Source organism: Aphelocoma coerulescens, chromosome 3, assembly GCF_041296385.1.
Source record: "Aphelocoma coerulescens isolate FSJ_1873_10779 chromosome 3, UR_Acoe_1.0, whole genome shotgun sequence".
In the NCBI taxonomy this organism is placed as follows: domain Eukaryota; kingdom Metazoa; phylum Chordata; class Aves; order Passeriformes; family Corvidae; genus Aphelocoma; species Aphelocoma coerulescens.
In genome coordinates, this window is record NC_091016.1 from 67,954,794 (window position 1) to 68,098,972 (window position 144,179).

The 144,179-nt window shown below is 41.2% G+C and overlaps 1 long non-coding RNA gene across 3 annotated transcripts; it reads left to right on the plus strand.

The window, feature by feature from the left end:
* Positions 1-40,034: 40,034 nt before the first annotated feature.
* LOC138107284 (uncharacterized) lies at positions 40,035-94,204 on the plus strand. 3 transcript variants are annotated; one of them, XR_011149374.1, is made up of 3 exons: positions 40,035-40,116; positions 92,600-92,739; positions 93,239-94,204. It is a non-coding gene; the product is annotated as an uncharacterized lncRNA (long non-coding RNA). The 3 variants fall into 3 exon arrangements; XR_011149375.1 differs by lacking the exon at positions 40,035-40,116 and adding an exon at positions 52,456-52,530; XR_011149376.1 differs by lacking the exon at positions 40,035-40,116 and adding an exon at positions 63,905-63,982.
* Positions 94,205-144,179: the final 49,975 nt, after the last annotated feature.

Consider the following 144,179-nt stretch of genomic DNA (forward strand, 5'->3'; position numbering starts at 1 on the left):
CGGGGTGGGGCTTTTTTGAAGTGCAGAGAGCTAGTTTAAGCGTGTTTGTGTGCTGCCGGGGAGGAGCTCATTTATGAAAAAGGAATTTTCTTTGTTTTCTATCCAGTTGCCCATGGCCTTGGGCTACCTTCCGTGGGTGGTGCCTATGTACTTACCATAACAAGGCTTGGTCTTCTTGCTCAGCTGGTGTTTGCTTGCCCAACACCCTTAGCACAGATACAGGCTTTAGGGAAAGTTTGGTTAAGAAAGGTACTGTAGATTACTCATATCTGCAACTAAACCTGATGAATGTCCTTTTCACTACCAAAATGAAGTAAATACTGATATTGTCCCAGGGTGGTTCGAAAGCCCCGGTGTCATAATGGTCTCTTTAGGAGAAGGAGAAACAAGGCAAGAGGTAAGGTAAATAGTACAAGCTCACACAGAAATCATGGCTCTGCATAAAGATGAGAATCCATATGTCTTCAGACACAGGCAAAATGTCGTAACCACAAGACCATTCTTGCTCCTGTACAAACAAACAGCTTGCTTTCATTTCTTTCTTGTCAGTAGTTATGATAGACAGATCATGCACAAATGTTAGTGGCAGAGGATTTGCTGCAAGAAATGTGTTTGGAGCAGAGACATGAAAGATGAATGAGTCTTTGGGTTCACAGCAAAGAAAAGCTTTTCTATTTATGTGAAGTCTATTATTGCCCAGTATGTCAATTTTACTTCTGAAAGGATTAGCTGGAGACAGGAGGTTTAAACTGTGAATCAAAATGCTGAAGGTATTGTGAGAAACAGGAATGAACAGACTACTTTTTAAACAATTCTGGCCATCTGCATATCATTATTATGAAGTATGTAATCTTCCTTGGATTTAATCAGGAATAGTTCTGAATCCCTTATTGCTGTGGTGCCTGTGCAATAGACATGGCAGAAGAAAACACTGACAAGTTACCAGCAGGGTTTGGTCTAACTGTCAGCTGATTGTGGTTGTGGTTCCACATTTTTTCATTTTGTTGTGAATCCTTTAAAAATATGTTGATGAGGAGTGTCTCTTCCTATGCTGAGATCAGTGAGAACAGTAATATTTACAGTTGTGGCATGATATATCTCTTGCAGAAGATTTCTACTGAGCCTTTACTGAGTGGGATGGTATGTCATACTATTTAAATCACATCTGACCTGACTAATTTGGCCACAAATTTCTTGTCTGCAAAGAGACTTTTTTTTGTCTTCTTGGAAGTGGCTGTCAAGGATATAGGGAAGTGGCAAAGACTGGACTGTCAGTGGAAAACACTATTGTTTTTAAATCCCATCTGAAGTTCAAGGAAGATTGATATTACAGCATGCAAAAGTATTTTCTTGCTAAGTTTGCATGCTGGGCCTGAAAATTGCAGTTTCTGTCAGAGCAAGTTAGAATTGCTGGCCGAGTTGTCCTCTGTCCCTCTGCATGTCCTGGCTAGATTGGATACAAGTTCTTTTCTGAGTGTTAACAGCAGACTTTGCAGGAATGCTTGTAATAAAGATGCTTGACACATCAAATTGAACTGCATAAACCCAGCCCTGCTTTTGAACTGTTTGCTCCTGTAAGGGGGGCTGTGGCCACTGGCGCCTGTGGCCGGATGACAGCTCAGTTATACAACAGCAGAACAACAAAGTCGACTCCTGAGGAGCCTGGTGCTTTGTTCTACAAAGACTGGGGGGAAAGAAGCAGCTGCTCTGCTGCTTCCGTGCAATAGCTCCATTGTTAGATAGACAATACTTGGACACAAAGCACACATAACTTTTAAAGCCTAGGGGTCCAACATCACTCTCTTACTTTCACTGTAGGAAGCATGTGACATGCTTGTAAAAAGAGGCACACGCAAAAGCTAATTGTGCAGAAAGTTGGGCTGATGTGTAAATAACTTCTTTGACAATGTATTTGGCTCTGTTTTTAGAACTCTCTACAGACCCTGAGTACTAAATCTATGCATGTGAGACTGGCCAACACACAACGCTAAGTAGATGCAGCCATTTCTAAAAGAATTACCTTTTCCTTGCTATACACTGGGAAAAGATCTGCAAAGGTGGAGATGAACTAGAAGAGGTCATGGAGGGAAGAAATGTCATTGAGTTTTCTGAGGATATTCTTGAATTATATCTAATGTTCTACTGCAGTGATCCAAAAGGAAGCATCTGCCAGAAACAGAGGGTATGAATGTTCTCAGAAAAGTGAAGCACAGCTAATTTTAAGTGGAATGAATAAAGTGCTTGAAAACTGAAGCCTGAATATGTTTGTCCATTTGCTTGCCTTGGCTGAAGACAAAAGGTTGGTTGGAATACTTAGGAATAAATTATGAATGAATATTTTTGCTAGCATATGCCATTTCACCACTGCCAGAACAGCACCACAAAGCAATATGGGCACTGTCAAAGATAGAGAAAGATACAAAGAGTTAGATATGTAAAGTAAGAGAAAGAAACTTTGCTTCTCCTAATCTAAAGAGACCCAAAAGCAAAGCTTTTCTTTTAATCAGAGCCAGTGTTTGTAACCAGCTTACCCACATGTTTCAAATTTCAAACTGAAAATAGGCTTTCTGAAGCAAATGTGATTTGTGAAAATGGATGAAGAGGATTGTTTTCAATCTGTGCTTCCATGGAATTGGAGGATTGTTTTGGATTAATGTACTGATTTCAGTAATATGGATATTTAAACTGGACCAGTCCTCCAGAATGCTGGAATTCTGATATCTCTGAGAGCATCAGACATGCTGGTGAGGCCAAAGTATAAGGTGTCAAAATAGGGAGAAGATGTGAGAACAGGAAATACATCCTCCAGAATGACCTGTTCCCCGGGTTTCATTGCATCTTGCACGGCAGCTTCTCCTGTGCACTTGGACTTCTCTGTCACAGCCCTGGCTCACACTTCTCCCAAAGAGCAGAGCCTGGCACCACAGGTCCTGCTGCAGGAGACAGTGGGGCTGTGTGGTAAGTAAGAGCAATGCAAAGCTGGAGCATCAAAATGGGATGTAAAAAAGATGTGTTCAGTCAGTGGACTCTGACTGTCTTGAATCTGGGGTTTGTTCCCAAACAGTTTTAGAAATCTTTGGAGTCTGACACACTGTTCTGTTTGGTTCAGCTTTTGCTCTGGTGTCCCTTGTTCAAGGTTTGTAATGGCATGTCCTCCCTCGTTGTTTTCCCAGGTGGAACATTTACATTGACCTTGGGCAAGTTACAGAGTGACTTAAACACTTCCAGTTTCCCCAGTAAACTATTTCTGGCACAGAGGTTGCTCCTGAGGTTATTATAAACAGGGCTGGGCTGTGCAAGTGCCTGGACAATTAGAGTATCTTTTTATGAGAACTCAGAGTACTCCTTTAGAAGAATGTTTGCCTTGTCTGATGACTACCTCAAAAACAGGCAGGTAAAAGGAAAAGCAAAAGGCACAACACTTCAAAACATGAAAAATTACATCACCATAAACATCAAACACCCAAAGAGAACATAGTACTGTAATGTCATGAATCATTTGAATAAAATCAAAACCTCTCCCTGAACCCGGGGGGATGACTCCTCAACATGCTTCCCTACACAAACAGTTGCAAGAGGAAACCCTCTTGGCCAAGTCTGTCCATCTAATAACAGGTTCTTTGTGTTAGTACAGGGAACTAAGTCTCTCTAGATATTTTCAGCAGCTGTCATTTAAAAACGTACGTATTCATTGAAAAAAAAAAGCAAAGACATTAGTTTTGAGTAGTTTTTTGAGGGTTTTAAATTCTTTCTCTGCCTTCTTCTGCTCTGTTTCCCTGTTTAACTTCACTTAGGACGTAAACTGTGTACTAGATTTGCATCATACCCAAAGGAGGACAATGAAATTGTTTTGCTGTAAAATCTGTTAAGGTGAGAATCAAGCAGCTTAGTTTCTCATGTTTGGCTGAAATGCCCAACTAGAAGGCTATGGCCAACTTCAGTCAAATTTTTAGCTGGATCACGTGGTTTGATTACCACCTGCCATTTAAGAAAAATGATGGGGCCTGTTGGCTCAGTCATTATGGTGGGTTTTGTTCACTGACTTGATACAAGGAACATGTCTATCAATAGAAAATCACTCAGGCCTTATGTCGCTTCAGACAATACTCAGGATGTGAACACAAAGTTCTTGGAGGTGAAAGGAAAATGCTTTATCCTGCCTCTTCAGCTGTCCCTTCATGGACTGACAGGAAATCAAAGTACACAACACCCTCCTGCAAAGGGGCCCTTATGTTTGGAAGGGACAAAGAAATAGAAAATTTTATCTGTAACATACACTATTGGTTAAGCAAACACTAGATTTTCCATGTGGATGGAAAGACCTCAGTAAGATCTGAAAATGCATTGCAAAATTTGATTGATTTGCCCCATCCCAGCACTTTTCTAATGATGCTTCTCAGAAAATAGGCCATTCAGTTGCACTTTTTTTTTTTTTTTGTGCAAAAGCATGGGAAAGTATTAACTGAGTTAAAATCTTTCAGAATCAGCCCAACAAGCAGTTAATTTTGAAAGCTCACCCTCCTGACATTTCTAAACAGCTAAAAAAATTGTACCTCAAATATGACTAATCCTGAAATCCATGGAATGATTGTAATATTCCATCGTAGGAGTAAATCTTGTGAGATTATCTCCTTCATGTGAGAGGCAAGTCCTAACAGCTACAAAATAAATCCCTCCTGTTCCCTGGGTTGCTCTGTTGATTTGTGTGTGCCAATGGCAAGGGAAAGGATGCACAGTCTAGTTCTTGCGGGACAATTTGGTATAATTGGTGGGGAAACATTTTGCTGATGGTGTTTCCTCTGGGTAAAAAGACTAGTCTGAGTTGTAGCTACAATATCCCTGCTAGAAAACAGCCTGGGACAGAGATTACAGGTTCTTAAGTCAAAGTGAGACTGTGTCAGGTTTTTAAGTTTTTGTGAAAAGTGCAAATTAAGCGGCTTGTAAGAAGATATTTTCTTTGAGATAGCTACTTAAAATTTTTGCAGTTGCTTGTACGTCTTGTCACATGGTCTTGCCAAACACCAGCTGTGCTCGTCCTGGGGCTGCATGCCACCCTGTATATAAACTGTACATAGAGAGCAGCACTGGACCTCTGGTTCAAGTGCCAGCTTTGCTGCACACCACAAAGTTTGAATGGGATTGTTTGTGGGGGACCTGAGGCAAATATATCCCTTGCTCAGTTTTTGCAGCCCTTGCTGGGTCTTCCAAGACCACAGATGACATCTTTGAATTTCTCTGTCACCTTATTACCTTTGTGGATGGAAACTGCAAATAGTGTTATAACCATCAGCTTTACACACAGTGCTCATTTGGAAGTAACTGGAACACATCCAGCTTTTGTCTTACTGGATGTCCACCAGATAACAGCCTTGCTTTGGCTGTGTCTGGAATATTTTTGTCTCAAAGGCCTGAAGATGAATGGCTCTGTATGTTATTACAGTTTTACTGGGCCATTAAACATTACTCCCAGTAAAAATATCAAAATTCTGCATTGCAACCTTCACCCCCATAATTATATTTGCATTTCATTTAGCCCAAAGAGAACAGGGATTACTTTCTGTAGTAATGTGGGGCTCTTTTCTTGAGAAAACTCCAGTGAAACCTCTCCCACATGCATGTTGTATTTATGCTGGTCTATTTGTCTGTACTCTCTTTTTTTAACCAATGTTGAGACTAATTGTATTTTATAAGTACTCTCACAGTGTCATGAAATTAATGCTGCCTGTCAGCTGATAAATTGTACCTTTCATTGAGCATACTGCTAACTGGTACAGAGTGATGCTTAAGCAGCATGTCAAAGCAGGTCTGACACCACAGATCCATGAATCAATGTGAGGCTCTCAACCTGCAATATAGTTTATAAGAGGAAGGTAATTTCCATACTATTTATATTTGTGTTGAACAAAGTCATTCTCCCAGGGACCTCTGAACTTAAGGATAGACATGACAGATCAAGAATCACTTCTGTGAGAAGAATATGGGCCAGATGTACACTCCATCAAAACCCCTTGGTTAGTGCCAACATGTCGCATTAAATCACATAAACTTACGGAAAATACATGTCTGGCTTACAAAATCTGTCTCAGGGAGAGGAGACTGTTTTGGTTTTATATAAGCAGCCATTCTCTCTGGATTAGTTCTTTGCTTAATGGGTTCCAAATGGAAGCAAAGGACTTAGCTCCAGAAACTTTGTCTGAGGAGCACTTTCTTACCTTAGAGGCTACTGAATGTCATTAATAGTAAATAATCTCTTTTAGAGATTGCCCTTAGGTGTCCTGCTTGCATTTCCAGCTGCCTGTGGAGGGGTAGCTGATTAGTGAAGAGGGACTACTGTTTATTCCCTCATTCCTTGCGGTAGACCAGGATCCTGAACTGCTACTCTTGATCAATTTGTTTTGACAGTGTATGGAAATTACAGCACAGACTTTTCTAGGGCATTCTCTTGTTTCAGCAAAAGCATTTTAATAGCTTGATTGGTCTCCATAAATGTGGATATGTCCTGGTAATTGGCTGCTATGCTCCCAAAATTGCATTCTAATGTTCCACTGTATGCAATTGACTGAGAAGTACTGTATAAATTGGAAGGATAATTGGATTAACTGCAAAATGACAGTGATTAAGATGCTAGCCTGGGTTTTGGAGCCTCTTTTTAGCAACAACTTCCTCTGTGACTCAAAGGAAATCAATAAAGGTTAGGTGTCTCCATACCCTTGAAGACCTGGCCTTCAGTTTTTTGTGCACCCTGCAAAGTAGGCACCACAGCATGATGTCATTGCATCAGCTCTCTAAGAGCACCTGTTTGGGGGGGTTGTGCTCACATACTGAAGTTACAGAGCCTGTCTGCTCCATCAATCAGTGGGTGAAACCGGGCTAAATGGAACACAAATCCTGACTTTTCTGTTCTGTTTCATATGGTTTGAGAGAAGCAGGGAGAAGCAAGGGAGGCTGAACCAGAACAGTTCCTGCTGGTGTGGAGTGAACTAGTTTATGAGGAATGTCCTCACAGGATCAGGCAGCAGATTTGGTTATGCAAGGACACAGGTAAGGACAGGAGGACACAGTCTTAAGCTGCACCAGGGGAGGTTTAGGCTGGACATTATGAAAAGTTCTTCACAGAGAAAGTGATTGCACTGGAATGGGCTGCTCAGGCCGGTGGTGGAGTCACCATCCCTGGAGATGTCTAAGGAAAGAGTGGATGTGGCACTCAGTGCCATGATCTAGTTTGACAAGGTGGTGTTAGGTCATAGGTTGGACTCAATGATCTCAAAGGTCTTTTCCAGCCTAGTTGGTTCTGTGTGATTCTGTGGCTCTGTGATTGCACTTTGACTGCCTGCAACCTCTATCAAAGCCAGCTCTAGAGCAGTCTCTGCCTGTGAGCACCCCTGTCTCCAAAAGTCCTTGCTCAGGGGCTATTGCCCTCTGTGCACCTGCTTGAAGTGATTACTGGCTGCTTTGCACAGCAAAGATATGAAGCTATCATAGAAATATCCAAACATGTAAACTCTGAACAAATGCTGGGGCAACTAATTCCTAATCCATCTCTTATGCAAGATGTATCTATTTCATGTGATGTGGTATGTAAAAAAAAAAAAAAAGTCACCAGCTACCATTCACCTGAATGTTGTCCTAGAATCAGCTGCTGCTTATAGCACAGCAACCACCCATGGCCAAAAAATGATTAACTATTTGTTTATCTCCTCTCTGAGGCATTTAAGACTCAATCAATTTTCTTTTCTGCTGCTGGGTGTATGCACTGTGTCAAGTGGCTGGACAGGAAAGGGCTTACATAAGGTTATTAGGGGGTTAGGTAACATTAAGCTACAATTTCTCTTAGGAAGACACAGTGAGGTACAGTGAGGGTGCTGTCTGTCTTGGTGGCTTCTTCCCTAGGCCACAGCCAGGTGTGGCAGGTCAAAAGAATGAGGAATACACTGACAAAGTGGTTTGGGGCTTTTCTGTGTAAGTGGGAGGGGGGTTGTATTTGTTTGGGTGGGGTTTTTTTTGGGGGGGGAGGGGTTTGTTGTCATTTGTTTTATTGTGTTTTGTTTTGCTTTTTACTGGATAGTGGGGGAAATCAACCTAATTGCATGAGGAAATATAATGATGAGAATCTAGCACAGAATCTGTGTAATTTGCCTGGTCTGACAGTGTTCCTGTGAAATGACACCAGTACTCACAGGAATATCGTCCATGGTTTTTTTTTGTTTTCTTTCTGCAATCCATCCAGAAAGAGCTGCCAATCACGTTATAGTGTTGGCTTTACAATGTACCACGTAGGTATTTTTTTTCAAAGAAAGCAACTGTAAATTGGCTTGATTTTTCTAAATCAATATTACTTTACCATATCCAGATAATTTATCCTATGTAAAGATAAGCATTTGCAAATTCAAGACATTTAATTACTGATCAGTGTTCCAGCCTCATGTCAACTGATTTATGAGCTAACAGTCAGTGGGAGCTGAGTGCTGCTTTCATTTCCAGTCAAGGAGGTTATGCTTGGCAGGCATCATAGTTCTGTTATGTTCAGCCAATGAATACTTTTGTACAAACCTGTACAAAGTAGAGTAGAATATGGAAATAATGTTTTGAAGTAGAAAGTTCTGTCTAGAACTGTCTGGTATATGAGGGAAGGTGAAAAAATAGTTGGTCAATTTACTTTTTCTATCACAGATGTCTAGGTACCTCAGTTTAATATGGTGTGCTGGTTTGGACAAATTTGGAGGAAAATATCCTCTGATAGAAGGCAGGTTACAACCATCCCTCCCCAACCAGGTTCAGGAAAAAATAAATTTTCCTCAGAGGAAAGTGAAAGAGATAAAAACTATTTATTTAACAAACACACAGGAAAAGGATAATAGTGCTAAATAACAAAACCTCTCACTGTGGAGAGAAACTGGGAAGATTTCAGAGTCCTTCTGTAGATGTGGTCTCTCTCCTCCTCCTTGAAGCTGGGTCAGTGTGGGCCCACCCCAGGGCCTCGGACGAAAATTCTCCCGGTCAGTTTTGATGTTGAAACAGTCCAGAAGAGAAGAAGGGAAAAAACCGAAGTCCCAGGAAAACAAAGTTCAACTCTTTGTCTCCCTCCGGAGAAAAGGAGCCGAAAGCTGGCTGGAAAGCAAGCAGGGTGCTTCCTCCGCTCTTGCTACCACAGCAGGAGAACACAGAGGAGTGTGTGTCTGTGTCCTTGAACAACTGCTTTGAAAAGTTCACTCGTTGTTTTCTTTTCTCCCCCCTCTCAAGCTCAGTTTAAAGGCACAGAAAAGGCACAAAATTAATTTCTGGGCATAGAGCAGCGATAGGGGATACACATCATAAAGTCACCCCAAGACATATGGTTAACACTTAATCATTAACACTAAGAACAAATAACTTTCTTCAATTCATCCACCCTGCTTGGATTTCTAAACTTCTGTGGAAATGACCACACGCACACATGGGCTCCTATACAGCAAGCTTTGAGGTTTATTAAAAAACAGAATTCATCAATCTAAATATGCTAAACCTTTGGTAAGGACCATGAAAAAAGCTTTTTAGATACTTCAGTCAGTTTTTCCAGTAATGTATATCTGGGCAAACTTTTGCTCTGTCTTGTTTTTTCTCATACCCTTGTTGACCTTCACTTAACCTCAGATGCCTGATTTTCTGAAGGTATATTTGAATACCTTCTTCCACTGTTTTTTATCCCTAAGGGATTACAGAGAATTGGATGTTCTGTGATATCAACAGAGGATTTGCAATGTCAGGCATTTGGAAACTAAATTATGTGATCATTCAAGGTATTTCAATGTACTGATACCACTAGTAAATGTATCAAGTGCAACCATGTACATGTGGGTACTAGACGGTATGTATTGCTACCTTGGGTCTCAGTCATTTGAACTCTACAATCTCTTGGTTTTCACAAGATGAAATTTTTTTTTCCTTAAGGAGAAGCATTCTCAGTGCTCCATAAGTCACAGAATATTCTGAATTGGGAGGGACCCACAAGGATCATCTGTTTCAAACTGAAGCCTGAAATAACTAATTTGTACTCCCTGTTGATTTCTTTTGTATCTATTGGCATCTTTTTAGCTACACTGGATCACAATTTCTCCATTGATAAAACAAGATAAAGATGAAAGAATGTGACAGAAACTTGACACCATAATTGTTATTATTGCTGCTAAATTGGTTAGAGTTGAGGATTTCTGTTTTGTTGATATGACTGATATAAATATTCATAAGCATTTTGTTTCAAACTTAACACACTCCAGAACACGTTGAAAGTTCCAGATCCACAATTTCCTTCATGCCCACAACAAACCCCAAAAACCAACCAAACAAACAAAAAGGCCCCCAAAACTAAAAATGAATCAGATTAAATAAAAATCCAGTTGAGATAAAATTTTGTCTTGCCACTAGGGAAAAGCCCTGAAGAAATCTGCCCTGGCTTTCACAGCACACCTGAGAATGAGTCACTATGTTTTGATAATCTTTTGTATTACCAAGATATTTTCTTTTTAATTGCAACAATAACTAAATATATTTGAAAGAAAGCTACATCTACTAGGTCTTCTTTTCCTTGGCAGAATTTAGTAACAAGTGTGCAACATAGTTGGCTCTCAGAACGACTAGCTAATGCCTGGGTGCTTGATTCTAGTCTTCCAAAGCCAACAGGATCCCAGTGCTGGACAAAACCCAGGGAAACAAGACCAGAACTGGTCTGGCTTTTTCCTTTCCTGCTGATGACCCTTACCTGGAGCATTTTCCTCACCCAATTGCCTCACATGCGGCTTTGAGGGAGATTCCCAAGAAAGGTCACCAACTGAATGTCTGCTTTTTTCATAGGCTTGCTGTAGTCTTAACAAAGTATGCCTAAAAATAGTAAGAATAACAATAACAGTCATATTCTGTGTGTGTGCCATCAACCCTAAGGACATGAAAGCCAGGCACCCATTGTGCTGACTTAATGACTGTTATAATGATTGGCATGAGAAAGGAACATCACAGTTCCTTTGATACTTCAGGGAACAAAGGCACACTTTTCATCCCCGAGTTTACTTACAAGTCTAAAGGATGAAACTGAACAGTGCAAAGAGTTGGCAGTGTCAGTGTAGGGGCAGGGTGGAAGGGAGAAACCCACAGCTTTTATTTCCACATGTAGATAAGTCTTGTTTTTATTAATTCTCCTCTATGAGTTGAACCATGTGCTGTAGCACTGTATCACTTCAGAGTGATGTTGTTTTAACAGAAAAAAAGTTATTTTCCAGCTTTAATCCACTCATAAAAATATTATCACAAACGCTCCTTCTAATATGCATGCCTCAAGAAGCAAACATTTATGATCCCTGATGGTAGAAATGTGCCTACTAGTACTGGCATGTTCTGGTTTCCCCTGTCTTTGTTTGGATATTTTCCATTTTTGTTTTGCCCTCCTTGTGGCTATGGGTGCAACCTTATTTTTACACTGATCTGCTTTATCATGCCCCTTTGGATGAACTTACAAGAGAGCTTCAAATCTCAGCATGCTTCAGCTCTTGGATTACACCAGCATCCATTTGAATTGAGAGTACTCAAGGCAGACAGGCATGGCCCGGGGGCTTTGGCCACAGTCTAGACCTGATATGCAGTGATGAACTAGGACAGGGAGGATGTCACAGGTTATGAAATGCCAAAATGGTATAAGACGTAAGTGGAAATAGATGAGGAGTAGGCTGCAGGTCAGCTGTTGCAAAATATGTAACCAGATTGACTGCTCAGCTTATTTCAAAACACTGGGTTCCCCTTTTAGACTTGAAAAATAATTATGCACAGAAATCTGTTCTATTTTCCAGAAATGGAAAGGAACTGGAATATCAGCAAGTTTAGTGTCCTTAATGAAAACAGAATTGCCATTATTTTGAGTGGAAGATATTAGCTATGATATTTGACTTGTTTCCCAAAAGACTAAGAAACAAAAATATCTTTTAATGGCTACAGTTATTTCCATATTTTACTGCATTTTCTTTTTCAGTTGCCTCAAGGTTTTATTCTTTGCCAGTAGTTGTAGGACATGGGTAACTTGTAATTAGTCAGCAGATTACAGATCTATTGCTGATTTAGCATCTCAGAAAAAATATTACAGAGTGAAGATGAACTATGCTGTTTAATTACAGCAACATCGAATTGCTTCAGTTAATCACTGAGTGAATATTCTCTAAAGCTTTTAAATCAAAGCTATATAGCAATTTTCAATAACCCCACCATGGAAAGAGCTTCCAGATCCTGATGACTTAAGAGCATACAGCCTGGCTATAACAGACTTGAATCACCTGCAAATTGTGTTTATCCTCATTCAGCTGCTTATTTTAAGTCCAAGTGCATCTCACCAGTACTTACATGAAGGCAACAGCTCTTCAGTGCATGTATCCTGAGCAAGTGGAAAGACCAAGCCTCTTTAGCATATTGGCTTGGCAAATGGGAAGCCCTAGTCAGTCTTCCCAACAACACCCAGGGTCAGCATGGTGGGACAGAGGCATTCCACACTGGGCAGATATCCTGTCTACCACTGCAAGCAGCAGCACAAGAATACCAGCATCTGCATGGGAATTTATTTCCAAATTAACTCACATAACTTGAATACTAACTTTCCGATTGCTTGGAACCTTCCAAAAAAAGCCCTCACTTAGATGCTATTTATTCTTAATGTTTTAATGGTGAGTTTTAGCAAGGAGAGATTAAGGTACAACCTCTGGTATTTATTGCCATTTATGGTGATTTTAGGAGAGGTCTATCTTTCGGACAGAAAATAAATGAAAGAGTGCTGTACCAAGACTTTTTTTCCACCTTATCTCTTTTTCTAAAATTCCATTTGACCATTTGCTATGATAGTCTGGGTTGTTAATTAAATTTTAATTGTTAATTAAAATAATTAATATTTAATATGAACATTTAAATTATAATCCCTTTAAGCACCTCAAAAAAGGGGATGTAGAATTTGAAATTTATTACTGTCTTCCTGTTTAGGGTTTGCATTTCAACATCTCAGAAGGAGAACATTGGAGAATAAGGTTATGGAATACCCAGCCTAAAGACTGAACTTCTTGCTAGGGTTGCTGCTTTAGGGGATTTTGAAAAAGAATACAATGTCACACTGTGCCAGAGGGTTTCCTGATCCTGGCCATTGAGAACTGCTGATATCACTGTGTTACTGGAATAGGAACTGTGGCAAAAGGCATTGAGGAACCTCTCTGGTACCAGCTCCTGTTCTGCAGCAGTGCTGAACATGAATTATTCTGGCTTCATGTCCTGTATCCACCTGACCTCGACTTCCCTTTCTTTACAGTCCAAACAAGACAAATTGCTCCATCTTTTTACTGAATTGTATTTTTAACTTCAGAGGTAGTCTTCAATTTCCATTCGGGATGTGTCAATTTTTACCTTCTTCTTTCCTTCCTTTCCTTGCATTTTTATTGGGGATAGAAAAGAATATTGCATGCATCTCTGGGGTTTCCGTCATTGGAAGGACACTGACTTCTTGGAGTCAGTCCAGAGGAGGACCACGAATTTGATTAGAGGGGTGGAGCACCTCTTCTATGAGGAAAGGCTGAGAGAATTGCGTTTGTTCAGCCTGGGAAAGAAAAGTCTTTGGGGTGACCTAACTGTGGCCTTCCAGTAGCTGAAGGGAGCCTACAAGAAAGATGGAGAAGGGCTTTTTGCAAGGGCATGTAGTGACAGGACAAAAGGGAATGGTTTCAAACTGAAAAAGAGTAGGTTTAGATCAGATACTAGGGAAAACTTTCTTACTGTGTGGGTGGTGAACCACTGGAACAGGTTGTCCAGAGAATTTGTGGATGCCCCATCCCAGGAAGTGCTTAAGAGTTGGTTGGATGGAGCTCTGAGGAACCTGGTTTAGTGAAAGATGACCCTGCCCATGGCAGGGAGTTGGAACTAGGTGGTCTTTGAGGTCCCTTACCACCCAGGCCATTCCATGATCCCATGATTCTACGATATCTGGAAAAAATAGCAATATCACAAGAACGTTTGTGCTGCATGCTTGAAAAATCGTGTCTGTGGTCATCAGCAGCAGGAGGAGAGGGTACTTTCAGGAGTTCCAACCCTTCCTGGTGGCCAGCACGGCCCTGTGATCCCCCAGACCCGAGGCGGGGTCCCGGCACGCGGGAGCAGGAGCGGGGCGGGGCGGGGCGGGCGCAGTCCCGGGCGCTGCCGGCAGGGGGCAGGAGGGAACCGCCCGCAGGGAGGCGGCGGGGGCGGCCTGAGCCACGGCGGGTCCTGCGGGATCCCCGCGCCGAAACCCGCTCCCGAACAAGGTGTCCGGGGACGCTGCAGTGCTGCAGAGCAGCCTGACGGAGCACCAGGACGTGTGGCTGCTAAAAGGTCTCCCTGTTTTTACTAAACGGCCTAATTTCTGTGACCTTCAGGAAAGCGTATTGACGGAATAAAACCAGAAAAAGTCGATTTTTCAATCCTCCCTGCAGAAACTGGCACCTCCTTTTCAATCTCCACCTTCATCTTCTGCTTGTCATCCCCTTTGTGCAAAGATTGATCGTGATGGCATGACGTGATGCTAAATGGGGAATAAATGGAGTCTCTCCCAAGTGAGGTTTGGCTCTTTATTTGCCCAGTGTGTCATCATGTGCCCACTTCCTAAAAAGCAACCCACAGCAGTGATGTGGATTGCTGTCACTACAATGAGTAAGACCAGGAGAGAAAGCACAGGGCTGAAAATAATTTGTAGAACTGTAAAAATGCTTACAGTACTAACTGAGCCAAAATCATGCAGAGTAATAAAAGACATACCGGATCCTGTAAACAGCCTCCTTTTAACATTAGCAAAGAGTAATATTAAAAAAACCCCAGCTGATATTCATCAAATGCTACTAAGTGCTTGCAAAGGCTATGGAGCTGAAAGCTCACTCTGAGTGACCTTTTCCACTTTGCATTTTGTGGATTTGCCTTGTTCCAACACCCAGAGCAGCCAGCATCAACTATCTGCAGGGCATGGTGATACAAAAATGCTGAAAAAAGAAAGTCACAGAAGCCAGGACAGAAGATTTTTCCTGCTACTGGCACCCAGAGGCATAGCAAGAGGTTTGGCTCCCAAAGATGTCCCTGAGAGCAGCCAGGGGACAGGCAGACAGCCCACTTGTGTGTGGCACTGCCAGCAATCCCTCCAGGGTCAGTCAGGACAATCTCTGGGCAGCTTGGCACCAGAGCAGAGCTGTCCCAGCGGAGAATCGGCTTCACTGGCTCTGGACGTTCGTGGCCTGGGTGACCTCCTAAGCCCACAGTGTCCAGGGGGTTGAAAGGCCGGGGGTTGCTGCAGTGTCATGTTTACAGTGTTGTGGTAACCTACCCAAGATTTAGCAAGTCAAGCAGTAATTGTGGCAGGAACACTCAGAGCAGGTCATTTACACTTGTAGTTTGCAAGGCCCTCAATTCAGCTTTTGTTAGGGAAAATAAAAATAGAGTTGCTGCCTTGAGTACTACTGAGCAAGACAATAACCAGTGGCTGGCTACAGATTGCCCATGAGCTTGATTTTTGGGAGGGTTAGCAACACTGTGATATTGTTCCCATGCTGTGCTGCTATTTAGTCCTGTCTGATACAAGAAATGACAGTTTCAGCAGCTCTGGGTGGTGTAGCCTGACCCTCTCTGTTTATGCCCCCCCAGTTTCCTTGTGGAGGACTTTGCTTTTCCACTCTGAAATGCTCCTTCTGGACTGTTTATTGAGATTGGAAATGCTATCCTTATTGCTTTATGTACTGAAATATAACCTCTTATTCTCTGTCTCTTTTTTTCCTCACACTTTCTCTTCACCAAATGGAGGTGAGAGGTACTGTTCTGTTTATAGCCACTCACTTCCCAGACCCCCATATTTCCTGTTTATTTACTTTAAAAAGGTCTGTGTATACATGTGCAGAAAATGATGAGAAATTTCATGGCAAGTGACAAGAGCCACAGCTTGGAGTGGCATTACCTGGGTCTGCACCTGTTTATTGGCAGGCCCCTGGCAGGTGAGATTTAAGAACACCCTTAACTTGGAGCCTGCCAGGTGGTCTCTGGGGTCTCTGCATTGCCATCAGATTGCTCCAGAAGAACTAAAGCCACAGGTCAGATCGTCCCCCCACAACTGTGTACTGGAGGATACTTTTGATACTCACAAAAATGATTAAAAAAGAACGTCACAGAAGCCAAGACTGAAGATTTCCTGCTACTGGTACCCAGAGGCATAGCAAGAAGTTTGGCTGTAGCTTTTGCAGCAGAGAGCTGAGTGGAGGAGCCTTCTGAAATGGGAACCGTCTGGTAGCACGAGAATTGCCTTTGGCGCACCTCTCCGTAAGCTACACCCAGGCATTCCGGTGTCGCTGAGAGGAAACTGGAGCTGGGTCCGTGCTCCCTGTGAAAGAGAGCAGCTGGGAGGGCTGGGGGGAGGAAGCGGCGTGGGGCTGGTGGCTGCTGGAGCGTGTTTGTGCTGGGACCGAGGGTGCTGCGTGGCTCTGCTCGCAAGCTGCACAAACAACCAGCCGGCCTATAATGGCTGTTGTTATTGGAGAGGTTGCGAAAATGGGATGTGACCATTTCGGCACTTAAAGGCATTAGCAAGCTCCATAATTCACCTCACTGTTCTTGCTGACATGATTAATTTTCAAAGGATCGGGCATGATTGTGTTAGATTCTGTAAATATCGGAAGCTTGCCAGATTCTGTAAATGTCGGAAATAATTTCCCAGAAATCTTTTTTTTCAAGCTGGTTGGTTAAAGGTGGCAAAAATAAAATTCTTATTGCTTTAATAAACAGGCTATTAACAAACATTGTGATAGAACAGCAAAGAACACAGAGACTCAATTTATGATTATGCCATACTGTTTTACAATGACCTGAAATTTTATACTGAAGAGGAACACACATTGTTTTAATTATCTTGATGATACAACAGCTTTATAAAACTTGTTACAGGATCATCAGTTCAGATGCAGGTATGATTCATACTAGACATAAGAAAATTACCTAGGAATATAATGTCACCACTGATAATAATCATTGTTCATATGCTCTTTAAACACAGTAAAAAGAGTATGTATTGTTTACGGTTGCCAGCACCAGGGGATTTCCACTTTTCCCAAGAGTATAGAGCATTTTTCTACAGTTTCCCCATGCATCTGCTCAGCTCAACATCAGCAAGCCTACCTTTGCATGTGACAGTTCAGCTGCCAAACCTGTCATGTGTCATTACACAACCTTCCTTGTTTGCCTGTACAGAGTTGTGGTATATGGCCAAGTCCTGGGGTAGTGCAGCTAGGTTAACTCACAGCTGAGAAAGACTGTCCATCTCTGGAGGCTCCATGAACAACTGGGACACCTCAGGAATGGTACAGGTTGGTCTCTAGATAAAAGTGATTTTTTGGAGTCCTTCCCCTCTTTATGTTCCATGCCATTTTAATAGTTTTGATTGTACTTGAACACTTGCTTGACCAGTAGGCATGGCCTGTCAGGATTCTTACTGTAGAATATGGCTTTTTGTCTTTAGTATGAGCCTGGTTTAATTAGAAACCGACTGTAATATTCTCTTCATTTGCACCCCTAGTTTCTCTCCTCTGAAGCTGTGCCTGTGGAGTGCTTTCCAAGGCCATACCTGCAGACCCTGATTTCTGCAGTCATCCTCTTACTCTCTTGTAAAATCTTTACATTCAGACACCATATGCAAACACAGCATACTGGCTGTAATGTAGTTACAGTATAGGATACAAATAAATCAGTTTCAGCTGCATTGCACTGTAGCCAAAAGTTTCCAAAGCATATCTGGAACACAATAATAATATAATTTCAGTAGAATTTAATGAGGCTGTAACTCCAGAGACAGGTAGTGGGAATAACTGTAATCCAAGAGTAAGGCCTTAGTTTCCTGAATCCTAAAATAGATTAATGGTTTCAGTGGATGTTCTCCTGAATATATCTCAAATAAAAGACATGCTTGTTTTTACTTTTTTTTTTCTGTACTGCACTCATCATATCACTTTCTCATCCTCATCTGTTCTTTGACTTTTGACCTCCTTTTATGAGTTCCTCTCATGCTCCCATATTATACTGGTTCACAAAAGTTCACTCATAAAAATTTCAGTATTTATTTACCTTGTGCTACTTTCTTATTATAGCATCTCTGAGTTTACATTCCTGATTCCAGAGTAGTACATGGGGCTTGGAACACCTGGGTGACAAAGTCCATGCATGTATCTGGGATAACGTGCACACACACACACACACAACATTTTACAAGATTCTTTTCACTTATGCACCAACTACCAAAGTGTTTTAGCTTTTTCTTCTGTTTGTCCTAATTCTTTTAAAACTAAATAAATGTGATTGGGAACAATGACAGGTTGCTTCTCATGTTCATTAGCATAAAGATTCCTCGTGAAATCCTACCTCACATTATTACAATTGGTCATTTAAAGAATCACCTGAAGTTTTACTTTGTGATTCTCACCCTGATCTCCTCAAGGTATACCACCTTGTGGGTTGCACTGCAGGAGGACTGTAACTTTATATTTGACTTTTACTTTACATTACACCTTTTATAACGTTTACCTTTTGCTGCTTTCTGTAGGCAGCAGGGTGTCTGGGACACAGGCCAGAGGTCTGCATAAAAATGGGCATAAATCATATAATTATATATATACATACACATATGATTTTTTTTTAATGTTGGATTCTTCAGTTTTCATTTTTCATCTATTGTTCATTTTTTGCCTTCAGTTAGATCCACTGTCTCTTGTCACCTTAAAATTCAAGTGGTTTGCAAAGGTCTCTGATTCGCCACTGACACCACTTCACTATAATGCCAGCATCATTTGAATTGTATATGAATAGTCACAGCTTTCATTGGAAAGAGGAGTGCAAGAGCCAGGAAAGAAACGTACTATCACCTCTCCCAGGCCACCTGCCTGCACTGGAGGAGGTAAGGAATTCCAGGACAAGCTGTTTTTTAAAGCTAGCACAAAAAATACATTCAGAAGACATTACTTTATAAGTCATTCCAAATGTTGGATCAGTTTGTCCTCTGAAGTCATAATATGATGCAGCTACTTTCAAAATCCATCTGCCAGCAAGACTGAGTAATTAAACTCCTCTCCACCGCTCCCTCATGTAGCCTCCCTGAAATGCCCTGAGGTCTGTCCCTCCTTCCCTTCTGCTGTGAGGCCTGAGAGGTCACCTGGCACTGGGGCAGGTGGCTGCTGGTGCCCCTGCAGTAGGAGACCAAAGGGTCTGGGGTGGCCAGGCCGCTGGCCTAAAAGAAACCTATGGGATGCAGAAGCTGCCTCTCCTGACAGGTGCCTTCATCCATGTGCATCAGCACCAGTGCTATGGTAGCCAGTTATTTTTCAGCTAATGCAGTTAATTCCCTGCCAGCCTCCTGAACCCTGTCTCTGCCATATATCTTGGTGAGCTGATGGGGATTTAAACAATATTTGACTTGGAGGTACTACAAGGCAAACGCACAAGCCATCAAAGGCATGTTTTATAATCATGGCTTAGCGTGATTCTTTTCTTTGGCATTTGACCGAAAGAAAAAAGACCAAAAAAAAAATTTAAAAGCCTTACGATTTTAAGCATACAGAATGTCCCAGCCTTCTATAATTGTGAATCCATTTTCCCATGTTAAAGGGGGAAAGTTTACTCGGGAGTAATAAACAGGTCCCGTGGGACTGCAGCATGCTACTGCAGTCATGCACAAAGTGAGCCGGCCAGGAAAGGGATGTCAGCCAAGAGGCTTCAGTCCTACACTTCAAAGGACAACACTCATGGGCAACAGCTTTATTTTCCTTTTTAAAATGCTCTGATGAGCACTTTGCTGCATTGCTAGTGATACTGCTGAGAGACAATGTCCTATGCACATGGAAATATAAAAGGATGATTCTTGTCTTTTCTACATCTGCTGTGGTATCCCAGAAAGGTGGACTACATAATGTAACAAATTTAAAATAACTGTACACCCAACCTCATTACCAGGCCTAATAGGCAGTGGATAAGAATCAAGTTAGTGGGATACTATTTCCTGAGAAGAGGTCATTGCTTCTCTGTCTCTCATTGTTCTGACCTATTTATAGGTTTTTTAAGCATTCAAGCACTTAGGGAAAAGCCTTCCTGGAGAAATCTATTTGGAGTGGGTTACCACCAGATGAGGTAGGTCTTATTTAGCTGGGCAAACATCAAGAGCAACACTGGAGATTGACAATGGGTGGGAGGGACACCTATGTGGATCACATGACAAATGTTCAGGCCAGCCCTGTTGTCACCCCAAAACCAAGGTAACAGTGCACAGGGAACTCTTTCTGAGCTGTTTCAGGGCATTGTCTCTGCCTGGATAACCCCTCTGAAGTGCTGCTCTGCCTCTTGAGACTTTTGCTAATCCCCATCCCAAGACAACATGTGAATGAGTATTTTCCCACTGCATGTGCAGCAATATGCAAGTAGATTTGAGAGCCTGGGAGACAAAGCCAGCCCTCCCGATCATGATGCTCAAACTGAGGTGAATTCACTAGGCTGGGAGGTAGAATAGGATTCTAATGCAAAGCCTACATTTCCTAGTGCAAGTATTCAGTAAGGTCCCCCTTCACTGGACAGGGCTGGAATGGATTGCATCTTGATTTATAAAGTGTCAGCCTCATGGGTAGACAGAACCTGGAATTAGCACCCAGTGGGTTGTGCAGCCTCATGGGTAATCTCAGCATCTGTTGTTGTAAGTGCCTACTGAGAAAACTTGAGTCTGGGGGTGTGTGGGCTTATGTGTGATCTTTATCACATTTATGCAGGACTTAGCTCTAGAGATATTTTCTTCTTCATCTTTTCCCTGCCAGTTGACAGGTGTAAGCTGCTGCTCAAGAAATAAGACTTTTTACCTGTTGCTCTTTGCCTTGCCACTATGACTGCAAAACTATTTAACTCACTAGTGTCTGCACTTTTTCATCAGAGACCTTATAATATGCCATCAAATTTTCTACTGCATTATTTGGAAATCAGATTGTGTTGTTTTCATGAAAAACAATTTCAAATGGGAGAATTAATTACTATGAACCCATTTCTAACTTGATCAAACATTAAAAAGTTGACAGGCTTCAGAATGCAATTTCATTCACCGAGTAAGGTTCCTAACTTCCTATTATATTTGGGGTTTAGAGTTTGTAGCAGCAATAAGTTCAACACTGGTATGTATTCAGTTGCTACTTTCATGGCAGTACCATGACCTGGTGACAGTTCTCTTCTCCAGTCTGAACCAGAGAAGACAGTGTGGGATGATCAGCTGATATATTTATCACAGTCTTGGAGCCAGGGTAACGAGAGAAGTGAGGACTTGGAAATCTGAAGACTACTACTGCACGACATTTCAAAAAAGCACAAGTTGGGTAACCGTGGAGTTGCCTAAAACTATGCTACTTAAGTTATTAGTAAGGGTGAACATCTCTACATTAGATTTTGTATCTTTACATTCTGTATGAAACAGCTTCTGACCTCTGCCTCTCTCTGAAGGTAGATGGTTACTCAGCTCACGGGATGGGGCTCTGAGCTGAAACCACTGCCCAGCCCATGCAGTGCTCAGCTCCTTCATCACCTGAATGGCAGCTGACACCTGGGCCTGGCCTTCTCTTCATGCCAGCATTTCATGTGCTGGCAATGAGAAGTTCAAAGGGACTTCTTTTGCAGGCAGGAGGGGGATCAGACTTCCAGGCAACAGAAGCACCACTGGCCTGGTGGAAATCCTACACAGGCTTGTTATCTTGCCATAGCCTCCTTGGAGAAGAATCCTATTAGTGGGGTTCTGCTTCTCATGCCACTTTTTTTTCATAGATTCTCAAATTATTGGGTTTTACATCATCTTTGCTCAAGAACAGCCCCTTCTCACCTCCTCTGGAGCAATTGCCAGATTCTGCATTCTTTGACATTACCTTCTATTTTGATTTTTAGTAGAGCAGAAGCCGTATGTGCACTCCTTGTACATATTCTATCTTGTTAGAAAGATATGGTCATTTGCAATCAAAGCAGGCCTACTGAAGGGTAATTGAGGGCACATTTAAATGTCTCTGTCAGAAGGGAGCCAACACAAAAGGCAAACAGGTATATTCGGAAGATCTCACCATTATTCCCTGAATAAAGGGCAAATAAATGCTCCTAAATGTACCCATCCAACATCCATCTGTAGTCAATTTAGAGTAGGTTCATCTTTGAAAGGGTCATTTTTGGGGGTTTTGCTGAAAGCAAGACAGGAGGCTTTATGTTCTTACCTGGACTAGACACCTCTAAGCAATGCCTTCCTGGTCCAGTCACTCTGGAAATGATCCTTCAAGCATAAATCCAGACACGTTTGGCCTATCCTGGAAAATTCATCATCACACAGAGAAAGGAAAGGTTTTATTCTGTAACGTCAGTGGTCTTTGCAAATATGAATTTTAGCAGGAAAGTTCACAGACAGTAATCTGAAGTTTTACAAATCCAGTTGAAGGACGCCAACAAAAAGCTTGGGCTAAACTGTTTATTATTCTGGAGATTTGTTCCCCTGAGACTTCCTAGAGGGCATTATTAATGCTGACTGGCATGAAGACTTTGATCTGGCGGCAGAGATCCTCAGAGCTGGCAACAGCTGCATCTCATCTTCCCCCAGCACTTCTCCTCACTTTGGCCATGGAGAACTTCCTTCTCAGATTCCAAAAAGGAAATAAAATCAACAGGGGAAGGCTGAACAGCTAATTTAAACCTGTCTCCAAACTGTTGCTATTTGCTGACTGATTAATACCTGGGAAACCTTGCTGGGAACAGATGCACACTGATGTCTCACCTTTTCAGCTGGTCTCTTTATATCAGCCAGGAAGGTTGCTGTATTCCTTGGGAGAAGACTGGCTGTTCCTGGCAAGAGGACAAATGACTCAGGAATGACTCACTGGTGCAGGAGAACCTGCTGGCAGCCAGACACTGTCCTCAGTAGTGGCAAAAGTCCTTTCTGCAGCTCAGTCATCGGGAACTGCAGCAAGCCAGCCTGTACCCAGGTGCTGCAGTGTGGCACTCTGATTGGCACAGACCGGTGAGGTGAAGGAAGCCCCAAGGACATGCAGTATAGCAACAAATCCTCTCAGAGCTGGCCACACAAGGTGCCCTTCCTGCTTTTGCTTCAGCTCAGAGGGGCCAATGCTTGTGCAAGTCTACTGGCTTTACCCTTGAGATAATTTTTCTTATTCTGCTTTGTTTGCCACAGCAGACAGTGCCACAGCCCTCACGTCCATCACAACCAGCTGGAGACAGCTCCTCCCCAGCTTCCCCATGCAGCCCCATGGCTGGGCCATGGAGATGAGGAATGATGTTCCTCACAGCCGGAGTCACAGCAGTCAGGGTGCCAATTCATCACCCTTGCCTCCACTGAAAAAGGCACCCAGCACAGTCCTTTCACGAAGTGGATCAAATGATCCTGGGCTTGTTATCCTAGGACCCAGCCAAATATGTTTACAATGGCTGGCATTTAATTCAGCAAGTAATCCAAAGAGCTACTATGTACAGTTTAAAGAGTAAAACTTTATTCCTCAAAAGACTTTCAGGCTTTGGTTGTTCCTGACATGGACTGTTCCTGGCAGGTCCTTTTCCTCTGAGGTCCAAGTCTTGTCTTCCATCTTAATGCTCTTCGTGGATTTGATACTTCTCTGTTGTCTTGTGCCATCTGTAAAATACCAGTGAGAACGATTAGTTTAGAAACCGACAATAATTTGAGCAGAGCTGAAGGTAAATTCTGTACATGGATGTAAGATCAGAAATGATGAATATTCTCACTGCAGATGGGATAACTAGCAATGGCATAAATAAAACTATTTTCCTGATGCCATGTGAAGAATCCCTGAGAAAATGCTGGAGAAAGGAGAAGTAGTTAGGCAACTGACAACTGCAGACGTGCTTTTCTGCTTGGGATGCTGTGGATCACACTCACATGGTTAGTATATGATCCCAAAGGAGGAAAGATTAAAGATAGGCACTCTGTTGATCAGAGATGCCATCAGCTGATCTGAGGCCACACTAGTTCATGTGAGACCCTGTGTTCTGTTTTTGTGATACCAGCATATCCCTCTGGGTGCTGGGAGTTGTCCCTTCGGTGTGTCACGTGTGTCTGTGTTGACTGCTCCCCAGGGCTGGTGTGACGCTTGGGCCATTCTGTAGCACTGCCTGAGGCAGGCAGGGAGACATCTCTGGTGTTGCTATGGTGTAGCAGTGACTCTTCACAGAAACCTCTTCTTTTTTTTGCGTCTTAGCACTCTAAGTACTCTACTTTCTGTGTCTGTTGGATGTGGAAAAAAAATGTTCTCTTGTGGCAAAACAAATTCTAATCGCAAGTATGAAAAAATAAAATTCTTGTGGCAAGTTCCTCTTCAGAGGGATGTCACCAGCCTCAGTGGTATTTCATAGGAGTCAAATGTGGCCTGCTGACCTTAGAGATCAAGGGGTCTGGGTCCTGGATTTGAGTCTCTGACAAACAAGCTCAACAGTCTTTTTTGGTGAAAGATGTGGAGGACATGGGAAATCTAGCATACACAATTTATCTTTATTTTAGGTAAAATGGCTGATGGACACAGAAGCACACCAATAGCTCAGCAAGATGCTGAAGGAGCAATGTTTGTCAAAAGTGTCAAAAAGTGGATGACAAAACTGGCCGGTCGGAGTGATACAGCAAGCAGTCAGCAGTGCTGTTATATCAGAATAGGGCTTGCCCTATTGAGATTAGGGCAATATCCTACAATGACCAAGATTATTCTGCCTGGCTATTAGCAAGCTGTGAAAATAGTATCACAGAGTCATAGAATCATTTAGGTTGGAAAAGACCTTCAAAATCATTGAGTCCAGTTATAAACTTAACACTATGGTGTCCACCAAACTTGAAGCTGGTACAACACACATTAGGTGCAGAAGCATACAAATAAAATATTACTAGGTCACAGTTTTAAAGGAAGAACATGTATGAAATTATGTGTTTAGGTAAGAAGTGCAGAAGAAATCTAAATAGCTGCACTACACAGTCTTTCTTCCACCTCTGATATGGCTCAGGCAGTAGTCTGTGAAAAGCTTCAGGTTAAATCTACAAGAAGACTTAGATTAGGCACTGTTGAATGTTGAATCTAAAATTGCATCCACAGAATCTGTCTGTTGGCTGCTCTTAGTCTTGGAAACACATGAAGGCCCTAAACATTTGCACTCCCGCCACTAATACCACTTGTGTCTCCAAGCATACTCTACGTGAAACACAGTGAGAGGTAAAAGGCCTCTGACCTGCCTTCAGATGGGTTTGCACATGTAACTGGCACACCACAGTGCTGCACAGAAATACCAGCCCAGAAACCTGAAGCTGTGAAGGCTTGCTGGGCTGATGCTGCCAGCAGACAGAGTAGTCAGGGCAACTGTCTGCACCGCAATGACTCCCAGAGTGCAGGCTCACTTAGCTGCACTCTGCTCTGAGAACAGGGACAGGCTGCCCTGTGTGTCTGCTGGGAGGCTGAACAGAGCTGATGCAGGTCTGGTTTCCGCAGGGCCGTGCAGCTGGGTGCCCATCTCAGGACATGCTGAAGGGCTGTCACAAGCAAGATAAATCTTTCCTGCCCCTTCTTGCCTACGAGATCTGAGCTGATAAGAATTTTCTGGAAATGACAGTCAGATGAGGCTGAAAGCTAAACAGGGAAAATGGTGACTAATTCCACCTGTTGATAAATTGCTTAATGCTGAAAGCATTCACTTATTAGGATGAGCAGTGTTTAAGTCCTGACTTGGTGAAAAGGATCCTGGACCTTATCCAGCCTCCCAATAATTTCCTCAAGCAGGGACTGATCATGTGTTCTGTGGTGAGGCTCACTGGGTCTCTTGCGCAAAGCAGCACAGCCTCCCTGGTATAATTAAACATGTATTGGTCCTGAGAGAACTAAAAAAATTCATGTTTGTAATATAAAGTGAATCTGGAGAAGTTCTGGGTCTGCTCCAGTACCTCTTTCAAAGTCTTGATACTGGATGTGCCTATAAAGACTACCCAATTTGATGCTTAAGTTTACGGCTTCATCTGCACTCCTGGCATACATGGAAAGTAGAGAAAACTTCCTTTACCAGACTTCTGTTCCCATGAAGCTCTGAATACCCTGGGCTGGGAGATGGCATGAAGGTTATTTTCAAACCCATAATTATGGATTTGCCTAACTTAATTCTTTTGCAATTTATCAAATGAAGGAAAGAAAAAGTGATCTTTTGACTGAGGCAGATAGCTGGCATTCATGAGCTTGGGACTTTATTCATCTGTTCCCTGGGTTTCCTGCTTGGCCCTGGGCAAACTGCAATCTGCCCATGCCAACATTTCCTCCTCTGTAATGTGCAGATAAGGGTGCCTACTTCATAGGGTTTGTGTTAAGCTAAATTTGTTATAATATTCTCATGTTTTCAGGATTTTTTTCCTGAGATTTGCACTTGTACTGGAAGCACAAAGAATTATTTTAATCATTATTGCTAACAATAATGATGAATGCACTTCAGTTTGGAATGTATGCCTCTCACGTGTTTGTTTATAGCTTCAGAGCATAATAAATAATTCTGTAGATACAATCTCTTCATCTTGCTCCCCAGCCCTCTGCTCACCCTGCATGAACCTGCAGTTACACTGGCAGTCCTAGACCAGAGCTTCAGGGTTAGCTTGGCCTGCCACATTCCCTCATGGAGTTTATAATCAGTAGGATCATCTCTAAGCATAGCCTCCCTCATCACAGTATTACCCTGCTATGGTTCCCCAGCATTTGAGGGGAAAGAAAGCAGCATTTGAGGGGAAAGAAAGGAGCATATCTCTCCTACAGGTCAGCAGTGGTCTACATAGCTCCACAGGCAATGTCTTTGCTCCAGGCTTATGAAGATCCTACATGAATTGTGGTGATTATAATGTCATGCTCCTGTGAGTGTGAATAGTATTGGCCTCACAATATTCTTGTGGCTGCATGTACTGATGGTCCCATCTTCTCCCATTATATCCCTCCCATAATTTTATGCTTCCCTCTTCTCTCTGTTTTTTTCTTGTTAATTTCCCCTGAGAAATCTCAAATTGCTTAATTTTTTCTTTTTTTTTTCTTTTCCTTTGATGTATTCTTCATCCTTTCTCCATTCAATTTAGAATTTTGTCAATTTTTCATTGGTCTTTCACTTCAGGGAGCTCTGCTTTGTAAAAAAACCATATAGCTGGGTAACAATGTTTGCTGCTATCCAGAGGGGGTTAACTCCACTAAGGATGTCTACATGAGCTCTGCATGGTCCTCACTGCTTTGAAAAAAATCCCAAGGAAATGGGGCATGACAGTAACTTGAGGAGAACAAGCTGCCAATATTCCATTTAAAGGTTGGTGCAAACTCTGAGAGAGATGGTCCAGCTGCAAATTAGTTATTTTTAGAAGATGTACCCATGATGACATGGCCACCCTCCTCTCATGCGTTATGAACAGTGGGCATTAAACACAGACAGTATCAGATGTCACAGAGTAGATAGATCCCAAGAGATGAGGGGGACCACAGTCCTCAGCCACATGTATCCTGTATCATTTTTCTTTGTGAACGTGGTGCATGGGCAAGAGAAATCTCAGTAAAATAGAGCGGGTTTTGTCATGCTTTTGTATTCCTCTTCTTTTTCTAAATTATGCATCGCATTTTCTACTGTCAACTTTCTCAGTGCTGAACAAGACACCATATTAAAACATTTTTGAATTGGAGGGAAATTAATCCCCCTGCCTTCTGTCTGAGCTGGTCACCCAAGCCCCTTGGTTGTCTTTCATTTTCATAATTCTGCTAGTATGTCGGATGTTTCTTATCTCACCTCTCAACCCAAGAAGTTCCTTGTCCTTGCGGACCAAGTCTCGGTGACTGGCCATGACCATGATCCATTGCACTGGTCTATCCCACAACATGTCCAGGCTCTGTCCTGACTTGTCTCTTTGGGAGATTGTAGTTGTCAGCTGTTACACTGTGACCCTTTTTAAACAGTGATGTCACCCACACTGGTTCGTGCCCTCACTAAGATGATGGTGGATCTGATGATACTTGTTTCCAGTTTAGCACTGAGACCACAAGGAAGGGAGTGTCTTGATGTCATCCCAGAGAAGATATCCACGAATCAGATCAGCATGTTCTGGCCAGCTCAACACACCAGCTTGCCTTTCAAGTTGCTTCATAGAGGGATTACGTAAGCAATAAAGGAGCAAAGAAGACTCCCTTTTAAGAGCTAGTTTCAGAAGGTCTGTCCTGTGTCAAAACAGCTGAGTTCTCTTGATTGAGCCACCTTGGCCCAGAGCAATGATTTGAGGTGACAGTTTCTTGGAGAAGCTGTACCATGTATTTTCTGTCCTTTAGTTCTTCCTTTCTGTCCTTTGTATGCAAAATTTTCTGCTAAGAACAAACACCTTCCCACCTGGGATTCATGAGGCTCCTTTATAATCCTGTGAATATTTAGCAGCTCTATTCTGCCTTTCTCTTAATGGTTGTCTGCCTGAGAACACTCAGAGGTGCACTATTCTAAATAACTGTAAATTCAAGGAAACAATCCCCTTCTCAAAAAATCTCTCAGGGGTAAAAATAACTACAGAAGTAAAAATGCGGGGGAGAATGAAATATCTAGTCAAAGAAATGAAACTTTATTTGTTTACTTATCATCAAAAATATCTTGCCTGTTAGCAAGTGGAAATGGCATACTGCCTATGCCATAGGTATATACCTAGATGTGTTTAATTTTTTTCCTCTGCATAAGGACCACTATAGGCATTAGTAGATGTATAGTGCAATGTAAGGTACTTACAGGTAAATTTGCTTGCTGGCATACCTCTGAACAAAATTCAAGTGTTGCAAATAGAAGGCATCAATGTCATTTATTTTTAACTTGAAAAGAAAGTTCACACAATCACTAGGGTTGGTAAGAACCTCTGAAGACCATCTAGTCCTATCCCCTGCCAAGGCAGAGTCACCTAGACCTGGTGACCCAGAAATGTGTCCAGGTGGGTGCTGACTGTCTCCAGAGAGGGAGACTCCATGACATCCCTGGGCAGCCTGTTCCAGTGCCCTGCCACCCTCAACATAAAGAAGTTCTTCTCATGTTGAGGTGAAACTTCTTGTGTTTTAGTTTATGGCCACTGCCCCTCATCCTGTCACTGGGTACCACTGAAAAGAGTCTGTCACCATTCACCTGGTACCCACCTTTAAGATATTTATATGCATTATTGAGATTTGCTCTCAGTCTTCTCTTCTCCAGACTAAATAGGCCCAGTTCCTGCAGTGTCTCCTCATAAGAGATGCTCCAGAATCCTCATCATCTTCCTGGCTCCCCACTGGACCCTCTCCAGTCACATCTTTTCTTTCTTATACTGAGGAGCCTAGAACTGGACAGAACTTTCCAAATGTGGCCTCACTAGGGCTGAGTAGAGGGGCAGGATCACCTCCCTCCACCTGCTGGTCACACTCTTCCCAATTCACCCCAAGAGCTGGCCCTCCTGGCCACAAGGGCACTGCCGGCTCATAGTCAACTGATCATCCTCCAAGACTTTCAGGTCCTTCTCCACAGAGCTGCTCTCTAGGAGGTCAGCCTCCAGCCTGTGCTGGTACTTGGGGTTATTCCTCCCAAGGTGCAGGATCCTGCACTTGCCCTTGTTGAACCTCATGAAGTTTCTCTCCACCCAGTTTTCCAGCCTGCCAAGGTCCAGCTGAATGGCAGCACAGTCTTCAGGTGTGTTGGTTATTCCCCCAGTTTCATATCATCATCAAACTTGCTGCGGGTTCATTCCATCCCTTTGTCCACGTCATTGATAAACAAGTTGAATAAGACTGGACCCACAATTGATCCGTGGGGAATGCCACTGACTACAGGCCTCTAACTGGATTCTGCTGTGCTGATCACAACCTTCTAGCTCTGCCATTCAGCCTGTTCTTGTTATAGCCTTAGTGTTCATAAATAGACACTGCTATAATGAGTGCAGAGAAGAAATACACTTCTAGAAAATTGTCTGGAAAATGATATCTCTGTCTATGCACTTCAGCGAAGTTAGCTCAGTCTTAAGGTCTGAGAGTAATACTGGTACAATACCAGACTTTCTAGTAGTCTTATGTACCTACACAGTACTTTATCAACATAGGCAAAATGCTGTGGCTGGAGGCAAAATTGGCATTGTATATACAAATACAATAAAATTAAACATTTTATGCAAGAAGATAAACTTTCTAATGCCTTCACAATAGAAGTTTTTCCTTGTAATTTCTCTAACCAGAACTGGATCTGAAAATTCTCATCTTAATTTTTGCTCTGATCTCTGTGTATTCCGTCTGCAGTAGTGAAGATATGAAACATTTCCCAATCTTTCTACTCTCCCATGCAAAGGGAAAAGAAACATTGCATCAACATTTTATTTTACTTTTTCTCCAGATTTCTCTTTTCATATCAGATCTTCAGAAGAAAAACAGCAAGTTGTCTAATCTGGGTTTCACATCTCAGCTGCTATTACTGTAGAAATGATTTTGCTTAGAGACAGCTTGGCAGCGTGTGACACTCCATCATCAAAACCCAGCAAGCCTCAGTCATGTGTTTAGTGCCATCTCGGCATCTTTGTCTATAGCAATTTGTCACATCCTTCAAAAAAACAGAAGTCAGATTTTGAGAACTTCTACCTATTAAATGCAGAGCTCCAAAGGGGATGAGATTTTATATTTTGACCAAAAAAAGCCACTGTAGAAGAAGATTTTGAGAAAGAGCTATGTGAGGAAACCTGGCCAACATAGCAAGGGTCCGAACTGGATAACAGGAGCAATAACAATACAATGAACTTTTATTTGTATTTATATACATTAATTTCTTAATTTAATTATGCTATTATGCACACAAATTTGTATCAAATCCAACAACATAAAACCAAACTCCATTTAATGAAGACATAATAACACAGCAAGATCCCACTGTGTAATTACACTAAGGCCTTGATGAGTAGCCAAATGAATCCGCTGTCTTTTCCCTTGTCCTTTGGTGACAGTCGTTCGTTGTTCTGCTTGAACTGAAGCAATTTTTTTTCTGCACTGTGAATGCTCGCATTAATATTTCTTGGAGTCTCTCCTGTAGCATGAGTAGGTTTAAAAAAAAACCAAACCCCAGAGCACAGTGTATGACCTAAAGACTAGAAAATCAGGCCTGAACTGTGCAGGAACTTAATGTGCATTGCCAGGAGACAGTTTCCTGCTGCTGTCATGGAAAATTTATGGACCCTCAAGATCTAAGGTGGCACTTCGATGGGCTGTATTTGCAACATGTGTTCAATCACCAGCTGATTTTAAAAAATATATTAAGTTCAAGAGGGCTGTGAGATCACAGTAAACAAAAGGTCATTCACCTATGCTTTGATGGATATAGTTACTGTCTTTTTTTTTTGTGATGGCAGGCCCCTCTGGCATTCACATGGCTGTTCTGACCTCTTTTCATCATTTGGGATTCAGGACACATATGGGCTAAGCTGCATTGGTAGTCCTACTACTGTTTTCTGGTGGAAGCTCTGATAAAAAACGTTGAAGTAGAAGGGAATGTGTGTTGTTTGTATGTTTAACACATTGGACTTTTCAGAGAACAATGTTGTCCTAAAGAAGACCTGCATAGATAATACTGTCTGTGGTGTGGTGCTGAGGTGCATCAGGAGCAGAGCTCTCTGCAGCTTTACACTTAGGTGTGGGACCCTGGGAGAAAGGCCGACACTTACAACACTTCCTCACTCAGCTCTGCAGTCACTGAGACTGAAATATAACTACAGGTTCACACTTACAGTGTTTTCAAAGACTTATAGAATAGTTTGGGCTGGAATATACCTTTAAAGATCATCTAGCACAACCCTCCTTTTGTGTGTAGCCTCCTGCCTTGGTTTGTTTCTCTTGCCGCATTAGGCTGTAAGCTCTTGCCTCCAGGTGCTGCTAAAATAGTAATGAATAGATTCACTGCATGTCCTTTGCATGTGAGCCATATTCTTCAGTCTTGCTTGGCTAGGTATGACACGGTGCTTTTCCTGCTCCCTAAGTGGATAAACACTCTCAGCTGGTGAGAGCAAATTAATTTCGGATGCAAGAAATATTCAAGGGTCTCTATTGGCCTGCTTGTGTTTTTTGTTTTATTCAACTCTGTTGTCTTCAACAGCCAATTTGGCTAAATAGAGATAATGAAGAAAAAAGTGAGAAAAGGCATAGCTGAGCTGGTAAAACAGGCTTTCTTATGGCAAGCGGGCTCTTCTTATCTGGTAAGCAGGACTTAAGGGCTTGATTCTCTGATATCCTGTATCTTGTGACACTGGTAATACTAAAGCAAATACCTTTCTATAAGTTGGCAATTTTTTCTATCCACTTTGCATTCAGGCAAATACTGATTCAAAGAGCCAAGCCAAAATCATCATAAATGAATATTTATAAGAGAAAATAATGAGTGAAATGACAAGATAAAGGGGAAAAATGTATTCACCTACATGGCTCATTCCTATCCCAGCTGAAAGATTAGCTTTTATAATCATGTTATTTAATGATCCCAGACAATATTTAGCATTTCTAACCCATGTTTAAGTAGCTGTTGCTGGTCTCCACACATTTTTAACCCATGATGTAAAAGCACTGCATAAAGTCAGCACTGTGTGTAGCATAAGTGCACTCATCTATTGAAATCATGTAATCAGAAGTGTTATTTTCATAGAATGAAAGAATCATTTACGTTGGAAAATACCTTTAGATCATCAAGCCAAACTGTAATTTTGCTGGTAACTGACAAAAGTTACTTAACCTTCTTAAAGCCTGTGGACTGACACCTTTAAAAAGCCTGAAAATTAGAGAGTTATGGTAGAAGAACAGCCAACAATTTCATGGTTTGCCTTGTTTTTCTTTTCTGGCAAGATAAAAGGGCCTGGGAAAACTCTCCTGAGTTGAAATTGCAGCTGTGTCACAGAAATGACACGACTACAGGAAATAGTTGCCTTATAGCTGCCTGCTGGGGTCCCAGATGACTTCAGTGACATTTGCTCCATGTGTGTGCATCAGGGGCAGCAGAGCAATGTCCCCAAAACCAGTGCTCCTTGGGCCAGCAATGGGTTTCTCTGCCCCATTCAGGCTTTCTGTGACAAGGATGCTCGGAGGACTGCATGATTTTACAGGGCTCCTATACCATTGCTTTACTTACTCCACAGAAAATTATCCAACATGAGGGACACTTCTATTGTTTTTGTCAAAGAGAAATATGAAATACTTACATCCCTTTCCAGTTAATTAGATAATTATGTAATTTTATATCAAAAGAGTTTCCAGTGATTAAACTGTTGAAAGTGGCAACTTTAATCATAGGAAGCCTCCAGGGACAATATTGCAGCCACAGTACTAATAAATAATTGCCATCATAATAATAGGTAACACAGAGGCATGCTACTTCTCAGTTGTCCTAATGGCTGCATAACTTGATAAGAAGAATACCATTGCTGGTAGATAAGAAAATACTTGATATTTTATTAGGTCATATTTAAATTGCTCTTTTAAAAATGCTTTTGTAAACAAAGCAATTATTTTCTCAGGTATGACAAGTTTGCATGCTTCCTGCTAGGAAAATAAATTACTTGGGAATCAAGATATACAAAGTCACACAAGACAAAGAATGACATAAAAAAAATCACAAAAAATCACATGTGATCCATGTGCTGAAAACTCCTGTCAGAGCTTGTAGTAGCAAACAAATCAGTGATGTGCAGGTTTCATAACTTTATAGTTAATTGTTAAGACTAAAAGGAAAGTAAGCACATGAAAGACTGTAATAAAATAGGACTAATATCTTTACAGATCAGAAGATATGCATATCTTCATCTATTTTGCTTTTCATTGTAATTTAAGATGCTAAGTTAGCTTATTGTATAAAATTATTATCTAAAATCAAATGCTGGGGTTTTTTTACTGTTCTCCCCTCTATTTTTGTATTTTACTGCTGTTACATTTCAATCCAAATGTCTCCATTTAAACATTTTGCAAATACATGGGATAAAATAATCCAGGAATCCTAATGGACAGCTTTATGAAGCACATTGGATAAATGTAAAGCAGACAACACTAGTATTCATTTTGCAAAAGGCTTTGATGAAATTTTCACTCAAGGGTTGTGTAAGTATCAAGCTAACTATTGACATTTTTGTATAATAGCCCTTTAATTTCTAAATTTTGTAACTTTTGGTGCTTTTTTTTCCACAGATTCGATTTCTGTTTGGTACTATGAATTCATCCTCCTGCCAGCATCCTCTAGAGAAGGAACTGAATGAAGAGTGGAGAAAACCTGCAGGGTTCTCCTGTCACTCTGCAATTCATTTATTCCTGACTCAGTTTCTATAATGATATATAGGAATTCTAATTAACCGTTCTGTAACTGCTTGACAGCAAAATAGTAAACATTTGTAAAATTCTTTCCTGGTTCTAAACTCTGTTTCACATCATGTTTTATTTCAAGGTGTCCTAGACTTACAGATGAGAAAGATGACAGAGTAACAAATGGTGTCTTGCTTAGTGTCTGTGAAGGTACTTCACAAGCAGCTTCATCTTTGTTTTTATCTTTCAAAAAATTTTCTTAATGGAGCTGGTTGTCTGATAGAAGGGAAGCAGCTAATGATGTGTGGACAGAAAGGAAAATGTAGGTGATACAGTAGGAAATGGAGAAAATGGCAGATGCCTCACTTCTTCAAACATACACACAGAAATGCTGCACTTCAGAAACACTCTGTAATTATGGAGAGATAGTGTAAGACAGAAATAAACCCTTTAGTGCACTGCTGAACGCAGCAAATGATGGGCATTTGGTTGGAAATGAATTAAAGAGATGTGTAAACATATTTTTTTATTCAGGCACTGGTGTTTTTTCCTTGGCAAGCCATTAGGACAATGTAGGAGGCACACATGGGATGAGGACACCATTAGCATTCATCTTCAGAGCTGGGCAGAGAGAAGCTCTGTGTCGCCCTCCTTCCCTCGCCTCCATGATTTCTGCAGAGCGAGAGTACAACCTGGTTTGTGGCTCTTCAAGGAAAACCTTGTCCATGCATGCTCAGAGCAGGACATCACTACACACAGGATCAAATGCTGGCTGTGACTGAGGCCTTGCTCCTGGTCCAGTGTCTCTGCTGGAGATAGAAGATGTGAGGAGGAAAAGACCCCAAAGGCCTGTGCTGGCAGGAGCCAGGAAAGCTGCTGTTGGCAGTCCATAAATACAGTGGGTAATAGGTTCTGCTGAGTTTTTTGCAGGACAGCTTGTGCAGCAGAGAATGTCATGCATACATTTTTTCAGGACCCAGTTCAAGCTGGGACTTGATTCTCCCTGTCCTACTTTTAAACCAGAATGACACAGTTAATTTCAATAGGCAGGCACAGGTTTACTGCTGAGTTTAGTAACCCAGCTCATTCAAATATTCCCTTCACCTGAATATATGCTTACAACTGGGGTGTGCAGAGGGGAGAAGAAAAGCCTTTTCCCACCATGCATGATGCCATCGGCAGATTGCACACTGGACAGCGCAATTCAGATCCTGCACACAAAATACTGGGAGTCGGGCTCAGGACACATCCATACCCCACACATAGTGGATTATAAAATAATAAAACAGTAATAAACCTGAAGAGATCCCCTGATGCCTGCTTCTACTGCACTCCAAGCATGATCTATTCTTTCTTGCTCCAAGCAGGTGACAGTGTGGTGGGGACTTGATCCCTTTGCTCTAGGGAAACCTCCTTCTCAAGTACCAGCCTCCTCCTATATCTTGCTGGGATTCACTTGACACACATTAGCTAAAAGGAGCTGCAAGAAATCTGGAGAGGGACTCAACAAAAATGTGTAGTAATAGAACAATGGAGAATGGCTTCAAATTGAAAGAGGGAAGGTTTAAATTAGATATTAGGAAAAAATCATTTACTGTGAGGGTAGAGAGGCACTGGAACTGGTTGCCCAGAGAAGTTCTAGATGGCCCAGTCCTGGAAGCTTTATGCAACCTGATCCAGTGGAAGGTGTCACTGACCATGACACCATGACTGGGGATTGGAATGAGATGATCTTTAAAGTCTCTTACAACCCAAACCATTCTGTGATTCTATGATTCAGGTGGCTGGCAGCCACCAGAGCTGCTCCTCGGCTGGGAAGAGCAGGGAGACAGCAAATGGCCCAGCCCTGTAGCAAAGGGCACCTGGAAAGCAAGGCTGAGAGTGTTTGGGATCTGAGGTTATGTTTTGGGACTGAGGGAAGGAATGTTAGAAGGGCCAGGACAAGCTAGAGAAGAGGCCACCACTGCCTCCCATGCTGGCACTGGCACCAGCAGCAGCAGGTCCCTCTCTGCAGCCCCTAGCTGTAGTGCTGCACTGCCCCTCTCTCCTTCCCTTCCTGAGGCAGGAGCCCAAGCCTCTGTCTTTCAGCTGCCATCATCTTCCTCCTGCCACAAAGATCCCTTGAGCAGGCCGTGCCCTGGTGTAACAAGCTGCCCCTGTGGAGGGGTTGTCTGGCCAGGTACAGCCCAGCCCAGAGCGTGTCTGCGAGGGTCATGCAATGGGTGTGCAACACTCGACACATCTTACAAAGGTCTGTTTTGAGACAGCAACGATGACATTAATAATGGCTGGCCTTTATTAAGTAATGGTGTAACTTAATTAAATTCACTGCAATTGGATCATCAGTTTTGACTTTTTTTTTTGGCCAAAGGAGTAATCTAGAGACAGCCCACAGTCACCAGGGAGAGGACAGCCAAATTAAATGTTCAGGCTGGAATCAACTCAACAGGCAAGTTTAAGCCTGGCTTTGGACATGGATTGAACAGTATGGTCAGACACAGTTTATAACCTCAGCTGCTGTGAGCAAGCCTAGCTTTAGTGAAGGTGAGACAGCCATTTCCATGTGATAAATCCAGAAAATCTAACTGCTGCCTGGTGAACTTAAAATAATGCAGCAGTCTCTGCACTTGCGTAGGTTAGAAATACAGTATTATTTTATACTGCTTTGCCTAATTCCATATGGAAACTGAAAGGAATGTTGAATGACCATTAACATGGTCATATTTATATGCCTGTACCGTGACCTCTACCTGAGGTCTTTTACTCCCATGGTAACACCAGTTAAAAAGAAATTCCATCTCTAATCTAAATAGTCAGACCAGTAAAATATTTGAAGCACAAAGCAGGCCTGAGTGGGTGTGCCTGCCCCTGTAGTCAATGCCAGTAATATAGGAAGAGTTGGTGCTATTTTAAACACAACCATTGCACTTTTCCTGCAACACCCCTGCGTGTACATCTAGCGTGGTGTGCACTTAGCTCCAAAATGGGCAGCGAGGAAGCTGACAAATTTTGTGTGTGTTTGAACTTTCATAACCCCCTCATCTGATATGCTGCAATCTCTGCAACAGCGAAAGACTTCTTTCTTCTTGTGCCCTGAAGAAATAAATTCTCATTGCTTTTTCTAGAGTAAAAAATGAGAAAATATTTTTCAACTTCACTTTTCACTTTTTCTGGCTGACCCAGTGGACACCTGTAACTCACTAGATCAATTATAATAACTTCTTAATTCTTTCTCATTATTTTTCCTTAGTTCTCTCACACTGTCCTTCTCTCCTTATTTTCACCCAAATTTGTCAACCTTCTGCTTCAGAGCCTAGTCTTGTTTCATATCCTCCCTTAGTTTTAGAGTTTTTCAGACTTCTCCATTCCTGGGGACCAGGATGGAGATTTAGCCTTTTGTCTCCTACTTGTCTGTCATTCTGGGGAAAGACATGTGACAACACACAGGAGTCATGAGTTTTGAATGCTTTCATGCTCTGGGATTGCTTAATCTGTTTTCTCCCCCCAGCACCCACTTTTCCCTTTTCACACTGTTTTTGTGGAGTGAGCCTGACTGCTGCTGCAGGAGGAAAAGCCAGACTGGCACTGGGTCTCCTGACACCCCTCTGGGAAGCCAGGCTTCTGCAAACCCTGCCTGACCCAGGTGCCACATGACTTCAGCCCATGCTTCTTGACAGCAACAATAAGAAGTTGTTAGTTATCCTTTCCATTCAGGTATCTTCATCCGCTATCCATACTCAAACAAAACTTTAAAGCACTTCTGTGGTATGTTAATATATAGAAAGTGCCCAAGACCATGCAGTGGAAGAAAGGAATGAAAAGGTGAAGAATTTACATCACTGGTTACACCTTTTTTCCCTCTTCTGGACTCCTTCCTCTGTGACCATGTACAAGTCACAATATTTCTGTGACTCAGTTTCCACTTTAACAATGAAGTAATAATCCCTGCTTTCTAGGAATGCTGTGAGGATAATGCTTCAACCATTGCATAATGTTTTGGGATCATCACTCAAAAAAGTCATAACAAGTGACAGCAAGAGTCCAGGCCTCTGTCCTCAACTGTTTTAGTTAACAGCATTAAGAACCTCCTGGAGAGGGTTCACTAGCCTCAGCACTGGCAAGACACTTGCACTACCCTCCTCTCACAGGGAAAAAGGCAGAAAAAATAGTTTGTGAGACTCTGTACAAGGCTTGTATGTTCTAACACCTTCCATGCACAAGATATTTTGTGCCATTACTTAAAGACAAGAACTTGAAGAAACATAACAGTTAAAGAAGTGGCTCCCAGACAGCAAAACTGGAATTGTTCAGTCTGCATTTGTGCGGGGGTATAAGTGTCCTGCTACAGAGAAATGGTGAGCAATTACCAGTTCCAATCTGTGGTAGGAATTTTATTTGAATGAGGATTTAATCTGTGATTTGTATATCTGAGTTCAGAGGAATTGCTATTATGTCTTGTCCTGAGGTGGCTAATGAGCCTTTTCTCCACTGATGGGTCTATGTAGTTCTTGTCAGCAAGAACTGTAGTAAAATTTTGGTACCAACAGGGAAATAACTCCTAGTGCTTAGCAGTATTTCTGAAGCAAAATCAAAAGCAGAAAGCCATTCTATTTTATTCCTCTTTTCCTTTTGGGAGGGAAGCCACAGCAGCTCACTGTGGCTTAGTCAGTAAATCCCCAGCTGGGATTTGAAACTCATGACATCAGAGAACAAAGCATCTTTGCTGTGCTAATGTAGGCAGCAGTGATGTGTCATCGGCTACCACGCACATGTTAGTGTGTCATGAGGGTTCAGTTCTGTTTTATCCACAAGGAGCAACCTTATACTTTGGGACTATGTAAACACTATGTCTATTCACGGTCTCTCTCCTTGGGTAATGGTTCTCACATACAAAGTAGCAGCATGCAAAAATCAGTCTGCTCATGAATGAATTGCTTTGATCAGGGCATTTTGTTAGTGTTCTTTATTTTTAGGTAGTGATAAAAGAAGCTTCTTTTGTACGAGAGTCACAGGCCAAGGAAGAAAAAGCATGATTTGTATAAAGTGTCAACAGGAACTCATCCATGCATTGGGTTTCCTGGAAAGCAGAAGGTAGAGAGTAGCATTCAGAATACTCTTTTATGCTATAGCTATTTTTTGAATGCCAAAAAAAATAGAGCAGGAGTACAGAAATTGCTGCCTAAAATCAGGTCACCAGTAAGCTTAGCTCTATTTTCCTTTCTTAAAGAGTGCCCAGCTGCCACAAACTGAAAAATAACAGCCTTTAGTTAACAGTATCAAGAAGTCCAGCTGTTGCTGGGTACGTCCACACGCTAAAAGCTAAAATGTGTATCAGGGTTTTATGTGAGACTACCTGGCTCCAGCTATTCCACAGGACCTGTGTGTTTGCACAGACCTGTCCTGTGCAGCTTCCTGTCACAAGGTGAGGTCTCATCCTCTCTGGCAGTGGGGGGAAACATCTGTGCACCGTTCCCACGTGGTGGCGGATGCTGCGTGGGAAAGTCCCAGTGCACCGAAGAGCGCCTGCATCCACCAGAGCTGCTGAGTTCCTCACATGTGGAAAACATTCCATAATGTGCTGTGGCTTCACCTAGGCAACCTGCCTGGAGGCCACCTGCCAGGCTGTTCTGGTACAGTCACCCTCAGTCACCCGTGACCAGTTTCCACCTTCCCCCAGAAGTGTGGGGGTAGTGCCATGTCTGGGGCTCAGCCATGGAGGGAGAAAGCCACATGTGCTGGGCCCTAAGAGACCAACTGCTGCTTACAGGTATTTCTGCTCTCTGTGGAAATGTGCTTACAAGGTTTTTGAAGGTGAATATGTTGGTGTATTTTCATAGTCTAGCTTACATATGGCTTATATTTCCTGTGCTGTTTCTTCACGTGAGTTATCTCATTTCTGCTCCCCCTTCCTCTCTCTCCCTAGTGCCTTTGATAATTCAAAACAGACTGCAGTTAAAAAGTGAATTATGCCCTTCTAAACATCTTCTTACATTTTTATTACAACTCAGAATATTCTTGCTATTACTCCATCTCTCCAGGAATATAATTAACTAACTACTTGAGGGATTTTTAAAAGTTGTATCATAGTCATTATTTCAAGAGTCTTCACCTTTACAACAGCAATTTTGAGCAACAAAATGTAAGTAACTGGCAAGATTTTGAAAAACTAGGTATTGGATCATGGCAGGAAAGAATCATCCTCTTCAAAGTTAAAAATGAGACCTAGGAAGAGAAGATAAACACATTAAGAATACTAGAATATTACCTATTAACCCATTTGGTAAATAGCAGCACAGATGCTGTGCCCTCACAGCAAAGGTGAGGAAGTCAATCTGTTCATTCATTTCAGAAATATTATTACAGCATATAATAACATATGAGGGCAAACTACCTTTAAGTTCATCTTCTATGCATTCCAAATTGTTGCCATTACATCCTCTTTCCCTGAATACTTTATACATCTCACTGAAATTTGTCATTTTCTTTCACAATTCTAAAAGATTATTTGACAATGTTTTTGTACTAAAGTATTTAAATATGTACATTCACTGTTTCCCTTAAGAATCAGTGCCAGATTTAATGCTGTCACATTGCTATCTGGAACCCTAGGACTGTGTTGTTAAGAATTGTAGTGCTCTAAGCCGTTACTGTAGAGGTTGTAGAGAAACTTGTATTAAGTCCCATTGTGGGCAATTGAGGACTTGACAGCTTCTGGAAAACAGCAACAAGTAGACTTTAAGAATGCAGACACTCAGTAGTGACAAAGAATACCATACTTATCAGAAAGGGCTTGGGTATTGTGCTGTGGCACTAAATTCTAGACATGAAAAATCATCTTTGGAAAAGAAAAGTGTTTTCTAGCTGAATTGTTGTGAAAAATCTGGAAAGGGGACTTTAATTAAAAGCCATATCTAGTAGAAGTACAATCCTATTGACACTTAATATCAGTGATAGTCATCAGAGAAAGGGTTAAGAGGGCCTTGTACAGATGCCATACGTAAATCTCTGCAGCCTTTTGTGCTTAAGTTTCTGCCTGTCATTTTGAATCTGTGCTAGCAATGGTTTACAACCAAAACACTTTATTTTATACTTGAATAATCTCAAGTAGTACAAAAATTTATTCACAGAAGCTAAAAAGCTTATAACTTACTTTGTGTTCTGTGTATACAACACAGGTTTCACGTTTAACAGTAACTCAGGATTTTCAAAGTGACACAGTCATCAGAGAGGGGTTATGTGGTGTCTTGCCTAATGATAGCATGATAATCCATTCAAGAGCTAGAAATGGCCCCAAAGAAGCTATTACAGTGAGATAATGTACTGAAAAAGACATAATCAGAGCCCATAGAACTGGGAAGAAGCCTTCAAACAGAAGAGTTTTAACAGCGATTGTTCCCAGCAGAACTATGAAGCCTGTCTGGCTATACCCTATTGAAGAGGAGTCTGAGAGGTGCAAATATTCATGACAGCTGAGCAGCAGATTTCTGCGCTCCTGAGGGCACTTGAGAAGCACAAACTGCAAAAAATCACCCAGAGAGAAATTAAAGGGTGAGTTACAAGTGCTAATAGCCTACAGGTTGAAAGGAGTCAGTATATCCAAGCAAGTGCCCTCACCCCCAAACCCAGACACAGTGGGGTGCCCTGCTATGGCTCAGACTCGCCTGCCTCAGCAAGCAGTAGGGACAGTCAATACATGTTCATTTGGGAAAAAGTAAAAAAAAAAAAGGATAGATCAGGAAAAAACATTTTTCATAACTAAATACAGAGTTTTCGTCTGACTTGGTCTCCATCCATTGTTGCAGGCTAAAGCACTGAGTTGTCCTAAATTTTGTGCAAGCCACAGACTGAGTAGCACAATTGTTTTATTAGCAGTAAGTGACACCAGAGATGATGTCATGAGACCACAGCTGCCATTAAACTTCCTGAGAAGCCAATATCAGGCAGAGATCTTGCTATAGGTATGGCAATAAACTTTCCATTTGGCATTCCTACGCAGCACAGGATGCAAGCAAATAGGCCTTCCTGAAATCCACAATTTTTTTTCTAGTTCTGCTTAGTAAACTACATATGCTTTGAGAAATTCTCAGTCAATTAGTCAATGCTTCTGAAAGCTGCAGACTGCACTATATGGTATCAAATATTTAGCAAGAGCTAAATTTGCTGTATCCAATTAATGTCAGCAGCAACACAGGCAGTAGTTTTTAAGTTGCTTAGCGTTGCCCAGGATCAGCTCTGGCTGAATGAAGGGGATTTGGGACAGTTCTGAGAAATCAGAGAAGCTGCTCAAAATGAATATTTTTCTACGGGACTTCTGACGGGTGTAGAATTTTGTTCAGCAGGTCTCAAAATGAACCAATGCAATGATATCTTGATGGCTTCTTAGGATGAAATATTTCTTCCACAGGGTTTCGACTAGGTAGATGTAAAAGAGCAAGGGGTTTATGTGTGTAAGGAAATAAATATTTTATAAGGGAACAATATGTAGTAACTTACACGGCCTCATTTCTCACTCTCAGAGGGCAATGACACACAGGAATCCCTAGAAAAGCAAGCTGGAAAAAATATGTCAGATTTGAATGTGATTTACATCCTCCACAGACCTCAGTGCAGATAAGTATTTTGCTTGAAAACCTTAAAAAATTGTTGAGATAAGAGGCACAGCAGGCTGTGTTGATGCAGAACAAATGAAAAGTTCTGAAAAGCCAAGTTCAGGTCAGTGCCTAGTGCCGAACCCCGCCACCACCACGAGAGGCAGGAGTGAGTTTTCCAAGCTAAAAAAAACCCAAACCCAAACCCAAACCCAAACCAAAAACCAACAACAACAACAAAAAAAACCCCAAACCCCAAACCAAACACGCTTATATACATAAAAGAGCACAGGAATTTTCCATGGGGGTGGGGAACAACAATAGAGAAGTGATGACCTTGGGATGGCGCCTGGAGCCTGAACAGCTTGGCTATTGTATGGAAACAGCTGACTTCTGCACAGGAAGCAATCATTGCTGATTAGGGACTCCAAACCCCTATCTCTATTTTTTTCTGTCCCCCCCCTTTTTTTTTTTTTTGTACGTAAGGCAAAGCTCCCGAGGGCTCTTCAGAGTCTCACCAAACCCCCTGGCCTGCTACACCCGGGTGCGTGCGTCACGGGTGGCAGGGAGGCAGCAGCCAGGGACCCTGAGGAGCCCTGCTGTTCCTGCGCTCCGGCTGCCAGGGGACACGGGATCCAAGGGCACAGGGTCAGCCTACAAGGCACTTTTGGGGACACAGTCACTGATATTCTGCAGTGGACCTGGGATGTGGCCTTCTGTTTCTTGTTGACTCTGTGGGCTTGTTCCCAGGCATCCCAGTTTAAAAAAGAAATTTTCATTATTAGTGCTTTAATGTGTATCCCCCCTGCAGCCTTTTTTTGTAACAGGTTTTTCCAATGAGTTAAATGTTAAATTAATGCTAGATGGAACGTTGTCAATTTGAGGATGAGCTCCTTAAAAGGATACTGTGTTGAAAAGCTTCAGCCTTTACTGACTCAGGAATAGGGATGCGGAGAACAAAATGAAGCACAAAACCAGCCTCCTGGAGAGCAAGAAAAATTGTAGGTTTAATTGCACACCATGAGTTTTGTTAAACCGATGTACGCTGAATGCACAGAGAAAAAAGACAACCACAAACTCTGCAGCCAGCTGGGTGGAGGTCAGTAGGGAGGTGCTTGCAATTCCTGTTGATTCAGCTAGGAAAGCCAGCTCCAAAGATACGGGGAGCACTGAGTGGGGATGGAGGTGGAAGGACAGAAAGGGGGAGGACACTGAAAAACTGATTAAAGTTCCTTCTCGCATCTCCTTCCAGTGCAGCAACCAGGGAGGAAAAGATAGAGGGGACAGCAAAGAAGCAGAGCTTAATTAATTGGCTGGAAAAGCCACAGAGGAAAGGGAGCCTTGCTCTGTAAGCTGCCTCAGTCTCTACCTCTTCCCAGGAGCTTGTCCTGCTGCCACTGTGCTACACACCCCCCCCCCGGGTGTTTCAGCTCATGCCCCATGAGCAACAAAAGTATCATGAAGAATTTAAACAACTCCAGACTTAACCAACAGCAGAGCTAGGGTTTTTCAGATTTTAATGACGGCTTTGTGTGTCTGTGGATACAGTTAGGAACTTAAGCTGCTTTAGGCTTAAAATATTTAGACTGTAGTTATGTTGACATACTTTATCTAATGACACCCACATTTGATATTATGCTGCATATTCACCGCTTGCCCAGTCCAGGGCAACCAAGAGGTGCTGTGACTACCCTGTCCCACTGCAGTGCTTCACAGATCTCCTACTACCTGGTAGTTTCAGAGGCTATGGCAAATTGCTAAAGATGCAGCACTGTGACAAAGCAGTTGAGATCCATGTTGATGAAATATGTTACTTGGTCAGTGAATTTTACATGAAGTGATTCAGACTGCTATCAGCTAAAGGAAAGAAGAGGCCAAGGGATGATAGTCCCTGTGCAATAGGACGTTTTTAAGGTATCATTTAGCTAAATCTCTAGGAAATACCAGTGGAACCAGAGGTCACGATATCATGTTTACTCTTTTACTACTCTGTTTGAGACTCTAGACTTTTGGTTAATAAACTGGTCTCGTTTGTGATGACTGTATGGTTTAATTTCCACCATGCTTTGAGTATCACATTCAGTGAAAGCAAGTAGAAGCAGTTGTTTAGTCTGGCGAGTTTGTGAGAGGATGGCTAAACCTGGAAATGAATAAAGAACGATTCTAAAACTGATATAAGATGTTATATTCCTCCATCACCTCCTTTTAAATCATTGCCAGGAAGTCTCACTTTGCTCTGCTGACCTTCTCTCTGTTTCAGGTACACTCCTAAGTGTCAGTGCAAGTCTTTTAGGTAGTCACTTCTTCTAGAAAAATGGATTTGGGATTTAGACAGATGTCTTTTCAGAGGTGCATTGAGAATAATTAAAAATACAGCGAGCCTGAGTTAGTTAATCAAAAGAATTATTATATTAAGTATGTCTGAGATCTTCAGCCTTCCAACACAGAGCACTTTCTTTCAACACACGGTATCCAAGAAGCCCCAGAGAATGGTTAGGCATGTTTGGAAGTGACATGGCTGCTTTCTAAACAGTGCTTATCTTGCAGATATGTTTTACTCTGAAAAGACACCGTCATACTAAGACAGTCTTTATCATATGGTATTCTTTACCTGTCTGCTCCCTTGATTTCTGCATTGTGGGAACAATATACTTCAGCAGTGCATAATTTCTAAAATAACGTCTTAATCTCAAAAATTTGGCAAATTAAAGGTTTGGTTTCTATTCTATTCTATTCTATTCTATTCTATTCTATTCTATTCATCACAACACTAATACCATTTCCAGCATGACTGCCTTTCAGGTGAAAGATTTCAAGGCTGGAATTTATTTTGCCTCATTTTAATTGTCTATTATGGGAATAGCCTCAGCCTGAGCCAGGAAGCCTCTTCAGTTAACTCAGATCAAGAGGAAAATTCATCCTCTCCCAGTTCAGGTGTATCAATTGACCCTGAACCTTCCTGTGTGGGGCATTAAAGTTCCTAATGGTACCCAAATGTCAGCCACGGAAAAAAGACATTGAATAGATGTCACTGTGGGCTAACCATATACGTGTACCTGTGGGTGGTGGCCACTGTGCTTGTGTGTTCATCAGACACTCAGCTATTTAAGATGACTGAAGTTTTAAAACCGCTCTTACAATAGTTGTTATACGGTGTTCTCGGATGGGCATTATATGCTTACACACCATTACTCACAGCAAAGGCCTAACATGACTGAAGTCTTTAGGCATCACTGTAGTCCTTAGTGTTATTATCAAAATTCTTACTAGCTATATTTTTTCCTAACATTTAAGCAAAACTTTCCTTTGGTCACTGAGCTGAATTGCTTTCCCCTTACTACAGTAAATTAATATTTCAATACGTTAACAGTCTTTTGATTTTTCGAATGTGTATCCTGATGCCCTTTGTTTATCATACCCTGAACTGTCTTGGTAAAAAAATTACAAAACTTTATAAGACATTTAATTCTCCCCTTTTCTCTTTTTTTTTTCTTGTTATTTTTTTTGTGTGATTTTCCTTTCATTCTGCCTTTGCCTTAAGTTCTGATCCAATGACTCTTCTCCAGCAGTATTGTGGGGTAGGCAGAGTGCCCTCCTGCCTGTGTGCCCTGCCTGCTGTGTCCCTGCCCCAGCTCGGCCTCACCCCACGGCTCTGAGCCCACCCTGGGAGCCTCATGATGTCTAGACTGAGATAGACAAGAGATCAATATTAAAAAGAGACATTCTCCTCCCTTTCAGATGGCACGCAGTCATTAGAGGCAGATGGAAGTAAGGAGGCTTTTTTAGAGTGCCTGAATAATTGACACAGAGGGGATCTGCCAGTAGTAAGTATTTCTAGACATGAAAATTTAAAAATAGATTTTGCAACCAAAGTGGACTGGGAGAGGACAATATTATTTTTTTTGTAATAATTTCCTCCTCCCACACAACACAGCATCCATCTCCACATACCCTCAATGACTTTTTGGTTGAATGTTTTCCTCTCTTTATGAGCCTTTCAAGATGAGTTAGTGGTGGAGCGATCTCCAGCTACCAAAACCTGCAGTTTGTGATCCATGCCCAAGACTCAGTAACTGATTTGTGAGAGAAGCTACTTCTATTTCCTTCTTACCAGTCTCATCCCCCTGCAATTCGAGACTTCCTGAAACACTTCTGGTAGGGAGATGCCAATTAAGTAGAGCAGGTCTATCTCTTTCCATTGGACCCTATAACAGAAAAGGGGACTTATTCCACAGGATTTGATGAGAACATTTATTCCTCAGAAATAGCTACATTTTGTCCTTATGCTCCCATGTTCGGTTACACGCTTTTCCACGTGGCAAGGTACTCATTTGCACTTGCAACCAGCCTAGGCTTAATTACAAGGCTCCATGAACAACAAGAAATCCTGCAAAGTCACAGCCTGAAGACTGGTCAGTAGACATCTGACAAGAAAAGTACTGTTGGTTTGAGTTACTTTCACAGTGTCTTAGTTAACAGCTGAAGCGACCCTCTCTCAGTGGCAGTGTCCTCCTCAACTGTATTTCTTGTACCATCCAATCTGCCAATTTCAATGGAACAACACTCAGTGTTCTAGCCCTTGTGGTTTACTCCCAGTTACAGTATTGCTCTCCAGGGCTGTTTAGCATCATAAGTGTAGGTGGCCTTTCCTTTCCAAGAGAAACTCTGAACAACGGAGCACAGTGCATCACCACAGCCAGATACAAAATGCTTTTAAACCCTTCTATAATGAGACTGCTATTCTTAAGGAGAGGGAAGGAGACAGAGGAGGTAATTTGACATGTCATTCACTTCCACCAGGGGCTCCTGAGGATACTGTTATTACTAATGTCTACTGTTTTCCGCAGCCCAGAATAATGCCCACCCTCCAGTACAATTTGTGCCTGGTTTAAGGTGCTGCCATCCGTCCCTCTGGAACAAACACAGGAAATGCATCAGGAGGCCTCGGCTGCAGATGGAAAGCACATCACCGAGCGGCACTTACGCTGCGAGATCCCCTAGATGAAAGTCTATTTCAATGAGCATTGTGTTTCAAGGTCCACTTCCTCCGAATCTGGAAAGCTTAAGAAGGAACATCCCACTTGTGTCTGCCGACACAAAGGGCTGCTGTGGCTTGGGAGATGTTATCAGCCTTCCCGTGCCACGGCAGCAGCCTTCCAGTGGCGTCTCCCAAGAATTACTCATTGTTCCCGGTGAGGCTTGACTCTTCTGGGTGGGATCTCATGGCATCCAGTTCAGATGAAAGTAGGTGTTGCTGGGAGGCCAGCCAGACTCATGACAAAGATCTCTTGCTATTGGGGGAGTTACATTGGGGGACCAAGCTAACAAAGTCCATAGTGATCACAGATGCAAATACTGATTCATAAAATGCGTTCTTTTTTGTTGGTTGTAGTTAGTAAGTACTGTTTAGAGCAATCAGATATGAGTCTTGACTCCTGGGCTGAGCTTTAGAAACTGAGATGTCTTTGTCCTTTTTTTTTTTTTCATGTACTCAGGCACTATTGATTTCTAAATATTCTTTCCCATAGTTGTCAACTTGGAGCTCAGTTATGTCCTGGCCAAATTAAATGAGGAAATAAGGAGTGATCCATGCTTTTAAAGATCCTCACTCGAAATCCAAGGCTTCTGGGAGACACACATGACCCTTGAAAGGCTCTGTTTGGGTTCAGTTTGCAGAAGCAAGGTGGATGCATGCTCACATTATCCTAGTGTCTCTAAAATTAGAGTGGAAGTATAAAAAGCAACTTCCCTGGGAGACTTCCTAGAACTGGTGCTTCTGGTGCCAACTGAAGATACTGGGAACAACCACTTTTTACACAGTGATTTGGCTTTGTCTTCCAGACTGAACCTCGAAGCACACAGGAGGAAAAGGAAAAATGACCTGAACATTTCTGGAATTTAGCAAATCTTTGATTTGCAGTCTGGCATGCTCACATTTGAACTGAGGAATTTATTCCTTTTATTTCCTCATGTCTCTTCTGTCATACCAGTACATCCATCTCTGGTTTCTTTTACTTATCTCTTTTATATTTTTAGGAGGTCAGTAGAAGATAAACTGCAAAGGAAAAATGTCTGTCGGCAGTGATTTCTTATATATAAATGAAAAAGATTGAAAACATATGTTTTGGAGAGGTATGGGAGAGAGGCAGCAGAGAGAAAGAGATACAGCCTTTCCAAAAAGAAAACTTTTAGTCTGCCTTGCAAGCAATGGAAATTCCAGTTTTAGAAATTGTGCTACAGGCTAATAACGTACAACATTGTTGGCTATGGCACATGGAAAAAAAGAAAAAAAAGCTTTTGCAATTCTGTCTCTCTCGCCAGAGGAATGACACAAAGCCAGTCAAGCACATTGGGGGAAACATTAATTTTCCACAGATACAGTCTAAGAACATTCAGCTAATACTGGTCATGCATAACTATGCCTTGGACCCACGCCATAGAGGTGTATCATGTTGTTTGGTAAAATGTGAACTTTTGAGTTTTCCATCAATGGCAAACCTGCAAGCTCCTGTTAGTTAGCATCCCAGCAATCAGCATGTAGGGAGTCTGGTGGACTAAGGACAGAAGTTCATTGCATAGTTTTCCTAAAATAACATTGTTATTTTGTGTAGCATATGCTACAACTCCATGGCAACGCAGCCAGGGAAAATGGTGACAGTGATGTTGAATTACCTTCTGATAACCTCACTCACCCCATTTCTGGACCAAGTGTCATGCTAGTCAGCTGCTGATGGCACATTGCCACCTCCAGACTGAAGCAGAGAGAGGTTTTGAAAGAACTGCTGACAAATAAGGCCAAACATATGCCTGGAATAACTTTTTAGTTCAGCAGTTACCACAGGAGTGGATTTGGTCTGTGCCTGTGTTTAAACCACTTTCTCAAGGATGCTGTGCTGTTTCTGTGGAGGCAGAAGAAAGCACTTCTGACCCATGAGCACGGTAATCAGTGCAGTTACAACCTCTGTGGCTCCTGGAGTATGCCATAGGGCTCATGGAGAGAGAGAATGATACTATTAACAGCTGACATGATGGCAGAAGGACAAACAAAAAAGAAATCATTACAAGTGCATGGAACTGAGAAATTCAAGGTATCCCTGCATGAAATCTCCAGTTCACTTACAGCCTGAGCTGTAAATATTTGGCACAGTTTAACACAAGAGAAAAGAATAAATCCATAACTGTTTTTCCATGTTACAGATCAATTTGGGGTGGGTAATTCCTAATGCATTCCAGAGCAGACTGTAGAATGTCAATGAGTACTGTTTCCTTGGGCCATGATGGGTCAATTCAGTAGTTAGGGCTCTACAGGGCTTGAGGCAGCTCTATGTGTACCCACTAGTAGTTGGATACACTGTGAGATAGACATAAAAGTCCAACAACATACAAGACAACAACATACTCCGCTCAGCTGTGCAACTCTGGAGCTGTTTCTGACCATCTCCAAAGATGGAGACTCCCATTTTACAAGGAGTCATACGGAGAAGACAAGAGGTATTTGGTACAAGTCACTTCTGGGGAGATTCCAATTTGACACAAGAGGAAAATTTTTCACAAGGAGAGCGAACAATCAGCTATGGGAATAATCTCCCTAGGGAAGTTGTGGATTCCCCAACATTGGTCACTTTTAGGATTTGACTGGACAGGGTGCTGGACTATTTTGTCTAGATTGTGCTTTTGCCAAGAAAAGTTGAAACAGATGATCCTTGAAGTCCTTTCCAAACTAGTATTCTATGATCTCTCTCAGTGATGGGAATTGCTTCTCACTACTACAGGTAGTAGCTGGATGGAGCCTCTGAGGCTTATGGGATTGTACTTAAGTGCCCCAAAATAGAGGTGGGATAAAAGTTAAATATCTAAACTTTGCATGCCTGGCACCGCCTAACTGCCACCGATTTGTGAGCTGCAGAATGATGCAGTTTGGAGACTCTCAATCAGTGCCTATCTACATGTTCAGGCATTGACACCTTTAGCTGGCAGTGGAAAAAAGCTTTATCCCTGGTGCCAAAGACGAGACTAAAGCAAATGGAGTTAAAAATAAAACCAACATGCTTGGAAGGAATGTCAGGAAGGGGTCTCCCCAGTAAACCAGAATAGAAAGCCCTTCATCTTCTGGAAAAACACAATCTTTATTGTGTAGCACCCAGGCCTCCTGGAACCACTGCCAGGGGATATTAGCTGCTCACTTTGGACTTACTGATATTGAGGGAGTGATGGCTCTGCTGCACAAAAGCAAAGACCTCCTTTGGAAGCAGTACAACTCTTCTGTGAGATGGTGATAAATACAGATAGCTTTTGGACTAGGCTAGAGGGCTGCCAGTGAAAGTGACTTGCTGAGAAAATTTATGTACCTTTGTCACTTTCATAATCTGCAAGTTGAAAGTGACTTCAAGGCAATTCCAGACTGGGTAGGTCTGACAAGAGAAAGAGACAGACATGGCACAAGTCATTAGCAGAATTGGAAAACAAATACTAAAATCAATGAGCATGATAGATACCATTTTCTTGGCTGTGTACTCCTTTTCTTCCCCACCCAAAACCATGTCACTAACAACATGAATATTTCTTAGACTGTTCTCATTCAGTATTTCTGGTGTTAAATAGAAAAAAAAAAAAAGTGGGAATTTTTTTATCTGACTACCTACCTCTTTCCTGGCTGTTCCATTTTTTGGAGATATATGTTTCAAAGAATACAGTAGCTGTGATACTGCACGCATTGTCCTTGTTTAGATGTCACTTCAGTGACCAGTTGGCATCTACCACTGAGGTTGCTTAAACTGGCTGAGCATTAAAACCATTTGCAATCTGAAAGAGATACATCAGGTCCAAGGAATAAACTAAAGTGGTGATTCCCCTTAGTTAATGCCATCCATTGCTGCCTCCAAGCTACATCTTGCATTACATCATTTCCAGGCAGTTTTTGTAGTCAGGAAAAAAATATTGAAGAACAGTTTGTCATTGATGTTCCCTTAGGACAAATACAGGTTGAGGAATGCATGAACCTGGTTTTCTGCTCTGATAGAAAGCTATTAACACAAGAAAGAAAAGGAAACGGCTGGCTACTTTTTGCTGCTTCTCAGCTGATACACCTTAGTTGGCTCTGATCTATGACTGTGGACAATGACTCCCTTGGACACATGCAATGGACATGTCAGGATCTGTCAGATGAGTAGGAGGTCTGGCATACACTCATTCTTCTCATATCATCAATAAATCTCCCACCAGCTCTATTTGCTCAGTTTTGCTCCCAGATGACCAGCTGCAATTATGACACCATAACTTACCTGAGGGCAAACTTTACACCTTGTTCCAAGAGTTTGAGTGTCTGTTGTTTTCCACATGGACAGTCAAGGTTTTCAGTGGTATTTTTAGAATATTGTGATGTTGGAAAGTCCAGTAGTCCCAACCACCATAATCAGCCTAAGGTTAATGTGTAAAAAAAACCCCTCTTGGTGCCAGATTTTACAACAGCAAAGTACTATATATAGCTTTGCAGGAGATAAGGGTAATTCAGCCTGATACTTGAAGGCACAAGGTCATCAGCAGTGAGAGCTGGAAAGAAATGCTTCATGCCATGTGCAGCAATGTCTGATTGGGTAAGGACAGCACGCTTTGTAATTCCTTTTCATCACCACGTGCTATTTGTTACTACACAGGCTGAATACCAGATAGGGTTGACTAATAGCTTCACCCACTGGGCCAAATCTATGTTCTGAAATTATGGTTATTTTTAGGAATGCAAATCAGCCCAGTGACTTACTGAATCAAATTTACTCATTTCCTCAGAAAACCTTCTCAACTTTTTTATTTCTATAATAAATTTGCCATAAAGCTCCTATCTTCTTCTTTGATCAGTATCGAAACTAAAGACCTCATCATCTCTTTCTGTAACACAAACTTGCTACTTCTAGCACAATCTAACACCAGAACTCCCTGTTGGAGCAGATCTCACTCTTCTCTGTAAATTCCCCTTCTAAAGACTGTATCTACGTTCAAGGTTCTAGGCAACATAAGAGAGCAGCTTAGCTGAGCATTAAACGCAAAAGTCCTGGGCTTGGTTCTGAGCCAGCCCATCACCTAATTTTGACCTCATTTCCATAATTGGTAAATGAAACTGGCAACAGTTCTTAGACTTAGTAATGATCAGAGAACAGCAAGAACCACCTACTACAGCATGATGTCAAGGCTGGGGTGGGTCTACGTGGCTGTGACTATACCACAGACTGAACAAAGTGGCTCCTGGACACCAGAGTAGCAGAATGTCCTCCACCCACCCATTGCTCCATCCCCATGTTTCCAGAGCAGACTGGCTACACGCATATGTTGTAGCAGTTGGCCCTGAATTTGTTTAGGTCTCATGGGTTATGTCTCAGGCATTAAGACATAATAGTTATCTTTTTTGTGGGGTAATTTTTTTGAGTTCAAAGTGATCTGGATAACGATAGGATTGCTTTGCATCCCACCCAGACAGCGTTTTTGTGTTCTGACACTGAGGACATGCATGCTATGGCTTGAGGCTAGTGGCCACAAACTACTGCAGAGGACAAAGCCTACTGCGTAACTATGTAAGCCAGGGGAGACAACTCAAAAGCATCCATCAAAACTTTTGGGACTGGCCTGCTGAGTGACCTGTCACTCAAACTACTCTGAGAAATCTTGTTGCAGTGATCCAAACAGGGTAAGTGATGTAGACACTTGTATGTGTAGTGCTCAGTTGGATCTCCTCCATTTAGCATAAATCTCTGACAGACACCAGTGTGCCAGGGATCTAAGTTAAAGCACAGGCTTACAGCAGGAACCTCTCCAGGCTTATAGTCACAGTGAAATGCAGGAAAAACCCTCTAAACTTCACTCATCTTTGAAGTATATCTCTGTTTGCACAAGAAGGTAGATTTTCTCAGAAGACTGTCTGGAGAAAACCCTGGCATGTCTCCTTCCCCATTTCTCTTGATATCTGCCTTGCACTGGAGAGGGGAAATCCAGAAGCCAGATGCTTGCTTGTGATACAGATGCAGCAGTGGGTTGTTGGACCAGGGCAATATACTGCTGGGTTACTCACCAGCTGGTGCCAAGCTGCTCCTATGACAGTGTGGCATAAAAAAACTAACTTGAGAATAGTGCTCAATATTTCTGCAGCTGCCTTCCCTCTCTCCCTCCCTGCTTACCTCACCCTTGCCTCAGACTCTTCCACAAAGATCTGCCAGCTCTGAAGCTCCGGTCGATAGATATAAACAAGTCCTTTCAGCCTGCCTATAATCCATTCTGGCTTATGTTGAGCTGCAGAAAGATCTGCCTTTCTCTCCTTGGCATTTGTTACTACTTATGCCAAGGGCTGTTGATACAAGTCTGGAGACCAGGCACATAAAAGTTTGGAGCAGAGGGTCAAAAACTGAAGTTCCTTTGTCCTTGATGTGCCTCAGACATCCAATGGAGTGATATGCTGGTTCTGATTTATAAGTATATCAACAACGAATACTCACACCACCCCCTTGGGCCTCCTCCACTTCCCCAGTCTTCTCTGCAGAGTCTCTGGGTGTATTAATTCCAGCTGGGCACACAAGTTCAGAGAACCCCCGTGGAAGGAAAATAGTGAAACAAAAGGAAGAGAGAGACACTTTCAGTGCCGTTTTGTTTTGCTGCAGGAAGCTCAGAGACAGCCGTTCAGACAGCAGAAACTACAGGTCACAGAGTGGGCACTTCCTATGAGACGGGAAGCCACAGCTCCCCGTACATGGGGCTGTGGCGGGATGCAGGCTCCATTCCCTCCTTTGGACTTTTATTGCTGCAGCCGGCGCCGCTGCGGCTCAAAGGCACGACTGCAAGAGGCCAGGCACCCCGCTGCCACAGGAGCTGTTCAAACAGCTCTGTGTTCAGAGCCGTGTGTTGCCATCCTCCAGCACAAGTCTGTGGCTGAGTTATGGAGAGCCACACAATAGCAGGAGCACTGGGAGAACAATCACTGGGTAGCAGAGGCACGTGGCTGAGTATGCATGGATCATGAATGGTGTTCGTATAGCACATTTATGAGGAGAAAAAAGCAGCTGTCAGAAAACCTACCTAAAACTTCTCTTCTTTAATGTATTTAATGAGTTATACCTTAAATGTCTAGTAAAGTTACCCATGTGAAGGGGTATCTGAGGAGAGTATACCTGCTTTTTAATACAACTGATTTTAAAAGAAATTTCAACTGTGCCTTCCAGCATTAGTTTGTATGTTATATCCTGCATTTATTACTCTTAGTGTAAAAGTTGTTGTTTACATTTCACTAATGCAATGGAAGCTCTGGATATTTACTGTAATGGTAGGCCATGTGGAAACGCAACAAGCTTAAGGCTCCTCCAAATATTGATGAATTACAATCTAAAAAATCACAGAATCACAGTGTATTCTGAGTTGGAAGGGACCCACAAGGATCAACAAGTCCCATGCTTAAGTGAATGGCCCATATGGGGATTGAAGCCCTCTGTGTGAGAGAGCGAGAGACAGAGACAGAGAGACTGAGACAGAGAGAAAATTAGTACACAGAAGAGGAAAATCTATCTCCTGTCAGAAAACTTATGCAAATATAAAAGTGTACATAGACTTATGCAAGTACACATTCTACTGGGTGAGATGAAGCGAAAGAACAACAGGGTTATTACTCTAATTTATGAGTCCCAACACTCAAAAAGATCAATGCATCCTGAAGACTTTTCTACTCTGTGCTGGCCAGTAAGCGTCCTTTGCCATCTGCACATTGCACCAGAACGGCTCTAACTTTTAGGACTGATAGAGGGTGACATGATATTATACCTACCAGCCCTTCAGAGCTTGTTTTGCTGCTGGTGCAACCGTCTGCGAGGAATGACTGTGAGATATTTTATTCTCACAGAAGTGCCAAGATGACAATTTGGCTCCATATATCCCAGCTCATTTTGATTCAAGTGATATCATCAGTTACAGTCTTGTGATTAAAGCTGTCAATACACTGACATTCATAAATACAATTAATACTCAGAAACCTGGCTTTAATTTTCTATACCACCATGATTATGCTGTCTTGAGCTCAGGAACCAGATGTGAGACAGTGCTCCTGATTTAGGCTTTTGAATAATCTTCCCAAGACTAAATATGCTAACATTTCAAATAACTAAAAGTGTGAAGCTAAAACATGCAAATTAATATATGAAGAGACCAAATTATGGAAAGACCACAACTTACCTCATCTATAACCAGCGAGTGTGGTGATGCAACAAAAAGAGAGAGGTGAATGACCTCTGAAAGCCTCTAGGATTTCCAATTGTTCCAAAATTGTTGAGTTGTTGCACAGCAGATGGACGTCTGCTTTGATCTTGTGGTTTGTGCTGGGAAGTGTATAACTGTCAGCAAGAAGAAATGTGGCCTAGTGGAGCGCTGAGATTTCTGTACACCAGATACAAATGGAACTGGCATGATTTCCAGGGCTGTGGGAAGAAGACGAAAACAGCATGGAGAGCTATGTAGGGAAATTACAGGAAACTTGTTAATTACAGGAGTTATGGAGAGTGATTTTATATGAGGATTCATGTATACATCCTACTGAACTGTGTTTCCAAATGGATGAATACTCATGAAGAAAATGTCACCTTTTTTTTCAGTTAAGCTGAGGTGATTGGAACAGCTCATATTATTTTTCATGTAAGTTCATTCAGTTCTTGTTAAACCCAAGGGGTTACTTCATTACACAATAAAAAACCATAGAGATTGTTCAGAATAGCAGCCTAAATTTGTTTCAAGTTTGAGTAGGTTCACTTAAAGAAATAAAAAATGAAAAGCATTTCAGAAAACAATAATTTTAGGAATTGCTTAGAAAAGCTTCCTGCTGAAAAGATTACATCTTTTAAGTTGCTAAAAGATTTCAAATTGGGAAAGATTCAAGTAATTTCTGACTTATCAGAATTTTTCAAGAGCTGTTTTACTTAAAAAAAATCCACCAAACCACTCCAATAATTTATGGTATTTGGAAAGGACTACACAAGTACATCACTTTGTTTTCATTTTGCCTATAAGCATTATGTTTCTATATCAGTTTTGCATTTATAGAGTTGCAAAGGAGCTGGGGAAATCCAAGTGAATTATTTCACCTACAGAGCAGGAAACACACTGGAAAAATTCCTATGACATATCCAAGCCATCGTCCAGTGTCCAGTCCCTTGTTCTCACTGCTACAAGAGGCTCCGACAGAAAAGCTTTAAAGGTCATGACCCTACCTTAAAACGACTGTGCTGGGTAGATCATGCTACCCTGCCCACTCCCCTTTGTAGCCATTTATAGCAGGGTCAAATACATTTCAAGTGGTCCCTTAAATTCACAACTGGTTTGTACTGCCAGATGTCACAGAGCAGCAGCAGTAGATAGATCAATTTGATTCCAGTCCATTGGACTCAAAGGAGAGTTGGACAGAGTCCATCCACATGATGCTTGCATTTTAAGTGGGATATCTGCATCAATAAGTGATGTTCTGTATTTGCTAAATAATCTGGATTTTAGCTCAGGTGTCCTGACTGAAATGTAGTCTGAATTCAGCCCCACCTGGGGTGGGAGGGCTTCAGCACAAAGACTGGCTTTTGACTTGAATAGACAGTTTCTGCAAGAGATGAGAACTCTGCTCTTCACTGAAGCAGTGGCAGGTCTGATGCAAAGGGCATTGAGGCTGATGGAAGAGCTTCAGATAAATCTAATAGCCCTAGAACAGGCTGTAATTTATACTTTGCTCTCCTTTAGTTTTTTTTTTTTAGTAAAATTTTTAGATATCCACTTTTCTGTATACAGCCAACACCTTTCCTATTTCTTAATTCTTGTTTGCATTTGCTTATTTAAGAGCCCTTCACAGGCAAGAGTGAGACAGAGGAGAAGTGACTAGAGTTATTAGTCAGCTTGGGGATATTTCTCAAGTCCTAGAGTGAAAAAAAATTCCTATTTGTATTTGTTGTTCCATACCTCTGATCTATTGTCATCAAGCTGAAATATTTGCCTTATATTGCTAAATAGAAAGATATTCAGAAAGTTTTGCAGTTTGTTAGTCACTGTTTCACGAACTACCTGAACATGAGAAAAGCTAGCTTGCATTTGCTTGTATTAAAAATGCAGAACACTTTCTTCCAAGGGACTTTTACATGCTAATTAAATGGATATTTCTCTGTTTTCTTCAAATCATTCCAGTGGTTTCTTCATCATCTAGAATGTCTTTCCTTGGACAAACCTAGAAATTTTCCATAGCCTTTTAATCTGCAGAAGTGCTGTTTCTAGGCCTGACAATTGTTTCCCTTATTGATAAAATTAATCAAAGAAAATACAAAAAGCATTAACCATTTTACCAAAACATGATGAAGAATAGTATATTGTTGAAAGATTAGTAGTAACATAGTGTATACCAATCAATTATAGTACACATTTATGACATATTAAATGAAATGTCAAAAACAGTAATTCAGTTTTGGGGGATTATATTTTGTTGAGCAAGCGCAGAACCAGAGGTGTGAGACTGAAAGCATGGGCAGAGATTCTGTCTTCATCCCTTCTCAGTGACATTATTTGAAGTGTTGGTTGTAGGGCACAGGACAGCAGTGGGTAGAATATTGTGTGGTGTGGGAAAAATGAGATTGACAGAAATTAAAGACTTCAAGATTCGGATGTTTGTGTTCCCTGCTAGCAATTCCTGGTTCCAACCAAACAGTGTGACTTGGCTTAGCTAAGATGGACTGTGCTCTCAGTGACTTTGATCTCTCCTATCTCCTGAGGTCTTACACAACCCTGAGATGAGGAGAAAAAGGGCCTGCTGTTATCAAGGGGAGTTACCCCCTACTAATGATGAAAAAAGTAGAATTTGATAAAATGAGGGATTTTGCTTCAATTCCTGAAACAATTCTTTCTTTGTGGTGGTTGAAGATATGTGCTGCCAAGAAATTGTTTTTCTTTATATGTCTGAGAAATCTTTCAGACTCTAGGTTGTCTGATACTTAGACAACAAAAAGCCAGATGTAGCTTCGATTAAAGCAGAATTTCCACTGATAACATTTAAAACTAAAGAAAAATGACCACTGTTTGCACAACTCTTTCAATTTCTGAAGGAAATCAGAGTGCTTTTCTATCATAAGGAACCAATCTTGTGACAAAAGGGCAATCCTTACAGAGGGGTTTTGTTTAAAGCCGATTTCCTCAAACAGGTGTAAAAGACATCAGCGTTGTGACTACCTTTTGTCCTTATCTTCTAATATATATGTACTTTTTAGTTAGTTTGAAAAAAAATGGTTTCAAAGAGAAGCAACTTCTAATTATATTTAACATTTGCATCAGTTTAATGGACAGTATGTTTCTTACTCTTGTTTAAGTGCCACTAAGTGAATATGTATGAATATGCACCATATCCTTTCATAGGCAGAACTGCAGTCATCTGTCAACAGTTGTTCAATGAGGAGGGCACAAAATCTTTTTTTGAGCGTAGCTATTTAATTTTTAAACTTTTTATTCCCAATCTAATGAAAACATATTTTGAAATCTACGTCTGTTTTCTCATTATTCCCACTGGCAGGCTTAGCATTGAATAATTCAGCAGACTGAGTAGCCTATGCCAAGTATAACCTCAAATCCCCAGACTTACTAAACTCAATTTCAAGTTTCTCACTTTAAGCAATACATTTAATAAATTATGTATTTTCCTTTCAAATATGCATTTTCCAATGGATTGCAAGTAGCTGAGACACCATCCCTTGATACTATTCATTTTCATATTAAAGGAAGAAAAAAAGCTGAATATGGTGTAAATATTCCCCTAACCTCACTGTTAGCCTTACTGTTGGTTTTGCTGTTTTGGTTTGGGTTTTTTTGTCAGTGAAATCTAACCCTGGGAAAATGTGACCATACAGAAAAATTATTCTGAGTTCCTGTAATCTGTACTAGATACTATTGCATGAAGAAAATAAGAGGTAAACATCTAATTAAGTGTATAATCATCTCCTTGTGTAATTTGCCAAAGATATAATTTATTCTAAAATTACTGAGAAAAGTAGAGAAGAAGGAATAATCAACACAGCCTGGTAATTAGGTATGTGTCCTCTGGCATGTGGCCTGTCATATTTTAGACCAAAAGTGGATCTGAGCTGCACATTTTTGACGCAGATCTTGACTGATTATGATCTGTCCAAAACTCAGGGTGTTTGGCTTACGGTGTTGGCAGAACCCAGCGGAAAGGGTACAGCTGTGTCCTGCATTGCAATCAGATTCCTACATCTGCAAACACTTATGGGATTTCAGATTGAATTTTAGCTTTATCACGCTCTCACGGATACATACCACAGAAAGCAATTAAGATGTTGGGAAATCTAAGTGATTGTAAAGCTTCAGGGCTCGTTAAAACGGCTTGTTATCCTCTTCAGGAGAAGGAAACATGGGGAAAAATAAAACCATAAAGAGCTACTATGACCTCTTCTGACCTCTCATCTTTTGCTTCTGAAAGAGCAATATAAGAAAGATATTAAGCTATTAAAGAGCCTCCAAGGGAGGGCAACAAAGACAGTAAAGGGCCTTGAGGGGAAGCTGTGTGAGGAGCAGCTGAGGTCACTTAGTCTGTTCAGTCTGGAGAAGAGACTGAGGAGAGACCTCATTGCAGTCACAACTTCCTTGTGAGGGGAAGAGGAGGGGCAGGCACGGATCTCTTCTCCGTGGTGACCAGTGACAGGACCCAAGGGAATGGCCTGAAGTTGTGTCAGGGGAGGTTTAGGTTGGATATTAGAAAAAGTTTTTTCACTCAGAGAGTGGCTGGACACTGGAACAGGCTCCCCAGGGAAGTGGTCACAGCACCAAGCCTGACAGAGTGTTTGGGCAATGCTCTCGGGCACATGGTGTGAGTCTTTGGGATGGTCCTGGGCAGGGCTGGGGGTTGGACTCGGTGATCCTTGTCAGTCCCTTCCAACTCAGGATATTCTATGATTCTGTAATTCTGTGATACAAGTGACTGTGTGAGTAACAGGCAGATGCCCTTGTGGGTGGATCAATTCATCGCCATTCGCACCACAAGTGGAAGTAGAGCAGTGATCTAATCCACAGAAGCTTTTATCAAACAGCTTGCCTTAGTCTTCTCTACTGAGCTTTCTGCTTTAGCCCCTTGCCAAATTAACTTTGAAGGTATAACTTGACATTCTAGATCCTGCCCAGTGTCTGCAAAGGAGTTGTTTTCCACTTTGAAATGCTCTAGCAGTGGGAGTCAAGGGCAACAACATTTTGACATCATTAAATAAGTAACACCTTATTCTTCCTTAGAATAATCCTCAGATAAACAAAGATCTGTTCATTATGCTGTGTGCTTGGTGGTCATATCTACAGAATGAGTAGAAATGATAACAGCTGGCTTGATGTTCTACAGGAGACACGTTCTCTCACTTATTCTGACCACTAGTTACTATGCAACACAGCAAGATCACTGACAAGGCAAAACACTACCCTGCATCTACCCTAAATCTCTGTGGTGAGAAATGACCCCCAGTGAGATTACTAGGACCAGTTGTACAGGAGGCACCTTTTGAAAGGACAAGAGATCATTGTCTTGACAAATGAGAGAAGAGGTTTTGGAATCCGTCTCTTGAGGGAATGTGATTGGAAATGTGCCTTTGGCAAAGGTGATAAAAGAAATCTAGAAACAGTAAAAACTAGAGAAACAGTCAGAAGGTCTCCAAGGGGGAAAATATTCTCTAAAAACAGAAAGACCAAAGCTGCATTATATCAGCTATTTGACAGATTGGCTGGATGTTGCATCTAGAAAATATTGTAGGAATTTGCACAAAAGCTTTAATTTTCCTTGAAAGCCATTTTTATTTTACACTCTCGCTTTCGGTTTGTTTTACAGCACTAACAATTACAACTTTGTCCCATCTGAAGGAAAAAAAAAAAAAAAGAAAACTCTTCAATGTCCTTTGTCTTTATTTATAACTTTCAGGTACATTTGAGAAACACTTTATGTGGTAATGGGAGATAAGTGGCCACTTATCTTTTCTGAGAAGAGCCACTTGAGTTGACTCAGCTGATTCAGTCCTGTGGTGTTTAATGAAATATGAAAGAAATTCTTCAATCTAGCACAACCATTATAATTTGCTGCTTGTTTGGAAATAGCTGCTGTCTTTCTTAAGTCTCTCTATAGTATCATAAGACCTTCTCTACTCTCTAGAGAAATATGTTTCTAAGATCATACAAACTGAAAAACAAAAGACTGCATGAACCCCATTTTGGAGGAAGAAGCCCTGTATCTGGAATAACAAATATTTTCATAACCTCAAGACAGGCAATATTCAGAAATAGAAAAAGACAATAGAAGAAGAAAGGGGAAAAAGGGATCAGAGGCCACTGAGGTTTTTACTGCCTACATATAGCGACATGGATCTTCATTCCACAAGTCCTCGTCTCTCCTTTTTTTTTTAAAGTGTCCTCGTCTCTCCTTTCTTTTTAAAGTGTTTGTTATCAAAGCTGAAATAACTACTAAGCCTTCCAGAAGAAGTGGCTGGTAAACAGCTCTGTGGGGGTGCTGATCTGAACAAATCCTCCTCTCATGGGCCCCTGATGCAAGTCATTATGTCTGCAGGGCAGGGTGCCTGTGAGACTTCTGAAATCTCATTAAAAATGTTATCTGTTCTTCCTACTTCTTATCAATCAATATGTGATTTTTATTGCTTTCAGAAGTAGCTGTCACATAAAAGAAAATACAGTTTTTTCCAGGTTGCTGTACTGTTCAGATAGACTAATAAATACACATTTTAGTTACCAGACCTGATGCACCAAACAATATATGAAAAGTAAAGTAGTATTAGAGGATAAATAAATCCACATGCATCCTCATCTCTGGAGACATTGTTAGAGCATTGCTCTGTCTTGGCCTTGAGACTAAATAGGGCTCTTTCAATCAAGCAAACAAACTGCAGCTAAAGAATCCACTGCAACTAAGACAACACTAATGACTTGATCATAAAATGTTAAAAAGGAAATAGGCAAGGTGAAAAGGGGAAAAAAGGTAAACAAATAACATGCTGATCTGCTGCATTTCTCTTTTGCATACCTCCAGAGCTACATGAAGCCCTTGAGGAAACTGCTGGCATGTGGAGCAGGAGCATTTGTTATACATCCAACCATTTACTTGAATTTACCTTTCAAATTCAGAGAGCAGCCTAGCTAATCAACAGAGATAACTATATACAATTAGCTCTCAGGACTTGGTGCATGTTGCTATGAAGTCTGAACGTGTAGGCATAGATGAACTACACTCACATTTCGATTTCCCAAAGGAGAGGACTTGAGAAAAGCTTTAAAATCCCCTCCATTATCTCTGCTACAACTCAGCTGAGCACCAGGAGCCAGCCTGCATCTGCCTCCCCCACCCCTGCAGCACTGCACCTTCCTTCCAGCAGCTTCAGAGCCACTGGGAAATTGCAACAGTGGGGAAAGCCTCTGTCTTTGCCTGGCCCCAGCGTGTGAGCCAGGATGCACTCCCTGATCTAGAGGGTCTGGCATGGAGGCATCATTTCACTGGGAGGAGGCAGTTCCCTCCTGTTCTCCCCTTTTTGGGAGCCGTGCCTGTTCTTGGACCTGCCTGAGCCCCCAGTCATGCCGGGATACTGGCACTGTGAGAGGGCTGCAAATGTCAGAGTGAGCAAGTGAGAGGCTGAGCACGTCGTGACTTCCCTGAGGCAATAAAAACACGCAACATGAGTGCCCATCACCAGCCCCTGAGACTCCAGAGAGTCTCTCCCTCCAGAGAGTCTCTTCCCCTTCCAAACTCAGAGATTGGAAACCTTGGGGTGTGGAAGAAGCTAGAGAGTGCACAACAGCCTAATTAATGTCATCATTGAGCTTTAGTTAATATATAAATACATAAGTTATTGGTCCAAGAAAGATGTGCAAACAGTTTAAATCCAATTGAAAGAGAAAGTGAGAATTATAATCTGACCCTCTTGTCTCCACAGCTTGAGGGAAGCAAGGAAAGACGGGGGAAGGTGGAGGATTGTGGCAGAAGTGTGTGGAGAGGCCTTAACCTGCAGAAGCTAGAAGGTACAGGATTGTGTGGCAGAGATAATAAATTTCTGTTTTTAACTCACACATGATTTGAAAGAAATAACTGTAAGGGCAGAGACACGTAGGAAAAAAGAAAAGGGCCAGCAGGAGGATTTCAGAAGGAGGCAAGCAAAGGGAGCATGTCCCCAAGCCAGGGAGAAGGAGCAGTGTGCCCAGCATGTGTGGAAAGCTGCACATGCATGAGGGACAGATACTGCAAAGGGAAAAACCGCTCCCCAGGCCAAGTGTTGGAGATATGAGCAGTCCTGTTGACAGGCAATTGAAGAGGAGCCAGTGCTTATCTTCCCCACTTAGACTACTGCGACTTCGTTTGTTACAGTTTGACTTCCTTTCTGAACGTTTGCATCTGTTTGTTTTCTCCTCCTGTGTGCCAAGTGTATAGTGACATTTTACACAATGCTGTTCTCCACTGGGAAAATGCCTAAGGAGCCTTGCACAGAGCCCAGGCTCAGTTCTGGCATGTCCATAGGTGCTGATACCTGGGTCATGCCTTATCTGGGACTCTTTCAGCCCAGGACAGTCACTTTGCTCCATGAAAGCATAATAACGTCAGATTTTATGGTTCTATGGGAATAGCAATCCAGATGTTTCAGGAGCTGCTTGAAATTTTTAGGCGTTTCATAAAACAACTGGATAAAAACCAAGCAAGAAGACTGGTCAGTTCACTGAAAGTCTGTTACTTTTACTCATTATGCTAACCGGATGACTGAAAGATTACTGCAAAATAATGAAAATTGTAGTCATTTTTCAAAATGACTGATTTCACTTGCAACTCATCCAGATGTGCTGAGAATATAAAATTGCATAGGGACTGTTTCTGCAATGGTGAGCTGTATGAAACACAAATTGTTGTCACAGTCTCTCCTCTTATGCAATGAATTAGACTGAAATAATAGCTGAAAACAACTAAAAAGCAGACAGCACATCAGTGCCTGTTTTCTCATCTTGGACTGCCTCAACATTTGACTTCACATTTTGAAGGAATTTTTATGGTACTCTAGATCTGCTATGACACAGAAAGCTGTTGCTGAAGTGTCCTGAAACTCCCTCTGAACTCTCAGGTCAAACCTCAGAAGGTTGGGAACAGCCAAAAGCATGGAGGGGGGGGGGAGTGGGGGAAGAAATGTGGAAAGAGAGTGTTTCTAGTGTGCAGCATTCTGCTTCAGAAGATGTAAAACTGTAAGATACTAAATTATTCTTCACTCTGTAGCTTGTGAGGAAGAAGAAAAGCCCACTCTCAGCTGGCTTTCTTCTCACTGAAGGAGCACAACAGGAGGGGTTTTTGTGTCCCCTGCACTTTCTTCAGCCCTTTCCCCCTCCGCACTCTACCACCATTCTACTCCAGCCCTCCTGGCTCAGCAGCTGGGTGAGATAAAAGGTTTACCTTGCAGTAAGCAAAAGTTTGTCTGCTACTCCCCAGTGGGCCAGGCTTTGTCTCAAGAACTTGCAGGTTACTGCAATGGATAAAAAAAGCAAAGAAATTCATTAAAATAATTGAAGAAGGGACTTATGTAGCAGTCAAGTACACATTATAAAAGGAAGTACTTGGATAAATATTTAAGTAAAGCTCAGAAATCCTGCTCACCTCCTGTCAAATTCTGAAAGTAACTAAGCTCCTTGACAGGCTTGCTAGTCTGGTTTTCTAAGGAAAAAGTCCATGAGCTTGAACTTTGACTATGATGTCACCTCATCATAGCTTTTGAACCCTTGGGAGAATTCACATCATGCTCGGAAGATGACTGGAGTCTCAAAGATAGTTGTGTTCCTATGGGTTTTGGGAAAAGTTGAAGACAATGTAACACTCAATCCCAATAGAAAGCCACAGGCAAGAGGCTTAGTTACTCAAAACATCTGCCATGATTTGGTAGTTATCACCAGTTCACGTGGGAATCCCAGCTCTACACAACAGTTCTTGCTCAGTTAAATCCCATCCTATTCTTCCACCACATCCTCTGGTGATGATCCAGCCTCCAAATATTTGCAGAATATACCTTGGACAACAACAGATTAACAAACTCCTTCTTAGGACAGCTGTGATGTTTATCAAGAAGTATGGCCAAATGAGGACTGGTGCCATAGCCCACTTTTAATCAATCACACTAGCTTAGTATCACCACCTTTGCCCAGCAAGTGATGGACAAGCAGGGATGCATTTTAGGAAGTGGTTTGGTTTCCAGACTTTCCTATTAGTTGGTTTTAAGTGGCAGTTTGTTGAACAAATGTCAGTGATACAACGAAAGTCCTAGGAGACTGTAGGAAACTCCTCTCCTTACTGACTGCCTTGAAGGCCATTTTGAAGCACCCATTTGTCAGAGACTGAGAGTGATACCACAAACAGTCAGCTTGGTGAAATAACATAAAGCTGGAGTCACTAGGAGAGTGTCAGAAACCAGCATCTCAGATGGCTATTGTAGTCCCACTGTTTCTATGGCTTAATGTCAGCTGAAAAGAAGGTTCTTGGTGATGTAGAAATGGCCATTGTCCATTTCTTTTCATATTCTTTGTAGAAAGGTCAGGCAGAGCTCTTGAAGCCTGGCCTTGAAATTTTTACAGTGATGTTCTGGCAAGTGGCAATTTCATTACTAACCAATATTGTTTTATTAGCTGTTATTAGACAGACACACAACATACATTATACCTTTGTACATAGATTTAGCATAGAAACAGACAGCTTTAAATACAAAATTTTCTGTGTTTTTTTATAAATGGAAACATTAATTACATACCTCCATACTCTGTCTGTTGCTCTGACATTAAGGTCAGAGACAGCTTTGAAAGCATGTAAAGTACATTAAGAATTTTCCCAGACAGATTAGGTATATACTTAAGTTTTATAAACCTACTCTTAACCCTCTTTTTCAAATACCCTTTTCCAGGAGCTCAATTACCACATGAACAATAGTTTGATTATAACTGCTGTAACACAAAGACCTGCGTTACATCTTGGTTTTGTGTTGCTTTCAGAGAGTTCTAGAGTAGACAATAATTTGATTCAGAACCTTAGGGGCAAATTTTGTCAAGTGACGAGGAAGATGCTTCTAAATGCACTCACTCACCACAGAACTGTATGCATGGCATGATTTTTTAAAAAACAAGTATCCCTCTTTCTGACAGGCCATGTTCTCTGGCAGGGAACAAAACTACCTGCTGTGTAGAAAAGTAGGAGGGTGTCTACAGGCAAGCCTGACCTTTCTGCATCATCTCCTTCACAGCAAAAGCCCTAAACAACAGGTTTCTGAGGCCCTCTGAAAAACAAAGTGTGGTTTTGCTGACATTCTGACTTATCCTGGTTGTTCCCGGACTGTGCTTTTGTTGGGTTTGCATTGCAGTGGACTAGGAACAAAAGAGGAAGCTTTAATTCACTGGTCCCCCTCCTGCTGCACAGAATTACAGGTTAATGAGATGCAATCTGCAACACCCTGGAAAGGCCCTCCTGCTGGTGTTACATTTACTTATGTAAGCAAGTGCCCACTCCAGATACATTGGAAAAGGACTAAGTATTGCTTAAGACAAATAGCTTATTTGCAAAGGGTGTAATGGAGATAAATACTGTCTCAACAGAATTAAAACCTGTCAAGCGTGACTTTAGGTCAGTATTTTTTTTATGCTATTTTTGCGATCCTTGTACTTCTGATTTCCCTCTGACATAGTAAGCCATGTCTACACTGCTGGAGAGGGAGACACAGAAAGGCCACCGATGCATGGCCAGTCATCTTAGGAGCCTGATAAACCAGCCTGTCTGAACTCTGCTAATGTGACTGCTTTTCAGTTGTTTTGTAGGTTAAAGAACTTCAATGCAAAGTTCACTCCAAAATCTTTTGATTGTATCACTGCCTGTGCTGTCAGCACAACCCAGTGTACAATCCAGATTTTGCTCCTAAATGGAGCAGAACTGATCCTCTGAGGCCATGGCTAAGAGATGAAAGCAGATATCATGTCACAGCAATACACAAAGATTATATTAAATGCATGCAATTTAATAGTAGAAAACTTGGCATGGGAAAATAATAAAAAAGAAAAAGTTACATTTTATGCATGCTGCATTTCCAGTAGTAGATATCTGAATTTTGCATGCAGTTTCCCAAGAGGCTGTCATGCATCACCTTCAAGATCAAATTTCTCATCTGTATATACTACACAAATTTGGACACAACCGTCACACTGTCATTTGATTCAGCCATTCTTATGACCTGGAAAAGTACAAACAAAGGAGGACATGTAAAATTAGTTGTAGTCTCAGCAAAACATAGTTTCAATAACTCTACTTAATTGTTCTGGAACCACATGAATGATATTATATGGCCTACCTTAGAGACTTACTATCTGCATAATCTGATGGTCTAATGTGCTGATGTTGTAAAATTTGTGGTATTTTTGTTTCATGCTCTTTCTCCTTGGTTGCTTGACCATATAATTGTGGGTATTCATCTTGCAGTTGACTAGGACATCATAGAATCATGCAATGGTTTGGCTTGGAAGGGACCCTAGAGATCATCTAGTTCCAAACCCCCTGCCACTAGACCATGTTGCTCGAAGCCCCATCCTTGAACACTTCCAAGTGCCTCACCACCCTCATAGTGAAGAAATTTCCCCATTTGTCATGGTAAACTGAAAATTTGAAACTCTCTTCACTGCCTCTCCATCACTGTGAACAATTTTTCAAGAGTCTCTAATGAGTATTCGGGGTGGCAGTGACTGCTAACAAACCTACTCATCTATCTATTGATTTGCAAAGGATTATGCTCATTCTGTGAAAAATATGAGCATTTCAAATTTTATTTTTCAGCCCCAAAATGACAAAACATGGCCCACATAATATCAAAAGTGCCTTGCAAAATTGCTTTGTCAGAATGTTTCATTTTGACTCCTTGTTCATACACAGGTCCATCAGATACTGCACAAGTATGTTTATGAAATCTTAAAGGGTCCAACAGTTATTTACATTCCTGTGAAATGTTTTTATTTCCTTAAATCTCTGCTTCCTAACACAGTAGTTTTCTAACAAAGTTTTCAACAACTTTTACTCTTGGTTCCCAAACATTCTTTATCAATGTCTGTTGAACTTTTTACTCTTCTTTGAAAATCCTATTATTTTTCTAAGTCTAGTGCTTGGTCATATTTTAGGATGTTTTTCTAGTGGCATGGCTTATCAAATCAAATATTGTGAAAAAATGTTATTCAAGCTTGTCTGTACCTTAGGATTTCTAATCCTCTTAGTTAACAAGTGCACTGCACTTTCTTTCTCTAAACCTCTCTCACCCTTTGTTTGGAAGCAAGGCAATAGTGCTATTTTTTTTAAGGATTAGAAATTCATCTCATAAGTGCATATACTTGTCAGTTAATTACCTGTTGATGCCAACAAGAGCCAGTTCTAGCAATATTTGGTCAGAAAGTTGCATATTAAAGTGAACAGGGCAAAAGAAAGCATATCTGCTGTTCTGTGGTCTTTGATTTGTCCAACCTTTGCTTTCAATATTTTCCAAAAACAAGTCATGGTTATTATGTAAAGACCAGACTTGGCTCTTTGATAAATAGGTTGGAGCTTGTTTTTCGTTTCCTGCTCCTGCACTGTAATTTATAATTGAATTGAAGGAAGGTTTGCCAAACAGCAGTCACATGGAGAAGATTTGCATGCTTCAGCTGATCTTTGGGTCTAGCAGGTTCTCAGAGATGTTGAACTGTCTGTGCAAGCATGACTAAGAGAGATAAAACTTGCATTGCTGTAATCCCTCCCCCAAAAGATGGGCACACAGTGTGGCTCTTGCATCCCCTGTGAGAACTTTCCTCCTTACAAGTTTCTGAGTTTCAGCCCTGAAGTGGCCCATTGTCCCCTGGCACAGCACCACATGCATCTGGGAAGTAGGGGGTGGGTCTGCAGGGTAGCAGGATCACCTCCCCTTGTGCATCCTCAGTGCCTGCAGTACTGATCTTTCCCAGTGGCCTGCTGAACTGGCTGCATGGGACCAGTGAGAAGCTCCTGATGCTCTGCTGGCACCACCAAGTTTCATCAGCAGCAGGACACAAGGAGACAGAATTTAAAGTCTCTATGGTTGTTGTTAGAAATTAAACATGGGAACTCTGGCAAAAGCAGGGAGGAAAAGCCTCTCTCAGTCCTCAAATAAATCGTTGTTCCACTCATGAGGGCACATAAGAACCACCCTTTCTAAATTTTCCAATCTGAATGAATTTAGAATAAAATTAATTCAAGATTCCTTACCTCCTCCACAACTTTATGCAGCTTTGTTCCTTCTTTGTGTTTAGCTACCATTTATATTATGTCCTCATACACTTTGCTTTTGAGAGTGATGACACTGGAATGTTTGGAGCCGACAGAGCTGCGAGGAATTGTTTTGCCAGAAAGTGCTTTCAGGGAGAATGGAAACTATTTGTGAAGTTGGATCTAAATCAATAAATGGTTTCAAGAAAGCAAGCAGTTTGCATTTGAATCAATCAGCTGAAGTCTAAGAGTTGTGTTACACACAAATAAAAAAATTGAAACATGTTTATGGAAACATTTTCCAAGAATTTCAGCTTCTGGTTTTGGAACAGATCTGATTTTACTCAGGTTAAAGTATCTCCCAAAAGAAAAACTTAAATATTTCATTTTCAATTGATCAGTGTTTTAACTTAGCAGACAACGATGTTAGGCAGCAATATAACTAAAAAAAAAAAAAAGTCCAGTGTGAACAGCCTGAACCACTTGGGATTTTTCAGTCTTAGTTTGGCTTCCTGGAGAAATGCAAGCTTATGTGAGTGCTCTGTATAACTGTGTGCCCCTTGACTAATCACCATCAACATTATTTGTGATCACTGTCTGACTTGAAATTCTCTTGTCTGGACTGCAGGTATGCTGCAAAGATACTTAACTTTATGCAAATTTCATAAATAATGGGAGATGAAAATGAGACTTAAGCTCATTACAACAGAAGATAGATCAGAAAGGAGGAGTAAGCATCAGGATGACCTCAACTAAAACCCCATTTTGGGCACCTGCACAGATTTAATAAGGCAGCAAAGATGAGAGCTGTAAGACCTGCCCTTCATGAGTTGCCCTGGCTGCTGCTGCAATATGGCATCCATACATTAATACCATCCACAGCCTTTACATGCTCCTCACCTGCTTTTCGTACAAGATACCAAACAATGTGCTTTTCTTCCTCCAGCACAGTGAGTATCACTCCATGGAGTGTAGTGATTTACAGATGATGGAAAGCATGCCATATAGAACAGGAACTGAGATAGATCCTTGATTCCCCTGTACTGATGCTCCCAAAACCATTTACTGTGCTTCCTTAGTTAGATTTTTATTAATTCAAGACAATCTGGTTCAGCTACTAGGAGGAAAGGATGATTTGCTTGTATATGTTGGTGAAAAGACAGAAATGAATAGAATTCTTTTAAAATGTCAGTCATCGTCAAAGCAAAATCCAGACAGAGAGCTTTTGATGACTTTCCCAAAACCCTGGTCTTCAAACAGCTCTGGAGTCCAGATCATACCTCCACATCAATCCTCCATGTCAAGCAAGAGTTGAGGCTATTGTTTTGGCTGCATAAAAAGAAGAAGTAACCACATGGCACTCCATACTTGCATGGGAGTGTGGCCACATGTTTGCTTTCGTGATGGAAAACTGCTTTCCTAATCAGCACAACCATTTCTATCATGGAACCATTGTGCTATTTTCCATTCAAAGGAATCAAGTCACACTGATTCTTTTCTAACAGCTTAAAGATCAGCAGAAACAATAAAGAGAATTGACCTTACGTAATCCTAAACTGATGCCTGGGATTGAACTCTTGCCCAGTGCTCCCATGCCAACTTCACCAAAACAAGCTCTTTCAGGAGGCTACACTTCTGTCCTTTTTCCAGATGTAGTTTTGAGGCAGGTGACAGTGACTCAAGAAGGGGGAGGAGCCACTAGAATTTTATTGAAATGCCTTTTGCAGCTCTTGGGTTATGCATGATTTTATTATTATTCTGTATTTATTAATGGTTTAAATAAAAGGAACCAAATGCCCTTCCTTTAATTTGGGTGATACTAGACAGGAAGAATAATTCTTTATATCATGTTCAGTGGAAATATGTTCACAAATAATCTGTGCTCTTTAGCCTTGGGCTGTTACCACATTTCAAATTCTTTGTTGGCATGGATTAACCAACAAAACTGCACCCATAAGCCCTTCTCTGTCATAGTGGCACGTAGATTTAGCTTTGTCAATATGAAGGAATATTTGCTGAAGCTTTGTGGCTTGCCTGTGTTTGTTAAAAATTATTCTTATGTCCATATTCCTACTCAGGTGTTGAGAATTCTGTGAAGGGCTGGGTTTGGGTTGAGTTAAATACCAGTGAACTTCTGTATTGTGTGGATGGAGACATCCCCATCACATTCATTCACCAGAGAACAGTGAACTGCAACCATGTGCAGTTTGACTGCCATGAGAAGAAATTTTATTTGTGAGTAGAGCTGGATGTCTTGTGGAAAAATCATTCTCAACATGCTCCATGAAAATTGAATAATTTCTTAGTTTATTGTGATCTATCACTATTTTTTTTTCTACTATCAACAAACCCGCAGAGAATCTAAACTTTTATTTGGATGGAATTGCCATTATTTAGGCTGCAATTATTGTATCTACAAATGTGGATGTTCACTGTGTTCGCTGCTGTACAAGCAGAATAGAAGGACAATGAATTTATGACCTGTTGTGTTGGGTTTGCATAGCCAGGCTTTGGTAGCCAGGGGGGCTGCAGGGTGGCTTCTGTGAGAAGCTGCCAGAAGCTTCCTCCATGTCCAGCAGAGACAATGCCAGATGGCTCCAAGACAGACACGCCGCTGGCCAAGGCTGGGCCCATCAGAAATGGTGGGAATGCCTCTGGGATAACAGATCTACAAAAAAGAAGTAAAAAAAAGGTTATTGGTCAGATGTAATTGCAGCCAGTGAAGGGCCATGAGAATATGGGAGAGGAACAGCTATTCAGACCCCAAGGTCAGTGGAGAAGGAGTGGGAGAAGGTGCTTCAGGTACTGGAGCTGAGATTCCTTTGCAGCCTGTGGTGAAGACCATGGTGAAGCAGCTGTGCTCCTGTAGCCCCTGGAGGATCACAGGGATGCCCATCTCTGCACCCATGGAGCACGTCAATGCCTAGACAAGGCTGTGAACCCATGGGAGGCCTGTGCTGGAGCAGGGTCCTGGCAGGGGCCTGCAGACCCATGCAAAGAGAAGCCCACATTGGAGCAGGTTTCCTGGTAGGACTTGTGACCCTGTGGGGGATCCATGTTGGAGCAGCCCATCCTCAAAGGACTCTACCCTGTGGAAGAGTGACCCAAATTGGAGCAGTTTGTGGAGAATGGTTTCTCAAAGAAAGGACTCACATTGGAGAAGTTCTTGGAGAACTGTGAAGCAGTTGTGTGACGAACTGACCATAACCCCCAATCCCCATGTGCCTGCACTGCAGGTGGGGAGGAGGTAGGGCTGAGAAGGAGAGAGGGGTGGGGGAAAAGTGTTTTTAAGGTCTTTCTTTCTTCTCATTATCCTGTTCTGATTTTGTTAGTAATATATTCAATTAATATCACCAAGTTGAATCTGTTTTGTCCATGACAGTATTTGGTGTGTGATCTCTCCTGGTCCTTATCTCAATTCATGAACTTTTGTTATATTTTCTCTCCCCTGTTCAGCTAACTGTGAGTATCCAGATGCTCCTATACCAACTGAGAAAAGTGAGCAAGTCCACCTTGGTTTTCTTGCTGTTCTTCATCAGGTTTTGCAGCTCTCCTACTTTACACCAATCAGTGTGAAATGTGAAGCACAGCAAAAGACAACAAGTGATACATTCTACTGTGTGCTTCATAAGCTCTCTGGTAAGCAACGTGGCAGGCAGGAAAAGAGCCAGGGTCTTGGCAGAGCTCAGATGGTCTGACGGAGAAAAAGCCTGGCTTAGCCAGGAATTCCTGCAAGATCAGCTGGACCCTGCAGAAGAGTATGGAGAAGTGGCTCCTGCTCCAGGCCAGCTCTCTGTCCTACTCCCTGTTGCAAACTGGACTGTAGGAGATGGTGTGAACACGTGAAGAATTTGAAGGGCAGTAGTTCACAACTGCTGCACTCTACAGAGAGGATATCTTTATCACAAACATGGTGTGTGCAATATTGGCCCCTCCTCAGTTCTGTCCCTTGCATAAGACAAATGGGCTGCTGGTGTGTGCTACAAGGTGTCAGCAGCCATCAGCATCCTAAAGATCCCCCTCTGCATGATGCAGGCTGTCAGCAGAAGACAATCTAGTCAGGTGCTCTTTTCTGTAAGAATCAACACTTTTCCCTACATTTCAGAGTAAAGAAACTATTCTGGTGGTGACACCTGACTTTCTAGATAACAGGGGCCTAAAAATGGGCCAGGGAAAATAGTAACTGACCTAAATGGTTAGCTTCATGGTAAAGCAAAGGCACCAATGCCAAGAAAAGAAAGATTTATAATTTTGTTTTCACATGGAAAACAATGGCAAACAATCTGCTTAAGCTTGTCATATGGTTCTCATTGGAGGTATTCTGTGTTTATATATGTGTGTCTGTATGTATATACATGTGTAAGCTATTATATTATATCAGATTCTGACCTGCTACATAAAACAAGGATATCTGAAAATATGTCTGTCACTCATTAATTGTTCTTTTCCTTATGCATCTAAAACTTAGGGTTGGCTTGTTCTGAATTCCCAGAGATTTCAACTTCAATATTAACAAAAGTAACTTAAAAGATCCCAAATGTTCTGCCTTGTCTAGCTTTCATTTCACTTCATAATGCACTTCATATACACAGGCTCAAGGACAGCCCATCTAACCAGGCTGGATGGCACTTGAATAATGTCAGTTGTCAATTGTCATGCTACAATTTTCTACTTTGATAAGTGTAATTTTAGGTTCTTCTGAAAAAATGTAATTTACTTATTTAAATATCTATTTCAATTTACATTTAGTGTGATTTATGACCATTATCGCCTGTCTTTACTGGAAGCAGCCCTTGCTTTGGTAATAGATATAAAGCCAGTGGGAAATGTGAGTAAAATGTGACGATATGAGAATCTTAAAAAATGCTGCCATTGACAAGCTGATTTGAAAAACCCCCACTTATTTCTACTGTGAAATCTGTAAGAGTAGATAACACATAATTTCTTACATATTGATAGTATTTGGTATTTTCAATATGTATATTATGGTTTTGATTTTTAAATAAAAATAGCTGCTAATCTCAGCTGTTGATATGTCCATGCCTCCTATGACCAAGCAAAACAACACAGCTGATAAAATACCATAAAATGAGCTCTCTGAAATGAGTAATTTTGTTGGGAATGAATCTACTTCCATTCAGTTTAGTAAATCTCAGCATAACTAAAAGCACAGTCTATATAACATGTGGCAGAGGGTAGAATATTAATATATTTGTAAGATGTTGACAAGTATTGCATCTGTCATGAGTAGAGGCTGTAAAAAAATGTCCTCTTCATTCTGTCTGTGCTTGACATTTCTTACATTTAAAACAAGGAACGCTCTCATCTCCCCAAAGTTTGGCTGCTGCAGCCCTGCAGTGGAACATTTGCTAATACATTTGATACTGTCATGATGAAACTCAGACTATAATCTGCCAAGAACAGAGGTTGCCAGGTCAATCTTCTGATAAGTATGGCTGATTTGCCTCAATACAGCAGTGGAAAATATGCAAATTCACAAGGTGACTAATCACCCCTTGGGAAAACTTAAGCAACCGGTCTGAACTCTCCTGTAATTAAAACCATCTAGATAATGCAAACAATTGTCTTGTAAACATTTTGCACTGGAAACTTTCTGCAACTACTTATTCTGTGGCCTGGCTTTGTATCTGCCCAGCTCCTCAATACATTTTAAGCTCATTAAGGCTTAGCTCCTGCCAAGGACTTTCTGTCCCAAGTCATCCAGTGCTCACAGGTGGCAGCTCTGGTTGGAGGCTGGAACTGTAACACTGTCGAGTATTCGTATCTGAGGGGGCAGCACATCACCTGTCTGTGGTCCCCAGCACCAGCAGAACTGGCAGCAAGAGAAAGGCAGCTGCACTTTTCAGAAGCACCTGAAACTCCAGATGAAATTACTGAGAACTGGAGATGTAGTACTGGGGGAAAATCAGCATATGCAATGTTGGGGGCTTGGGATGCATATACATGAAAAGCAAGGGCACCAGCTGTAATTAAAGTCAGGTGCTTGTTACTTTATTTTGTTAAAGCTCCTGCCTTGTTCTCTTGCCCCATTTTTATCCAACATGTCTTTCCAAAAATGTTAGCAAAATGGTTAATCAAAAGACTCTTAACCTCAGTTAGACTTCTGATCTAAAGACTAATAAACTCTCTGATTAGAGGAAACTGCAAATAAGTACTTTTATCACATGAAATAACAGATGCTTTTTTTTTTGTCAAGTGGGCTCAGTGATTCTGGAAAAATTGCTTTTACTACAGATTGTCATTGCTTACAGTATTTCTCTATGGGATGTGTTCTGAATACATGTTCTAGACATCTCCTACTGAGCACTGAAACATGAACGTTCAGGTTGTTTCTTTCCAGCTTCCCCACTCTTCCCTCGGAATAGGAGAACAAATCACACTGGTAACTGCAGGGACTCTGAGATCTACTGGTGGTGACTTGCAGAGCTTATTTAATAGATCATGAGCTAATAAATAATATTGCACTTGGAAGAGGATTTAGTTTCTGAGGAATGAGAGCTACCAGATGAGGAAGAAAAAATGCAACATTCAAGTATCACATATTTCAAGCCCTGAGTAAGGCAAGAGCCAGTGTAAGGGCATGTGTGCATGTGTGCTTTGTACCAGAGACTGATCACAAGAGAGCAGTGAATTGAAATTTCAATTGCATGGGAGTTCAGCCAGGTCAATATTCAATAATGAACTTGAACCTTTATAACAGGCAAACAGTTGGACTGAGAGATGCTGTGTTGTGTGGTGATTCAGTCCTGAATCTGAATGCAGCTGAGCTGTGGAACTTCAATTTGCCTGATATCAGTTTCCAGAAATCACTGATTGGTGGTCCAGAAGATTAGTTTTGTTTACTCACAGAAAGATACAGGAGAGGCTGACACAGAGATTTCCTTGTGCATTATGCTGAGGAATTCCCTTCTCCAAAACTGCTACCTGACTGGGAGTAGACACCTCCCAGAAAAAAAAAAAAGAAAAGGCTGGGGAAGATCAGAATCTGCAATTCACCTTTGATGCCTTTTCCTGGTCTTAAAATCAAGAGTCAAACAGGCAAGAAGGGAAAAAGGGATTTTACCTTGGTATTTATTTTAAGGATCCTTAGGTGCACACGTCCAGGTCGAATGCATCTCAATGCACCCCGCAATGCACACCCCCAAAAGTTCTGGTATAACATTATAGGTTTTACTAATTAGCATATCTATCAAAGATTCCCCAGTGAGGGGCTCAAGTGAGCCCCCCTCCCCGAGGAGCCTTCCCCTGGATGGTTCTATCTTGGTTTACAGAATGTGTTCTGGGGAGGACCTTGGGGTCTGGGGCACACTGATCCCTACCTACGAAGCTTCTAAAATGTTTAGTCTATCCACTTGACAAACAAGCCCAAGAATGTAGGCAAAAAGCACTAAAGAATACAGAAGTTGTAAAAAGGTATACAAGGTATAAAAGAAAAGGCAAAAAATCATCATGGCATCACCTTAGCTCCCAGACTTCTTGAACAAGATCTTTGCAAAGCTGTTCAGAAAATTTGAAACATTTTTGGCTGGGAGCTGCTCTTTTGCTGAGGCTCGGCTGTCAAAATTAATTGCTGCTTACTAGTATCCTCCTCCAACAGTATCTCCAAAACATTTGATGGAGCTTACTGCAACTGCAAAATGGGCCAGAGAAGCACTACAGGGACATTTTTTTTTCCATTCTAACAGTTCATGTTCCTATTTCTTCAGATTCAGTGTTAGGACTAATTCGTAGAGTATAGGCACAGAAAATAAAGTAGGCTCTTACCACAACCCAAGATGTGACAAAATACTCTTATCACATCCTGTAAGTAGAAGAATCACTCAACAGAGTTCCATCACAGCTTAACTAGGGACCCTGGGCTAGCTGCCTCATTTTTTGATGGGTTCCTATTGGAAAGTGGGTGCTACAAGAGAGCCAGAGAGGGACTTCTTACAAGGCCATGTGTGACAGGACTGGAGGAATGGCTTCAAACTTCACAAGAGTGTATTTAGATTTGATATTAGGAAGAAATTCTTTACCCAGAGGGTAGTAAACAGGTGGAACAGGTTGCCCAGAGAAATTATGGATGTTCTGTGTCTGAAAGTGTTGAAGGCCGGGTTGGATGGGGCTTTGAGCCTTTCTAGACAGGTGTCCCTGCCCATGGCAGAGGAGTTGGAACTAGATGGTCTTTAAGATCCCTCCCAACCCAAACTGTTCCATGATTCCATGGTATGTGCTGGATCTTGATCTTTCCACATTGTCGGCCTCTCAGGAATTTTAATTTATAGATATTTCTATTGCATGCAATCTTCAAGCCAAGAGTTAAATATCTGCTTTTGAGCTTGGTAAAAGTTACTTTTTTTTCAAAATTTGTGAAACAGGTAGATCCAATCCTGGGGCAAAGGACAGAGCATAGACAGGCCAGGACTTTACACTATCAGATGGTGAAGAAACTCATATCCCTCCTGCCTCTCTTAGAACATGGGGGACACTGAAGTCCTTTCAGTTCCACTTCTACATCTGTTCTTAGTTAAAAACAGAAACAGTAAAACTAAATGAAGAGAAATTGTGACAGTTGGGGCTACCAGAAGTAAGTATAAAGGGTGTTTCTTAACATTAGATACTTTTCCAATCCAGAGCATAGAGAAAAGATGTAAATGTCTCAGAAGAAATGAAGTTTCTGTTCCTCTGTGTCTCCTGCTGGTTGCCAAATGTTATAGAAGTCTGCCTGAGGCTCACTAACACTAAAACTATTATCTATCTAAATCTGGGGCAGCTGAAGTTGCATTCATATGTTCATTAGAGCTATTCTGGCAATAGAAAATGAAAGATTCTGAAGCTATATTACATCACAGACAAGTACTTTTTCATTTTCACAGTGCTGCTCTGGCTATATCAACACGGCAGGTTGCCCATCTCATGTTAAATTGGACCAAAAACTGCTGCATACTGTGACAATGAAATAACTTCCAGTACCTGGGCTCTTACACTTAAAACCACCTGGCTAATCTTCTCTGCTCTCTCTGCCTGTAGAAGGCCATAATGTCAAGAAATAGCAGAATTCCTGTGCTGCAGGAATTCTACTGGATTGCTGGCTACGGCCTAGAGAGCTGAGCAAAGGACCTGATAAAGTTCCCCTCAATTCTGGTTTTAGGGGTTATCACACCACAAGTGCAGAAACAGTTGAATTACTATTAAGTTGCCAAAACAGAATTCAGTATCATCCTTCAAAAGTGATTTTTTACATATCTGGAAAACTATATTCATCCTGTAAGATATGTTTTCCCAAATAGAAAGGAACAATGTTACTGAATATTTGCAATGTAAGATTTGTTTCATTTTGTTTTCCTTTTAGTATTCTTTATTTGACACATCTTGCTATCATGTTTTGAAATTATATTCTTTATGATTTTCATTGCCATGAATGACAAAAAAAAGGTCAAGTCTCCCTGGTGTCAAGCAATATAACTGAGGGGGGAAAAAAGTGTCTGTGTGGGTTTACAAAGTAAATGAAAATTGAGAGGCAAAAAATGGCTACATCCAAAATAATAGGTCCAGTAGCCCAGTACTGACCAGCATATCTCGGACAATTGCCTCAGCACATTGGCAGCTTAGCTTTTGCCAAGTTTTCTGAAAAAGTAATTGTACGTGGGAATCTGAAGAACAGTTTTTTGTGATTGGTTATAGAGAATTTCCTAGTGCTAAATACCATGCAGAGGGTAGCATGAAATAAACAAAGAAAGTTCTCATTTCTACACCAATGTAAACCACAGAGGAAGGACCTGGGTAGTCAGTGATGACAGACATTGAGAAGGAAAGATAAAGAGTCAGATAGTGGGGAAAACTGGACAGTGATGAAATGGAAGAGGAGAGGCTGATTATTACAGCCTGGGGAGTGTGGAGAAGAGCAGCAGAAAGACTATCGGGTAGGCCTAGGTGTGCAGCACAGCCAGCAGCTGAAGGCAGCAGGTCATGTTGAGTTCAACAGTGCCAGATCACTGTAGAATAGAAGCTGGGTCTCAAGAAACAGTAAAAGAGAGTACTAAGGATGAGATGATGAAAGTGTTAAGGGAACCAGACATATGACCAGGAGAGTGTGAGGCTGGGGAGAAGCCAGGGCTGGTAGCAAGGTGAAGGGCCAGGCCAGGCAAAAGTTGGGTGACAGGGGTATGGAATTTGAATTTATCTTGATGGGAGAGAGGGAGAGATTGAATTGGAAAGGGTAAAACACCATCAGAGCCACAGAAGCATGATCCCAAAAGGAAAAGGAGAAGGACAGAGAAAAGAGAGAAATGAGAGAAGAGGGAAATGCTGAGAACTGTATTGTGTATAATAAGAATGCTAAATGGCAGGTAGGAAAGAAAGGGGAACATGCTTACAATTTTTCAGTGAACAGATCTGAGAAAGCTGATAGACAGAATATTCTGCAACAGCAGCAATTCCCTGTGTTTTCCTATTTATAGGAATGACCCAGATAAAATTGCAGCGTTCCTCATCTTACTTTTCTAGTAAAATATTGACATTTATTTTGTGTGTGAAGAGGATTTGCATGACTAAGAAAAAATATTTCAAACAAGGAAATGGCATTAAGTTTATCCAGTCCTTGCTGCTTCTCTAGATGCTTGGTATTTCAGAAGCTGTGTCTATGAAAGAAATAGCCTTTTCTTTGGTGCAGGAGTATTATATTGAATGGTGCTCGGAAAACATCTTCCCTCACAAATGCAGGGGAAACAATAACTCCTAAGAATTTCATACTTGCATATGAACCAAACTTCTGTGCCTGACTTACCACTACACTGCTCCAGTTTTCCTCTGCATGAATTCTACTGGCACGAGTACACTTATGCTACCATAACACTGTACTAGAGAAAGACAGATTCCCACCTCCTAATTGCATGCACCTCCTAAATGCTCCTAGTGGAACATTTCCTATTGTATGAACTTGTGCCATTTGGAATTGTAAAGAGATTTCTGGGAGCAGTAAATTTATGTATGGTTTTCACTTTTTAAAACAAAATAGCAATTCTCCAGGCATTAGGAAAACTGAGCTAGAGAGGAGGAAAAGGTTGAATGGGCAGATTTACATCTGCATTTTTTCCAGAGTTTGGTTTTGGCTTATTATAGACAAAATGTTGCCACAAAAATAGAATGCAAATGAACACCATTAATATGCAAATATGCAAGTCTAAAAATGACACTGTAAGGAAGAAAACAAAAATCCAAGGTAGATCTCTCAAGCCACTGTGCATTCACGTTTTCAGACAGAGAATTTAGTCATCAAACATGCTGTTGGTGGAGCATTCTCAAAACTGCTGCTCTTTTGAAACCCAGAAGAAGTGTGAGAGCATGGCAAGACCTCTCTGTGGCTGTGAATCAATATATCACAGACTTCACCAGAGAGGATCCCTTTGAAGATCAGCGGACAGCTCAGTCTTTTACTGCTCTTATTTAGTCTGGCACGTCTTGTCTCAGACTGAGAAAGGAGATGACAGTTTTCTGAGATAAACCCTGACCTGAGGCTACCCATTCATTCAGCTGTTTTGGGAAGCCATTTGTTACAAGCCCATGCTCTACATACATGGAGCTTGCCTTTCATCTTCTTGGCCCTTCAGAGGTCATTTTATAAGTTTCCTCTTAATATCATCAGCCTTTTGGGTGAGTTGGGACACCATCAAGGAGAAGAAACACTATCTTGTATTTGTAAATTCTGCCATGACTCTTTTGTGGCTTACTACCATGTCTGAATACTTGATTAATACTAGACAAAACAGAATGAAGAATGCACTGGTGCCAAATTAAGAACTGAAACCACACCACCATCAGGCACGAAGTTATGTGATTTAAAACCACATCATTTTAAAGAATAGCCATGCTCAGTTTTTCTTACTTTTTCTTTTTTAGTTAATTGAAGTTTCTTATGTTTTGGACTTTACAGTGCTGTAAAGCTTAGCTTTGACTTAAATGAAAGTTGAGATTTCTCAGTACTCATTGAACTTCTGAGGAAGCCTTTAGGAATAATGAATTGTAAGTCTGACTCTGAAGTCAGCAGAACTAGTTACAACACATGAATGCCCTAGAGATCCAGCTTAAATTAGAGCAAAGTTCTGCTCCCAGCTGAAGCAGCATGAGTGTGGAGTAACAGACATAAAGATTTGTTCCACAAAAATTGAAAACATACATATACTGAAATGAGAAGATACAGATGTCCAGGTTTTTTTCTGTATTGTTAATTAAAAAAAATAATCGAGAGAAACTGGAATAAATAATGCTATTTTGTAAAACCACAGACTATTTTCCAATTAAAAGTAGATTGAGATATTAGCCAATGATGTTGTCTAGACAAATATTATAATCTTAAATGTAGCCTTGAGCCATCTACTCAGGGTGTGTTCATCCCAGAATTTAGTGTATTGAAGAGACCCAAACCAGTAACTTCCACACATTGTGCAGCCCAGGATTCATTAGCTGGAGGATATTCTGTGCCAGCACTTGGCTGACATGCCTTTTAAGCTTGTTTTCTGCATAGTAAATGACCTGGCACTTCTGGTTGTTGACTAGGCAGAGGGGATATGAACTTGGATGTTTCTGTATCTCCCACACTTTAAGTGTCTTTTTTCACAACTTGCAAATCCAAACCAAATTTAACTAATAGTTTTTGCTTGCTATCCTTCACTGCTGGTGACTGGCTCAGCAGTAGCTATGGGTCATGGGTTCATCCTCCTCTTTATCCTCCTTAGGAAAACCAGACACAGTGGGAAGGAACCTTTTCAATATTTATGAGTAGATGCTGTGGCTAGCTTCTTTGCAAAGGATGCAGTAAACAAATAAAGAATCTGGTGCCTTTTATTCTTACTTTTTGTAATCCTAGTTGTGTGTTTAATGCAAAATGTGCTATGTAACATATATATGTATATGTATATATATAATATATTGGTTAAATTTTGATTTTACTGCTGTCAAAGGCTTTAAAATTGGATATAATTATGTAATGTGAGGAACATGCTATATCCTTCTACATGAAAATCATCACTGCCCACCACAATTATTATACAAAATTATATAATATAATATAGTATAATACAATATAATACAATACTGACTGACAGCTGACACACTATTGCTTGTTAACTGAGAAACCTCTCCAGAACAAGTCAGATAGAGCAGGAATAAAAGCAATGAAATATAGCTCTGGGTGAGTAACAGGGAAGGTGAACAGTCGTTAGAGAGTAAGTAGAGCTATAAGTGGTTTTCAGAAGCCCCAAGGATTCCTGACTGCCAGTTGTCAGTGCTGAAAACATGGATTGAACAGGACATGCAGAGTCAGCTAATGCTGTGCCAGTGCTCCAGGAAAAAGGAACTCAAGCACCAGTAGGAATGCAGCTGAAGGGCTGATGAAGTCCATTTGGCTTCTGCTGGCTGCTTCGTACCTCACTGATTTTTTCCCTCCATCCAGTAATAACTTAATCTCCCTCTGTTTCCTTTGCACATTCTCCTCTATTTATATAACTCTGTAACCAGGACAGTTATAGCATCCGAAGTGGAATATCTGCCCCTTGGTCCCTCCCTGCAGTGTTGCTGTTCTATGGTGGAGGCAGGGTTGGGTACTAATCACTTGCAGAAGGGCTGCCAGCTTCAGACTCTTTCCTAGGTCTTCAAATACATACTTCAATCAAGCTACATAAATCAGACCCGTCTGGGCTTACTGTCCAGCCTGCAGCTGAACTTATTTCTCATTTTCTGTTTCTTGAAAGCTGCAATTGGACATATTAGCCAGTCAAAAGGATAAAGTCTTTACCTCCTTCCGTAATTTTTTCTTTCATTTTCTAAGGAGTATCCAGGCACTTCTAGCTCTGTCAAAGAAGGTGAATTACAGAGGCAATTCCTTTTGTCCCTTCCTTCTTTTCTCTTCCTTCCCCCCAAAACAAGAAACAAAATGATTCCTATTAAGGTAAGAGCAGATAAACCAGACCAAATTGCTTTACTCCAGGGGTTCAGTGTACACTGCTCTGCACAGAAATTACCTGGTTTATGGTGCTGTTTGCCTTACACTGAGGGAAAGAATATCGATTTCAGAATAAGGTCTTACAAAAACATAGACTTCTATGGCAGAGCTGAGCTGTAAGCTGCCTTCTAAAAGCCATATATAAATGAACTCCATGACAGTTCATATTACAGTTATAAATAAAAAGGGATAGAAAAGGCCTCACCTGACACCCTGACTGGTTTTTGCAAGTGTTACTTTGCATTCCTACAAGTCAAGTGAAAATTCCCAAACGCTGGCCATAGTCCAGTGATATTTCCCCACGCCCTGGCTCACCACCTTGGCAGTGTTTGAAGAGCAGTGGTTCATTGTAATTGGTGGTTTTTCCGAGCCCATGCAAACGGCAAGTGTCGTCAGGGAGCATTACTGGGGATGGCAGCGACTTCGAGCCTTGCTCCAAGGCTCTTGGCAGCACAGGATACCCTGTGCCTGCACCCCAGCCAGCCAGACACATACCAGACAAACTGAATGCTGAAGAAATGGTGTCACCCAAGCCAGTGTCACCTAATCTGAGTGGCAAAAACCTTCAGTCAGTGATAAGAGAGCATTCTGGAAGAGGTTAACTTCTTGTTTCAATGTGGCTTTCTGGACCTGCTTCAGAGCTGTCTGCAGCACAGCACCAGGTTCTGGTATCTGAAAAACAGATGGCAGGGAGTCCACAAGGCCACGTGCAGTGGCACATACCTGAGGGTACTGACACCTCTGGGTCTCTTAGTTCCTCCCTGGTAGGGTTACCATAGACCTTGAGAGACATATTCATCATATTCTTTGGAAAAGTCATTGTGGAGACACTGAGCAAAGATGTCCTGGAGATAATCTGAGTATCACCCTGCTGTGACAACCCTCAGAGCAACAGAGGCCAGCAGTGAGGTGTGTGCACAGGCCACAGCTGCAACTCAGAGAAGAAAAAAGGGCCACAGACCACCATCTGAAATACTTCTTTTGTCATCTCTCATCCCCCCTTCCTCCCTCTGGAGCTTTCTATTTCAAGACATAGTGAGAATCCCAGATTGCTGCAGCCTGGTCCCCTTCTCATGAACCTTGGGGACACAGCATGGTCTTTTCTGTAACTTCATTCTCCCAAATTCAAAGCCCAATGTGTTTTTTCGTGATTTTATTTATTGATTACACCACACACAGAAGATGAGAAATGCTGTGGGTGTGAGGTTGGAAAGGATTCCTCACTTGAATATATATTGTGGAATGAAAAAAGCCTCCTCAGTGACTCAAGAGTGTTTTCCTCAACCAGAGAAGAACACAACCGTTTTGGGCTTTCCTAAGGAACTTCTTCTACCACAGCAGCCAGGACTTCTTGAGAAAGAGGTTGTTTCTGTGTCACAGGAAGAAAGGGTATTAAAATTTGTCATTAAGGTCAGGATAATCATCCGGGCCAGAAGTTCTTAACATCTTGGGGTTTATCACTAAGTAAACAAGAAGAAATGAGTCACCAGTAGACCAAACTCTATGGAAAGACAAAAAAAAAAGAAAAAAAAAAACCAACCTCAAAAACAAATAAAATCTTTTCCCTGTGGTCTGTAGTCCTGTTTCAGATATGAGGCTCTGTAAGACTCCATGTAACTTCAGCTTGTGAGTGACAGAACTAAGAGGACTTGATTAAACCTGCAGCACAGACACAAGCTAAAGGAGAGGGAGCAATGGATAGGATATTTTGATAGACATGGGGAAACTGTGTCCTCTCCTTCTGTTCAGAAGGTATTTTAGTTTGCCTGTGAAGCAAATAAGGCAGTATGTCTGAGATTAAAAACCTCTTTTCCTATTCCTTCAAAATCAAAAGTTGTTAATGGTTAGGAAAAGAGAGGGGGAAAAAAAAGAAATATGTAGCTAGAGGAGCCATTCTTTTTGATGGAAAATAAAAAATAAAGCAATGTTTGGTTTAGGATTAAAGAGTCAAAGTGTTTGTGTGCTGGCATACAGACCATTTCTGAGAATATCAGAGATGGAAAGAAGCCTTTCCTCACACCTGTCAGCTTTCACAAGGGAGCAGAGAGCAGACAGTTCCCTGCCCTCAGTGTCAGGCAGTGCCCAGTGACAGTGCAGTGTTTTACTTTCCACTGATGGTAGCAACGCCCCAAGACAATTCTTCACCAGGCAGCCAGCAGGAAATACATCTTGGTTTGGTCTGGCCACATTGCGCACACAGTTAATCCCTGTAACTCCCATCACAATTAAAAACTCTGATTTAGTTCCTAGGAAGACACTGCCTTGCTATTTTAATGACCCAATTATTTTTACAGTAGCTGTTACACCAAGACTTGGCTTCCAGACTCTTCTCTGCAGGTCAGACAGTTCTCCACAGGGATTGTCACTGGTGCAGGAACTGTCACTGGTGGCTGTGCAGGTGTCAGCAGTGGCACCTGCTAGACACCAGTGCCATTTGCTGCCCTCCCCTGCAGGCAGGTGACTGAGTAATCAGCAGTTCATCTGAGGACATGCTGTTGCAAGCTGTACTCACTGTTTTCCATACACCAGTTTGTTACAACTCTTATCTAAAAGTGCCCTATATCAGCAGGGGTAGTCTAGGTTCAAGTGTGACTGCAAAGCTCACAGGCTGCCTGGATGCTGGGGTCCAGCTGCAGTCTCCCCTGTCCCTCCCCCAGTGGGTGTTTGATCAGTGAACAAGCCTCAGCATGAGCCCAGTCAGCATTTCTGGAGGCAGATGGTCTTGGGACCAGAGCAAACTTTCTCACCTAACTTGCTGACTCAGGATGCTTCAAGGCAATGATCTCATGTCCCTTTTCACTAATCCTTTCTCCCCTTTCAGGAAGCAGCTGTTGATTGCTTGTTGGTTGGCAACTTGATTAAATTGCTGCTTTTGAAATCAAAGGCATCAGTAGCAGTTATGCTCTGTCATTTCTGTGCTGACCTTCAAAATATTCTCAGCTAAGGGCCATCTGCCATTGCAGTCTAGCGAGCCAGTCAGGGATAACATTTCTATTGCGTTAGATTTCACAGCAATTTGACATTTATTTTCATTCTGAACTGGAACAAAAACTCAACACACTCAGACTTTCCCTGTCATTGAAGTTCTTAGTGCTATCTCAAGAAAAATATTTTTTTAATTCATAATGCTGCAGTATTTGATAAGGTACCAGTATTTGCCTTCAGTAATGCGGAAAAGCTGAAGTATAATGTTGGAAAAAAAATTATGAAATATTAATATGTTAAATTTAGTTTAGTGATGCATTTAGATATATTGACTTCACAATGAAACATGAAAATATATCTAAATGAGGAATTCAAAATATTTTGAGTGCATCAAGCATAATTGGGAAAATAGAGACAGCAGATTTGAATCTGGTTTTGAAAATGTAGTGGTATTTAACATACATTTGTAGCATCATATTTCTGACGAGATATTTTTCTGTCTTCTGTCCAAAATCTATGTCTGGTTCTAATAATCAGATGGTGTCCTGGTTTAGCTAAATACTGTCTTACCCTGCTCCTTTATGCAAGAGTTCTAGCTTCCCTTCAGCCATGTATCATTCCTTTTCCTGTAGCTTCTGGGACTGTTTCTGGGTGCATGATGGTGACTGACAGTCTTCTGCTGGACTCTTTAGTTAAGCTCTGTGACACTTTTACAGCTCCCTGCTTCAACTTGCTGCCAAATCCCTACCCAGAAAGGTCTCCTAAGTTGTCTGTTGCTGGCTGCTTGTAAGAGCTGTGTGAGCACTGCCCCACTGACTTGTCCCCATCCCCTTGCCTTGACTAGCAGCAGTTCTGCTGCTTCTCCTTTTCCCACTGCTGTCAATGTTGGCATTTAAAAAAAATTTCGGAGCTGCTCTGTCAAGATATATATTCGGACACTAAGTGCAGAATATGTCTGACTTCAGACCCTTACTTCAGGAAAAAATCTTATTAGACCAGCATTCAGCATTAACCTGGACTCTTCCCTAATTAGATTTTGCGCTGTGCTTCAAGTATGATTTCCTTACTCCATGGTATTTAACAGCATGGGTCTCTATCACACCAGAGACTGCTCTCCTCTCCTTGAGACAGACAAGCTGGTTGCAGTGAGAGGACTTGGACATGCCTTTTACAGGTAAAAACACCCCATGGCCTACTGGTAAGAGAAGGAAATAGAAATGTCATGACAGTTTTTCTCTAATAGCATCCAAACTGGCTGTCTTCCTGGAAATCCCAGAAGGTTTCTCCATTCTATTGGACTTTGAGGAAGAAATGTATGACATAGCTAAAGAAGTTGATTTTGAGAAGTTATTCTGGGGCATTAGCGCTGCCTGCTTTCTGCATCATGGTTAAACCTTATGAGAGTGCCCAAAACCTTGAGAGAGTGCTCAGACCACTGGACAGATGCATTTTGTGTAAATTAGTAGTAAAAGGAGTTTAGGAAACAATGCAGATATTTGAGCTTCCACTCCAGCTGTGGGGTACAAGGTTTATGAAATGTTTTCATGCATGATGTCTCGTGGCAGGTCTCATGCTGTTTGTACCTTTGTGTTTGACAAATTGTTTAAAAAAGATACTTGGCCCTTTTTTTGCCATGTATTTGGATGTACTATTATGGTGTCAAGTAGGATAGATCACCACACTGATGTCAACAATATTTAAAAGAATGTAAAACTGAGACTAGTTAAGGGTTGTGGCAGACCTCAGAGACAAACTTCTCCAAGTATGAAAGGAGGTACCTAATGTTCTCATTCAAGGTAGGATATGAAAGTAATAAAAGGCTAAAAACAAATCCAAGAAGCGATTTAGGCATAGTGAATAAAGTGAGTATCTTTGTATCTATCTGATCCTTAAAGCCTTTACTTGCTGACTTCGGTGGGGGAAGACATACAGACAATCAATGTGATTGATAAAGCAAGCTTTGTTTATTGGCAATACAGAGGCACTTATATAGTGAGTGTACATGCTTGTCAGTTCTTGATTGATTTAAGCTTATAAAAGCGCATCCTTACTTCTACATAATTGGGTTAGATAAAAGACTACATTTGGCAAGCTTCTATTATTTATGTTTTGACTTGAGAAATCAAAGTTCTCCCTCCCTTCTCATGGTCAGTACATCTTATCAGCACATCACTGTACCTCCTTAAAACTCCCTTTTTGTTCTCAGGCCTGTTTCTCACGCAGGCATATTCTCATGCAGGCATTTTTTCATGCAGGCCTTTGCTCATGCAGGCCTTTGCTTGTACAGCTCTGTTATGGATCTGGCTTTATCAATGATCCATGTCCTGGATCGTCTAACCATTCTTCAACAGCATTTTGGAATGTACTTGTGTATTTTGCATTAAAAAGTCAATGAATAAAACCCATAAAGGCAGGGCATCTCTCTTTCAAGAGACCTCACTGAGATACAATTACATTCTTCCAGTTTGCTATCACTCTCCAGACCTGTGATCTTCCTCTTGGCCCGACAGTCACTATCTAATCTTGGCCAGGAGACACCTCACAGTTACCAAGTCTCCTTCCATGAACCACCTTCTGAGGATATGGCAGGCAACACCATGTTATCCTCAGCCTGAAGAGACCTGAAAACACACAGGTCTTTGCATTCTAGGTAAGTCCTTTAACCACAAGCATTCAGCACAAATAGTTGCAATAACATCTCATCCAGGATCAGCAGCAGGTAGGGCCTATGAAAAAAAGAAAGAGATGGCTGGCTGTGCTTGAATGGGTGGCTTAGGTGCCTTAAGTTTTGGAAAGTACAGTTTTCTCTTTCTCCTTGACATACTATTCAGACTGAGCTGCAGGAAAACATCTCAGTCCCTCTGTGTGATAGTGCTTCAGACAAATCCCACTTTGATCTTTTCCTCTTGGCTGTTTTATGGGCTCTGGTGTTGTGTGTCCAGTCTCCCCACCTCTGAACTCTCTGTTTGCAGCACTGGGAAAATAAGTGGTGCGGACAAGGCTGTGAATTCCGCTCTCATAGCCAAGAACTCCCACACTAGAGTGTAACAGTGTGTGGTATCATCATGCCTATATAATCTTTAGTTCATGGAAGTAGAAAAATAGCCTCTGGAAACAAATGCTATTGTAAAACAGGTGTGGGAATGATAAATTTTTTTCCTGCTGACCAGTATATGTCAAGCTATCATTTCAGTTCAGAAAAAAATGCTGCAAATATTTGGGCAGAGTTCTAAACAGAAGTCACCTGTAAACTCAACATAACCCAAGAAATACTCCTAAGACCTCATATCCAGACTATCTACTCCCAAGCATAAATTTCTCTCCCAGAATTCAGAGTGAAGGAAATTCAAAGGAACAAATGTACTCTTCATCTTTTCACGTCTTCTAAGCTTTAAATGTTTTCTGACATGAGTTATCTCTTTTGATACTTTGGTACAAAGCTAGCAGAACAGAATCCTTAGAACAAAATTTTTAAATGTAGAGTTTTAATTTAGTATAAATGTTTACTGCTTCTGAAGACAAATTCTATGTGTGGGAGTCACCATTTACAGAGTGGACCTTGAACATTTTATCAGCTGGTATCACTACAAATATTGAAGGGTTTTCCTGCAGGTTCCATTTTTCATCCCCCTTTTTTCTTGTCTCCTTCTCCTTTGAAATGCTTCATTTTGCACGTTTCTCATTGTCAAATGTTTTTAAATTGCTTCTGGCAGAAACATTTTACAAGTGGGGAGGATGCCCCAGGCTTCTTCCTGGAAAATAGGAGACTCTGTGTGTGGGGAGGCTGACGCCAGCTCTGCAAACCTTGTAGCTTTGCATAAAAAAAAAGTATTTTTTTGAGTAAACAATGGAATCCATTATTTACAGACTGTATTGTAAACATCTGTGGCAGAGAAGTCTTCTTATTGTATGCCTGTAATGACAAGGGCAAACCCAGCACAGGAAGAAGGAAGGACCAACCCACTTAACAGAATGAGACTTACTTGAATTCATTTTAAAGCCACCAACAAACAATCAATGGTTTAGCTGACGCAGGACATAAGCAATAAGAAATATTAGGATACCTACGTGACATTCTGGCTCCATCAAACAAGCAGGATGTTTGAAATGGGCATTAGAGGTCAAGGCTCATTTTCTAATCTCTTTTTCCTAAAGAAACCTCAAAACCAAAACAACTAAAATTCCTCAGCTTAGATTGTAAAAAGAGTGTTAAATTACAGTTTTCTGGTTGATTGAGGTACTTAGCACACATTTTTTTAGACACTTTAATAACTACACAAAAAATGTGAATATTGTGCTGCCTCTATAAAAGGAAATAAAACGATTCCTTTATGGACCTTGGCAAAGGACATTTCCACATTGTTACTGGCTGGCTGAGCTCTTGTCCTTAGGTCATCTGTTGTTTCAACTAGTCATTAGTGCTTTTGACTTCAGTTGTTGTATTCAACTTCATTGCCTTGGAACTGCACTGAGGAGAGATTGTCCATCATTCTTTGCCATGTTGTACCAAAGGCAGTCCTCCAGGAAGTCCCTCTGCTGTGTACCCATCCCAACTTTGAGGCTCCAAAGAATGTTGGGGCAAATGTTTGCTGCCATTTTTTGACAGAAGACTGAATTTGTAACTTTTATTCCTCCCCAAAATACTCCCTACTTCAGCTGTTGAAAGCAGCCAGAACTAGAATTCAGGTTTGGTTCTCTCCTTTTTTTTATAAATTTGGTTTTCACATAGTTAATCAGATACAATAATCTGTTTTCACATTCTTGTATCATGAAACCCTTTCCTGATTTATATTACCTGTTTTAGCTAATCCCTTTGCAGTCAAAGGTACAGAGTGTGTCCCCTCTGTCACAGCCTTCTTGTCTCTGCCCACACTCCCTTAAGGCTGGCCTGATCATCAGATGCTTTTCACTTTTCACAGGCTTTAGACAATGCACATCTTGGTGGAACTGGAGCTACTGTCATCAGCACAAGATGGAAAACCTGGATGTGCTTCTGCAAAACTCAATCCCAACTAATGTTTTTGTGCTAGTCGACACTACCAAATAAAGGTTACCTTTCCCAGTGTTCTAGAGAAACAAGTCACAGAATCTAGAATAAATGCTGTTTCTTATATACTAGTATCTTGCCTGTCCATAGGAAGCTTTTAGGAGGCAGTGGGAAGTTAGTCTTCAAGAACACTTCAGACTACTCAACTTTGCCTCAATCAGAAAAAATGTTAGTGATACTCTCTATATCAGCAGTTATTAAATGGTGCATGATCGCTGGCTAAAGCCACTGTTATAAACAGTTGTACTTAAAAAAACTAAGCCAAGAATTTTCCTTCTTCTCATTCTCTAAAGTTTGTCATTTAAAGTTCATCAGTTAAAACCTTACAAACATCAGTGAATACATGTGAATAAGCTAAAAATTATGTTTCTATACAAATTTCCTTTTGTTTCCATCTTTCAGACAGCAGGAATTCTTCTCTGTGACATCAATCAGAATGTTGCAAAAATGAAGAGGTTAAGGAACTTCGATTTTATTACTCACAGTGAGCCATACTGTGTCTTATGAAGAATTCCTCTGTACATGTGTACAGGACTCCAAAGGTAGGACTAACTCAGGAGCTTGTGAGATTTGTTGGCCAAACTTCTAACGATTTTTTTTCCTTTCTTGCTAGTTTTTTAAGGTAAAGATACTTGGCAGAGTGGCTTGATTTACTAAACAGAAATTATTACATGGACAACTATGTATGGCACAAGTGAGCACACTTGCTCTATTCATTGGAATAACTCTGTCATACCAAGAGTGGATCTTGCCTGGAGCTGTTAGCCAAGAACAATCTCTTCAGCAAAAGGAATGTCTAGTGGCCAACAAAACAATTATTCTTATTGTACAAGCTAAAAACTGGTCAAGACATAGAAAGTTATTCCCTTCCTAAAGCAATGCAAGAGTGTTCCCTACACAGCAATTCATGTAATGCAGATTTTATGCAATCTAGCCTGATTTTAAATAGCATAACTTTACAGTTTTCCAGACACTTTACTTGGGATGCTGGTTCACAGTCTAACAGACTGTAAGAAATAATTGTTTCTTTTCAACCTACAGCTTCTTTTTCAGATGTAAATCATGACGGTCAATACACCCCAATGATTCTGTCTCCTCTCACCTGATAGAACCTTCAGGATCTTCTGGGACAACATCATTCAAACCATCACATTCCTGCTATACAGGCTGTCTGGATGCAACATTTTCAACTAGACCAGAAATTCTTGTGGGCAAATACAAGGGAAAAGAGGACAAGAAAAGATAAATTGGTTAAAAAATGCAAGCTTATAACCATATTCTTCAATAGATTAAAATGTTGCCTTTGTGACCCAGGGTAGCATTTGTGTGTCTTTAAGCCCAATTCTGGCTACAGTCAGGTAGACATTGACTGACCTAAAGCTGTGTCAGTACCAGCAGAAAAGGCCCAACAGGTGACCATGGCAACGTCATCCCCTGCTTTCTTTTGCAGAGTTCACAGCTAGTGACCCTTGCTCAGTGCCTAATCCTAAAGGTCCCATTTCCCTATGCATTTATTTTTAAAATATTGACTTAATGGGATGGGACAAAAGAATGTGGAATGTGTCCTGAACACCCATAGGAAACAAAATGGTTTAGAGATGGCTGTGGATGCCAGAAAATCTGTAACACTGAACTTGAAAAGCTCTGTCCAGGTCTCTGACTACAAGTAAAAAGATAACCTGCTTTGACACAGACAGTGATGCTGCTGTTCAAAAACAGACCAAGTACAATGGTGGCAGGGTACGAAGAAATGTGTGATGAGAGATTAACATCATGGCTTTCCCAGCCCTGAAAGGTAGGGCTTCACCTTTGATGGTGAAGCCATCCCAAACTTGGATCTTCCAGTAGTGGACTGGAAGTCAGAGGGGTGGACTACACAGAAAAGAGCAATGCTCACTGTTAGCATCTTGATTTTGCTAGAAATTCCCATCCCGAGCCATCCTCAACCTCTACATACACAAAAGTAGGTGCATGATTTTCTTTTACACACTATTTGTCACAACCTATAAGAACCCTTGTACATTTTGCAAAAGAATAAATGTAAAACAAAATTTAGTGGATGGCATTTTTTTCCTTTTTTCCCCTCAGAGTAGTTCATAAAAGTATTTAACATAGCCAAATAAAACTCATGTTAATGATGAAAAACTTTAGGTTCCTGTGGCAACTTATATTTAACTGCCTTAATGAAAAAAGGGCAAAAAAAATTGTAACTTTTTCCAGAATTATAATGATTTTTTTTTCACTCTTATAGCAGGAATCATATATATGCCAATGGTACATAAATTAGCAAATCTCCTTCAAATATTAACATTAATGTATGACATCATGAACTTTATGTGAAAATGGAGGAACATGATGTTCTTTTGGCATTCCATATATGCACATTACTCACCTTAAAATAAAAGCCATTAGTGGTGATATTTTCAGTCCAGTTCAATACATTGTTTTCTCCAGCATAACCAAGTGATCCTGTCTTTTAAGGGAGTCTAGGACAGGCACTTGGCTAAGTCTAGCCTAGCAGACCTGGAAAGGGAATAAATATAACACCAGCATTGTTAGGAAATGTAAGAGTAACCTCAGGTTTGTAGTGCAGAAAAGAAAGGCAGATTTTGCTTTAAGTGTTCTAGAATCATTAGAATCACAGAACCAATAAGGTTGGAAAAGGTGTCTAAGATCATCAAGCTAATGCTAACACTGCCAGGTGCATGTTTTAAATTGTATTTTTGAAGAGCACAAGCTTACTGTCATTGAGGTGAAGGAAATCTTGATACAGACTACATCTAGCAGATGCACTGTAGAATTAAATAAGTCTAGGTAATGTTTGTTTGGAGCTGGAAACTGGGAAGTTCACATTTACTACTGAAAGCCAGTTTATGCAAACTGAAAGTCAGTCTGAGTGTGAGATCTAACGAGGGACATTAAGGACCATATTACAAAAAAAGATGGAGAGCAATGGAGTTAGTGTCCTGCCTCATCTTTCACAAAGCTTTCAGCTCAGATCTGATGGAAAATGCCATTCCTACTATGTTTTGTTACTGCCCAAGGACAGACATTTTTCAGGCCCCTTCTCTGCAGCTGACTTACATCCTATCTGCATGGTTTTCATCCTTAATGTCAGATCCGTAATAACATCAATTCATTATCCTATGGAAGTAAATTTCAATCCAGTAGAGGCAGCATTGGGAGGCATATGGGAAGTAGCCTGCAGCAAACTAATCTGCCGACAAACCCCTCCTATCTCTCAGTGCTTTGACTTTGACAAGGTCTTTGTTTTTATGCAGTGCTTCAGCATTTCACTTCCATTACGTGTGTTTAGAGGAGGGTAGGCTTCTGTAACGTTTTCTCTGAAATTAAATCCCACTGCTTTCATTCTAGAAGTGAAAATCCCTCCTAGAAATTCTTTCCAGTCTCTGAGTGCCCTTTCTGGGTACCCTGCGGCTACAACCCTATCGTAACACAAACCCCGTGGGTTTCAACTCAGCTGTTCAAACACGTGGATGACCTGAACAGTTAACACTCACTCAATCCTTTTATCTGTCCCGCTTCAGCTCTTTGGGAACAGCTCTTCATTTTCTCCGTGTTTGTATCAGGGCAAGTTTGAATCAGCATCTCTTCATCACAACATATCATCTCTGGGAAAAACACTTATAATTGTTAAGAGAATGAAGCAAACAAGCAAGCAAGTAACTGTTGACAGGTGCATGTAATCCAAAAGTTTAGTGTCACTGTGCTGGAACACAATTGCCTGAAAGAGAGAGGAAAGAGCAGGGGTTTTGTTCTTTAAGTTCCCATATTAGAATATCTCAAGGGACAGACACAGTCTCTTTAGAGCAAATATACTCCTTTTGCATTTTTAGCCCATCTGCAAATGATTCAGAATGTGTTTCAAAACTTGAAATATGTAAAGCTTTCTTCATTCTCCAACTGAACAATATAAAGAATTTTTCAATGGTATTTTATTGAAAAATGTGACACTATGGACATAGACTGATCATCCATTTCACTTACTAGTCCTTTGCAAAAGCAAAGGGGGATGAAATAAGAAACGTGAGTCCAAGTAACAGGACAGTTGAAACTGAACTTGCTCAGAAGTCAAAGTTCATGAAAGAGAGACAAGAAGGAAAAACACCCCAAAGAATTGTTAATGAACTTTTCTGTTCAAAATACCAACATGAGAATGAATTCAGATTTCAAAAACAATGTAGATCACGCTTTTCACCTGTCTTTGCATTGCACATAGTCACTGTGTTTTTAGTGTATCACCTGCTGCCTGGAGCTTCTTGAACTGGAGAGATGTGCTATCATAACAAAATTCTGCTGTGAACTGTTTCACCACAGTCACATTTCTCCCCACATGTGGTTGCTTTTCAGTGGTTCATAAAAGCAAATCATGCACACAGATTAAAACTACTTGTTGTCTGATAAAACACACTGCATAAAGCCAAGCTATCCATAATATCTGTGTTATTAGAAGCTTTATGTCACTTTTTCCAGTCAGATGATGCCTGATCTAATGTCCATCCAAGATTATGGCAAGATTCCCATTGAATTGGTGGATACTGGATCAGCCCAAAACTCGCAACAAAAGGAAGCAAAGAAAGGAGACTGCAGGCAAATACATAGTGTGCAGAGTTTACTCTCAGTGATTCACAGAAGCAGAGGTGCTGAGGTCTTCCTGGAATTTGTATTTTTCCTCAGCCATGAAGACTTCAATGTATGAGGAGCTGAGGGAGCTGGGTCTGTCATCCACCTCTACTATGTGTGCCAAGTGAGTATAACCATTAGGCAGAGACCTGGCCTGCAGCCCAGGCCCTGAGATGCTGCAGTCCTGTGTCTTCCATGGCAGAGATTCAGGAGGGAAGGTGGGGAGAAGTAATCCCCCAAAGTATGTGAAATCCTCCAGCTGGGCCACCTCCTGGAGATGATGGAAAGGGAATTTCAACTGTAGACTCCAAGGCCTCACATTTTCATAGGAAGAAAGCATGTGGATTAAATAGATACCATTACTAGTTCTGGAGTCAGGGAGAGGGAGGCTCTGGACACAGTTCACAAGCCATATCCCAGATTAGGCCTCGGAGCACACATAGAGCCTGAAGACCCATTCTGAGGGAGGAATCAGGTTAGGGATGTAGTTATTGAGAACAGCACCTACAAAGTAAGGGTAGCCTTGTAAGAGGCTACATGTTAGGTTTGTAAATCTGAGATTTGTCTGATGGCTCTCATCCTAAATGTGACCTTCTTCTAAACTCAGTGTTCTCCTAAGAGTTGTCCAAACTCAATGAACTGCTGTGGTGGCTTGGTGCTCCTGGACAAACCTTTGAATGATTCTTAAAAGGCAAACTGTAGACAGGTCATACCCAATGTGGATTTATTATGCTCTAGCATGTCCCAAATCCCCAAAGCAACAAGTTTAATCTATGTGATCTATCAGACTGTCCATTAGAGTTTCCCTCTTCAGAACTCACAGGTGCATTTATATGAGATGGAGCATCTTGCACTAGCAGGAGGTGATATTTAATAATAGATCTCAGACCAGCCTTGTGTTAATAATTTATATAGATTCTCCATTCAAAAATGTTTTTTTCTGCTGTCTATGGAAACTCTGTTCCTATTTCCTAAGTCTGTGATTTCACCATTATTTACTTTGTGAATACATTGCTCAGAGGTAGATCCAGCCAGCAAAATGACTGGGGGAAAAAAAAGACACCTTTTTTCTCTTATCAAAATAGCCAAAATGGTATTTAGTGCTGATTGTGATGCTACTAATAGGAATAATGAAAAGATATGCAAAAGAGCTACATTAGCATAGCCAGGTTGGCTACAGATGTAGATATCCCTCACTTCATCCTATGCATAACTGGCTGAGAGAGCTCTTAACTAGTCTCTTTGTTCTTGTGCAAGTTGCTGTGAAGATTACCCAAGCTACAACTGAAGATACAATCTGAGCACAGTGACTGCTGCATTCCCAGGAACAAAGTTTTAAGATGACAAATTCGAATGCTTTTATCTGAAGGCAGAATCTGCCTTTCAATATCTTGATCATAGGTGACGTATTAAAGAGAAAGCATCAACATAACCTCGATTGCCCATTGTGACTTTGTGTACCTGGCAAGCAGAAACCTTACCCTTTCACCTGTCACTGAAAATGATTTGATATGGAAATTAGGCTGGAATTCCACAGGGCCATTGTCACAGTTATTCACATTGACTTCAATGACTATTGCCATAATAAACATCACTCAAGCACCAAGTGCCCGGTCCTGATGGATTGCTTCATTAACTAATGATTGCAGGCTATGACCAGCTTGACCCTGTAGGGTGTGTGTTCTCTCCCCTTGAAAGTACTTCTCAAGTAATTACCTGGCTACTAGTGAAGAAACCATCACTACTATTTTTAAAACTTTCTTCAGAAGTTCAGAAAGCCTCTTGCAATGCACTTTTTAATTTGTTAAAAAAAAATTCTCCAGTTTTAATAGTAAATGTTCAGAGCGTGTATGCATGTGTGTATGTGTGTGTGTGTGTGTGTGTGTGTGTGTGTGTGTCCCCCTACTGCTCTGGGGATTATAGATCAATACTGTGTAATCACTTTAGCATCATCTGAAAATTCTTTTATGCCAGTGGTCCAACACAAAGTTGGTTTAGTTGAAATGTAAACTGTACTCTAAACATTTGCAAAAATATATATTCCTTTCAAAATACCAATAACATGTTTAAGAGAACTAGAAATGTTTTAATTGAAAGCAAAGCATTGGTCCCACAACACCAAAAAGTCCTTCTGCGACTGTAATCACAGTAACAGGGTCTGCAGTTCTTGCAGAGCTAGGTGAATGGCTGGAAACCAGCATATCAAGAAAGCAAATCAGTCCGCAGGTATTGCCCAGATATTCTCTTGGCTGACATATATGCAGTTCCTGTCCAAGGGTCAGAGAATAATTCACTTAGTACCCTGAAGCCAAACCAGGACATAACACAGGACACATTGTTCTTCTTTAGAGTTTCCTCCGTACCCTGTATAGTCCCAGTCTGTCTGTCCCAACTCTTCCTGTTCCTGAATCATGCAGCTCTTCCAAGTCCCAAACAAAGGATGCTCAATGCAAAAAAAAGATAGGCAGGTAATGATATCTTCTAAATATTTGCTGTGGGTGGGATTTTCCCCACCGCCTATTACAGGGGAAAACCAGATAAGGCACAGTCACCTAAACCAAATGTCCCTAGCAGATACATGCCAGTCAGCAGAAAGGCTCTGATTTAAAGTATCGGCACACAACAAATGTAATCAAAAGGGGGTGAGTAAAGGGAAGCCCCTGACAACAGTCAGTGGGTTGGATGTCAGATCATGTATCAGGGATCCATATTTGCTGTTGTAGGAGCTTCATGAAAAGCATTTTAGTGCTCTAAGGATCATCCAAGTGGCATGTGATTGCTAAGAGGACCCAGGAAGGAGGGAGCTGAAGGATGGGGACATTAAAGGAAAGGTGAAATATGTGGAAGGCCCAAATACCTATCTCAGTATAAACACAGCTAGCATGAATTCCTTGACCTTTTGAACTGCCCACAACTGCTAGATGTTAAATGCTTCTGGAAGCAGTGCCATGCTGGGTATTTTTTTTGCATAATTAAAGGAAGTTTGCATTCTAATTCCTTCATCTGTGGTGGTGTCACAAACCACTGAAACTCTACGAGCAAATTATGCAAAGTGGAGGTATGACACAGCTTCCTGATCTGGTCATTTTGTGCTTGTAAGATACACATACATTTAAGTGCCATGTATGAGGAACACCTCTGGCTGGAACATCATCCTAAGCTTGCTTAATTAGTCAATTGAAGTAATTCCATATGTTTGACCCCAAACTTCCTCAAGAGTTCCCACCATCGATCAGAGGGAGGTAGTCACAGACACAGGAAGTAATCATGTTACCAAAACAAACCCAGCTTACAATTTGACAGTTTCATAGATTGCTTATGCCACACTGCACTGAAAATAATAGCAAAAACACATTGATGAAGAGATTCAAGCCGTAAATATTTTTAATTATCAGTTTAAAACAGATTCATTGTGTCTTCATACTACTTCATGCCTTATGTTTTCATCCACACAACTAACTTCCTGAAGTTGATTATGCTGTCATTTTTCTCTCCCTGGGGCTGAGTTAGAGCAAATCAAAATAACTAAAGAAGTCCTCACAGTGTGCAACCCAGTGAGTAGATAACAACTAAAGAGCCTCTGTTTGTCCGGGTCTTACTGCACTCTTAAGAACTGTATTGAAAACAAGCTCTTAACAAGATGATGTTTAATTTTCCCATGTGGTTGCCTAATTTGTCTGGGTTGCTACTATACAACCCAATACTATAGAAGCTGATGTATAGTCTCATTTTTCCTTATGGCTTTCTCGTAGTCTCCATTTAATACAATTTAATGGTCAAGCTACACAGCCCTGTGCATCTTTCTGTACTTGCAGTAATTGTATTGGAGCCTCCAAATGCGGTGGGCCCTTTTCAGATTTCCATGGTGAGTTGTTGTGAGAGGCACATGAGCTGAGGACATCCAAATGGAGACACTCAGTTGCAGGTAAAACAGATCAGGAGTAAAAAATACCTAAAAATAGTATCTGTATTTATAGTCGACCCTAAAAATAATGAGCTTTTGTCTTGTTTTCTCTCTTGTTAGGACTGTGCCCTCTTGGAAGAGGCTTCTCCTTTCAGCACTTAGGCTTCCTTTGGGCACCACAAGGTTCATCATAGAGGCAGTAGCAAATCTGATGTTAGGTTTGATGTGACCACAGCCCTGCTAGCACCTCAATTAGCAGCCACAATCAAAAGGAAAAAATAAAGCATGGGTAAGAAGAGCTGTTGCTTGCTTGGCTTTGTATGAATTACTTTTCTGCCAAGAGCAGGTAATAACCTGCACTTGAACATGGTTGGCAGTTCAATGCCCCTCCAGCCCACAGTGACTGGGAAGCTGTTTTTCTCCAGCAGAGGATGATTCCCTGGAAAAACAGTTTGTGGCTTCATGCTCCAGCGCTGCTTCCAGAGGCTGAGTGATCGCCAGAGTTACATCAGTAGGCAGGAAGTGGGGAAGCCAAAACACCCCAGGAGCAATTAAAATGCCTATCCAGAGGCATCTGAGGTCATCTATGACCATGCCACTTCACCTCCTGCTGCTGCTTCAGAAGGGTCTGTTGTTAGACATGAGTCATAGCTGAGTTTGTGTCCTTGGTACTTTCAGGTCTGGACACCTGGATTGCTCTGCTCCTGTTGTGATTGTCCCAAAGGGGGAGAATTGTCCCTCTCACTGACCTTCATCTCGTATCTGTGTTCTTCCAAAAAATAAACCCAGCCAGATGCAAGGGTCATAACCCTGGTGCTTGTACCCCAGCATCTTCACACAGAAGACATTCAGAGGCTACCAGAGTGGTCATAAAGCCTGAGGAGGTTATTCTCACCTTCACCACAAAAGCCTTACTACCTACTTGGGTATTGCAACATTGTCTTTACATTTGCTCTTTATATGCAACAGAGCAGGAACAGCTGTCTCTGATTTTTGATGATGTACCTGACATATGATCGGAAATCTGAAATGGTGAACAAACAAAGTTTGTCAGTTCTGGGAAAAAGTTTGCTTGCTTAACATGGAGGGAGTATGGGAGCACAGCATTTTTTCACAAGAACATTTAAATTCCAATGAAAATTTTCCATTTCACAGGAAGAAAGAAGCAAAAAAGTGTTTGCTTCAAAGTGAAATTGAGAAAGGAAAACATTTTCATTTCAGCTCACAATGTCAATTTATTATTTAAAGGACATGTTGTAACAGCATTCCTTCAGTCCAGACAAAACAGTTTTCGCTGTTTCTCTTCTAGTTTCTCCACTTTCCATATCTCTATCATTTGTCTAAAACCCAAATACCTAAAGACAACAACTGCATAAAATTTATTAGGTAGCTTAGGGAGCCATTCTGGATTTTGTTCACAGTCCACTTTAACAGTGACTGAAACTGATGGCAATTTAACTAGTAATCTCAACAGGAACAAGATCACATCCTTTCGATGGAAATGTCGTGACCTTCTTCCATAAACTAGCTCATGTAGAACTTGTTTTCTTTCAGATTGTGTATGCATATGAAACCTATTCCAAGAAAGAGAGGGGCTAGGAGAATTTCCATTTTTTTTCAGTAAATGGTCATCTAAGGAGTGTCTCTGTAAACTAATGTGGAATGGGATACAGGAATTCAGGCTCCCTGTAGTCTGAAATATGGACCACAGCAGCAATGTTCTCAGCACTAACAAGTACAGAGAAAATAAAAGTATCAGCTTTGCAGTCTATGTAGAGCAGCAGAAAACGAGCTTGCATCAAAGGCATTCAAGGATTAAGGTCATCTTTTGTATGTCATGGGTTTTTTTACAAATTCATAAAGCCTGATTACTTTAAAAAATAAATTTGCCAGTTTTGATGATGTGACAAGCATTAACAAGTTATTCTGAGCATTTCTGCAAAATCTGTATCTAGTTGCTGTGTTACAGGTAAACAGTTGAATATCCTGTGTGTGAGAAGCAGAAAGGCAGCTGACACTTACCTGCCCTTCTTTCACAGTAGTGAACCGTGACTGGGAGATGTTCCTGTTTGTACCTGCTAAGTACACAGAGCACCACTGGAATTCCAAAGCTTTGACCTCAATATCTTACTTTCTGGGAGGAGAATGTGTTTCAGATATTACACCTGATATTTCTGTGTGTAAACAAGGTAGCTTGAGGCACTTTCTGGAGTGTAAGAGCTGGCTGTGTTTTGCTTTCAGCATGGCTATGTTGTAAAAGTGAAAGAAGAAGGGGATCTAAGGTGCTGAAGGTAGATGGAAGACAACCAGGACCTTAAAGAATTTCTGGCTTTGAAATTGAATAACTCCAACTAACTGAAACATGATTCACACAGAATCATTTAGAAAATGATTTTTGGAAAATCATTTTGGAAAAGACCTCTAAGATCATGGAGTCCAACCTCTAACTGATTATTATTATGGTCAACTAGACCATAGCTCTAAGTGCCACATCCTGCCATTTCTTAACACCTCCAGTGATGGTGAATCCACCACCTCCCTGGGCAGCCTGGTCCCATACTTAATGACCATTCCTTTCCATGAAGAAATTCTTCCTGATGTCCAACATGAACCTCCCCTTGCACAGCTTGAGGCTATGGGAGAAGAGGTCAACCCCCACCTTGCCACACTACCTTTCAGGTAGTTGTAAAGAGTCACAATGCCTCCCCCAACCTCCTTTTCTCAAGAATAAACATCCCCAGGCCCCTCAGCAGCTCCTCTCTGGATCCTTCATCAGCTTTGTTGCCCTTCTCTGGACATTTTCCAGGACCTCAATGTCTTCCTTGAGGAAAGGGGCCCAGAACTGGACTGAAGGAGAGGAGGATCTGTTATGGGTTTCCATGTATACGATTCTTCATGACCTCATGTGCTCCAGTTCTTAGAGCTGCTACCTGAATGATGACTCACAAATGATGACTCTCTTCACTTCTGACCTTTTGCCTACTGCCCACTCTCATATTTCTGGTTGTCAAGCAACATTTACTACAAATGTCCAATAATAGAACCAAAAAAATTCTGCTACTTTTTCCTGAACAGCAGACCTAAAATGATTTTTCCTCTCCAACTACATTTCTAGGTGCTTTGCATCATGTATTCTCATAGCTCCAGGCAGACTGCTTGCTCGGGATCTTGGTCCTCCTGGATGTTTCACCACCCATTTTCTCAGTGTGGGTGCTTCCCTCCACTTTCTCATGAAGTAAGCCTCTTTTGTTTTACTGTTCAAATACTTTAAATCATTTTTATTACACACACACACACAGAGGCACCATTCAACACAACTTATTTGTAGTGAAACTGCTACTCTTGTCTTTGCACTTGCGTGAATTTGATTGCAAACTCCTTCAGGCAATTTTGAGTGCAAGAATGCTGTTGCAAATTCAAAGTTGCACAGTTACAACTCTACTTTCCTGGACTGAGAAAATGTACTTGCTGCTGGAACACAAGACTTTCTTCCCCTTGATTCACTATTTCATATCTTCCTGTTTTCTCAGACATTACAGGAGTTCAGAGATGAGAAGTTTTCCCTTGAATCTGGTTCTTACATGTAAGTTTCAGAAGAAAAATAACAGGTTTCTTTAAGGTACGGAAGTGTTTGGTTCAATGCCTCATTTAGCAGCATGGGCAAGTCTATAACTTGTGTTGTTCTATGAACAATAACACATTAGTCACAGAAGACATCAGCAGTTTCTTAAGGCAACACATTTCCTTGGACTTCTAACATTAGCCCCTCCCTGTGCATTTTGCAACTATTTCCTCTTCCTTTACAGGGTGATTGACCCTTTGTACATTTTAGGTATTCTCATTAAGGGCATTATTGAACCCATATCTTAAATAATGTTAGAACAAAAGATTTCCCAAGAGATTCCAACTCTTCTGGCATGGAGCATGTGACACCAAGCCTGCACTCTGCTCGGAGACACTGTGCACCATGCAAATGTCCTGCTGGCAGTTTTCAGAATGAGGTACCAAATTACCACTTCAAATCAACATGCATAAAGTCTCCCTTTCATTTTCACTGAGATTAATTGCTATTTTTAAACGCCAAGTCCAGAGAACTGTTCCAAGTCCCAGTGCATTCTATTCGCACTCTGTTCTTGCCAGTGTAGGTGGCTCACCTGAGGCCCACTGCTGCAAGGTATATCCCTGCATTATCACAGGGGAAGTTTGGGCTCAGTGGAGGAAGAGAGATTGCAGAACTACTGAAAATCAGCCTGACATTAGTTTATGTGAAAGGGGGGGTCATGTCTAGATGAGTTTTTATTGACTTGAGGTCCATGCTAAATAGCTCTCCTCCAAGCACTGAGGATTTCATCAGCTTGAGCCTGACTCGCCACACACAGTAACAGCAAAAAGAGCTTCCCTAAACACAGTCATGGAGCAATAGCCATTTGGAGTGTGTGTGGAGAGAGTATAAAACAACTTGGAAAAACTGAGTATGTGGAAATAGCTTTCAGAGACAAAATTATTCACTATCATGCTGTACCTTCTGCCCTGTCTGTTGTGTTGGACTCTCTGTGTAGCTGTTGGATCAGCAAAGACAGTGATCTTTACAATTGTATGTCTACTACATCTGGAGAACCATCAAAATTATTTAATTATGGCAGAAACTACATCAAAATAAATCAGGAATTAATCTGCACACTGCACTTCCCACTTACCATTCTCTTGTCCTGGCTACGCCTACTGTAAACAGAGTGTAAATAGCAATAATATTTATATATAGCAACAATAACACTGATTAAAACATGGAACAAGATGTTCATGGGTGCCAAATTAGGTTGTCTCTATGTCCACAGAGAAGTAGTTTACTGAAGGCAAAGGAAGAAATACTCTCTCCTCAAAGACCATTCATGTCTACTCCTTAATGAATAAGAGAATATTTCCTCAGTGCATGTGCTAAGCAAGTGGATCACCTACACTTGTCAGTGGTACATAAGGACATCCTGTTGGGTACAACCTGTACTTGATATTTATCTAAAGATTTGTCTTCTATAAAGATGAGACTGTGTGTGTCTCTATTTCCATCTTTGCCTACATCAGGAGCGCGTGTTTGGAATGGGTCTCCCACAGACATCCCCACATGCTGCATGCTATCATATTGCAAATAATCTTGGGTTTCATAAACTGGACTCCTGGAGATGTGCCCTGGCTGCCTATGGATGTCTTGTCCCTGGGACCAAACCAGAGACAGTATCTAGTGAAAAACTTGCAGATGTTTGGTCCTCCTCTTGACTGCTATGTGACTCTAAAATAAGACTGAGTGATTTGCCCTCTGGAAGCTCCTGTTCTCCTCAATTGACTACACAGGCAGCTGAAGTTGCCTGGCTCAGATACAGATGATTGACTTGGCAGACATATAAAGCTAGGAAAGATAAATCCTACCCTAGGAATCCAATTCAAGGCAAAATGAAATGCTCCTCATTCTTTTAAACACAGTCACACAGCAGAGAGGCTTAATATAACGTCCTGTCCCTCATGGTTGTCTGACTTCTCTGGTCTCATAGGAAAAAAAAATCACCTCTCTAAAAGGTGGGGAATGGCAAATTTCACATTTAAAACAGCTGGATATTTTTTGCATCAGGGTGTGACAATGGATAATGTTCATACTGAAAACAACCAGCATTGCTCCCATGTCACCAGCCCTGACCTTTGCCCAGTTTGCACCATGATACAGACCTGTGGACTCGAAGCTTTGTTATCAGCAGCAGGCCAAAGCATAACACCATTATAAAACACCCTGCCATAAAAGACATGTACAACAGTCCAGGCCTACAATGGTTAAAAAAATTCCATGAGAGTGCAGGAAAGGCCACCAAGCAGTGCACTAAAGGCACTCTGCCAGGCTCTGCAGGCTCTTTGGGGCAGTCAAGGCTGGCAGAAGCATGGCCAATTGGGCACACTGGCTCCTGTTCCCAGTTTTGCCTCCACAACAGCTTTACTTTGTCCACCTCCATAAGTTGTTCTGACTATTTAATACTATATTATTTTAAATGTTTTCTGGTACTGATATGCAGGGAGGATTATATCTTTCAAAAGGAAAAGGCAGGGCCATTTTATGGGGGAGTTTGAGCATATACCCCTCAGATCAATCAACTTTTTTTGCTTTGCTACTGCACTTGCTTTGTTATAGCAATTGCTCTGCTACTGCAATTACTCTTCTTTGCCCCCTCCCTCTGTGCTACTTTTATCCTGCTGCTCAGCATTTATGGTCATAACTAACATATAACTGTGCATAGGGAAAAAAAAGGAAAAGTAAAAAAAAAGCAGCTACAATGCTTAAAATCTGACAACTTTGTCACATGTGAATTGACATTGAAAAAATTGTGTTCTTATTGCGTGGACCTGCTCTAGTCATGAGAACATCAGTTCTATAAGAGGAATCTTGGTCAAAATGATAGTCAAGATTTCCTGCTGTGCTTTGCCACATTAAAGTAATAATACATGCCTCAGGTAAACTTCTCATGTACTCCACTGCATTTTGCTTCACCGCCCATGGAACAAACAAGGTGTAAGTTCATTTCCAATGCTGAGCTCAAGGCTCTGATTGACTCTAATTATCTACTGAATCTAAGGAATATTCTCCTAGTTGATCCTGGGGACTTCCCATGTATTGATGAAATCTGTGTCATGGTACAAATGTGTTCAGTGGTTGGAATTGTTTTAGTGTCTCACAGGTCTCACCCGTGCTGACCCCAGACACAGCTAGCAACTAGGTTCAAAAAAACATATGAAGGGGAGACAGGGTTAATTTGTCTCACTTCTTCATAGGAAAAATACTTATTTCACAGAGCATAGCAATCCTCCTCTTTTTTCCAGGAGAGTCAGAGAGTGAGAATGAGTTAGGCTATTTTCTAGAAGAGGAGTGGCCATCCATTCTGGTTTTGTGTGTCAGCTTCCTCACATGAACAGACAATCTCTTTTATAGAGCAGTTTTTTTTCTCTACTGCAGAGATGCCACGTGATGAGTATATTATTGGTCATCTTTCTCTCTTTTTAAGTTTTTCCTTTCACTGTGTTTCCTGGCTTTTTTCTCTACCTTGAAAAGCTTAAGTACAAGTACTGCCTTGTTTTTTACTTGGAAAAACTCTATTGTCCTGTGGTAAAGGCTAATGTTACAACACTGAAGAGTTTTATTATCCCTCTGGCGTCTGGCAGGGCAAAGACAGAATGATAGGGAGTGAGCAGAGATAAATGAGAAAACAAGGGAGAAATGGGAACACCTACCACTGGAACATCTACTGTCCTTGAGGACTTCCAGCCACTACAGTCTGGCACTCAATGCAGCCTGGAAATGCCAAAAACCTCTTCTCCTCTGGGACATTGACTCCCCATTGGCCAAAGCCCACCTGGACTGTAATTCTACACCTCTCAGTGAATTGCACAGTCTAATTCTCAGTTGTTCACAAGCAGAAACAAGGCAAATTAAAAGCAAACAATTGCAAACGAGGGTTCATTCGTGTTCCACTCCATATGATTTTCTCTCATTACTTGTGCACCCTCCAGAGTTTATGGTCCAAAAGATAACTAAATCCTTTCAATACAGTCCTGGTCACTAAATCTGTCCTTAGAATATAATATTGATAAAATACTGCACCACTTTGCCTCTATGAGCTCTGGGCCTTTTTTTTTATTTTTCAGTTGCAGATAAGTATTTGTTTTCTGACTGCTCATCTGACCATGTAGTAAATTCAGCTGGTATTTTGATGGTTCGTCTGTGGTGTGGATTTTTGGCAGTATGAGAATTACATAAGTGATTGTTTTTCCAGTACTGAAAGAAGAATGGCACCTGCTGACGCATCCATGCCAGGGGGCTGTGAACTGCTCATCAGCAGCAATTCTCAGATAAAAAATGAGTAAGAAAAGAAGCCATTGCTTTTGCGATGACATTTGCTTTGACTCATCAGCAGAATTTGAACATGTGACCTTCAGTGTCATAACACAGACTACTTAAGTAATGTCATTAACTAGCAGAGGGAAGGTGTTACACTTTAAGGAGAGTGGCAAAGTCCACCTTGTTTTATAAACCTGTCAAACTAGAATATCGGGACATCATAAAAAGACACTGACAATTTCATTAAAGTGCTGTTTTATGTTTACATAATGAGAGTTTTAACATATCTCTGGTTTGAGGAGGAAGAATGAGGTTTTCTAGTGGGGAATAAAGATTACTTTTTCCTCATATGGTCCCATTGCTAAAGGAAAAGAGTGTCTGGCAAGAAGGAATCCTGTACTGACTCTGAGGGAAAGTCTGCCTTATGCAAGACTTGCAGGGAGTGTGGAATTCCCACAAGAACAGCACCCAGGCTCCCTCCCATACTAATGACTGGTTGCAATCCTCTGGTCATTATAATGAATAAATGAAAGAAAAGCAGGCAACTGCTCAAGAAAAAAGCATAAAATTGCAGCGATGATTCGCTCTCTTTCTCTTAAATTGGGAGATTAAGACCTTCTGCAACTTCAGGCTGTAGACATCAAAAGGAAAAAACCCAACTGATTACTTCTATCAAACTTAGGGAATGTTTATTTAAATTTCCTTTAGGAATCAACTTGTAGTGCTGCAAAGTCCCAGGAGATTTTATTCCATGAGGAATTACAGCAGAGGCAATGGAGATGAAAAAGAGGTTGCATTCCATTTCAGTTATCATTAATGAACAACGGTACTCAAATGTGTTCTCCGATAAAGGCTTTTTTGGCCAGAGCAGGGCTCAAAAGGGAAGCAAAGAACATGCCCCTCTTAGGTACATTGCAGCCCTGTGCACAGCAGGGATTGAATTGAAGGAAATGCATAACCTAGCCAGCCTGTGATAACAGCTTCCACCTAATCCCCAGCCAACCATCCCCAGCCTCCAAGCCCTCACTGGGGAGTTTGGAAGCTGACTGATAGGTTTGCAGGAACCTCCTCCTATATCTTTCTGAACATTTTAGAGAGATTCTGGCTGCTGTTTCCCCAAAGAGGCTCTTTAGCTTTTCCTTTAATTGTTTGACAGTTCACTTAAAAAAAACCAAACCCAAACCAAAAGCATCACATGTCCAAAAGACAGAATTGCACCTGCAGTCAAGGTGCATTAACATTGGAAGCTACAGGCAAATATGTCAATTTAAAGTTCTCCAGAAAACAGTTCATGAACCACAACAGCTGATAACAAATGCAGAACAACACAGCCATATAAAGAAGAAGGCTGGCTGACATAATTGCCAGAAAACCGTCCTCATTGATGGAGTCTGCCAACAACAAGTGATGTAAGAGCTGGCAGTGAATGAAGCCATGAATGTGATGTCTGGCAGTATTTCTTGAGAGATGTTCACAGCACAGCAGCTGGAGACTTACAGATCACCATTAAAAAGAGATGGCTTAGGATAAACCTGCGCAGTCTGACTCCTGTGGCCAACAGGAAATACCTCCTTGTGTGTTTCGTTTCTCTGTTCTGTGCGTCTGGCTTGGGTTGGATTGAGCATTATAACTCATGTACAATGAACCAAGTCATCTAAGACATTCTTGACCCTTTATTTGCTTGCTTTATCCCTCAGTCTCCCCACAGAAAGGTGACATAAAGTAAAATGGGGATAACAAAATATGCCTGTGTTCCAAGTGATTGCAGAGCATGTCAGTCATGTAAGTGCAAATGCACCATCATCCACACTAAGAACTGTACCAGCTGCAGGGTGAAAGCCCAACACTCTCTGTCATCCCTGCTGTGACCCACAGGTGGGCAGCTGCTCAGGGACATGGAGGATGTCACAGCTGCTCATGGCTAAGAGATCCTCACTCGATCCCCCCCTGACAGCAGTAATCCGTCTGTTTTTGCAACACAGCCTTGTTACCTATTGCTGGAGTAGGGCCACTGTGTGTTGATTCACCAGCACTTATGGTTGCATGCATTCAGGGTCGCTTGATCCTCAACCTTGGGCAAACTCCATCCTTTCCTGTTGCCTGGTGTGCCCAACTGCCTGAAGCCTTAGAGCTGCAGATTCTCTGCCAGACACTCTTCAGACTAGCATAGCTACATCTGACTGGATGAACCCGTTGTCATCCTTTCTGCCCCTTGGCTTGTGCCCTATCTTGTTCAGCGCTTGGCAGCTTCGCTTGCTGTTTCTGACTGCCCTGTCCATGAACAGTGTTGGGAAAAGCTGCCCTTCACAGCAGCCCCAAGCAGCATGGACTGAGCCTGGCTCCAGCCAAACTGCCTGGAGTGCTCCATTAGGAGGGCTGAGAGGATCTGGGGGTGGTGCACAAACACATCTTAAGTGGATGTTTGAACCTTTGTCACACTTGCTGCTCCAGAGAAAGAAACAGGGTGTTGAAATGGAATTCAGGCATTGTCAGACTGTCTCTCCTAAAGCAGGGTTTTGCTCTCAGCTTGGTATGTAATTCTGGTCTTGTTGTCCAACATAATTGTTGTCCAACATAATTGAAAAGGAAACAAATATTTAGAAGGTTGCAGGGGAAGTAGAGAATGTCTTGAGAATTAAATGGACTGAAGGATAAGGACTCTCCATGAGTGAGCCAACATCTCCTTAAGTTTAATGCTTAAAAATCCTGATGGATTTTATGAAATGAGATCATGGCTTCTCCCTAGTTTAAGCAAGCATATTCACATACATAAAAACAGCAATGGCCAAACTAATGCGCATTACTTGGCAAGTGCAGCAGACAAGCCAGACGGATAACTGGTGTGCTGCAACTCAAATGGCAGCCTGGGTAAAGTTCAGCAGCTGGGCAGGAAAAAGAAGACCACGGGCAAATGCTTGCCAAGCACATACTCAGCAACTTCTGCATATCTTCCACAGCAAAACCATGCATTCCCATGTGCCTTCCCTGGTAAGCTGCCACGGCAGCAGCCATGGCTGAAAAAGAGGCTGCTGCTACGAGGCTCCAGTGTGTCGTGTGTAACTGCATTTGTGTCTGCAAAATGGCCCATTACTCTACAGTGATATAGTTCTAGATTACAAATAATTTAGATAACACAGTAATAAGGACCATGTAAATATATAATCTAGGCAGGAGATGAATTCTTTCTAGATGAGAAAGTTCCCTTTGGACTGAGCCACATTGCCAGTTCACTGGAGCTGGAACATCTCGTGGGTGCATGTTTGTTTCTCTGTCCCTCTGAAGGACCTTTAGTCCTCTCATCTGTTGAATTGGCATCTTTCAGTGGCACACAGTTCACTTTGAAATGTAGCTGATAAGTAATCAGGAAAACACATTCTGCAGACAGAATTTTATCTGAGGAGTTTTTTCTGCAGAGAGGAGTATCTTAGGAGAGACCTTCACCTAAAAAATTTCAAGTCCATGACACACTTTCGAGTAGTCCAGGATTTTTCTTTTATTTTCTTTTTTGACTTTTGCTTTGTCATGCCAAAATCTCATCAGTCTAATCTGTCTTTATAAAATAATTTAGTTTGCGGCACAGAAGCAGGAACATGTGAAGTGCCTGTAAACACTTCAGACATCCTGAAGGATTTATTTTCTGGGAGGAAATCTCATTGTACCTGGTGTAGGTATGCATGCTGCAGATAAAAGTCCTCTAAAAACCCATATACCAGGGAGCAAAATGTTCTCTAGCAGCAAGGACCCCACGCTTGCACTAACTTCAGAAATTCCTAGGCATCATTACAGAAGAACTTGCACACTATAAAAACATTTTTAAGCAAGCTGAAATGAAGAATGGGATAGAGAAAAATATAGATTCCTTTATGGTGTCTGTCTGTAAAGCAATACTCAGGACTTATGCAGAATCCAGTAAGTGGTACTGGCCTTGTGATCTCTAACAGGTTATGGTAGAACTGAAGGAGTTTGTACATGGGTGATGGGACTGAGCAAAGACTCAGAAAAACTTTCATATGTCAGAGAAATTGAAAATATTTGAAACATTGGCCCTAGAACAGAGAATAGTAAGAAGGGAGGAAGTCTGTAGAATAATGAAAGATCTAGAGACGACAGATAGGGAGCATCACTGCTCATGCAGTAGCAAGGGAGCATTCAGTAAGTGCAGAGACAGCAAACTCAAAATTGGTAAAGGACATATTTTTTCTCACCAAGTGTAGCTGGGCTGTGGAATTAAAGTAGTCAAGAACCTGAAGAGAATGAAAAAGGAATATATATTTTAATAAACATCAGGAATATACTTTGCTGGCATTGCATTGTACCTACTGCCTAACACAGATGAAAAAAAGAACTGCAAAGATATATACAAACACCATGCCCTACTTTGCATGAACGTGTTTATAGTCTTTGGGATTTAAAAACTTTATAGCCATTTGCATTGTTATGAGGAAGAAATTTCTTCTGATGAGGGTAAGAAAATGTGGCTAAGAGGAGTACTCATGCACGCTTAGTGGCATAGCACAAGCTCCTCTCTGGCTCTGAAGTCAACGCATTTTGATATTCTGTAAATATACTTCAATTCTGTTAGAAAGGTGTTATTCCTTCAAAAATGGTTTTGTTTCTGACTGTTCAGTAAAAAAAATATGCAGAAAAAGGGGACATTCACTCTGCAGCAAAAAAAAAAAGGAAAGCCTGACAGGCAACAATGACCTTGGAAGGCATTCTCTGTCCCTTTTTTTTTTGTTGTTGTTGTTATTTTTTTAATTGAATGCGTAACACTAAGTGATGACCTTTCCCTTGATCAGTGGACTGTAGCATTCTGATGGCACATTCAGATAGCAGGGTCTGTCACACAGTATAGGGAAAAATATATTATCTGGCTTTTACAGATTAGAGGCTGAGACACACAGATTTATTGAACAGCTGAAGCCTGTGCTTGAGTCAAGAGCTGAACCTGGATCTCTAGAGCCACATTAACCATAAGAGCAACATTCATAACCTTAAACTGTGTTGTCAAACTGTGTCTCAAACTGTGATGACAAAACAATAGCAGCTAAACTGAAGACTTAATTCCAGGTCTCCAAAGAGCAATATTAATGTGTCATTTTCCATATTACTCCAGCAAGGCCCAGAGATCCTGCCTTTGGCTGAGGACTCTGTTCTGTTGGACACTAATATAAACTTAGCAAAACAGGTGCTTGGGCAACCAAATGACAAAATACAAGTGGGAAAAAAGAGTAATTTCAGATTTAATCCTATACATTAAAGATTTTTTTCCTTAGTAGCTGTGTAAGCTACTTAGCTAAGTAGCTAAGGATTGCCTGTAGCTGTACACAGAGAAGTTCTTTGGTGTATTATTCCTTGTTTTGATTTTACATCCCACTTGAAAGCTGACTGTTAAGTTTGAAATTCCTTTCCCTGCTTTCTGGCATTTCAGACTTCACACTATAAAAAAAGATTGAATCATGTTATGCTTGTGTGGACAAAAAATAATCTAGCATTTTTTCCAGTAGAACTTGTCCTTGACTCTCCTTATACAAGGCATGTAGTGATTGGACAAGAGGCAATGGTTTCAAAAAGGTTTAGATTAGATATTATGAAGAAATTCTTTATTGTGAGGGTGGTGAGGCACTGGAACAAGGTGCCCAGAGATGTTGTGGATGCCCCATCCCTGGAAGTGCTCAAGGCCAGGTTGGACGGAGCTCTGAGTAATCTGGTCTAGTGAAAGGTGAGGGAGATTGGAACTAGTGATCTCTAAGGTCTCTTCTAATCCAGTCCACTCTGTGATTCCATGATTGTAGCTTTTTGCCCTGTGGTCTAAAGATCAGGGACTATTGTACTGTCTTCTGTAAATTTGGTGTGCTTCTCTTGGTTAAAACAAAGACTGATAGTCATAAAGGCTGTATATAAGCAATGTTTGAATAATTTCACTGTGCCTGTGTCAGATATTTGGGGAAAAAAATGGTGCTTTAATGAAGATCTAGAAAAGATTGCCACAGGTTTTAGATGGTGTTTGTGCTTTAATAGACATCCCTTAGGTGACAATTAGACTAAAGCATTGCATTTTCTTAATCTGACTGCTTTTGTATACTATAACACGCTGTCCTCAGCCTCAGAGCAGCAGGAACTTTCCACCCCCAGCCCCCATGCAGCCTGGCTAATGGAGAAATTGCTCCTGGGTGGGTGAAAAATTTAAGTGAGGTCATTGCAGGTTCTTGCAGAGTGATACACTACCAGCAATACATAATGAAAATTCATCTCATGTTGTGAAACATATTGAACTGCTAAAATAAACAAAGTGCTGGCAGGGAATGTTCTTTGAGGTTATCTTTAGATTGAATTTGCTTGGACTTTTGACACCTACTCAGCAATGTCTCTTGGCGCACAAGAAACATCTTATCAAAATGCTGAAAATATTTAGTCAGTAACTAATTTATTCCCTCATAAATGCCTTTATTTCCCAAATTGTCTCCCTCTTTCTCTCTTATTTAGTATTTGGATGCTTAGTTATAATCATGCAATAACCAGGAGGTGAAGGAGATACAACTTGTGACCTTGAGAAGGACTTACCTCTCAGAGTAAAAGGTTTTTCATATAAATAGCCTATCACTAAGTTTTATACCTTCACTATATTAATTTCACTTGTTACTATGGTAATGTTATGTGCATTTCTTTTACACTGGTATGACCTCTAGTTTTGCCTAGTGGTGGGCAAATTGGTCATTTTTCAGGAACAGCATACTTATGCATTATATGTGTTATGTTATCTAAAACACATATACACATTAGAGTGTTATTTAAAGCACTCAGTGTGACAACAGTACATGCTTGTGCTTACCTCACATTAAGCTTGGAAGCTAAAAGTAGTGTAAGAAACAAGCCAAAACTAAAACCAAACCAAAATAAAGGTGGCACATGCAAACAGATGACACATTTCACATGTACAAGGGACTTAAATAAAGTCCTCTGTGTGGGAACAAGTAGTTAGCACATCTATAAATGAGGTTATGTGAACTTATGCCTACAAATAGTACCATAACCTCAGCTGCAAATTGATGACTTCTTCTAGAACATAGATTTATCCCGTACTTAATCAGCAGCACTCTGCATTATTAATTGCAATTCAGCACCCTCACAAAATGCAATCATACATTCTCTGCAAATCTCCTAACTGTCTCTCACCTTAGGATCTTATTTCTGTAAGTGCTTGCTTCATGTATTCTTTAAAGTCTAACACTGACCCTCCCTACCCAGTCCTTAAACTACTTCAAGACAAAACAACAGAAAACTTAATTCTAAACAAAAGATAGTACAACTCAAGTACACAAAATATTTTGAAAGTAAAAAGAAAACAGAGATATATATTTTCTGGCTGCAAAATCTCAGCAGGAAAGCTAAGTTAGGGGCTTTAACCGAACAGCCAAAATATTTGTACTTCAATCTGAAGTTGTGAACATGCAGATATATTTCCAAGGACAAAGGCAGGACTGTAAATTTTGAGCTCCTGGGACCCGCTACAAAAAAGAATCAGAAAATTCTCCTTAAATGCTGTTTCTGCTAAACAAGAGTAAAGCAAGGACATTATGAGGGTTATAAAGAAAAATATTCCTTTTCTATAACTGGTAAGCTTACCATCATAGAGGGAATCTGCTCCAGAAAAGATTTAACAGCAGTCAAGAGAATAATTATAACACTAGACTTCACCTAAAAAGTAATAATGTCTTTCATCTCATCGTACGCCACATGTGAGTTTTGCAGCCTTCCCATGTTACAGAATTAGAGCAGTACAAACCCCTTTGGTGCAAGAGGGTTGAAGCAACACAGACTAGTTTTTAAAGTAAGTGAACAGCTTTATGTGAGGCTTCGTACTTTAGCTCAGCCAGCTTTATTGCAATCAGGCATTGTACATAAACCTTATTCTCCCCAGACAGGTTTTGCTGCAGTTTGTAGCTGGGAGGAGAGATATTGCACTACAGCAGAGTAGAAGAGGAAATGAAGGAAAATACCACACTCAGAGGAATTTTTATTGAATTCCACTCTAAATTCCCTGTCCTCAAAGAACATGGTGTTATTTCCAGACCTAATCTCATCAGGAGAGACTTTGGCCAAAGAACCCCTCAAGACAAGTAAATTTTGACCTTGGTCTTCAGAATAATGGTGCAGTGAGTCCTCCTCTTGTGTAGAAGACATTGCCTTTTTTCCCAGGGCTTGACTCATACAGTTTTCAACACAAGAATAAAGTCTCAGACTTTTTCTCCTGTTAACATCTGGGGCATTGAGATTTTAAAAACAAAGTCAAAAATGTTCTCTGTGTAAAAAGAATCCTTGCCAGAAGAGGTTTACTGAGCAGCATACATATTTTTTATCATAATTCTTCTCCACCTCTCTACTCCATTGTGGTCAGGTTCCCCATAACTGTTCTTATTGTAATATGCTCCTGTTCTTCTACATTTTCCTCTTGCTGTAATAGATTTTTCCCCTCTTCCTGTTTCTGGAAGTCCTGTTTCTGTCTTCTGAGGGAATTCAACTTTCCTTGTTATAGATTCCATTAATTGTGCTTCAGCAGGTCACAGGAAAGCTCAAGACATGCACAAAGTTGGCCCTATAAATCACTAATAATGGAGATGAAACCTTTTTCTGGAGTCTCCTACATGGAAGTAATTACAATAGTAAAATACCATATTAGCAAGAAAAATCATGTAATAATAACTTGGTGGGGTTTCATCTTACCGCTGTAACTTAGAGATGAGCACTCAGGTGCATCAAAAGCTTTAATAATGTATGTGTAGGTGGCAAATTATCCATAAAGAACCTACTGGATTGCGGATAATGTTCATTTGATATTCTCAGAGATAATGTAAGCCTTCATGCACGTCATCTCATGCGCCATGCTCATGACATCTAGCAGGAATACTGAAGTACAGCGTGCTGGCCACTTCTCTGAGCATAAGCATTCTTCATCCTGCAAGCAGTATAAACACCTATGGAGTCAGGGCAAGAAGAGTTTTTATCAAAGTCACAAGGACACAGAATAAGCTAAACTTCATGTCAAGAGCCTGCATGAGTTTACTTTGAAACATTTCTTCACTCTGTCGCTAGCCGGGCGCTGCGGCTTTGCACTGCCGGAGTGCGAGATGCCGCGACCTTCCTAAAAGCATCTCCTTAGTGAAGCTCCTCGGCCGGACCCCCACACACACACTCATACATGCACACATGCATGGATAGCTTCAGCATATGGGTTGATGACAAAGAGCTGGGAAGGGTCCTCGTGTGGGGTTCCACCGACGAGGCTTATTGCAGCCACACCGAGATCCAGGAACAAAGATCAGGAACAATAGAGGGTCCAGGTCTAAGTAGGGGAGCTGATCGAGCATCAGGGACCAATGGGCTGAGGGCACAGGGGTGGTACACGGGCAGGACTAGGGTAAGGGAGCCAATGGGGAAACTCTGGGGGAGTGGTGGTGGGGCAAGGGCCAATGGGGGAACCTGAGTGGAGAACCTTCTAGGGCAGGGACATATAAAGTAACAAGAGATGGGGAGGCAAACGGGCCAACCAGGGAAGCAGAGCTGGGGCACATTAACATAGCAGAACAGAGCATCCTGGGAGAAGCCTCTTTTGTCACCCTGATGTGGGAGGAATCTCTGGTACTAGGGACTGTCCTACCAGCGGACTTTCTTTGTCCCTTGTATTGTAGGCTCACTGGCCATCACATCACTTTACAGTAAACTTGTTACTGGAGTCACTTAGGTGTCTGAGGAGTCAGAACCTTGAAAAGGGAGGCTTGTGACCCAGCCTCCTTACCTGCAATTATTTGGTAAAAAGTTATGAGATATTTCTTAATGCAGCATGTGGATTCCTGCACTCCGTGCTCCATCCACCAGATACCCAAAGGGGTCTCTCTCTTGCTATCTCTGTTGTTAGGAACATTTGATTGTTTCATATTAAGGAAAATAACTCTGACAGAAGGGGTTAAAAGCAATGAAAGAAGTGAAAACTTTCATTTGTAGTCCAGTGTGGCTGTTTATCTAGCAGCACTTCTTAAAAGTAATCCATGCAATGGGATATTAGAGCTTTTGCTTTTAATCAACAGCTGGGTAGTGACTAGTATTAGCAGAAAATAAACAGGCATGAGCTCACATGAAAGGTAAATCTCCCCCTGCCTTTCTCAAACATTTCCAAGTCTGAGATAGGACTGTATTCATCCCTTCATTGATTTGAGAAGTATAGCACATATTGTCAGAACATAAGGATATTTAGAAATTTTTTTAAAACCATTTTGCTATTTTTAAGTGGCATAACTAAAAATCTGTCAAGAGATTACTCTTTTCTGGACCCTCCATAGTACAAAAAACTATTTCTTAAAAGAAAGACAACTATAAATACTTTTAAAAAAATTGTACCATGCTGGCTAGTTTTCTAAGCATTTTCTTTCTGAGCATTTTATACGTGAAGAAGCAAGTTCATACTTCTGAATAGTCATACAACATTCTGGAAGAAAATTTACTTTGTTTGGCTTTTTCTATTTCTTTCTTTATGGTGTATGGCAGGAAACCTTGAAATATATTAATCTGATTACTAACCACCATGGCCTTGAAAGCATTAGAGGATCCTAAGGAAAGATACCCTCAATAGTTCAAAACCCCTGTTTGTACCGTGCACAGCAAATCCAATATAGCGAGTTACTAAATATGATGAACTTCAGAGATTTGCCAAGCTCTTTGTACTAGGTGTTTGGCAGGTTTTATCCTTGATCTCCTGCTAGGGACCTTGGTGTGTTTATTGATCTTTGTCACCCAGAGGTCAAATTACAGCTGCGTAGAACTCCACCTTCCAGCCACTCAGAAATTACAGCTGAGGCAACGCAGCAGGGCACAGTCCCTCAGCTGTGTTTGCTACCAAGAGCTCGTGAACTCCAGGCTCCTGGCCACCAGCTGGACAACTCCCAAGTGAAGATCGAGCTATTCTTCAAATGGGCTGCTATGGAGACTATTTTCTTTCCATATGTGCCTCTAGTATTATCAGACAATAGTTCAGCCTGGCAGTTGCTTCCTTCTCTAAGTGTTGGGAGTGGCCAAAAACGGAGGATTTTTTCATGTATCACTCCCAACTGCATGTTCTGGCTGCCTGAAAACATCCCTGAAAACCTCTCCCAGAGCACCTGCCATTTTCCTGTCATTGTCCATCCCCCTGTCAGAAGTGACTTTCCATCCCTTTCAGACAGCTTAGCTTTGACCACAGGAGCCGTGCAGGTCAGCCCCGGCAATGGGCATTTCTGGATGGGGATAGGTGAGGCAGAGGCCACTTCCCCTCTTTGGGAAAAGTCTTTAATGGTAACTGATCACTTCAGAAAAGGTGTTAAAATGGTGAGCTAGCATATGAAACAACCTCTTAATGAGAAAGTGAAAAACATCTGCATATATTTTTGAGCAAGGCTTTAATAACCTATTCTCCACTAGTGGGGGTTTTGCTTGAGTATGCAGATATGCAAATCAGGACCAAGTGCTCACACAAACCAAAAATACAAACCAATGCATATATTATTTCACTGCATTATTAATAGTCAAATAGCCATTTGTTAACAGACTAAATTGACTAAACTGCAATCATCAGCTTTTGAGCATTATTTTAAAGAAGTTCCATAATTCAGAAATTTCACATTTTATTAAGTCATTGAGAACTTCCTCAAAATGGAAAAGTAGAAAAAACTTTTTCTTTTTTTATTCCAAACAAGACCTATTTTTAGTTACTTAAATCTGCTTTGGCAATTTTAAAATGGAAAAGTTTTGGGGTTTTTTAATTGTTTTCATTTCATTTGCAGTTTTTATTACACCTCTAGCTGGACTTTATTTGTTTACAGTAATCACTTTTAAAATACCACCTTGGGATACAAATGTTCTTTTCTGTTCTCTGCACGGGCAAATGCTTTTTGTATCCTAAACTTTGTGGAGGTAGTCTTATGATTAAATAGATTTAAAGAAAGTGTATGCACCTTGCTGTATTTAATAAGGAGATGATTGAATGGTGTTGATGATGTAAACTCAGAAGGGAAGTGATAATGTGCATTAGAGCATTATATTCCCCACTGACTGGCTGTGTTTTATTTCACCTGCAAACAACACAGCAGGAGATACATCTTGCCCTGCCCTGAGCTGAACGCCTTGCCAGGCTTAGTTTGCAAAGTATACAGTACTCCTGCACTGACTGTGCTGCTCACAGGCTGCCAGCAGTGACATGCCATCTCTCAGAGGACAGCTTATCTGAAACCATGGGGCCTATCCTGGACTACTTGACCTGCAGAAAAAAAGGCTTTTGAGAAAAGGTGCTGCCTCTTTTGACAGTCCCCTGCATCCCTATCCTCAGAGCTGGTCACTGAGAAAAGGCAAACCCAGCATCTCCTGCAGGCTCTGATCCACAGGGCACCAGTGAGCACTTGGGTCCTGCACCATGGGGGTGGGCTGCGAGGGGCTGAGCAGCAATCGCCTCATCAATAGAGGTGAACACATGAGGTCAGATGTGTGAGGAACCAACCAGAGCCTTTGTCTCAAGGTTGAGCCAAATTTATTGCAAAATACTTCAAAATATGCCACTTGGTGAAAAAAAAGAAATCCCATACTGGGCAATTTCTCTTCCTCTGCCTCAGTGTTTTCTGAACCAAAATGACAAATTGCTTTTGGATGTTCTTTGTTTCATTTTAAGGAAGAACAAAGCAAAAAAATGCAAAGTGCACAGGACACTGACTTCCCTTGGGAGATTTTTTTCAGTTGTACAAGTCAGTGTGGTCCTAATGGTTAGATGACATTTCACTAAAAATCCAGACTCTAGACTGGGATCTATTTGAAATGAAACTGCAAATCCAGCCACTACTGATGAGAACTGTAATGCTGATTGTTCTTATTCTATTTACATCATCTATGCAAATGACATCATGGAGTACCTAAAAGACCTGACATCATCAAAAAATTGGATTCTACTTGTACTGTAAAAATAGATCATAATTATTTCTGTAGTCTCTAAAGAGAAATTGATTTTTTTGTGCCTTCTGTGAATGCTGCAATGCTATTTTAGTGTAATGCTTTTATGTCTATGGCAGCCAATTGCTTTGACCCTGAAGTCTTTCTTGCAGTACTGCTGACTTGCTGAATCAGAGTTCATTCATATCCTCTTACCACAGAATAATATGCTGAATACAAGACTTTCCATAATAGCAATACAAAAAATGCCACGAGATAACGCAAAAGTAAATATAAAAGAAAAAATGGAAAATACATAAAATAATAATAAAAGACCTGTCAAGTTCCAGCAAATGTGAATGGCAGTATGACTTTACATGCCACAATTTTAAGTATTGCTCTTTATCCTGGAAGGGTTCATATGAAATCTTATCTGGCTTCCCCTGGTGTTTCGGTGACGGTAAGAACACTAAAGTCAGGAAACCCAAGTCTGATTCTTGCGTCACCTTTTATTATTCCCATAGGATGTTAAAGATTCAGAATAGTATAAAATGGTAATGGAGGGATGGAGGTTCCTGAATTTTCCTACTTCCTCTATTAGAGGTGCAACTTCTGCATGGCTGTGACTAGATCTCAAAGATAGCCAAAGGCACTTTATGTGTTATGACATTAAAGTTCTTGAAGTATCAGAAATTCCATTTCCTGAAAGGAAAAGTCTCTAAAAGCCCTGATACTTCCAATGAAGCAGTTTGGACTTTATGCCTAGTTGGATGCCCATGCACACCAATGCAGATTAATCTCTCTCTCCTTTTCTTTCTGAGTGCATCTGCCACCCTGACATCACTGCTGTTCCTCCAGCATCCAACAAGCTTTGTATCTGGGGTCACACAACAAGAGAGGAGTTTTCTCCCACTGCAGTTTTAACACCAAAGGCACCTCTCAACCATGCCTTGATTTGTTGTGCCTGGGATTCACCTGACCTCTGACCAGGTAGACCTGAACACTCATTCCTGCCTTGTGTCCAGAGGGACACTACTGGGAATTCAAGGGATATGCATATACTCCCTTTCTTCCCTCTGTCATCTGAGGGAGTCATCCTGACCTGCTTGTTTAGAGAACATTGAATACAGTACAGATCTGACCATTTCCTGACCTCCATCCAGATGGAGATTAATCCTGTCTGAATCAAAGGATACATAATCAGAGCATAACTCATAATCTTCAGTTAGCTCCTTTAAAAAAGCAGTTCAGAGGAAGGTCCTGCCCTGCCTGTTGAAAGCAGGATGGGGTGCAGCTGGAGCACTCTGGAGGCAGCCACCTTCAGTCCCCAGCTGCCCCTCTAAGAGGCAGGAGGTGAAGTCTCTCCTCGTGGCAGGATGCAGCCCCGACCACCCTCTGGTCAAGGAATGAGGGAGGGAGGTGGAAGGGCAGCCAGGGAAAGAAGGTGGGAACACTGAGATGCACCCTGACTTCCATAGTCCCAGATTCCTACCCTGCATCCCTTCCTTTCTGCACCTTTTTTCTGAGTTACTTGACCTTCTCCATACAGGGCAGGGGGAGTCTGAGTACCTAAATAAGGACTTGGAACCTGCTAAACCCTTTGGGGCTTGTGACACCAACTGTTGAGTAACTAGGCATCAGTTTTTGTGCACTTTCCTGCCAATGACAGCTGTAAGCAGGCTCCTACACAAGGTGGTCACCCTACCTTGCTCTCCACTGGCAGAAGTATGAAGTGCAAAATTCATCATAGACATTAAGACCTACAAGTACTTGAGTGTGCTTGGATATCTCCCTGTCCCAGCAATGAGAATTTTCTGAAACCCTTTACGGATTAGATCTTCAAACCATGATGGACATCTCACTGCTTTTATTTCTTCCTTCTGCATAGTGTATCCAGAAGCAGCATTTACTAATGATACTGCAGTGAATACAACCTGGAAGTAGAGAAGCATGAAACTCAGAGGCAGAAATAAAGAGGAGAGATTTTTTTTGAGCCACAGCTGAAGCAGAGGCTTTTTTTGGTTTCCAAAGGATTCTGGCGTTCAAGGCCCCAGATGAATCTTTATTGACATATTATACAGCTGAAAGACTGCTAGGTAATAACAGATAAATTGAAAACCTGTATTCAAAACCTCTTTTAAGACACATTATTGAAAGATAAGAGAGGACTTTGTCTGTATACCAGCTACAAGTGCTTTATGCCATTAACTCCATTATCAGCCTTACCTTCTTCTCCTGGGTGGACTCCTCCAAGATGCTCAGACTCCTCCTGGCGATGCCCATAGTGACACATTTTCCCCAGCAGCTCCTTTGCTTCAGTGACCTGGCCACAGCAGGGCATGCAGTGGGCTTACAGACCCCATGAAACTGCTAAAGGCACCTGCCAGGCACAGCAGGATCATGGGGTGAGGCCTGTCCGCTGCACTCCTCGGCAGCTTAATAAGGGAAGCAATTAGGGAGTCACAGCTTATTTACAGATGAACTGGGAAGCATGAGTGTGTGGTGCAGTCCTCTTCCCCCTCATGGGATGCTCAGTTTCCCAGCGTGTAGTTATGATAGAAAAACCTTGTGTATGTACACTGTTGAGTAGGGCTTGGGTACACAGCTAGTTACTTAGGGAATGCAATGAGACCATTTAAGTCAGATTCTTGCCAAAAGCAGCACTTTTACTCGATCATTTGTAGACAGGGACTTACAGCCATCCAAATCCTACTATAGCTGAAGAAAGTGTCTTACAGGCTCACAAGCTGTGTGACATGGCCTGCATTGCTCCTGCTTTTGAAACTGGTGGATTGGAATGGCAGTCTGCCATGTCTCAGAGCTCAGCAATCAAAATAGTACATAAAACTTCCCCAGCTGTCTGACACTAGACTGCATTCAAGAGTGTAGCATAAAACAGAATTGAGTTTGTGATGTTACTCCATCTCAGCTTCTGATGTTCTAAAAAATTACACCATGCTTAGCTTCAGAACAATATTTTAAAGTCTTACATAGTTTCTTACATAGTTTTCATGCACTGCTCCTATCAGCTGCCATGAAATTTAGGATTTTGGTTTTCTCTTGCATGTCCGGTGTTCCCAGATGAAACATGCGTTTCTAGACAATTATGTTCAATAGCCTATCTGAGGTGTAGGAGAATATTTTTATTTTTGTAAGAGAAAGAAATAGAAGGAAAGGTAGAAAGAAGAGCAATACTTTAATCTAGGATTTACTGTCACAACAAGTAAGCAGTGTTATTTTAGGAAGCTCTTCAGAAACAGGATTCCCTTAGTCTGTTAAGTCATCGAAAATAAAGCATTAGCCAACCCCTCTCTTGGTGTGGTGGTCACACTGGGCAATCCTCTTCTCTGCACACATATGGGAGCAGTGACCCTGACCTGCAATGAAAGCCACCCCAATGTTCTAGGGCATAACTGGGTATAAATGACTCACTAATCCTTTAATATTTCCGTTCACAATGAGGATCAAGTCTAAATGATAATGACATGATCTTTTTTCAAAATGAAAGGGATGAGTCCTTCTTGTCTGCTCCTCACTGCCCTTGTTACTGTCATTCTTACATTCTAAATAAGATGGTGACTGTGGCTGAGCAAAGCAGGGAGTAGTAACTCTTTAATTTGTTCCAGAAGTGTCTGATGAGACAGTGCCTCTCACCACATGATCTTGCATCTCTAATAACTAATGTCAACATATTGATCAGCTGAGGTGGCTGGAGTAAAATCAAGCTTCTACCACACGTGGAAAATATGACTATGAGGTTTACAGAGGAGCTGGGCTGGGCTCGGCAGGGCATAGTCAGAGCTGAGTTATCTATGGAAATGCAGCACTGTCCCCCCATCCCAAGCAGGGGGTGTGTGGCTGACATCCGCTCACTGTGGGAGAATGGAAACATGCTAGTTTGGCTGCATTGCTGAAGAAAATAAAACAGATGAAGCTGTGGCATAGATCCTGTCAGTAACAATGCTGAAAGAGTCTTAGTCTGCCTGAGCTTCCTGACCACAGTCCCACATAAATAACTGATGAGTGTACAGGGAAAAGAGATCCTGGTCATCTAATAAAGACATCTACACAGATGAAATCAAACAGACCTATACTGGGATTTAAACCACGTTACCAAGGCAACCTGCAGCCTGTAAACATCTGAAAACAAATTTACGTAGGGTTCATTTTGACTTCTGCCAATCTGTCAAGAAACCCTGGAGGGGGAGAGCCTGAGGAGCCCAGCAGGGTGTAGGCACCATCTCCTCTGGCAGCAATCCACAGGGGAGGGCTCTTTCAGGACTGCCAAAGGATGTGCTGATTCAGGGACACCCCTCAGCCCTTTCCTGCCCGTTGGTGGGGATGCTGTAGGGCAGAAGTCTCAGGAAAGATCTAACACCATGATACTACTTCTGTGAGCAGTGACTATGCCTTGACTGTATGAAGGTGAGATTAGCTCTATCTCTCTACCCTGCTATTAGTGCATGTGACACCAGACCTGAAGCATACTGTAGCAATGTGTTAAGACTCCATAAGTACCTACTTCACTGAGTGACTCGAACATAGCTGGTGTATATTCAGTGCATTTCAGAAGCGAGGCTCATCCCTTTGGAGGTTTATCGGTTGCCACTTTTAGTTTATGATGTAGGAATTCAAGGGCAGTCTGTCATCAGATCATGAAGACAATCTCCTTATGCTTTTTAGGTAAAGAGAGGTTGAGGTTTTAAAATGTAATTGATTTTCTTACTGTAAGATTAGCATGTTCCTGTTTGTCAGATTTTGATTGGACTTCTAGGATATGTTTATACAAAGTCATGCTACCACCCCTAATTTGATGGCCTTGATAAATACTATTGTTTTGCCAATTCAATATGACTCTATAGGGATTGCAACTTGGAGGCACTTCAGCAGTTGTATCCTCTAGTCATGTCAATACTGCTTGAAAGATCTAAAGTACTTAGATTTAGACTAAAGCTCACAGCTGAGATCTTGCTGGACATCACTGAGTTTAGTGTGTGTTCAGAAGCAGAATTAAGAGATATTTGACATTGCAAAATATTTCAAAGTATTCATTCCTTATAGGAGTAAAGATACATAAAATAATAAAGGCAATAAAGGATAATACATTTTCATTGCAATCTGTGTTTATACAGCAGCTTTTAATCTAAAGACTAGCCCTAGAATGCAGAGTGCTATAACTTAACAATTAAGAATTTCTCTTCCCACAACCTCAGCATAGTCACCTGTGCAGTGGAAGGAAACAGACCTTTAACAGCATGCCAGAGTGCTCTTGTGTTTGAATGTAAACTACAGTGTCTATGAAAATGTGGAGGAATACAAAGACAAAAGGAAACTAATAATCCTAAATAGAATTTGGCCAGGAAATGAGGCTGATTCACTCTCCCTCAAATTATATTGTCTTCTTCTAACCTTTCCTACAAAAGATTAAAATCTAGTGTCTTAGAAGACATTGTCTACTTTTAATTGTCATGAAATGCCTTTATTGATCAGGAAAGTTGGCATTTGGAAGGACTGTTCAACACAGGGCAAAAGAAAAGGCAAAAAATCCCCCTGAAGTATCCATTTTTGTTGTGTCCATGCCTTCTGTCTAAGATCCTACTCAATGCAATGGCAAAACCAACTGTGATGACAATGCAGTGATGTTGAGCGCTGAGGTTCCTCTTCCCCTATTATTCTGCTCATGGGAGAAGGGGCTGCTAGAATACTTCAGGGATGTGCACAAACTAAAGGTGACAATGGCAAACACCAAGGTGATTGTGTCACAATTCTGCTTTCAAAACCCATGAATTGCCTGGAAATATACCTTATATAAACTTCAAAGCTGTTTTCAATCCAGCACTTTGTTTCCATATGCTTGTGCACTTTGGCTTAAATCTTCCAAGTGCTGCCAGTGCAAGGTGATCTTTATGAACATTAATTCAATAGCTGGATGGCTAATACAGCATTTTGATCTCTGACAGAGTCCATGACAATGCTGAAAATAGCACCCCTGAAAACACTTTATCTTGATGCCTGTCTCTGAATCAATGAAATGATCCAATTTGTTTGTTTTGAGCAGCTTGGTCTTGGTCACTGAGCTGTGAAGCTCTGACTCCAACATCTGATACACATGAGATGTCTTAAAGGGAAATCCTTTTAATGTGCCAGCCCATATGCAAGTGAATTCACCTGGCAATACATTCACTTTTAAATTAAAACAATTGTGTGCCACTAGAAGGAATTGCTTCATTAAACAAATGAAGAAATCCTAGCGCTTAATACAGTGTTTTCTTTAAGATGATTAACAGAATAATTGAAATTCAGTTATTTGGATGTGTATTCCCAGGTAGATTCTTATTTTAACATAGAAGATTTTATAGACAGAGACACTAATATCATTCAAGGCAGGAAGACTGCTAATCTTAGATTTAGTAGCCCATTTAGATTACCGGAGAGGAAATGGCTCATCCTTGCTTGTGAGGCTCTAGAAATAGCCCAGACCTGATGTAACTAGTACTTAAAAATAAAGGTGTTTGCATTGATAGGAGACAAGTCAAGTTATTGCAAAGAAGGTGGGACCCTCCGGAGGCACACGCTGTAGCTGGCATGACAGAGGGATTCCCTACACACAGACCGAAAAGGAGACTCTATGGGGTGAAGCTTGTTGCTATCTTTTTTTTTGACTGCTGAAAAACAAGCAATTTAAGAGTAAGAACTGGCTAAGCTAAAATTGCATCAACAATAGGAGAGCACTTCTATGAAGAATTTCAGGGGGGAAAATAGATGAGCTCCTTGTATACTTGCTGCAGAGAGGCTGTTTGCTATTACACACCTCTCTCTCCCAAGGCATCTTCCCCATTACCAGACAAGTCAGCTATTCACATCATGTCCTCTCACGTCATTTTTAATCTATGATTTAGTTAAGCAAATATTTAATTAGAGATTTCAATATAAAAGCAATTAGCAAGCTTCCTATGTATAAACCATAATTATGATGCAGCTTAGTAATAGAAGAATGACTAATAAACAACATTTTGTTGAAATTCTGTTTAGATACTTTTGTGATATGTTTTAAACTGCTGATTTATTTTTGACTCACCAGTCTTGGCTAAAAATAAATGAAATCCTCCCATATCTCATATTTTTGCTTGTAATTCTTACTGCTTTGCAAATGCCAGTGTGTCATTTTGCTACATGCTGACATCACAACAGAGCAGCTTGTGGCAATGGCATCAAATGCCTACAACATAACAATGCAAATAAAAGTCTTGTTAGCAAGAAAATAGTTTCCAGACTATTAAAATGTAATTGCAGGTTTCAGGACCCACCTCGGTAAAATCAGGCTGATCCTATGGAAGCTGATGCTTCAGCCAAAGCACTTATTTGTAGCAGGATCCTTCACAAATCCAGGACAAGATAAACAGGAAACACTCTCTATGTCATCTAAATAATAAGCATCCTCAACAGGCTTATATTCATGTAGAGGTCATCTTGCAATTATTGATTTATGATTATGGGGTTCAGGTGAGAGGTAAGAGTTTGTGGAGTAAAATGAGGAAGGAGGGATTGAGCTGCTGGAGGATGGGATAGAAGGAGGGAGAAGCAGTTGAGTGCTGAGGGAGTGGCAGCTGGGGTGCAGGACTTATGACTTGTGCATGCCTGTGGCTTCTTGTGTCACTGAAATGGCGCAGTGAAGAAGCAGGCAAGGAATTCAGCTCTGCGTCATTTACTTTGTAAATCTGGTAACATCTCCGAAAACTCTCCCCTTGGAAGCAATTTCAAAAAATGCTTACACCAATATCTTAAGGCAATTGCAAATACCAGCTTATGAAGGAATTAGCATGCACACAATAATCTTTCAAAAATCAGAGATAAGGAAATGCTGGCTATCTTAATTTCTACCTCCAGAAATCAGCTTCTGCAACCATTGCACATCTGTCCAGTCTGCTAAGTGTCCTACCCCCATTTTCATATTCACTTTAGCCAAGGGATATGAAGGACATGGATCAGCCATTTTGTTCCCTTCCCTTCCTAAAGCAGGAAAGTTTCGCTTGATTCAGAATTATTCAATGGCATCCATGCAAGCAGAGAGACTGGAGACTGATGAAGGCTGGATGCTATATTCCAAGCTTCCCCCATGCTTCTGTCCCTCCACCCCTACCTCCCTCCCAAAACTCAGGCATCCCCAGCAGAGTGGGAGAAATGCTCTCCAACAAGGTGGTGAAATACATAAGATCATCACTCTACTTTTATCGTTGTAGACTTCACCACCTGTGGATATATAGCCTGGTTAGGATAGACCACAGTTGTCTTTACACACCTAGTTTTCCACATGCAATACCTAGTCTCCCAGCTGCCATTATAATGTGGATTTCTAGAGGAGTTATGGACATATGGCTGATACTGATGCTGTAAAATAAGAAACTGCCAGCTTCTTTCCTTTTTGGATGCTCTTTTTCATCACCTTCACAGAAGGGAGCTATTCAAAACTGGAGGTAAAATCAAGCAGGTGTAGGCAGAAGAGCCATTTGTATGCCAAATGCCCCTGTATGTAAGGCTTCCTGCATTTGCTTGGTGTTCTTGGATGGAGACTCTGTCTGCTGCAGCAGAAAACAGCCATTTCTTTGGAAAAGGTATGCTTGAACAGAGTAATGGGTCATTTTATTGCCATAACGTTATTTTCACTTCACTGCTTTAAATAATCTGAAAGACTGCTAGGAATTAAAAATAAATACCAAAAATTACCCTGCACAGAACTGGTTAGAGTGTGTGTCCATGCCTGGGTAGTAGATTCAGTAAGCTTCATTTTGTTTGGAAGCAAGACCAAATATCCTGGAAAAGACAGCCCATATTTGCTTTGTGGAACAGGGCTCCTTTCACAGTTTGAGCCAAATCTCACTGAAACCCCAGGAACATTCACACTTGGTTTAATTGGGCACTGTGTCAGGGAAAATTGGCATAATTTTCTAATGAAAGACCTAGCTCACTTAGGAATCCCTCTTAAGTTTACTGGGGAGAAGATAAGTCATAGACTCTGGATGTGTCCTATAGAACAAATCAGCCTTTCCACCTTCTGAGCTAAATACAAGGCTGATTTCTCTTGATCTGCTGTTTCATAAAGAGTTATAGAAATACAAACTAGAAACAAAGATTCCAAATGAGAAAAATAGGATCTGTTTTTGAAAACTATTCGCTCATGGGAAAGTTAAATAAATAAATAAATAAAAAAAGCAGTGGCAGACTGTTAGGTAGCCAGGTAATCTGACAGGAAACATTTCCTGTTTGGATGTGTGTATCCAAATTCCAGTGAAAGGGACATGTGGGGACTATGACAAATTGAGTACTGTCAGCTGAGAGGGCACGCTCAATTGAAAACTCCAGGAACTAGGAACTAGGAAAAGCTGCACACCTTAATGTTGTGTTTAATAAAGAGTGATCTGCTGTCTAATCCCTAATTTTGGGAAAGCCCACAACCTCTTCAGGAAAAGAGGAGTACTGATGTAAGGCCAGAAACTGTTTCCTCTGATATTAATGGCAAGATGTTTAATTATTTCAGTGAGGAGAGGATCGGGTCCTTAGGTGAAGGCATGAAAATATATCTACATACTAATGACGCAGCATCAGCAGGAGAGAGAGCCTGTAGTGTTGAGACAGCTAATTGTAAATGCAAGTCCATGACAGATTCCGCTTTTATGTTTGCAAAAAGACAGACAAGACATGAAAAACAAGCCTTTTAGCCAAGGAAAATTGATATTAATTCAGCTCCCCAGCTAGGGCACCTGTGCAAACAATACCATCCCCAGGCAATTAAAACAGAGAACTCCATAGTTAACAGGGTAATGTTGATTAACACCTGACCACTTCACGGTGGTAGAAGAATAGCTTTGGCAGATTTGCAAAATGAAATGATGTCACCTAAAAAGCCATTTTTTCACACTCAGTGCTTCTACAAGAACTTTCTAGATTTGAATAGCTTTGCTCAGACAAAAGTGGAATATGTAACTATTTTTGTGAGGTTAGAAAAAAGTTTTGATTTGGTAAATCTAAATATTCCATGCATGTAATTTTTAAACAAACTTTACTTCTAACCATTTTAAAAAGACCATGTATTTTTGTTGTAAACCAAGCTAATTTTTTTAACCAGAAAAATATTTTGACACAAGTGGGTACTTGAGTAGTTTAAAAACATTCTTCTAATGCTTTACCAAAGTAGAAGTTTAATTAAATCAACTGACACTCATGAGTAATTTCAATACCAACTTTTTCTTAATGTTCAGTAAAAGACTTCTCATCAGAACACCCCTGGTCCAACAAACTCTAGGGCAACAAGTTTTGATACATTTTTGAGAAAATCAGATACATCTCAGTGACCCGCTGAAGCAATTTACATCACCCAAGGTCTTGCAGGTGGTTTTTGGCTTTTCTTTAAAAGTGGACCTTAGAAACATGTAGGAAAGCCAAACAATCTCCTTTTTTTACCCTTTTCCCCCTCATTTTTATTTTTCTTTTTATTTTTTTTTTCTTCTTTTTTTTTTTTTCCTGTAAGAGCAGAAAGTTTCCTTGTCCAGGAGCTTTTAGTCTACAACAAACATGCTTCATTTATGTTTGCATTCAGCTCTGGTTGTTCCACTTTAGGAGGGAAATGAACACTGTGTGTTGATCACTAGTACTAAAAAAAAATAAAAATAAAAAAAAAATCCAGGATCTAAAAAAATAGCCGAGAGTCCTATTCTTATCCTATTGCTAGGAAGACTAGAGAGATTTGTGGGACCAGAATACTTTCTATCTTATATTAAGGTCTGTAACTAGACTGACAGGAATTAAAGTAATCAGAACCCTTTAGATACTTTTAGCATCAGGCACATATATATCACCCACCCAGCCTTAGACTGACCTCAGTTTAAGGTCAACTTGAATTTTATTACAAGTTGATTTAAAAGAAGAAGAAAACCAAATCCAAACTATGAGGTAACTGCCAACAGCTGAGCAGGACAGCAGCCTGTCATGGACAGCCAGCTCAAGGCATTCCTCAAAGCAGCCTATTCACAGTCCGGCAAAACACAGACGTATTTTATTTACAGTTTCCCAGCCCCATCCAGACCAGCAGCTAATTGGGAATGTACTATTTTCATGCTTGATCTTTGCTGAGCTATAAATGATGAGCACCAAAGAAGTATTTTCCCTCACACGCTTAAGCAGTGCAACTTACACTTGCACTCATGAAATTTCCAAGCAGACACTGACAAGTGCCAAAAGCTCATTAAAGATTATGGACCCACTGAGTCATCATGCAATGATTTTTGAATGACCTAAGAAAACATTTTATATAAGCGACTTTGTGGATCAAGGAGAAAGGATGTAAGCAATCCCTGTAAGTGTAGGTTTGGAACTAGGTGTAGGACATTAGGCCTAAAGTTTGGAAACTGTGCTCCTTTCATTTTGTTCCAATCCCAGCTCTGCTGGGTGAGTCAGAGAAAGGCTGGCAAGCAGCCCCGTGAGAGACTACCTCACAGGAGATAAGGGAACACTGAATACCTCTATCACCTTGGTTTCATCACTACTTAGAATGAAATTGCAGTGCAGGAGCCTACCCCAGCTTTTCCATGGGCTGTCTTCTTGCAGGACTCTGCTGTTAATTAGGTTTGCAGGGCAGGATAGAAGAGAGAATTTATTGAAGGCTCCAGATGTGGAGATTGAGGAATTTGAATTTGGTCTGCAGGAAAAGGGAAGAAAAATATGAGTGAGAAATTATTGTGCTAGAAAGATTGCTATGCAGAGCCACATAAGACTGCCAGTGGAAGATAAAAAGACAAAACACAAAGTAAAACTGGCATGTAAGCAACTCAGAAGAGGAAGGGAGAATTATTTTGCTTCATTTAAGGAGAGTTTTTGGGGCAAGGATCATGCTTTTTTACCCTTTCCTACCTAGGTGAGTAAAACTCTGTTGTCCATTCTATTTACATACTTCTTTTTCATGTTGTTAAGATTAAACTAGGAGTGGAGAGGAGAAGAGGACAGTCTCACCCTGAATTGGTTGCAGTCAAAACAGACAAGACAGGCAAAACCTAGAGAAAGGTGATAAAACAAGAGATCCACACCAGCAAACACTATGGTACCCCTGGTTTCAATGGGGGCAGGGACAGGAATGTGAAAAGGGAAAGAAGACAAAGCAAACGGAGGAGTGAGAGGAGGGCAGACAGGACAGGGAGTGGAATCATCAGAGGCAAGTCCAGGGGAGACTAGGGACGAAGAGCCTTGGATAAGGCTTGTGCATCGCAGCAAACAGCTGCTTGGCACCAGCTAGTCAAAGCTGTAGGAAATATTATCAGTGCCCCTGAGGCTCATCTCATGTTTTCTGTGGCTGTTGGCACAAATGACCAGTCATGTCCCTGAAAGCCACACTTCTGGAAGGACAAGAGGTCCCTGACCTACTGACAGATATAATTTTTCTCTTGCGCATTTCTAAATATGGAAAGAATTGGAAACATTTCTGTCTGTGTATCTTTTTCTCCAAAAAAGGGGGTGTTAAATCAGGCAAAATTACATGGAAATACCTAGAAAATACTTGAATTTTTTTTCAGTAATGGAAAAAAATAAAGGAATGTGCTTATTTAAGTTCAAATATTTTACTTTGATTTTTTTCAACAAATATTACCTGGATTTATTTTTAAATTAATTGGATTAAACTTTACCCTCATTTTATTGGGCCTTAAATTATTTTTTAAAATACTGACTAAGCCTGAAAAGTCACTAAATAGTGTCCTGTATGCAACATGAGCCTAGAGTTATTTGACAGCAAATGAAAGAATGCAATGAAAAGTTTGTGGCTGTACTAAGTAAAGCAGTCAGCATTTATCATTAACCTCTTAACAAATTATTTTGGATACCACACTGCTCTTCTTTTTCTTTCTTTTTAAGGTGATGTAGACAAATGTACACCTGATTAATTGATTCAGAAAATTCTGCTTGTTCATCACCAGCAACACTTACTTACCCTGCTCTCAAAACAAAATTGAGCTTATCTTCAGCTTTTCAGACACTAGACCTTTTTGTTCAAACACTGGAGAAAACAGAACTAGCTTTATGTTATTCTGCAGCTTAGCCATTTCAAGGTGAGAGCAAAAGGAGCTCTGGAGTTCATCTCTTTCTGTGGAAATTAACTTTCCAGAAGAGTTTTTGCATAGAAATGAGGGGTTCCTATGAAACATCTCGGAGTCCTCCACTTCCATGGTCTCTCACACAAGCAATGGGGGAGCCTTTAAGGAACCTTTTCCAGATTTGGTGTGAGTTTAACGGTGAAAGACAATACCCCAATTTGCACCCAGGAATGAAATGGAAACAGAGCATAGCACAGACTGCATCCTTTAAGAAAGCCTGGCCAACAAGCCAGCAACAGCATGCCACCCCAGCTGTAAGCAGTCCCAACCCACAGCCAAACTGTGCAGGGCCTAAACTGTGCTCTGCACTTGGCACAGCAAATAAGCAATCTAATGGGCAGAGAATTTGCACGCTGAATTTAGGTGTGGTGCCACAATGAGTACAACCATCGTGGTCCTTACGGACTAAGGGAATATGAAAATCACAGCCTTCACCTCAAAAGGTAATTGCTCACATATGATGCAAGTAATGTTTTGTTGATGCTTCCATTCATTTTAAAGGTATTGTTGAATAAACTTGGGCTTCATCACAATAGAAGCAAACTTTACTAAGGCATGTAAAAAGAGGCACAACACCTCTGTGAGTAAGACTTAAGAGCCCTTCCACTATGAACAACTTAGGAATGGGTAGAAGAGGTCACCCAGGCCCAGGTGAAGAATGTGACATAACTTTGAACAAGAACAAGAGGCTTTTAAAGTTGCAGTCTGGAGTGCTACAGGAAGTCTTTCAGGCCAGTAGGAGTGTGAATGTGATATGTAGTTCATCAGGAAACCAGTGAAGGGTTTAAGGGGAAGAGAGGCTTGAATGAAAAACATGGGGGTTTTTTGGCAAACCAAGAGGGAACGATGAAGAAGACCATAGTGGAAACCACTGCAGTAATCATCCAACCACCCATGCATTCCTGCACCATATCCAGCAAGGGTTCCTTGCACAGTCTAATCAGGGAGGTTCCATGACAAATGCCTCTTTTCAAATATGGGCCTGGAAAAGAAGCTTGGCTCTTGTGCTTGCCACAGAAAGATGGCAAGCAGAACCAAAAAACCTGTTTTGACTTCTGCAGGAATTTTAACAGATTTTCCCAGTATTCCTTGCATGAGAGGAGTCCAATAAGGTGACAAAATAGATTGATGCTGCCCAAGCTCCAAACACACTTCCCTCATGACTTTTCATAATTGCTGCTTGAAGTGTATATATAATTCTCTAACTTATCAGAGGTATGCACACACTTCTGCCCACCCACTTTCAGAATATTGAAGCCTTTAGTATAAAATGCATGTGAAGGTGGAAAATGGTTGGAGAAAATGAAAAAATTATGCACAGCTTCATTCTATTGATTCTGTTCATGTTTTGCAGCTTCAGAAGCTCAACTTAAATAAGATGCTACTTTAGTGACTTCACAGCATGCCAATGTTCAAAATTTCAGATGAGAATGAAGCAAATTATTAAAATTGAAAGTATGGGAAATGTAAGTGCAATGTACAACACAATTACATACTGCCAACTAGATACTACCCATGGCCATTATTCTGGGAGGAACTGAAAAACACCTGGAGAACAATGCAGTCATTGGTCACAGCCAGAATGGCTTCATTAGGGGAAAATCCAGCTTATCAAACTTAATTTAGTTTCATGACAAGGTAACCCACCTAGGTGATCAAGGGAGCCAGCTGGTATAATCTTTCTGGATTTCAGTAAAGCTTTCAAAACTGTCTCTCACAGGATCTTTCTGGACAAAATGTCCAGCACACAGCTGGGTAAACACATCATGAGAAGGGTGAGCAGCTGGCTCATGGGTCAGGCACAGAGGGTTGTAGTGAATGGGGGGGACATCAGAGTGGTGACTTCTCACTAGTGGGGTAACACAGGGCTCCATCCTCTGCTCTGTGCTCTTCATTATCTTCGTAAATTTCTTGGATGAAGCATGGGAAGGGATACTGAGCAAGTTCCCAGATGGTACAAAACTGGGAGAAGCTTTATGAGGAGCAGCTGAGGTCACTTGGTCCATTCAGCCTGGAGGAGACTGAGGGGAGACCTCTTTGCAGTCACAACTTCCCTGTGAGGGGAAGAGGAGGGGCAGGCACTGATCTCTTCTCCGTGGTGACCAGTGCCAGAACCTGAGGGAATGGCCTGAAGTTGTGTCAGGGGAGGTTTAGGTTGGATATTAGGAAAAGTTTTTTCACTCAGAGAGTGGTTGGGCACTGGAACAGGCTCCCCAGGGAAGTGGTCACAGCACCAAGCCTGACAGAGTTCAAGAAGTGTTTGGACAATACTTTTGGGTACACGGTGTGACTCGTGGGAGTGGTGCTGTGCAGGGCCAGCAGTCGGACTTGATGATCCTTGTGGGTCACTCCCAGCTCAACATAATCTATCATTCTGTGACTGAGCTTTTTTGTTTGCCAATCCTCAGAAATAGTCATTGTGAATTAACCTGACATTGCTGGAGTTTTATATTTTTCAGATAATATCTCTTCCACCTTTTTGCTGCCTATAACTTTACTTCATTCTTTCTTTAGGATCATATTATGTCTATCCTCTCACATAACAGGGTAACAGTCCAGATGTGCAACAGCTGATATCTTAGCTGACCTAAGCAAGGTATCTACAAATGCTGCTTCTGCACCTGGTTCTGCTGTTTTAACTCACCTTGGAATTAATGGTGAGGAACAGGCAATGCCAGGACCTGTATCCCTTCATCCATACCCAGATTTCTAAAAGAATCCAAATGCATGCTGTTCTCAAGAATAGGAAAAGAAAGGGCTCCTTTCTTTCACTGACTGAAAAGGGAAGGACAGGGAGACCAGTTAAAAGACAAGAGAGGATACAATAGCTAAGACACTAGACACTTAAATTTTAAATACGAGAGAGAGGCACGGTGTCTTGAAAAAAACCAATTTTCTTCCATGTTTCAGAAGCAGAAATATTTTGTCCCTGACACTGTGTCTTTTTTATTTTTTTCTATGTTGTATCTCTACAGTGTTAAAAATTAGACTTCTTCCTTTCTTTCCAAAATAAAAACTTTGAATTTTTCAAAATAGAGATTAAAAAGTATGCAAAATGAAAAAATCTGGAATAAACAGAAGTTCTAATAATATATCTGGGCTCAGTAGAGGAATAACACGATCTAAAGAACATCTAATGACAATCAAAACCACATCTGCAGCTTTTTATTCATATATCTGCTAGGCTGAGAGAGGAATCAAAATTAATGCAGAATCTGAGCCCCATGAAAAACATTAGGAATTTTTTCCATTGCCTTTTGTGAAAATTGGATTAGATCCTTTGTGCTCATAACAAAATAGCCAGTTTGTTAGAATATCAGCTAGGCAAAAACCCCACAATAGGAACTCATGTACACTTAGTAAAACTGAGAGGCCCTTCCCATTTCATTTCAGCCTTGGGGGATTAATTCTAAATAATCTTATCTACAAGCAATTTTAATTTTCCAGACAACCACCACGTTGTAAGCACTGGCCATGAACTAAAGGTCTCAGAAGACAGAAGAGTGGGAAAAGAAGACAATCTGAGTGAATGACAAACTTATTCACATATCAGGAATCAGAAATTTCTTTGAGCACATACAAGTTGGACTTTGTGTGTATGTAACCAATTATCTTAATGCAGTTATTATATACAAGGTCAGGACAGTATTAAATATGAAGTGCTACGGTACCACACCCAGGTGATATCCCTGGCATCTAAAGGTCTGGAAATAATCTACTGCTTATCAGAGCTTTGAGCAGAGCTGGATACTAATCTGAAGGAGGGGGTGGGGGCCTGCAGGATGTCTCGTCTGACCCCATGAAAGACTCATTTGCCACCCCAGGCAGTGCCAGTTGGAGAGGAGCCACCATTTCTGTTGCCTCTAAACCCTTCTGGTAAATCTATGCATTTTGTCATTCTAGGCAGGATAAAAATGAATTTCCATTCTGCTTTACTCAAACCTGAGCTTTGCTACCCTGTGACAGCCAGTGTTTTTGCAAAACTCAGTTTGCAGCCAAATAGGTTATGTTCAGTCTCATGGCAATGTGCATTTTTCCAGGTTATCTCAGCAAAGGAAGGTATGGGAAGCACTTCTTTAAAGCTGGAAATGTTTGGGTTGAACATTCAAAGTCTCTAAATATGGAGGAGCATCGCTGTGATGCACTGAAGTGCAGCCTAAAAATCTTCAGTGTGGTGGTGGTGATATTATATTTTCTAAACATTAATGAATGCAGCAATATTCCAGTAAAGTTCTCATTTTGTGTGTGAATTTTCAGGTTTTGGAAGGGAATGCCCTACTCTATGGTTGCAGGCCTTTCCAAAAGGACATCTGCCTCCATTTATTCACAGTCTCTGCTTGCAACCTGAGTATTATAGAACATGTATGGAAAGAGGGGATGCTCAGATCACAGTTCTTAACTGAATCCCTTTCAGGAAATGATACAGAATTCCATTTTTATTCAGACTGAATCGGGATTAATTTTATATAGTGTTTTGTATGGTTTTGTGATATTCATATGGGTCATTTATTCTTATTTCCAGTCTGATAACAAAATTAGTTTTATGAGATCTTGTCCTCAGATTAACCAAGTGTAGCCATGTACCTTTCACAGTTTCAGTAATACATGCCAAGACAGAGGGACAAGTTCTTAGTGTGATAATGGTTTATTTTGCTGCACGCTACTGTCTTGGCATGTTGAGATCTACAGCACACAGAATGTAAATAGTCTCTTTCACATACTGATTATTATTTAAAAACACTGCAAGATAATGGAGCAAACGTCAGAAATCACAAGACTACCTTCTTGTCGGGTGAAGATTTACTTCCTTTTTTTTTTTTTAATTTGTTTTCCTGAATGGTCTATCTCTAGAGCACTATCTCTGTAAGTGAACACTTGATGGAGAAGTGAGGATTGTTTGAGAGAGTTCTAGAAGTTTGCAGATTTTCTGCATGTTTTTCCTGTTGAGAAAACACAAATCTGCAGTTCTGAATAATGTCAGGTTTGCAGGAGGTTTGAAAGGCCATCTGTAGTAAATGTACTCTTTTCTGTCATGCATTTTCCCTTCCAGTGCTCTAAGAGGAGACATTGAATGCTTTGTGAGAATTTTCCTGAATTTCTGGTACTCATATTGGTCATGATTTTTCCGTATAAATAAAACTAGTGCTCATTTTGACCTTATGACTGGTTTTCTCAAGAACTGACAGTTGTATGTGCTCATCTCAATGCATCTCCTTAAGGAGAAATCAGTGAAGTAATTTTAGTGGTACTCCTGTATGATGAGCAGATACTCTATTTGGAAATAGACCTTCCAAGTTCATGCTGAAGCCCAGACCCTCAAGAGAAATGATGTATTTACCTTCATGAAACTGAGGCTTAGGGTCTAGGTGCTTATCCTGGCAAGTGTTTTAGACATAAGCCAGAGGAGTGGATGAAAACAGAGAAAGATTTTCTTTTCCACTTTTAGAAATAAGCATTTGAGCTGAGAAGAGAAGCACACTGGAACTTCCTAAGACATTCCTCTGCATAACTTAAGGATTTATCTCACTGTTATAAGAGAGCCTAATGCATTTCACTATGTTCTCACAAAGCATGGCATTGGTTCTCACCTTGTGCTCTTTGGGAGCCCATGGCTTCATTTTTTTCAAGCCCAGTGATCTGTCTATTTCTACCTGAGGCTTCTGATGTGCTTCTGATAAGCTACAATTACAGATGAACAGGTAAAACAAGAATTCAAGGGCATTGCTGAAATGCTGGGCTCAGCATCCCTACTCCTCCCTATCACCACCTTTGTTTTTCTACATTAAGAACATAACAACAGCTGAGAAATAAAAATCATAGACCCATGCTATTCAGTCTACTTACCTGAAACTCATAAGTGAACCTGACTACTTTCCATTTATATGAGAAAAAAGATCCTGTCCTCTCTCATATTAAATTTCTTTTTACCATGTCTGTTCCTTTTTACTGCACCTGCCCACATGCAGCATGCACTAAACCATGTTCCATGAGTAAAATGGACTGAAGCTAACTTGCAGAATAAGAAATGGAGCCAATCTCTCCCTCCCTGCTCCATCTTTCCATCTAGTTGGGCATGGATCCATAGGGATTTTGCTGACCTAAAATGAGAGTTAGTAGTATGCAATCAATGGGCAGAGGAGGATAGACAGGGAAGAAGGATTCTTCAAGCTATGTGCCTGTGTCCAGTCACAACCCCCACACTGTGGGGCCTCTTTCCTGCTCACCAAACCTCTGCAATTCTTTTTCTCTCAAAACTGAAATGCTGCTTGGTTTTTGGATGTAGCTGCGTGTTTATGCCTGTATTGAATAAGTGTGTGCAGGAGACCCAGTATTTCAATGAGAAGGTAAACATTTGTGACCTCTACCTGGTGAGAAGTTCATTCCAGTAGCTCAACAGGGTTGTTTAAAACATAGTCATTGCTGGAATATGTTTAAAACATAGTCATTGCTGGAATATGAGGGACACTGCCAATTGCTTTGAAAGTAGGGGCTTTCCCCAAGAAAGCTGGGGTCATTGTGATACTGAAAAGTACAGTGATGCAGATCCGAAACACAAGCATGAGGGCTCTTGCCCTTTCCTGCCACCACCCTCCCTGCTTTGTACACACATTCCCTGTCATTTGATGCTGCAGTCCTGTGACTGCAGAGCCTTTCTTCTCCCCCACATCCACACTCAGGTTTCACCTGTCTCTGTAACCTCTACCTCCACCAGGTCATGAAGGCTGAAAAAAATGCAAGTTGAGCTACACTGGTAGCCACAAACCAGCTCACTTATATAACAATATAAAATGGGAGCCCTGCAGAGCTCAGGTCAGTCTGTCTCCCAAGGGAATAGGGGAATCATCTGGTTACATGTCATTGTCACCTTTGGCGACTTTTCATACAAACCCAGAGTTCAGCTGATTTCTGATAACTCCAGCTATAGTCCATGGGCAGGCAGTTCCTTCTAGGGGCTAGATACCAACGTGATTGTGAAGGCCTGCCTGATGAGCCCAGCTTCTCAAAGGCTGGAAGCAAAGTACACTTGTGTGCAAACAACAGGACTGAAAAATCTCAGATGATGCTGGCTGATTGCTTTTAGCTAAGTGATCCCAAGCAGGTGTCTTAGCAGCGCTTACTCTTGTCCTTCTAAGTCAGCAAAGGAAGGCAGAAAGAGCCTGAAGTACTGAGAACTCTGAAATGCATTCCTGCTACAGGCAGGAATTAGCAAGAGATCAAGTGTGCCCAAAGACATTCAGTGACATGAAATTCATGCAATATTCTTGCTGCTACTCTCTGGATAGGCTGACACACCATGTCAGACCTTCAGAGACATCTTCAGACCTTGTTGTTGATATACACACACACACGTGTATATACATCTATCTAAACTCGGTATTTACTGCAAACAGAGCTCAGCAAATCACTTGCACTAAGTGCTTCTCAATGAGTATTATTGTTATCTTCTGTACACTGCTTACCCATTAACGCTTTTGCCATGTTCCCCAGATTCTTCAGTGTTTGGACAAATGATGTGTAATCAACAATGAAATTGTGCTACTATCTTGGAGCTGCTTGGACAAGCTATCCACACATCCTCTGAACCAAAAAAGAAGGAGGCAGACAAATGGCCAAGACTCCAGACAGTAAGGTTGTCTGCAGAAGGAGAAAATACTTTCGAGGGGAAGGCAGAGAGCAGTTTAAACTGATGCTCATTGAAGCCATCTTCCTATGCAAACCTCTGCTTCCTTTCTCAAATCCAGAATCAGACAGAGAAGACATCCTCTACCTTGAGACATGAGGAATCAAATAGTGACTCTCATTCCTTGCTGCCAGGTGGGCTGGGGGAAAACAGAAGTATGAGAAACTGACGATTGTAAGAAAGAGGAAATACCATTTATTCATTTATAAAAAAATCAAACAATGACTACTTAAGAAAAAAATGTGTATTGGTTCCTTAGGTTTGTTTTCAAGTGCAGTTTCACCGATGGACTTGTTTACAGCACAAGCCACTCCCAGTACACTTTAAGAGCATTTAGGTCATTGCCTTTTCTGAAGTGCAAGAGCATCTTGAAGCAGTTTCCACAACAATCTCATTCTCTGATCACGATGTCAGCTACATTTACAAAACTCAAGTGGCTGTAGAAACTACCTGCATGTACAGTTGGATTATGCATTATTAATCCATGCTACTGAAATTACCTAAGTCAGCTTGTAATATGTGGAGAATCTCACCTTGCAGAGAACAGAAAGAAAGATTGGCAGTGTTTATGGAAAGAGAAATAATTCCCAGATGTTTCTCTACAGCTGTCACTGCTAGCTGGGGAATTTTCTGTACAGTCCTCAGTTTACTTCCTGATAGCTTGCCATGGACTTTCATACTTGTGCAGCAGCACAGACCTTCACCAAACCTTACACGACCTTTCTCCCAACGCCAGGCATAGTCCACAGCTCACCTCTGATGAATTCACCACTTTTCCACACGATCTACAGTCCATTTTGTCCCAGTCCCAAGAAAAACCCTACGGGTCAACTCTCTTAACCCTGGAATTCATCCTCAGCATATTTTCCCTTCAATGCATGCACAAGTCTCTACAGAGCTCTGCTCCCCAAGTCCTACCTCCGTCACAGCCCACTTGCCAGTCATGTCATTGCTAGAGCAACAGCTAGGTGCAGGGTTCTTGGGGTCTGTGTATTGCTGGCACATTTTTGAAGGTCATGATTCCTAGGTGTTTGGTTTGTGTGTTGCCAATTAAACAAGCCTCCAGTGAGTGTTCTGGGACTGCTTGAACAAAGCATTGGAGGACATGCCTGAGTTAGGAGAAGTGATGGCATTAAAGGCAACAGGGCTATTCACACACTCATAAATAAACATTTGTGCCACTGCTTGGCCGTAATGGGGCTGATTTCATTCAAAAATCAGCTTTACAGATTAAGCCCTTGGTGTCTGAACTTTTCTCCTGCTGTTTTTAATAGAAAATGTCCTCATTTAGAAACAGATCCTTCCCATGCACACCACAGGAGAGAGTAATTATACGTGATGGAAGTCATGACTTCTAAGAGGAGATATAAGGTATCTGAATTCCCTGCCTTCCTTATAGACTTATTCTTAGATCATTGCTGGTTTAATTAACTTTTAAATTTTAATTATCCTGTGGACTATAGTTCTGATTAAATGATCTGATGAACAAAACCTAGCCTTTAGGTCAGCATAGCAAAACTATTTTTAATGTAAGAGGGAGAAATTGCTCAATTTAACTACACATTTCCAAGTCCCTGTAGTCTGCTTTCACCACCTGATTTCATTAAATGCCACAGTTACTCCCAGTAAAACAGGTCACATGCACAGTGAAGGGAGATTCATGACTCTCTTGAGTCTTTCTGCAGTACCTCCATCATCATACTCAGTCCCTATGGAGTCATGCTGGCAACAGCAGTCAGGTCTCATGGGCTGAACATAAGACTAGGGAAGTAGATGGTGGATGTCTTGTTTTTTCTCCCCTT